This window comes from Amblyomma mixtum, chromosome 7, assembly GCF_055824585.1.
Source record: "Amblyomma mixtum isolate Tamu chromosome 7, ASM5582458v1, whole genome shotgun sequence".
NCBI lineage: Eukaryota > Metazoa > Arthropoda > Arachnida > Ixodida > Ixodidae > Amblyomma > Amblyomma mixtum.
Window position 1 is genome coordinate 100413229 of NC_143018.1, and position 141418 is coordinate 100554646.

The following is a 141418-nucleotide window of genomic DNA, read 5'->3' on the forward strand; positions in this document are numbered from 1 at the left end:
CGCCGGCACTTACAACGGCCATTCCCCGCATTTAGCCGTTGTGTGCTTGTCTGTTTCTCTGTCAGTTTTTCGGTTTGTCTGAAACCAGTTTTGAGGCAGGTTGGAGACGCACAACCTGCCCACTATATCAGGCGGCAGCTCATTTAAACGCGAGAGGCTGCTCGGGAAGAGAACCCCGGACCGCAACCCAACCCAACCAACCGAAGTCTCACCGACAGCAGCACCTGCCATGGCAGTGGCGCGTCGCTCGACCGCTGCACAATTGCTTCAGGAATGGTAGGAAGACTTCCAGGGATCTATGAATGTAGAGAATGAACAAGTCCTCATATAAGGACACTAACCTGTTGTCGCTATCCGAATAACTTCCGTCCGTAAACATTGGATCTAAACACCGGAACCAAAGTGAAAACCGAACAGGTAGCGCACCTAATTCACGTCTGGCCTAACTGCGCAAATCGGCCATCATTTATTCTTTCAATACCTGACCATGGTAATCAGATATGAAAGCGACTTTTGTGAAAGAGCTGTAAACGTTTATTCAGTAGGGATAAATTAACATGTTCGCTTCTAAGCGGTATTAGAACCAGTGCCGTTCGAGCTTGTGGTGCTATGACGACGGACAAGATATGTATTTCGAAAAAAAAATCACAGCATGGTTACGAGTGTGTAACACAAATCTTTGAGCGTTGGTTGTGGCGTCACAGCAATCAATTTTTCAGACATGTCCTGTTTTTTTTTTCTCCCAAAACCAGAGAGGCTAATGCGAATCCGCCTTAGAAGCAATGCAAAGGGTGAAAGCAGCTGGTGAGGTTCAGATAACACCAGATTTTTTGGAGGACGCAGGAGAGATTGTGCTATAAAAACTAGCCACCCTGTATACGAAATGCCTTGTCACCTCGAGCGTACCTAGACCTTGGATTATCTTAATTCATAAAAAAGGAGACGTGAAGGGTTTGCAGAATTAGAGACCGATCAGCTTATTATCTGTTGCCTACGAGGTATTTACTTAGGTAATCGCTAAAAGGGTGAGGGCAACTTTAGACTTCAACCAACCAAATGATCAGGCAGGCTTTCGTAAAGGATACTAGGCAAAATACCATACTCACGCTATCGATCAGGTGATATAGAAATGGGCAGAATATAACTAGCGCCTATATTTAGCTTATGGATTACGAGAAAGCATTTGACTCAGTAGAAATCTCAGCAGTCATGCAAGCATTGAGGAATCTGGGTTTAGAAGACTGTTGTGTGAAAATATTGGAAGATATACCATACTTAGCTACCATAGTTAGCTACCATAATTCCCCATAAAGTCAGCAATAAAATTCCAATAAGCAAAGGTGGCAGGCAGGGAGACACGATCTCGCCTATCACCACCTGTTTACAGGAGGTATTCCGTGCCTGAAATGGGAACAGTTGGGGTCGGATCTCCTATTCGCTGATGACATTGCCTCGCTAAGGCACTCAGGACATGAGCTGCAAAGCATGATCAATGAGACAGGCAGAGCAGAACGGTGGGGCTAAAATTTAACATGCAGAAAACCAAAGTGATATTCAACAGTCCAGCAAGAGAACAGTAGTTCGCAGTTGGTGGCGAGGTGCTGGAAGTAGTAGGAGAATATGTTTATTTAGGGCAGGTAATGACAGCTGATGCGGATCATGAGAGCGAAATAACCAGAAGAATAAGAATGAGGTGGAGCGCGTATGGCAGGTTCTCTCAGGTCATAAATGGCAGTTCACCAATATCCCTCAAGAGAAAACTACACAACTGCCGTATCTTACCGGTACTCACCTATGGAGCAGAAACGTGGAGGCTAACATAGAGGGTTCAGCTTAAGTTAACTTGAACCCCAGTGTTAACACGGTGACACGAGTCCACATTGCAAGCTGAGGTGTTCGAAACTGGGTGTGTCCCCGAAAGGGCGCCGTGGGGTCTGCGAAGCCTCTTCCAATCGCACACCCCTAAGAAAGGCGTGCACCGGACCAGGCAACGAACCCTTGTACCCACCCTTGTCCAGCGGTGTTTCGAACCAACCACCTCCGGCAGCAGAGGTGGAAGCCAAAGCTACTAGGCCACGCGTCTACTCCTACCATAGACGAAGGAAAGGAGGAGGAACAAGAGGAAAGGCAGGCGGTTACGTCACATTTTTGGAAGCCGGCCCCCCCATGCGTCCCCCCTAGTTGGCCGCCGTCTCAGCGCGCTTGCGCATGAGCAGCAGACAATGCAGTAGATGACGTCACTGCGCCCAGCGTTACAATTGGTTGCGCCATCGGCTAAGACTCCCAGTAGTCCTTCCGAAAGCGCGTGACTTCCAGCACACTCTCTGGCGTGCAGCTCGGATAGCGAGGACCTTTCCTGAGTTTCCCTTCCTCCCTGCCTCCCACCCTCTCTTCCTCTTCCCGATAACGTTGTCCTTCGCCTTCTTCTCCCCTAAAAGGGCAGGAGGATTTCAGTCTCTCCATTTTGTCACCTGCTAACCGAGGGAAGTGGTGCTGCGGACGGTAACACCGACGACGACGAAGCCGACATCGACGGGGCGAAACTGAGGGACGGACTACCGACAGTTGCATCAATCAGAGGCACGGGTGGCTGCAACTGCCACAGCAGGGCAGCGGCACGACGCTTAACCACTCCACCACTTTGCCAGGAGTGCTATGACGACTCTCAGCGATCTATGAATGTCCTATTTCGCATATATAGGCAGTAAGCACTAAAGCTAGAGCGTCATAACCTACAGACTGAGCGTATACGTGTCCCTTCCAACTCAAGAATGAACACATTCTTTCGCTCGTCAAACTAACTTTAACTACGTTAAACCGTACCACTTTTTCTAACTGATTTTCCTCTTGGCTTATATTATCCAAACTTCAGGCTCAAATTTAATGAAAAAGTAACCGGTAAACTTGCAGCTTTATGTACAAATTTTGTTGCTTGTCTCACTTCTCACGACTGTACATTACCTTTCACCGGAGGCGTTCAGTCCGGAGGTGTTGCATTCAGGGAATATTCCGTCTAGCGACTATTTATCCTGGATTGCTCATCACGGCATGAAAGCCTTTCAACTGTTAATTGTTACTTTTGTCTCAAATATTAAAGGGGAGCTGCTGGAACAGCGAGCATGGCGGCGACTTCGTGGGTCCCCTCGGAGAGCTGCTGGAGCACTTCGAGCAACGGTGCGGCTTCCACCCAACCTGAAGGAAGGCCCGAATATATTGCCATATGCGGGTGCCGCATCCCGTGGTGGCTAACGTCGTGAGGATAAATGACATCCTAGTCTAAAACAAAAGGAAGAAATTGGCTTGGTCAGAGCATGTAATGCGAAAAGAAGATAACCGATGGTCCTTAACGGTAACGGAGTGTATTCCAAGAGAAGGTAAACCTAGCAGGGGGCGGCAGAAAGTGAGGTGGGCGGATGAGATTAAGAAGTTTGCGGGGATACGGTGGTCGCAACTGGCAATGGACAGGGTTGATTGGAAGACATTGGAGAGGCATTTGCCCTGCAGTGGGAGTAGTCAGGCTGGTGATGATGATGGTGATGTTATATATCTCAATCCCCTATAGATCAGTATCTTCAAAAACACAGCTAATTGTGGCTTGTCGAGAGGGCATTGTGAAATCACAGCTTTGGCTTAGTATGATGACGTCGACCTCTTTTGTTCTCAGCCGCCGCGGTGGCTCAGTGGTTATGGCGCTCGGCTGCTTACCCTAAAGACGCGGGTTCGATCCGAGCCGCGGCGCTCGAATTTCGGTGGAGGTGAAATTCTAGGGGCCCGTTAACTGTGCGATGTCAGTGGACGTTAATGAACCACGGGTGGTCGAAAATGCCGGAGCCCTTCACTACAGCGTCCCTCATAGCCGGAGTCGTTTCGGGACGTTAAACCCCCACAAATCTTCTTTTGTTCTCATAAAAAGAGGATAATAAAAAACAGGCTTGGATGGGTTGAGAAGGTTTCTGCTCGTTTCTGCACGGACAGAAATTGGCAACATCTTTGCTGCGATGTTCCGCTGCAACATTCTTGCAGTGCTCATCGTGCGATGAAGAAGGTACGCTTAAAATACATGGAATTTTTGTAACTTTTTCTGGGGTGCTATAAAACGCAGCCTGTGCACCGGCAGAATTTTTTGCGCCCCCTATAGAGTCTGCTGAATCTGTCGTGCACCATTTGTCCACCAACTTTTCTCAGGGCATTTATTTTCAGAACTACAAACAACCCCTTTATAGCAGCTGTGTTTAATAGGCGACTAAGTTCTCGTCTGTCTTTTCTGGACATTGTCTTGAGAGAACTTTGCGCCGACACATTCGGTCCTCTCACTCTTCGCTTTCCCTTAAGATACCGTTCAGACTTCTCCTCAAAGTAGATGGCAAAGGTTGGGATTGGTTGTGATCGGCAAAGGTTGTGATGAAGACGCCCGCTAGCTACTGACATCAATTTTTTTTACAAACAAAACAATACCGGCCCCCTAGCGCAAACCAAACAATTTAGAGAATCGGCATCACGCAATCATTTCATTGCAGTAGCATCCTTCTGGGCGTATTCCCTATTACATGCCAGCGAGCGTATGCATTTCGGCATTGCCCCTTTGTGAAATCGGTATTTAATTTTTCTTGCATCTCCACCGGTGCCAAGAGCAAGCCTTTCCTTGCGTTTTCCCGTCGCGTGCACACAAAAAATTTTCGGATTCTAAAAAAAAGTTGCACCAAATTATCGATCTTTATTTGGTAATAATAGTAGTAATACATAGGGTTTAACGCGTCAAGGAAACACGGGGCTTGTGACGCTGTAGTGGAGGCCTCCAGATTAACGTAGACCAGCTGAGGTTTTTGAGCTCTCCCTCCAAAAGCTTCGCCAAGGTCATCGGGTGTTGCACGTTGACCTTGTGCAGGAGGGGCGCCGGAGGTGTGGATGTGACGCAAGACCACGTGACTCGCCGCAGCTGCAGCCGCCACGCCGCTGCTCCGACCGCTGCACTCACTAACCGGGCACCAGGCGTCCCTTGGGAGGAGCTTAACCCAGATCACAGCCCTCTCCTTTCTTTTAAAGAAATTACTGAGCACTATCGTGCCGAACACCGGCGATACCCAGTTCCTATGAAAGGACTGGGTAAAGCTGGCGAACGAATTCTTCTCAGGCTCTTTACAAACACCCTGCTGTGCCCGGCGGTTCTCAAGCACTTTAATCCTTCTTTTGACGGTCGCTGCTCATTCTGTGGGGAGATGGCCGACACCTTCCACATGGTTTGGGCATGCAGAAAAAATCCTTCTCTCCCCCCAATCACCCCTTCCCCTACCCGAGAGGACTGGGAGGCGGCCCTGCTCAGCTGCCAGGAACTATCGGCCCAACAGGCCCTGGTTCGGCGGACTTGTGTAGCGGTCTCGACCAACGGGATCCCGGAATGAGGGACTCCGCCTAGCATTGTAAGGGGTGAGACCCATTAGGGGCCTCTCCCCGAGCATGTAAATTACTAAATAAATGCTTTTCACCACCACCGACCGCCGACGCGCCACAGCTCAGACCGCGGTGCGCCGACTGCTGCTTCGCCAGATGTGGTCATGTGACTATGCGCTGGACTCGGCGTTCACTTAAAGGTGCACTAAAGAGGATTCTGAGCTCGTCTTTGTACCATGGGAACTCGTCCTACACGCTCCAAGCTTTCTTAGAAACCTCCAGATTATTGTCCTGTGCGGCCGATTTCCTTATTAAGTCGAATTATACGTCCCGGCTCCTGCCTGTATTTTGAACTGACCTCCGAGAGTAGAAGGAGTCAACCAACGCGTGCGCCGCCGCGGTGGCTCAGCGGTTACGGTGCTCGGCTGCTGTCCCGAAAGACGCGGGTTCGATCCCGGCCGCGGCGGCTAGAATTTCTTTGGAGGAGAAATTCTAGAGGCCCGTGTACTGTGCGATGTCAGTGCCCGTTAAAGATCCCCAGGTGGTCCAAATTTCCGGAGCCCTCCACTACGGCGTCTCTCATAGCCTTAGTCGCTTTGGGACGTTAAACCCCAGAAACCTAACCTAACCTAATCAACCAACGCGTGCAGTTCATTTCAGCAATTCGCGTGGCGGCTTTGCTTTCGCTTTTATTTTGTTTTGTTTTTATTTCTGCGAATAAATTGCTTCAGTCGCAGACAACACAGCCGCATATTAGGCCCACGGAAATAAAAAAAAAATTGGCAGACGCTTAAGCTTAGCCTTAAGGAGTGGAAACCGACAGCGGGTTGCAGCGCTGCCAGGGAGTCCACGAAACGCCATCGCCCGTTCACCGCCACGCCTTGCCCGTTGGAAACAGCTTTGAACGCAACGCATTCTTGAGGAGAGGAAATCTCAGTAATTATCTCACATCTCGGCAGACACCCGAACCCCGCCGTAAGGAGGAGGCGATCTCAGCCCAGCTGCTCACCTGTTGTTTGCCGTGTTGAGACGCTGATGCCCGGGCGCCGGCAGCGCCATTTGTCTCGAGCGCCGGGAAGTGGCCAGCGTCCCTGCCGCTGGGCGGTGGCGGTGGGGGCGTAGTCTTGTTCCCGGGTGGTGACTTCACCGAGGATGATTATGATGACGTTTTGTTGTCGATGCCGTCAGCTCCACGCGGCGTTCCGCCACCGGCACCTGAATTGGGATGACTTGCCTGCCGGCCAGGTCGCTGTTTTCCAGGGAGCTCTGGGCGCCTAGTCTTGCGGCCGGGCACCTTGAGCTGCCTGAATTTCCCCGTGCAGTCCCGGGAGTTGGTGGCGTGGGCTTGCCCACAGACTGCACAGGACGGTGTGCACTCATGCGGTGTCTTCACCCCGTCGACGGTCGACACCGCACTGCCACAAAGGCCACACTTTTGATCCGGGCAGGGGCATGTGTCCGCTCGGTGTCCCACGGTGCCGCACCGCACGCAGGCCGGGATCGTTTTCTTATATGTACGCACAAGGGTGACTTCCGAGTTGTAATGAACGTATCGCGGCACCACTTTGCCCACGAAGGTGAGCACCGCGACGTCTGATTTTCCAAGCTTGCGGATATCGGCAAGCTCTCCAGCACGCCACTGGATCTCGTTTTGCAGGGACTCACTGGTCTCGTGCTTGGCCACGGTGATGACGCCGCGGCACACGTCACCAGTGAGCTTCAACTGGCCGTACATAGAGAGCTGGCCTTTCGGTGTTGTTAGTTCGAAGTCCCGCAATAGCTTGTCTGCGACGTGCGGCTCTCGGGTGCCTGCCACGATCAGGTTTTGCTCCCATGTGGGGAGCAGGCTGAGCGATGCTGCGGCCTTGGCGCCCAGGTAGGCCGCGAACGCTGCTCCCAGCTCACCATGTTGAAAGACATCCTTCAGAGCGACGGTCACCCGGGGCTTCAGGATGATAACGATGTCTTCGGGATGAAGCCGCGGCAGCGGCTTTGGTTTCCAAGCAGGTCCCTGGGGCCCACCGTGAAGCGCTGCAGCGCGCGCAGCAGCGTTGTGCCGTGTTGAGCGGCCTGGCGACGTGGCGTCCGCTTTCTTGGAAGCGTTCCGCTTGCGGGAGCGGCGTTCCACTAGCTTGAATAACTTCAAGTTCTCGATGGGCGCAGAGGCCGGGCTATCAGGCGCTGGATTTGCTGGAACCTCGTACCAGGCCATGGCGTCCGGGTCGTAGCCACGTTGCAGGTTTGGCGAAGCCATCTTGCCGCGGGTGGGCGACTCACTCACGGCCGGGCGCCGCCGTAGGCGTTAGGCCTAGCGCCGCCGCCACGATACCTAAGTGAAGATCGGCCCTAAAAGGCCTAAATTTTGCCCCACGTGTGTGCGAGAGGTATGCACAGGTAGCTGACGACTTCGGGAAGCCAGACGCGGCTGTGTTGACGGGGTTGCGGTCGAAGATACGTGGCTCCAGCCGAAACTTGGCGGAGCCGATGCACTGACGTTCTCTCGCTCCGCGCGCTCACAGCGCCCCCTCCTCCCATTCCCCCTCCTCCCCAGTTATCGTCTCCGCACTCGATGCGGAATACAAAAAACAGATCGATGTGCTCCGGGCACAGAATGAGCTTTTGCTCAAAAAAATTCAAAATTTAGAATCAAAATTGGCGTCCGCCGCTCCGAGCCCGCAGAACTCGGACGCAATGGAGAGCGACGCGGAGATCTCGCCTGCCCTCGTGACAGCCATCTCCGCGATGGAGGAGCGCTTAACCTCTAAATTACGATCTATGATCGAGACCGCCATGGACCAAATCTTGACCAAGGTCAAATCTGCCATCCCCGCGGTAGTATCAAAACACATATTGGACAACCCCCGCCTCCTCCGTCGGACGGGGCCCATTAGGGACGTATCCCGTCCTTCAAAATTCAACCGTCTGATTATTGATTCGGACAATGAGGACAGCTGCCCCGCTCCTTCCGTCATCACCCCCTTGATGGCGCAAGTAGCTGGCTCTGAGGCAGCCAATCCCTCCTCCTCCCCCCCCAAGAATTTTAAATCATGGCGAGACACCTTAATCAAAGGAGTTCCGCCATATCCAATTCGGCCGTGTCAACTTCAATAACACAGTGGAACTGTAGAGGCTTTAAGGACCGCACTAAGCGGGCCAATTTCCGCCTCTACCTTGAAACTTTCGAGTCCTTACCAGCCGTGGTTGCCCTCCAAGAGCCAGGCCTGGGCGCCACAATTTCAAATTACACGACGTTCCAACAGGACCCCGCGTCTTGTCTTCTCGTTCACAAAGACTACACAGCCAACCTAGTGGATCTCGACCTCCAACTAGAGTACTCTTATGTAATGGTGACCCTCCTACCAGTCCGCCGCAGGGACCCACCGTTGCATATACTCAACGTGTACTGCTCTCCCAAACTAAAGCGAGTGACTTTTGCGGACCTCTTTAGCCGCGCGCTAAGAGTAGCGGGCCGCGATCCCCTGCTGATTGTGGGCGACTTTAACGCTCCCAGTCAGCAGTGGGGGTATCGCAAGGAGGAGTCGCGCGGGCGTAAGCTGGCGGAGCTTGCGTCCACGTTGGGCCTCACCCTCCACACGGACCCTGTCCACCCAACCCGGCTAGGAAATTCCGTGACACGGGATACGTGTCCGGACTTAACCTTCACTCGCAACATACGACACGCAGACTGGCTCAACACCGAGGAGACCCTCGGTAGCGACCACTGCATCATTAACACTACACTACGCACACGCCCCCTCAAGCGTCCAAGAACACAAGCCCATATCCCAGATTGGACGAAATTCAGGCAAAATTTTAACTCACTTGATAATACACCCATTTCCGCGCAAGGCTACACAGCATGGTCCCAACAGCTGCTGGCACACCTTTCCTCGCATGAAACACACATCCAGCTCTCAGAGGCGGTCACGGACGTGGATAACCACCTTCTACACCTCTGGGAAGCCCGTCGCAGCCTCGTCCGCCGTTGGCGACGGCAGAAACACAATAGAAAGCTTAAAGCTCGAATTGCCGAGCTTACCCAGAAAGCGGCAGAGTACGCGGCCCAACTCGCCGACTCCAACTGGGTAGATAGATGCAACACGGCCGCGCGACAAATGTCCAGCCGAAACACGTGGCGTCTCTTTCGAGCCCTAATCGACCCAACCCAAACACGATCCGAAACACAAAAACATTTGCAGCGAGCACTGCACGCTTTTCCTGGCAACACGACTCAACTGGCACAGAAACTTCGGGACCAGTATCTGTGTACAGCCCAAGACCCCCGTGGATCTGCGTACTCTTATGCAGGCAGAGAGAACACGGAGCTGGATCAACCTTTCCAGCTCCATGATCTGCGGGCGGCTCTCGCCAAAATGAAACGGGGCACTGCGCCAGGACGGGATAAGGTCACCGTCAAGCTTTTGACGAACCTGCCCGACTTGGCATACCAGTCCCTCCTGGAATACGTAAATGCGATTTGGCGCGGGGACACCCCCCTGCCAATCGAATGGAAAACGGCTTTGGTCACATTTATTCCTAAAGCTGGCAAACCAATTGACACAGATAACCTCCGCCCCATCTCTCTCACCTCATGCGTGGGCAAACTAATGGAGACGATGGTGCGGGATCGGTTATCTACATATCTTGAACACAAACAAGTCTTTGCGAGCACCATGTTCGGATTCCGCCCACACAGATCCGCACAGGATGTCCTCCTGCAACTCAATCGGGAAGTCCTTGACCCCCTCGAATGCCCCCATAATGACCGGGTAGTACTCGCCTTGGATCTTAAAGGGGCATTTGACAATGTAACACATGAGATCATACTCACTAACCTAAGTCACACCGACTGTGGCCTCAACACATTCCAATACATAAGCCAATTTTTAATGGATCGTCAATCCTACATTCGAATTCAAGATAGAGATCATGGTCCTTACCTACTCGGCACGCGGGGAACCCCTCAAGGCGCGGTACTTTCCCCGCTGCTCTTCAATCTGGCCATGATGCACCTGCCGGCCCAGCTGAGTGGTGTCGCCGGCGTGCAGCACGCCCTGTACGCCGATGACATCACTCTGTGTGCCACGCAGGGCAGCACAGGAGACATTGAAACCAGCCTGCAAACAGCGGCGACGATAGTAGACCGCTACGCCCGCCGCTGCGGTCTTCAATGTTCCCCTCAAAAATCGGAATTTGTGCACCTCCGCCCCTCACAGAAGTGCACAACTAAAATATCTCTCTCTCTTGAGAGTGGTCCCATACGCGAAAGTGATGAGATACGGGTACTCGGACTCTACATCCACAAACACAGGCGGCCAGACACTACATTGGCCAAACTCCGTAAGGTGGGGGACCAGGTGGGCCGCATGGTCCGCCGGGTTTCCAACAAACGCGGAGGGTTACGAAGTAAGGATGCCTTGCGGCTGGCAAACGCCTTCGTAACTAGTCGAATTCTCTATTCGACTCCTTATCTCCACCTACGGAAACAAGAGGAGGACGCCCTTGAGGTCATCCTTCGCAAAATTGTTAAACGTGCCCTTGACCTCCCTATCACTACTTCAAACAGCCGGCTTATGGCTCTTGGGGTGGTGAATACTTTCCGGGAGCTCCGGGAGGCGCACCTTACAAACCAGTACACGCGCTTGTCGCTAACGGAGTCGGGTCGCCGCCTTCTTGCTCGACTCCATATCCAACACACCCCTCCAATGGAAGACAGGTTTCGCATTCCCGAACTGTGGAGACGTGCCCTCCACGTGCGGCCTCTTCCAGCAAACATGTCACATGAAGACCATAATGGTCGGCGCCTGGCACGAGCGGAAGCGCTAGCCCGATATTATGGCAACAAAACAGGTGTATACTACGTGGACGCTTCCGGCCCTCACCACGGGGGATGGTACACGGCCGCGGTAGTTCACAACAGCAACACAGTTAACGGCCTAACTTTTAGAGCTCGCAGTGCAACACAAGCAGAAGAGGTCGCGATTGCTCTCGCGGCCTCACATTCCAATTCAAAATACATAATCACCGACTCGCGAGGGGCCTGTCGGAACGTCGAACAAGGCTGCACTCCCTTCCTAGCCTATCGAATATATCAAAATTGCATACGGGATACGGACCCCGCACACCGTTACCTCATATGGGCCCCTGCTCATCAGGGGTTGGCAGGAAACGAGGCAGCAGACGCAGCCGCCCGCGCGCTCTCTCACCGGGCTGTTTTCTCCTCCCCATCCGATCAGGAACCCGATTTTAATCCGGTCTATACATTCAAAGATATTACAACATATTATCAAAATTGTCATCGCCTTTACCATAGCCCATGTAAAGGCCTGAAGAAGGCGGATGAGCGGCTCCTTCTCCGCCTTCTCACCAATACTTTGCTGTGCCCGGCAGCGCTAAAACATTTTGACCCCTCCTTTAGCGGCAGCTGCCCACACTGTAGTGCAGTGTCTTCTGACACTTATCACATGGTGTGGGCCTGCCCCTCCAACCCCGCTATTCCCCCCATCCCCAACCCGACCCGGGAGGACTGGGAGGCGACCCTGCTCGGCTGCCACGACTTACAGGCCCAACAAGCCTTAGTCGGGCGCGCCCGGGCGGCGGCAACCGCCACTGGGGTCCCATACTAGGGACCTCCACCTAGTGTTTGTAAGGATCGGTCCCTTACGGGCTGATCCAAACATACCTCCAGTTCATTCGAAATAAATGTTTTCACCACCACCACCGCCGTAAGGAAAGGGAAATAGGCGGGAGTGAAAAAAGAGAGAGGGAGGTGCCGTAATGAAGCAAACGAAAATTGGATTAGAGGAAAGGAAGTTGCAGTAACTGCCTCACACAGCTCGGTGGACACCCGCAGTTTTGATTATAGCTCCCCGGTTCGAATTCCTGTCGCAAGCTAACTTAACTAGTAAGTTTATGCGGCTCGAAACTCCGAATGGTATTAGACCATCTTGAACAATCTGTAGCAAACGGTTGGCATCACACGATTTTTTTCCGACGGGCGGAACTACACTACGACGGCTTTTCGACCGAACGAGCTGTATCCACTGGTGCGTATGTGTTGTTGTTGTTGTCACTGAGAGAAGGATGAAAAGGAAATTGCACGGGCCTGCCAACTGGCTCCAGCCGAGCCACCACCGCTGCCACGCGGAGATAGAGGAGAGTTAAAAGATCAGAAGAGGAAAAAGGAAAGAAAAGACGCGCGTCGCAGCAACAACTGCGTCCGCCAGAGCGGACGCTGCTGAAAAAAAATTCGCTGTGGCTTAGCCCGGTAATTGCGAAAGCAATATCCGTACCTACGCCATGGTACAGCTGGTAGTGTAGCTGGTGGTGGTGCTTATGGCTAGACTTGTGGTGATGCATTGGTTATACAATCCAATCCATTCCAATCCAATCCAATCCACTCCACTCCAATGCAATCCAATCGAATGCAGTCCAATCCAATCTAATCCAATCCAATCAAATCCAGTCCAGCCCAGTCCAGTCCTGTCCAATCCAATCTAATGTAATCCAATGTAATCCAACTAATGCAATCAAGGTCAAATGAAGGTCAATGGTGGTCACCGCCGCGGCACGATGGTCGTCACCCTGGAAAGTGCAAGTAGTATTGCTTTCGCAATAAAACAGATACGCGGCCGAAGCCGCGCGCGCCGAAGCGAGGACAGTTCTTGTTGTTGTGACTGAGAGAAGAATCAAAAGGAAATTGCGCGGGGCTGCCTACTGGCTCGAGCCAAGCCACCACGGCTGCCACGTGCAGATAGAGGAGAGTTAAAAGATCAGAGGAAAGAGAAAAAGGAAAGAAAAGACGCGCGTCGCAGCAACAACTGCGTCCGCCGGAGCGGACGCTGCTGAATAAAACCGATAAGCGGCCGAAGCCGCGCTCGCCGAAGCGAGTACAGATACGGTCACCGGCGGCTATAAGAACAGATCCGCAATGTTGTTGTATCTTGGACACAAACGAGTGTGTGTGGTATACTGAAAAGAGCGCCGTAGAACTATACAGATAGGTCGCGCTCATATACTCAACCACAAAATATCGCATTAACAGCTGGCGCTGAATATCGCGTTGACACGTGGAGACCGTCATGTCATTCGTTGTTTTTTTAACCTCAACCCCAGGGTCAGAGATATGCGGGTTGTGAAGCATCACACGTGACCGTGGAGTGCTATCCTTCGGTCTCAAGGACGCAGATGAGCAGTGGAAGTAGAAAATAAAACATTGCCGGGGCACTCACGCGTGTTATACATCTTGGCGCAGGGGCGCGAGAGTGTGAAAGTAACTGGTTGAAGCAGCAGTGAGTCATCCCACCCTATTATGCTTACCAATTTGCAGAGACGCCCGGCGAAAAGTCAATACCCTAGATAAGTTATAACCTTTTAGACTAATCCAAGCTACGACGCGAAATAATTTTATTTATTAATTATTTTTAGCTCACGGCCAACGCCCCCGACGAGAGAGAGAGAAAAACTTTATTGTAACAGGAATTCGGGCCACGCCCCAGGGTCTCCGCAAGACCCCACTGCACTCAAGTGTTTATGTTCCTGAGGTCCATAACACTGGCAGCACGGCTGGTGGCGATGGTCTGCACGGCCGGGTCCTCCGAGCGCAGCAGGGGCTCCCAGTCCTCCCAGGTCTTGAGGTTCTCTAGGTCCCGCGGGGGAGGGTCCGCCAGGCAGAGGGAAAGCATGTGGAGGGAAGAGGCGAATGGTTCTAGGCATAGGGCGCATGCCGGAGTGGGGAAGAAGGGATGGTAGTGGGCTAGGGTAAGGGGCCAGGGGAGAGTGTGCATCTGTAGTCTGCGCAAGAGTGTTGCTTCTTATCTAGGGAGGAGTGGGGCGGCGGGTAGAGCTGGCGTGAGGCTCGCTAGGACTGCGTCAGCTCGCTGAATGAGTGCCTGCGCTCCTTCGTGAATACCCGATCCGAGGCCACCTGAGCCCGGTTTAAAGAACCTCGGGCTAAAAGGTTGGCGGCCTCCTTTCCGGGATTCCCGGAGTGCTCAGGCACCCTATAAGCTCCACTTAGCGCGGTGGGGGTCATCGGGCGAGTCCAGTATGCCAAAAGCAGGGACATGGACTCGGCCTCGTTCAAAATTTAAAATCGCAGTTTTAGAGTCACTTAAAATGTACCGGACTTCCGTGAGGGTGATAGCAAGTGCAATAGCAGCTTCCTCTGCAGCCTCTGGGGAGGTGTCTGGAGGGAGAGGTACTGTGAGGAGGGTGGATAAAGAGGAGTCCACCACAGCTGCTGTCGCTTCATCACCCGTGCAGGCAGCGTCCACCCATACGGCGTCCGGCTCGGGGCCGTACGCTCGATGCAGCGCCTTCGCACGGGCTCTGCGGCGCTGCTCATGGTGAGACGGGTGAATATTCCTCGGGAGCGGCCTGATGAGGAGCTCCCGGTGGAGGGGTCGTGGGATGGCGAGGAGGGTTGGGTCGTTGGCCGGTATTCTGATTCCGAGGGAGTCCAGGATAATTCGACCCGTGGAGGTTTGTGTGAACCTGATGTATTGGGGTCTGTCTGTAGGCCTCCACCAGTTCCCCGATCGTGTTGTGGAGGCCCAGGCCTAGTAATCTGTCTGTGGGTGTGTTGAGGGGAAGATGAAGTGCTACCTTAAATGCCTTGCGAATCAATGCATCCAAAGCGTTTATGTCATGTTTGGATAGTTGTAAGTATGGGGTAGTGTGCAGCACAAGACTGAGGACAAAGGCATGAATGAGGCGACATAGGTCGCGCTCCTTCATGCCTCTATGACGTCCCGAAACCCTGCGGATGAGGTGCGATATCGCGCCTACAACCTGCTTGAGTTTCTTGAGGGTGGTGGTGTTTTTGCCATCGTTCTGGATGTGCAGGCCCAACACACGGAGGGTGCCAACCTCAGGTAACGGGTCACCATTCAGTTCAATGGCAATGGGAGAGCATGGGGAGCGGTGGTTCTTAGGCCGGATGAGGAAGAGTTCGGACTTCTCTGGGGAGCAAGGTAGTCCAATGGTCCATGCGTAATTTTCTGTAAGTGTGGCTGCTTCCTATAAGGTGTTCTCTAAGCCGCCGTCACTGCCGTGGGTGGTTCACAGGGTGATATCGTCGGCATAAAGAGTGTGCTTTAGGTGGGGAATAGTTGACAATTTTCGGGCGAGGGTGATGAGGGTAATGTTACACAAAAAGCGGGAGAGGACGGACCCTTGAGGCGTGCCGATGCTTTGGATCGTGTAGGAGGGGGAAGACAGAAGGCCGAAGTGTATCTCAGCCGTGCGGTCAGTGAGGAATGCTTGAATGTAGGCATACGTGCGTACACCCACATTCAATGGGGATAGAGCAGTCATGATCGCCTGATGTTCAATGCGATCAAAAGCTTTGGAGGGATCCAAAGCTAAGACTGCATTGGTGTGACCTGGAAGAAGCGGGTCGAAAATGTCGTGAGTGAGTTGCAGCATGGCGTCCTGTGTCGATAGATGGGGGCGAAATCCCAGCATGCTATCCGGGTAAAGATTGTTGTCCGCCATGTGACTTGTGATTCTCGCTAACACAACATGCTCGAGGAGCTTCCCGAGGCATGAGATTAGCGAAATCGGGTGAAAGTTGTGTAGTGTAAGTGGTTTGTTTGGTTTAGGTATGAATATTACCTTCGCCTGGCGCCAGGACTGCGGAAGGGTACCATCCCTCCAGCACTGGTTGAAGTATTTCGTAACGTTGATGATCGATTGGTTATCCAGATTACGGAACATGGAGTTTGTGATTTGGTCTGCACCAGGTGCGGAGTTTGCGCGGAGAATCAGGAGGACCGCTCTGACTTCCGTATCCGTGATGTCGGTGTCGAGTGTGGGATTTGCTTGTCCTGTGTAGTGGGGCAGTGGTGTGGGGGCACCTGGAGAAGTGTACATGGTTTGAAGTGTGTCTAGGAGGGTGTCGTGGTCGTCAATGTGTTCGTGTGTGAGGCGTGTCACGTGGTGCTGTGTTGCTGATTTGGTGCATGCGGGGTCAATGAGGTGTCGGAGGAGTTGCCATGCGCGTTTCCTGGACAGGTTTCCGGCGATACCGTTACATATCTGGCCCCAGTTAGACCGGCAGAGCTCCTCAGAGTGCTGTTGGATTTGTGTCTGCAGCGCTGCCAGCCGCTTTCCAAGCGTTCTGTTGAGTTTGTGGCCCTTCCAGCGTTCCAGTAGGCTTTGATAAGCCTCCCAGAGGTGGGCTAGGCGTGTGTCGAGGGTAGGGGGTTTCGACTGTAGTTTTAATGTGTCGGGTGTTGTGGTGAACATCATGCTTGAGTGACTGCACCCATGCGTCGATGTCTGCGATGGGTGTGTCTGGGAGGTCGGTGCGTGCAGCGCGAAAGGCATCCCAGTTAATGAGTTTGTCTGTTGTATTTGCGTGACAGGGTGGTTTGTACGGGACAGTGATTTGTATAATGTAGTGATCACTGCCCAGTGTATATTCTGTTTTGTTCCAGGTAACGCCGCGGATGCAGCGGCTCAGCGGCAGGTCCGGACTGGTGTCCATGCTGACACTGTTGCCGATCCGCGTAGGTGTCTGAAACGTGTTGTGCACAGTGAGTTGGAGGTTCTGCAGGAGCAGCCAGAGCCTGCGACCTCGATGTGTTGTGGTTGTGTATCCCCAGTCAGTATGCTGACTGTTCAAGTCCCCACCGATGAGTAGGGGATGTTTCCCTGCTAGATGGTGTAGCTTTCGCAGAAGTGATTCTAGCGGAGACATCGGTAGGGACGGGGGGTGGTATATGCTTTCTATAAATATAGAAGGAAGTGAATGTGTGTGATGTATAAGTTCTGTAATCACACAGGGCGTCTCAGACGTGATAGGATGAGTTTTGTAGGTGAGGCTGCGGTGGATGAGTGTGGACGCCCTGGGTGTGTTAGTGGTGCCTGAGTGTGTAGATGTGTAGCTGGGGAGGGTTGCCCGGTGTGCAGTCTCCTGGAGAAGAAGTATGTGCGGCGTGGGTGTGATGGCGGGAAGGAGAAGTTGCAGAGGTGCGCGCTTGGCCCGGAAGCCGCGGCAGTTCCAAGTTAAAATGGGGAGATAATTAGTGCTCCCCTCTGCCATATTGGATAGTGGGGGATTGAGGAGGGTAAGAAGACGGGCGTCAATTGGTATGTGTTGCTCAGGAAAGGTGGTTTGTGCTTGCGGAGGTAGAATGGAGGGAGTGGAGGGGGTTTGAAGTTGGGCGAAGCGATGGGTAAGGCTATGTTCCAAGAGCCCCATCATCTTGGTAAGCATAGCGTCCATGCGCTGCTCAAGTTTTTCGGTGAGGGTGGCGGCAAGATGATTGAATCTGGCCTCGAGGCGGGCGTCTAGCTCTTTTAGTTTTTGGTCAAATTTGGCTTCGAGTGCTGGTAATTTAGCGTCTGTTTCTGAGGACACGGGAGGGGGTGTGGCGTCTGAGGTGCGCTGCTTCTTTGCAGGAGGGGTGCTCGAAGTGTCTGGGGGTGATGAGGTCGGATTAATGACAGGGAGTGCGGGTTGAGGGGGCATGGACGGGGCGGGGGTGCTTAGGAGGGAGGAAAGGCGGCTTACCTCCTCACGCAAGGCCTTGAGTTCCTGGTCTCTGGGATCTGCCCGGGAGGACTGGGGTGGTGGTTGATTACGGGTGGTGTTGCCGGAAACGGGGACTGCCCAGGTGAGACGCGAGGCGTTCTTGCTGTCATTATGCCGGGTTGTGGAAGGAGACCGGGAAGCCGTCGAGCTGCGTCCGTTGGCTGTGCTGGGTTGATCGCAGCACTACTCACTCTGGTGGCTCAGTGTACTCGGTGTACCCGGGTTTGAACATGGCGGCGTTTCGATGGAGGCGAAACGCTGAAGGCACCGGTGTGCTGTGCGATGTCAGTGCACGTTAAAGATCATCTCTAGTTCGTATAAACTCTTCCGGACACCTCCACTATTGCCAATGCACTGAATGGTGACCCAGTACCTGAGGTTGGCACCCTCCGTGTATTGGGCCTGCACATCCAGAACGATGGCAAAAACACCACCACCCTAAAGGAACTCAGGCAGGTTGTAGGTGCTATACTGCACATCACCCGCAGGGTTTCGGGACACCACAGAGGCATGAAGGAGCGCGACCTATGTCGCCTCATTCAGGCCTTTGTCCTTAGCCATGTGCCGTACACTACCCCATACCTTCAACTATCCAAACATGACATAAACGGTTTGGATGCCTTGATTCGCAAGGCATTCCAGGTAGCCCTTCATCTTCCCCTTAACACACGCACAGACAGATTACTAGGCATGGGCCTCCACAACACGATCGGGGAATTGGTGGAGGCCCACCGACAGGCCCAATACATCAGGTTCACACAAACCTCCGCAGGTCGAATTAACCTGGACTCCCTCGGAATCAGAATACCGGCCAACGACCCAACCCTCCTCGCCATCTCATGACCCCTTCACCGGGAGCTCTTCATCAGGCCGCTCCCGAGGAATATGCACCCGTCCCACCATGAGCAGCGCCGCAGAGCCCGTGCGAAGGCACTCCATCGAGCGTACGGCTCCGAGTCGGACGCCGTATGGGTGGACGCTGCCTGCACAGATGATGCAGCGACAGCACCTGTGGTGGACTCCTCTTTATCCGCCCTTCTCACACTACCTCTCCCTCCAGACACCTCCCCAGAGGCTGCAGAGGAAGCCGCCATTGCACTTGCTATCGCCCGCACGGAAGACCGGTACATTTTAAGTGACTCTAATACTGCGATTTTAAATTTTGCAAGAGGCGGAGTCCATGTCCCTGCTTTTGGCATACTGGACTCGCCCGATGCACCCCCACCCCGCCAAGTGGAGCTGATATGGGTGCCTGCGCACTCCGGGAATCCCGGAAAGGAGGCCGCCAACCATTTAGCCCGAGGTTCTTTAAATCGGGCTCAGGTGGCCTCGGATCGGGGATTCACGAAGGAGCGCATGCACTCATTCAGCGAGCTGACGTAGTCCTACCGAGCCTCACGCCAGCTCTACCCCCCGCCCCACTCCTCCCTAAATAACAAGCAACACTCATGCGCAGACTACAGACACACTCTCTCCCCTCACCCCTTACCCTAGCCCACTATCATCCCTCCTTCCCCACTCCGGTATGCACCCTATGCCCTATGCCTCTTCCCTCCACATACTTTCCCTCTGCCCGGCGGACCCTCCCCCGCGGGACCTAGAGAACCTCAAGACCGGGGAGGACTGGGAGACCCTGCCGCGCTCGGAGAACCCGGCCGTGCAGACCATCGCCGCCGGCCGTGCTGCCAGTGTTATGGACCTTCGGAACATAAACACTTGAGTGCAGTGGGGTCGTGCGGAGACCCTGGGGCATGCCCCGAATTCCTGTTACAATAAAGTTTTTTTCCTCTCTCTGTTCACTATTGTACCAGTTTCTCTCTTTCTTCTTACACTCCCACCTTCCCCAGTTCCCTACCAGTGCGGTTTAAGTGTCTATCGAAAAGTGAGACTTACTCTGCCTATCCTTTCCTCAAAAGCCACCACCGTAACATTGTCGGGTTATTGTACTAATGTTTCATACCTTGCGGTAAATGACGCAAACAAAGGGAAGGTATTCACAATCGGTGCTTAAAGGACTGTACACAATTAATTTTATTGCGGGTTTTCTTCTTTCAAATGATGCCCTAGATATTAGAACACCTGGATCACCGTGTGGCATTCGCCGAAGGCCGCTAAATAATGACAAAAGAATGTATTCTCCCATGCTGTTTCAGTTTCATGAACCGAGCGATGGCTGTGACGTGTAGTTGAACTTTAGGTCACATGAGGCGCAGAAAAACAGTGATATGAACGCTGGTACGTTGTTTTGACTCGCTAAAGCACGTAAACCAGCCTGCTTCAAGAGCTAGAATTTCATCAAACGACGTATTAGCAGCTATATTGCCGTTTGTTTTGTGTCTTCCGTAACCTATATTCAACTACACGTCACAGCCATCGATATGTTCAGGACAGCGAAACAGCGTCAAGAAGAAATTCAGATGAAAATTATTCATTGGTCGTAGGCGACTACCACGTGGGGCTCCAACTACACCAATGTCGAAGGCATCGTTTCAAAGAAGAAAACACGCAAGCATGCAGTTAGATCAGTGCGAACCGTTTAATTAAAACCATACGCAAACATGTAAAAGGGGAGAATTAAAAATTAAAGAACACTGCGGCGACCCGCATTGGGAGAATGCGAAAGCATAGACGCCTCCTCGGCACTCGTCGCCTTTCTTTATCATTTTCTTTTTGTTTGTTAATTAATTACCTACTTAGTCAGCGTAATTATCTTATGCTTTAATTAAAAATCAATTTAGTTATTCTGATTATACCATCTTTTATTTCAATCAACCATTTTGACTTATCAAATTGCCAGTGGTTGCTTTCCCGTTCACTTACTACATCCCCGCCCAGCCAATTCAACCGTCAAATGGTTTTTGCTGACAGTTTTGGCAATTATTCTATATCAATGAAACTGTTTGTTCCATTAACTTTCGGTCATCAAATACATTGCAATTCATTTTCAAACTTTATTTCCACTCCTTTGCCTATTTTTCTACTAATTTGCCGTCCACAGCTGTATTCCCTTCAATTCACTATATCGACGTCCGTGCTATTTCAATGCTTTTTCGACATTTTTGGCTCTAATTGATTAACTAATCATTATATCGACATAATTTTTTGCGCGGCATTCTCGCATCATCCTCTTTAGATCACAACCGCTCGTTTGAGGCTACCTCTTCGGAGAACGTCACAACTACTGCGGACACGTTGTGCGGACACAACCCCGCCGACATAGCCTAGAACTGCTTACGCATTAAAACTCAAGATTTCACATAAGCCTTACCTGCACTGCTTTAGAATTGGTGTTAGTACATTACAGAAGCGTCAATTAAGTTTCTTCGCACACACCGGACTTCATTCAGTTTTCTTGCCGCATAAACTGGCTGCCATTTTTTCACTTTCCAGTACAGACAGCTTCGACGGGTAAATCCACGCGCTAGACCATTTCGTTTTGTCTGAAAAAAAAAAAAACAGTATGCCGGGTTGCAAAAAAGTGGTGCTGGCCCGAGCCCCGAACCGGTTCGGAACGGTTCCTTTGAATTCTTCCGGTTCGGGTTCAGTTTCGAGATGGCGAAAAAAATATGGGTTCGGTTCGGTTCCGGTTCCGGGTGACAATTTGGGTTCGGTTCCGGTTTCGAGTTCAGGTTCGACATCCTGCATCTGAGGACACCAGGTTGCTATATGTACTGGTCTCTAGCTGTCGCCAGACGACGGTCTCGTCTCCCGTGAGCCTTTCGTAGGTTGGTGGATGCCTATGGGTGCACAAGCATTGATGCTAGACTAGGCTTGCGTACTGGTTCGGCACCGGCTCCAGAGAGAGATAGCGGTCGATGACGGTCCCTAGTGCCGGGGTGGCGCTTGCACAGGCTACACTGCGTGCACGCCGGTTACCAGGAAGGGCCCCGCGGCCAAGACTCCATACTAGTACGACCTTAGAGGAGGCGGTGGCGTAGGATCTCAGCAAACTCCTCATAGGGTGGCGCGTAGAATGGAGCACGCTAGATATCTCTTGATCGCGCGGAATCGTCGCTCCTCTTGGCGCAAAGCCTCCCCGCGCAATCAGTCTCTTCGAGTCGCCATTCGACAGTCTGTTACTCTCGTTTGTCGTTAACTTTCGTTGCTCGCGCCGGCGGCTCTGTCTCTGCGACGATATTACAGCTGGCCGGCCTGCATTCAAAACATGCACATAGCTCATATAAAGAAAAGGCACATGAAATGACAAAAAAAAAACCGGCGCTCGCTGCGTCGTGGAGGCTTCTAACAATGCAACGATCGACGTTAGCAATCTGTGTCTTTTCCGCGGCTTTTTCGCTTGGCCGTTTTCTGCTGCTGGGAGAGAGAGTGAGGGAATGCTGGGGTGCAGTTTCTCATACACTGACGTCACAGCCATGGCTGTGAACATGTTCGTCTGATTAAATAGAAACAGTGTCAGAAAACAAATTCAATTATAAATTACTTAGCAATCGCAGGCGAATATTACGTGATGATTCATGTATTTGAATGTCGCTTGCATTAGTACAAAGAAAGCATGAGCTAAAATTAGGTTCCTATACTCCTTCAAATGGGCAGCTACGGCTGGGATCAAATGTGATGGTATCCATCCGGATGTCGATGCAGGCACAGTCGCTCTTTCTGAGGCCCTAGGACTTAAAGATAACAATGGTCATGTAAATAAATCTGCAGTGGAAGTCAGCAAAAAGCGATTGGAGGATTGGTGGCTGAAAAGCAGAGATGTGCCATAAGGTTAGAATAGTAGGAAACCGTAGGCAAAGGTGATGGAGAATCTTAATGAGAATTGCCAACACAGTAAAAAAAATAATAATAAATAAAGAAAAGCTGAGCATGGTGGCAATTGCCACCACCCCGTTTCAAAGGGGGCGCTCCTATCCATCCATCCATCCATCCAAACAGAGCCATCTCTATCCGGAGCGCCCGTCTCCTGTACTCGCGCCATTTAGTGTGTTCGCCGTCGTTAGAAGCGCGCGCGTTTCTTTCAAGGACCACAGCAAAAGAAAAGGAACGTCGTGGTGCTGTGCGGCACTTCACCATTCGTTTTCATTCCACATCTCTGCGTTTGTTGCCGCTGTCTTCAATCTGAGGTATGGATGTTCGGGCCAAATACTTTTTCAGTGTTTGACAACGCAGGTATCAATCATTCTGCTGCATGTTCGCGCCACTATAGCTAGCTTTTTTGCATGATGGGCGCAGCTATTCATAATTATCTATTCGTTCAAGTTTGCTCGACTAACATTTAGAGCTGGTGCTGCACTCAGGGGGGGCATGCAGTCAGCGGCAACGATATTTCACCCGAGAACCGAATGCGTTCCCTTAGGGTTAACGGAACACGCCGAACCGGGAACGCATTGCAGCAGTGATCAACGCTTTGGCACTGAGCGCTGTTTACTCTAAAAGGCACACTATAATTGGAACTTTACCCTCGCGGCGTAAATATTGTCGGCTGCGTTAGGTGAAAGAAATCAGAAAACGGTTCATTCGACCTCACGTGTTGTGCTGAGCATGCGATCATATTATGACGTTTGATTGCAAATTTTTACTTCCACTGCATATGATGCTTAGAGGGATCGTTTTGTAAGCAACACATTATTTGTGCGCCCATTCAATTTACATATCAATGATTGGCATCGCAAACCCCCTTAACTAGTACCGGCATGGGGTTAGGCTTGCCGAACGGGCAGCCACGTTGTGCTGGACACGGACCAGGCACGCACTGTAGTATAATGGCGTCATAGCTAAACAGACGCTTCGCCATCGCCTCGGCGCATTTTGCCGCTTCTTATTATGCCGCCCCCACCTTATTATGCCGTCGTTGCCATCGGTGGGAGATCCGCGGGGAAACCGCCTCCCCTGACGTGGAGAAGCCTCCTGCCTACCGACTGAGTGGCCTGTGGGCACTTTTTTAACGATGGCAGGGAAGCTTTCACTGCCGCTGCCTGAAGCGTGGGTAGCCCTACCGGTGGCTTGTAAACCTGGCCAGGGTTAATTTTCTGCCACCCCTGTTACACTTGCGCACTGTTGTAATCCAGTCCGTTACCCTCAAGGTCCGTTACCTTGCCTTCGCATTGCATGCTCTGCTGAAGCCTATTTTATCCTCTTGATTTCGGCTTGAATATCATTGATCCCCGTTTTTTCCCTGAAGCAGTCTTTCCTATTCCTGTCTCTTTTACCGTTACACCTATCCTTTTCCTTGCTATGGCTCGGTGGTTTGTTCTTAAATTGAACCGTTTTCGTTTGCCTCCCTGTCACTGCCTAAGTGAGTACAGCTGTTACTTAAGTCAATATACAGCTGTTATATACCACTCGCTTGCGGGATACTGCAAACTGTCATTCATAATTAGAAATAACTTGCCAAATTCGCTTCACCCTATTCTTATTCTTCTAGTTATTTCACTATCGTGATCCGGATCTGCGGTCACTACCTGCCCTAAGTAGACGTATTTTCTTACCATTTTCCCACCCTCGCTACCAATTGTAAATGGCAGTTCCACTGGTAGACATTGAGCTTTAATTTGGTTTTCTGCGTATTATCTTTAGACCCACCATTCTGCTCTGCCCGTCTAACACACTGAACATACTTTGCAATTCATTTGCAGAGTGGCTTAGCAAGACATTGTCATCAGAGAATCGCATATTAGTAAGATGTTCTCCTTTAACTATTATCCACAGCTGTTTCGAAGCTGCGCCTCTGAATACGTCCTTGTGTCGATTGTGTCTCCTTGCTTGACACCCTTGCGTGATTGTGTATTCCTGCTTGACACCCTTCATTATTCGAATTTTATTGCCGATTTTGTGGAGGACAATGGTAGCTGTGCAGCCGTTATAGATACCATCCGTCATATCAGGCAGATTTAACCATAGAGTTCGAAGAGAAAAATAATTTATGGATTATGAATAACCTCTTCCACAAACCAAAAACCTGGAAGTTGATCTGGAATTGCCCCAATGGTCTCACTCGGAATGAAATAGACTTCGTACTCCGAAGCAGTGTGCTTGAAATTTGCGCTTGGAATCAGGGAGATTTAGTTAGTCATTGAGATATGTCTTCCAACCTTCTTAAATAATATTTTTTTATTTTAACTCAATCCCGGTACTTTATTTTCATCTCCTGTCTTCTAAGAGGGGCATGGCCCCTATTGCGGGGTGCTCCGCGCCAGAGTTCGTACAGTGTGACTACGCAGCATTGCACTCGTCAGAAAGATGGTCGTTTGAGGAGAATTTAACACACGTTTGGTGGCCGCGGCAACTCCACGAGTCATAGCAAAATCTCTCGTATCTGATGTACAGACTAGGGTTCAGTATGTATTGATGTCTTTTGTCCCTCAGATTGACTTACCCAGTGTGCAGGGTGTCAAGACGAGAACCAGGTGCTGCATAGGTATCTCTTTTCATCGTTGCAGATTTGAATTCTGGTAGGTGATTCCCAGTGCGACTTCTTCTCATACACATAGAAAGTCATTTTCAGAAGGGAACGTGCTGTGGGGCGACTTGGTTCGACATGAGTGTAGCGACTTGCGCCGAGACAGGGAAGAAAAAAATTTGGCGTCTTACGGGTGTCGTCCGAAATTTTTTCGCCCCTGTTTCGGCACCGGTTGCTAAACTCCTTTTCAGAGCTACCATGCACCCTATTCAGGAATATGTCCGGTGTCACGGTGACTAGATTTTCCTGAGACTAAGTGCTTGGGGGTTTAGACTGCTGTGATTTCTCACCAAGCAAAAGGTCACGACTGGCCAGTTCATCACCTTGTAGCCAGACCGAAGGCATGAGACACTTTGACATTAAAAGTGGAGACATTCTTCTTCTTCTTCTTCTCCTCAGTAAACAATGCACGTACCCGCGCGGGGGGATTAGCCAAGGTACGGTGGTGAATGCCAAGGAAGTATATGTGCGTGAAAAAACAACTAAGTAGAATAGTAGAACAACGAAGCTTTCACTACCCTGCGCCATCTTTTGACTTCGCCGCCAATACTCCGAAACTATGACCCCACAGCACCTACCGAGGTCCATACGGATGCGAGTGGCGTTGGCCTCGGAGCTGTCTTGGCCCAGCGAAAAGATGGTTTTGAAGAATACGTAGTTGCGCATGCGAGTCGCGTGCTTACCAAAGCTGAATCCAACTATTCCGTTACTGAGAACGATTGTTTAGGTATTGTATGGGCGCTAGCGAAATTCCGGCCCTATCTATACGGTCGCCGGTTTCGCGTCGTCATGGACCACCATGCGTTCTGCTGGTTACCGTCTCTTAAAGATCCATCCGGTCGCCTCGCTCGGTGGGCTCTTCGCCTTCAAGAGTTTGGCATCCGCGCCATCTACCGTTCCGGCCGTAAGCACATGGACGCCGATGCTTTGTCTCGGTCTCCCCTTCCCAGCGACGCTGCCTGCTTCTCGGCGACCGATCCCGTACTTTCGTCTCTTACCACAGCTGATATGCTTGCGGAGCAGCAGAAAGACCCGTGGCTTGCGTCCCTCATATACACAATGTCTTCATCGCAAAACGGCTGTAACTAGAAAAATATATTCTTCAGGTTGCTTTCTTTTACTTCACAGTGGACAAGCAGCGTGGTGTTCTCAATATTCGGGGCACGGGGATGTCTTCTTTTGGAAAAACAGTGATTACTTCGACGCGACCTACGTTGGAGGTGTGATTATTCAAAAGCAAGCAGGCAGCCACAAAACGTTACAAGAATCATGTTTATTGACAAAAGCCGGGAAAACAAGCACCGGTCAAAGCAGTCCGAGGTCAGCCATGTCCAGCACACTCATGCGCAGCTATAGCAACGCCTCTGAAGCGAATGTTCCTCTTCGTCATTGCAATAGCCCCCGGAAAAAAGACTCCATCCTGGCGACTTACGGGGACAAGATAGAAGAGTTGTAGTATGTTTTGAGGCGCTGCACGTGAAGAGACTAGTGTCGTAGGCAGAGTAGATCAGGATATAGTGTGAGTGGTTCGACACTGTCATCATCATCAGCACCAGTTCACTGCGGGACAAGGGGGCCTCCTAAATTCTTTGAATTAACTCTGTCCTCTGCCAGCTGCGGCCATGTTATCCCCGCAAACTTCCTATTCTTATCGACCCACTTGACTTTCTGCCGCCTCCTGCCGTGCTTGCCGTCTTTTGGAATCTATTTAGTTTTCCTTAATGACTATCTGTTATTCTCCCGTCGTATACATGCGGCATCCATGCCCATCCTGTCTTCTTGATTTCGACTGGATGTCCATGACTCGCGCTTGTTCCCTGCACCTATCTGCTTCCTTCCTGTCTCCTAGAGTTACTTATCATGTTACTTCTCATAGCTCGCTGGGCTGTCCTCATTTTATGTTCAACCATTATCGTCAGCCTCCACGTTTCTTCCCCGCAGTTGAGTACCTGTAATAAACAGCTCTTGCATATTTACGCATGCGTACACAAGTTGTATACAAGTGGCATCTTCCATTTTCTCCCTTCCAGTGGAACAATGAACACCGTTCTATTTTCTTACCCGTATTGTTGGAAGCATAATGTAAAATAGCTAACGCAAAATATTGGCAGATACTAACACACAGCTCACGCGCCATGTGCGTTTCCCTGCGCCCTGCCAGATTCGCACATGCCCTATAGCATTATTTTGTTGCACATGCATTGAGTTATCCTGTGAGTTTAACTGTATTTCAGTTTTATTACTACGTGGGCGCGGTCCGGCTCGATGTCCGGGTCCGGATGGAAAATGCGCTGTTTCGCCGCGTCTGGGCCTGGCCAGGCTTGAAGGTGCGGATCCGGGCCGAGCACGGGCCTGTACAAAGAGAAGATGTGTCCGACTTTTGATTTATTACTGCAGCTGTAAGCTGAGAAAAAAAGATTAAGCAACGTTTATTCACATATTTTTGGTGTCTGTTATGACATTGTTCCCACCAAAGGAAAGTTAAACGCACTGCCTTTTTTTTTCGGCCCACTGCCGGGAACGTCACGGAAATGAAATAACCCGCCAATATCTTTAAGAGAGTTGACGCGGAACGTGAGTTAACTGCGCCATTTATGGGCCGAATAAGAGGGGGTGAGTTGAGTTGGTTGATGCTACAGGTGGAATTAGCCTTGCTTATTCTGCCGGCAATTGCTCCACCGTAGCGACACTTATATGTTAATAATGTCTTAAAACCGGTCACATCTGCCCCGCTATACCCACCGACACTTATAATAGAACATAGGCCACCCCCGCAGTCACCATCTATGCACACATGCACTCACAGCACAACAGTATCCACTCCAGAAGTCACCATCTATACACACAATCAGTCACAGTAAAGCATAGTCCATTGCAGAGTCACCATCTATACACATATTCAGACACAGTAGAACATAGTCCATTGCAGAGTCACCATCCATGCACACATTCACTCACATAATAACATAGACCACCCCAGAAGGCACCATCTATGCGCACATTAAATCACAGAAGACCATAGACCGTCCCTGCTGTCATCATTTGGAGACAAGATCAGTGTCCTGCAGGAATGTTAAAAGAAGGCGTGAAGCCTCTCTTCTACATGTCTGGTTTCCACTCGGGTAGAGAATGTCCTGAACTACACTGTGAAGGACTCCTGTACTCTTGAAGGAAGCCAACATTACATCCCTTTCTGCGCTGTACTCTGGGCAGAACATAATATAATGTTCTATATCCCTGCACACACCACATATAGAACATAGCGGAGACGATGCCATGCCCGTCTTATGCATCCAGTCAGGAGTACGAACACAGCCGTTCGAATTCGATGTAGTAGAGTGGCCTGGGATCTTCTCAGACCCTTGGTCACACATGGCTTGTGGGGCGCACTCCAGAGGGTACTGAAATAATCGAGCACCTTTTTTCGGAAGAAAGATTTTGCATCTGGAGGGACTTTTTTTTATGAATTTCTTGACCGAGCTTTATGGGCGAGACTATCTGCCACCTCATTGTCTCTGACTCCTATGTGACAGGGCACCCATTGGAAATTTAGAGTAAAGCCTCTGTTGTGTAGATTCTGTACCAAGCGTAGAGAGCTTATAGACAAGGTGTCAGTAGGGAACCCGCGCTCTAACCTCTGAAGGCCAGATTTTGAATCAATGAGGATGACAACATGTTGAGCCGGACAAAATCCTAGCTTCCGTAAAGCCGCCTCAATAGCAACAGTTTCGGCCGTTGTGGAGGATACGACACCAGAAATGTGTACAGACCACTTACAGGCCAAAGAAGGTATGTAAAATGCCGCTGCACTAGCTTGATTGACCTTTTCCACAGAACCCTCCCTGAAAATTTGAAGATGGCAGACATACTCTTTGTCCAAATGTACAAGTACGAGCGAACGTGTTGCTGCCAAAGGAGAGCTGCGCTTTGCGCTCAAATGGGGAATTGTGACCTTACAGTCGAGGGTTAGAAAAGAACACGGCGGTTTCAACTGTTTCCTTTGCCTTGGAACATTGAGGCCTAAAGAACTAAGAGTATTAAGCGCCAAGTAGGCCTTCGACATATATTTCTTGCAGAGCCGCTGGAAAAGGGATTGCCCAGATACCGTCTCTCCTAGGTGGCCAAGATGCAGTAGTAGTCTCTGTGAAGCGACAAGGTTAAGTGGTTTCGATAGTGACTCATGAAGGACTGCCTAGCTCGAAGCCGCCTGAGGAACACCAATGGCTCTTCTAAGGCCCTTTCTATGGAAAACTTCGAGACATTCAAACTGTGAGTCCGAGGGGGAAATTGAAGTTAACTGACACATTATGCGACTGACCACCAGCGCTTCATGAAGTTTGACCATTGAAGAAGGATGGTTTCCCCATTGCTCACTAGCAATTCTACGGAGCACATTGAGACGCGAAGATAGAGGTGAGACAACCACATCGACAGCTTTTCGCCACTGTAGACGGGAGTCAATAATTACGCCCAGAAAACGCGTGTGATTTAATTGACTGATGCAAGAGGGACCAAGGTCTATCCGCAACCGCGCTTGACGTCTTCCTATGCCTGTAGACAGAATAAAGAAGGATTTTTCCACTGAAAGAGACGCTCCCACACCTTGAAGGTAAGCTTGCACCGAAAGTGGAGCTTGTAGAGCTATCAACGCTAATCGTTTGTGTTGGTAGCCAGTAATCCAAATACAAATGTCGTCAACATATATTGACATACACACTTGCCTGCAATTTTTTTCAACGAATCGGGAAGGCCAACCATTACGACGTTAAAGAGCGTGGGTATAGAACACTTCCTTGAGGCACACCTCATGATAGATCCCCTTCGGTGCTTATGGTACTTCCTAACTGATAAACGATCGCTGATAAACGAGTAAATGAATCTTAACGTATGGCCCTGTATGCCCATGCCTTGAAAATTGTTCAGAATTGAGCTCTGAAGCACGCTGTCATGAGCTTTTGCAACGTCAAGAAATATGCCTAAGGTGGAAAGGTCGAAAGCTCTCTGGTGTTCAATGTGACTCACGAAGTTTAGGACGCTATCTTGGGCACTAAGACCTCGGCGGAATCCTGTCATACATGATGGCAGTGCTTTGCTCTGCTCAAGTCACCACAGTAAGCGTTCATTTGCCACCTTCTCCGTCAACTTATCTACACAGGAGGTCAATGACACGGGGCGATACGAGGCAAGTTCCGTCATGTCTTTGCCAGGCTTCAGAACTGGAACTACATATGACACCTTCCATGAGGGAGGAACATCGCCAGTCTCCCAAACTCGATTGATTAAGTTTAGGAGCTCCTTCCTGAGGTCCAGGGGTAGATTATGTAGCATTTGGTTGGTGATACCGTCGGGACCTGGTGCACACCGGCGCCGCAGGCCACTAAGCGCAGTCTCAAGCTCCCTAAGCGTGAAAGGGACGACCATGGTAGACCTGGAAGAAGCAAGTGATGTATATATATATCCATTTCAGAATTTCCACGTACAAGTGCGTCTGCAAATTCCTCTGCTAAGCACGCAATAGATTTTTCCTTGCGCATTGCAAGAGCTGCAAAAGGCTCCCAAGGGCGAGATTCTCCAACAAGGCTGCCAATAACTCGCCATATTCTCGTCATCGGTGAGAACACAGTCAAACTAGCGCAGAATGAGGCCCATTGCGACCTGTGTAGCTTGTTCGTGTGCCGTCGAATGGTAGAATTCAGCATGTTGAAGGTCGTCCTCAAGTCCCTGTCGTCTTTCTTCCGCAAAAGTTGTCGTCTGCCCTTCTCGCTGCGCAAAGGTTCCTGAGTTTTAAATCCGGGGCCGGAAAATGATCAGATAACTTGACCGCCATAGTTGCTGTCATCTTACTCGAAACCATTGTGTCAATAACATCTCTAGAAACAAGTTCGAGGTGCTCTCTGTACTTGTGGCAGTTGACCACATGGCTGATTTTAGAACTATATAGGCATACGAAAGTCGGCAGCAAACACAAAAATCAGATAATGATCCCTTCCCGTGCGGTCAGGCGCTGTTGAACACCTCACGCGGACGTCAGGTGAATGCAAAGTCAGGTCTATGGCTGTCGCTGAGGTTGGAGGCCAGAAAAAAGTGGGGCTTCCGTCATTGGCAACACACAGGTCCAAACTGTCAATGACGTCTACGAGTGTGCGTCCGCGGGAATCTGTGTTCCTGTCACCCCAGATGATGTGATGGCTGTTGAAATCACCGCAGATGATCCGAGGAGCTGGGCAGCGGTCGCAGAGCTGCTGTAGAAACAAATCCAATGCAACCTTCTTCCGTGGGGACGAGTACACGGATGCAATAGACAGGGTTCAAAAGCCTAGCTGTATTCTCACAGCCGCTACCTTGATGTCAGCCGTGCAAAGATCAGCAACGTTTAAAGAAACATGTGGGATTTCCCTTCTAATGTAAAGCGCAGCACTTCCTGCGGGGAAAGACTTTGTGCTGCAGTTTTTATGGGCGACATATCCAGTCAAACACCTCCCGCTTGGCAGGCCAGCTTCCGACAGGGCCAAACTGGAACACAAGTCTCTTTCAAGAATAGTTTCAGTTCAACTAACCGACTTAAAATCCCAGCGCAGATCCATTGCAATATGAACGGCACTTTTCGGTGGATATCAGATCCATGAGGTTGAACACAATCCATATTAGTTCGAAAGGTAGTTCACTACAAAGGTATTAATAATGGACTGAAAAAAAGCACCAGCTGTAGGAAGCTCTTCAGGTTACCAGACGGCATCGCTGGAACATGTGAACGCAGGGGCTCAAACAAAACATGAAGAAGGTCCGACAAAACTTCATTTTTGAGCTCCATATTTTGCGCAACGCACTCCCTTACCACTTCGAGAAAAGATGCCGACGAGGACACACTCTTGGTCGCAGTAGCGGGTTTGCTTGTAACTTGAGCATACGAGAGACCCCCTTGCCGTCGAGTCTGGCTGTGATCTGGTCGCTCAAGAACATGGACACTTTTTGCTGGAGGACGAACAACCGACTCGCACGCAATGAACGTTGGCGTCTTGCTGGACTGTGGTCTCCTAGGGACATTGTTAGGTGATGCAACAACTTCAGACTCCAACACTGGGAACTCGTGAAGTCCTGGCACAGACTTCTCAGTTGGTTGGGGTTTAGGACCAGCGAGAAAGAATTTACGACGGTGCAGAGCGCTCACACGGATGGGGCAGCTTCCGAAACTGGCTGGATGATCACCACCGCAATTGGCACAAGCAAAATCGGCCTTGCAGGCTTTAAAGTCGTGGTCGCCACCGCACCGCTTACAGCGTTGATCCTTTGTGGAAACTTTGGCCACATGCCTAAACCGTCGGCATCTAAAACACCGTGGAGGGGCTGCAGTGAAATCGGCAACTGCGTGTTTTGTGAATCCCGGATCAATTTTTTCAGGGCGCTCTGAGTTGGGAGCGAATGTCAGCACGATATAGTTGGTAGGTTTCACAGCCCATTCCTTTTCTTGAGACTCCACACGGCGCACGAGTCGTTTCACGTGCAGAACACCTTGTGGTTTCAAGTAATCAAGTAGGGCACTCTTTGAATACCACTTTGGTACACCCTTAGTAACACAGGTGTTCTGCATATAGGAATGGGGCAACCGCACTTTAACCTTGATTTCACCAATCTGAGAGCACTGCAGGAGCTTGTCAACCTGCTCTTCCATTGAAACATCCAACTGAAGAGCCCCTTGCATAGTGAACCGACTACGAATGGGAGCTGAACCCAGCAGTGATTGAATGGCCACAAAAAGCAAGATTCAAATTCAAATTCAAATTTTATTTGCCACCATGGTACAGATGATGGCGGGGACCCGTAGTAAAAGCTGCCGTTTGACAGCTTGACAAGGCCACGGGCCCCCACTTTGACAGCAATGCTGTGGTTTTTTTTTTCACACACACACACACACACACACACACACACACACACACACACACACACACACACACACACACACACACACACACACACACACACACACACACACACACACACACACACACACAAAGAAAATACAGGAAATACAGATAACAAAAGAAAAAAATACATATAGTAGAGCTGTTATCAGGTTACAGTAGTCAGCATAAAATCAACAGCATTGTCCTGGCTGGAAAGAAAACTTACAATGATGGTGAAAGAAAGAATTAGGTAAACAAATCACAGAAAAAAAAAAGGTTAGGTGTAGTGTAAAAAATATTCGAACAGTTTGTGGCGTGTTGTGTTTTGGAGATCAATATCGTTTTGTGCGAGTTTGTTAAGAAGTCGTGGTAGTTTATTTTCTAATGTTTGATTACCATAGAAAGTTCTGTATGTTTTTACGTTCCATTGTGCTATATTTCTTGTGTTGTACATTGCATCTCGTTTTTCTAAACCAGCTAATTTGGATAGAAAAGATATATTCTTCAACACCTCGTTTTTCACACACTTGCTCAGACGATAGTCATAAAGCTTAGTAATTGGAAGTAAGTTATACTTTAAGAAAAGTGCGGCCGTATGGTAGGTATGCGGAACATTTTCAACAATTCTTAGAAATTTTTTCTGTAACAAGTGTAGTTTCTGAAGATTGCCTGCTGTTGTTGCACCCCAGGTTAAATGGCAATAGCTGAAATGAGATTGTATCAATGAATTATATAGCATTAGCATTACATTTCGCGGCAGTATCTCACGGTTCTTGTAAAGAAGACCAATAATACGTGAACATTTATTTATTACAAAGCTAACATGATCATCCCATGACATTCTTTCATTAAATATTATACCTAATGTTTTAAATGAAGGCACAACTTCTAAGGGTACAGACTGAAGGAATATATTCTCAGTGAGACAGACCTTCTTGTTTGGGATGGGATGGGATTCCTCTGGGATTCCTCTGGGATTCCTCTCTCTTAAATCGACCCCTTTCTTCGTGGTCTCCACCACTACCGTGATCCCGACCGTTCGGTGCTTGCGGTGACTCACCAACTTGAAGCCCTCGTCGTCCACGTCATCCATATCGGCCACGGACTCGTCACCGTCCATGATCGTTGATTCATCCCCCCCGAGCGAAGAGGTCTCGCTGGACGGGTGGTCGTCTCCATGTTCTGGTCGCTCCACGGCCTGAGAAGCCATGGCCGCCTCTTCCGAGCCAGCCTCCTTTGATTGTCATGGTCCCTTTAGCGCCGGCGCCGGCGCAGCCGTACCCTTCCCGTAGGGACAGTACCGCCTTGCCGATGCAGCCGTCCTCGAATATTCAAAAAATTGGCAGAGGCTTAGCTTGGTTAAGCCCGGAAGGTTGCGAAAGCAAATTACGAGCAGCTTTAGCGACTAAAGTAGTGAAAGGCGAAAGCCTGAGTGCTGCACGGAACGCCGTAATTAGCTTGAAGTGCTATTGAGGTGTCCACTAAATCACAGAGTTGGTAAGGCGCCTTTTCTTTCCTCCAAATCAACGCAGTCTACAACGCTGTCTATGTCAGAGGGCATCAATGAACGCCGGAATAAGCTTAAAGTGTTATTGAGGTGCCCACTAAAACCACAGAGTTGGTAAGATGCCTTTCCTTTCCTCGAAATGAACGCAGTCCCCTCTCTTACTGCCTGGGATCTGCGGTGATCCGTGGCTACCGCTGGGACCGCGCCGACGAACCGACTTGGTAGCTCAGATTTCACCTTGGTATGACGTCCCAGACGCATGACTACCGCCGGGACCACCGCCGTGACCACGCTGAAGGCTCAAAACCTAGCGTAGTATTACTTTCGCAATAATAAATCTAGGTAAAATAGGCAAAATTAGGTAAATGACTAGAGCTGAGGCCACAGTAGGTCGAGCAACGTCTTCGTCTCTCTATAGGCCGAGTTTAGTCACATTCACTGGCAGTAAAATGTCAAGTAACTTGGAACGAGCACGCCTAGCCTCGTTGAGTGATACTAGAGAAGACTTAAAATGCCCTTTTCAGTGGCTGAAGATCTGCAACAATGAACTGCTTCCGAAAATTCTAAGCTACAAAATATAGCAGTGGACGAAACTACTGTGGCGTTCTTAGTGTAGCGTTGTAACCCCTGACGTGCGGCACATTTTCATGGATGCGTCCGCCTACTAAAATGCAGGGCACCACTGATTGGGCTCTCTCAGTTATGAATGATCGCAGGTCGTCGCTTTTACAAAAATGTGCCCGAGATCTGCACGTTTATCTGTTACCGCATGCGAATGGATATTTGAAGGCCCATTAGAAACTGCTAGAGCGGAACCTTCACTCTACTACTCGACGGGCAGCCATTTGTTCCGAGATCGTCTTCAGTTGTTTCTTCGCCTCTCAAAAACACCTCTGCACAATTTTATCAACACCACTGGGGAAGAGCATGTTGGTTTAGGCCAATTCAAACCTTTCAAGACGTATTACGCAATAAACAGGCGCTTTGGCGTGTCTTCTTCATTGCAATGCGCCCATTGTGCGGTGACGAATGCTGCGCGCGAAATAGTGTTTATTACATTCAAACGAATGGTCATTGCAACGGCAGCGACGCCGTTCTAATATTTAGACACCGCATACAGTAAAAAATGACTGATGAAACATCTATAGGTAAGCCAAAAAACACTACTGCGTGTCCATGCGATGCTTTTCGTTTGGCTTTCGGTGCAATCTAATTTCTCAAGTGCTACTGCGGTTTGAGCGTCTTAGCCGACAGGATCTTTACTTTCGCAGCAGAGGTCTAGTTGCTCAAAGCAATTCACCTTTTGTGCGCCTGCAGGAACGGGACCAGGCCGGTCCTGACTCGGACCTTAGCGGGCCGGGCTCGAGCTCGGGATCAGTAGAGTGGTAATTTCACGGGCCCGGGCCGGGCCCGGGCTTGAAGCTTCGGTCCTCGGGCAGGCTCAGGCTTTGAAGCATGGGCCGGACTCTGGTCTCGGAATGAGGCCCGTGCAGTTCTGTAATTGGAATGCGTGCGTCCGCGAATAGTGTTAACGCCTAAGCCTTGCCCGAGTAAGCGAAAAACCGTTTAAGCGAAATTGGAACCTTTAAGACCCCTCGGTGGAGGCAGCGCACTACTTTGGCTCCGCTTCCCGTGAATAGCACCTAGCGCGACCCGACCGGCGGAAATCGGCAGCTTGACTTTTCGTATCCTCCGTTCCATTTTTCCCTTTCCCATACTCCTTTTCATAACTTGTTAGCCTTGTTCTTTCTCAGTTTTTCCTTTTTCACGAGCGGCTAGAGGTAATCTCGCGTGCAGTCACTACCCGGAGTTGCCCCGTATTTTGTCATAGCCGGGCAGTAGAGTTGGAGAGAGCAGAGGTTCCATCTAAACTCCTGTCCCCTCCCTCCGTTGATCTTCATGGTCGGCAGCTGGCACCATGTCCGAAAACATACTTATTTTTGTCAATTGAGAACAGACCTCAAAGGCACCAGGTAATGGGTGTTGCATGACGGATAGCGGTAGTCCCTCAAAGGAATATATCACTCTTAAAATGTCGCGGATCGGAGTGGCGCATGGCATCAGCGAGAACACCACTCCAGCGTTCTGCTGTCCCGATGAAAATGAGAAACGATGCGGAATAGGCGGGCCCTGGGCAACGACATACACTGAGGAGAAACTGAAGTTAGCTTGTATCGATACAATACCAGCTCTTAACCACGCCTCATGGATTCAAAAGACGAATCCCACACAAAAGTAGCGAAAACCCTGTGAAAACGCTGGATAGAAAGTCTTGCGCCATGAATAATTTGCAGTAGATAATATATTTTAGTGGCGAGAAACAGATTACAGGCGGTCGCCCTGCCAAAAATTGAGAGGCCATGGGGGACAAACGTTTGAGCATAGCGCTGAAGAGTTGACACGCGGTCTTTCCAGTAATGTGCGCTATGCTTATAGGCACTCAAAGGGACGCCAAGGTACTTTGGTGGCTTGCATGTCCATGTTATACCAGCATATTCAGCAGGTGTCGAACCCCAGCTACCAAACCAAAGACCGCAACTCTTAGAGCGATTAATCCGACTTCCTGACACCGAGCCAAAGTCCTCCGTTAAACGAATAACCTCATCGATGCTTGGCTTACCAGTACAAAAAAAACGCAAGGTCATCTGCATAAGCCAATACCTTCAGTTCGTGGCCCATTATTCGGAAACCACTGACATCTCTACTGATTATAACACTTATGCAAAGTGGCTCCAAGTATAATGCGAACAGGAGCGGAGACAGTGGGCACCCTTGTTTCACCGAAGACTGAATTGGGACTGGTTGCGAGAGACAGCCATTAACAATCAAGCGCGTGGTACAGGATTTGTAACAAAGGCGTATGCCAGTAGAAAGTATTGAACCGAGATTGACGTGATTTAAAAGTGCAAAAAGAAATGAATGGCACACTCGATCAAATGCCTTTGCCAGGTCAATTTGCAGCATTGCTAATTGTTCTTGAGCGTCACTGCAATACTGCAACACCGTACGTGCTACATGTAGGTTAGATTGTATTGATCGTCCCCGCAAGCCACATGTTTGATGAGGCCCAATCAAAGAAGACATTGCAAGCTGCAGCCGATTTGACATTACTTTAGCAAAAATCTTATAATCTACATTAGAAAGCGTGATTGGTCTGTAGCCATCTACAAATCGAAGTTTTTCCTTATCCTCGGTCTTTGGTATAAAGACAATATGACTTTTCGTAAATGACTGAGGCAGAAATTCAACATCAATACTTGTCTCAAAAATTTTGAGCAGGACCGGGGCTAGAACGAATTTAAATGCCTTGTAAAATTCTCCTGAGAGACCGTCAGGCCCCGGGGTTTTCGAAAGCGGCAATTGATCAATTGCATCTTGCAATTCACCCAAGCTTAAAAAGCCACTTAATGCCTTGCACTCATCCTCATTGAGTGGGTTAGTCATTGACACCAATCGCGCTATATGATCATCATCAGCAGTGCTAGACGTGGCAGCAAACAGAGAGCTATAGTGGTTTTCAAACTCGGTCACTATGACATCTGTACTTGTGACCAGGGCAGCACCACAGTAGAGCTCAGAAATTCGCTTGACAGCCACATGACGACGCTCATCTAGCAAGGCCTGTCTAGTAGGCTCCTCAGAGTGCAGAGCACGGTTGCTGCGGGATCGCACACGGGCCGCACGATAGCGTTCTGCATCAACCTTCTGAAGGTTGCACTTAACAGCACCAATTTCCTCTGTGTACAAGCCAGGAGCCTCACATTCAAGCGCATGCAGATTATAAAGACTCTGAAGTAACCGTTTCTCCTCACCATGCTTAAGATAAGACTTCACGGAGCCGATCTCAATAGCTATGCTACGAACTTCTAGCTTAAACATCTCCCAAGCTGCAAACAATGGGACATCCATGACCAAGCAAGATTACAAAGCTGTCATCACTCGCTGCTGAAAATGCTCCTCTTTTAGAAGCTCGGAATTAAGCTTCCACAGTTCCCACTGAGGCTGAAATTTGGGACGGGCGCATTCTCCAATCCGCGTAATAACCATAGCATGATCTGAGAAAGAAACAGGCTTGACATCACATGAAATGTGCCGTTTAAGGAGATCTGCGGAAATGTAAATGCGATCAAGGCGTGAATGTGAGGCTCCTCTGATGTATGTGAAGGCGGATGACAATCCGGCATCAATTAAACCTGCGTTTTCGGTAATAGACAATAATATACCAGAGCTCTTATCGGCGTTTTGGTTAGCACCTGTGCGATCGCGTGGACCGCACACACAGTTGAAGTCACCCATGAAAACGACATAACGATCACATCCTAGGAGAGTTGCAATTGCATGAAAAAAACTCCTCGTTGCACCGGATTATTTGAAGCATACACATTGATAACCCTCCACGACTCGCCATGCAGTCGAAAGTCACAACATATCATACGCCCGTCTATGTCAACCTGGTACTTACAGTCAGAAATAGGTGGACTCTTCTTTAAGAAAAGAAAGCAACCTGCCGAAAGACCCACTGGGTGCGACACACAGACGTTGTAATCTGTTAGGAAAGGTCGCAGGGCTATCTCTGTATCCATTTCACTTTCTATCTTAGTTTCTTGCATAGCGACAATGTCTAGCCGATTGCCCCAAAGCAATCGGCGTAACTGTACCTTTTTCTGCCTTGAACGGAGTCCACATATGTTGAGTGTTGCGACAGTCAACTGCTGGTTAGACGCCATGGTGGCTAACTTGAGCTTCAATCAGGCATCCACGATGTCTGGGGGCATCACTCCGGAAGGTGAGACCTCCCTAGAGTTGACGCCCTTTCTCCTTGAGCTGGAGCGCCGAGGAGGTTTCTTATTCTTTGACTTTCGACGGCGGGACTTGTGCTTGGCGGGGACACTGTCCTCCTCAGAGGAGGCAAAACTCGGAGACACACCGAGCTTGGAGGCCACACTTAAAATTTGCTCATCGGCATCACAGTTGCCGTCGGGGAGTGAAGTGCCAGGTTGGCACTCTGTTACCTGTGTGGCACATCCGGCAGGAGCCTCAGAACATGTAGCAGTGCAGGCACTCGGCGCCGGAGCCACACCGTCGTCCTTGTCTTCCTCTGGCCCACGCACAGCACAGGCACGTGCGCCAAGAGTGCCATCACTGACACTGCATATAGCTGGAGCCTGCTCCGCCAGGCATCGACGCTCATCATCTGCAGACAGCTGCTCCATCTGTGAAGGCTGGGTAGGCTCATGCTGCACAGCAGGAACGGGGCCAGACAGCGGGTCAGTAGTCGCTGAGTCAATGGGCGCAACAGCTGGTGTGCCACCAGCAGCATCCAAAACTTCTGTTGCGTCCATCAAGTGCTCCTGCAATGCGTCATCCATAGCACGGGTGCCAACGCGTAGCTTATTACCATACGACACTACGCACTCCTCTGTAGTATGGCCGAAACGCCGGCAATCATCACACCGAGGAGTGCGGCAATGACGGCGTATATGGCCAACCTTGTGGCAACGGAGACACAGTGGTGGGCTTCCTGGCACTAAAACCAGACATTGTACACCGCAAATTGTCAAAATGTGAGGCACGTCGTTGACAGTGACGCCATCAGCAAGAGTCAAGGCAACGTCACGATTCAAGGTGCGCATGCCCTCCATTTCTGGAACCCTCCAGTGCTCCACTGTGATGGACGTAATCGTTCCGCAAGCGCAAAGGGCGTCCCGAATGTAAAAATCTTCAAGATGTTCTGGGAGCCAAAGTATCTTGAGCTTTACTGTCTTGAGTTCCGGGTCAATCACTAGACAACGGCGGTTTTTCACTTGTAACTCCTGAGTGCTCACGAGCTTAGCTTTCGCTAACGCTGTCTTGCATGTTATCATCCATACGTGAGTCATCTGAAACTGTCCGATAGAGCTGATGTCACAGACGTCAATGACACCCCGTAAGGCATCTCTAAAGTCCTGGGCACGATAGGGACCGCCAGCAAGGTCCGTATGCAGAAATACGGAGTTAAAAACCAGCTTACCAGCAGGCAGACGGGGAAGAACAGTACGGTAAGTATTACTGGCAGCAGAAGCCGCAACAGTACCTCGGCCTAGGGCCGATTTATCCATTTCTGCGGAGAGCATCAAAAACGCGATGATGATGATGATGATGTCCTCGGGCTGAATGGCACATACCCACGGCGGGGGATTGGCCAGGGTGTATAGCGGATACAAACGCACTCATGTACAGGAAATGGAGTATATTTAAATCAAAAATTTTGGGACGCAGAGCTAGAATTTGTACAAAACAAAAAATACGGAGAAAGAAAAGTTGTGAATTCATATTCTAGCAGAGGGATCTACCAGATGAAATTATATAATCGTGAATAGAATCGAACACTGGTGTCAGGGCATATCCCTTGGCGCTGGCCCCGAAGGATAAGAGAATCGGAATAGATAGAGGAAGCCCAAGCCGAGCGAGGGGGATCTCGAAGTAAATTCTACGGAGAGCAGCGAGCCGCCGGCAGGGGAGGAAAAAATGTTCTATAGACTAAATTTCGCCACAAGACTCGCAAAGGTTGGATATCGAAAGCCCCGATCGGCATAAATAAAGATTTAGCCGCGGTATACTGCAGCGCAAAGGGCCATGGACACCTCACATTGCCTCGAACTGCACATCCGCACACTCCAAAAAAATGCCAGGTGTTGAAAATCCGCTGCAGCGAGGAGAGGCTCATGGCTCAAGGTGTGGAAACGTTGGAATCGCTGAAAGCGTGCTAGAGTCAAGTGAACAGTACCGTTCGGAACGCCCTCTTCGTCTTTCTCCAACTGAGCTATTTCGGCACGGGAGTGTACGCGGTGGCTGCTGCGTGCGCACCGTGCCATAGTGCGAAGGAAAAGACAAAAAGAGGTGCTGCCGAAACCCGGGATCGAACCAGGGACCTTTAGATCTTCAGTCTAACGCTCTCCCAACTGAGCTATTCCGGCTTTTTTTTTCTTTATTGCCTGACTTCGGCAAGAACCACAGTACACAAATACACTTACAGAGCACAATGAGCAATAATTAACAACACTATCCGCCTGGGGGTGCGTGGCTTCGTCACGTTAAAACTCCTTAAGCGTCACCAAAGGCTCGACTCTTTCGAGCCACTCGGGAGCTTCAGGAGCAAGTTTCTGAACTTCAATATACTTATGCATGCACTCCCGAAAATAGATCCGTGCTGGCCGTGCATCAGGATCGCGATGATATCCTGCCATTCTGGAGCGCCAAATACAATGGAGGCCCATTAGCATAATGAGGTCGAATGGTGTCCCATCCTCACTCTCTACAGGCAAGTACCGAATACCATGAGCGTCGAGCGGAAATTCCTTTTTTAAAGTCCGTTGTAAGATGTCCCAAAAGTATACCCCCTCCCAACAGTGCACAAAAACGTGGTCTATTGTTTCTGGTTGTTTACAAATTAAACAGTGTGATCCCCAAGGTAGAAATAACTGCTTCCTTTCCAAGAATTCCTTTACTGGTAGTGTTCCGGTATGTAATTTAAAGAAAAAAGTTTTTGCACTTGGCGGCACCTGCATCGCCTTCACACGCTTAAGTACGTCGCGTCCCAGGCTTCCATTGTATAAGGCCCTGTACATAGGTTGTGGAAGAACTACATCGCACAAATCTTTATACAACTTCTTCCTGCTAACAGAAGATAAATATTCATACGAAAATCGAAGAGGCAGGAATCGAACACTCGCGACAACCTCTCTAAAGTAACCAAAAATACGTCCCGAGAAACTTTCGGTTGTGACAACAAAGTCCGGCAGTGCATTTCCGAGCCTTAATTGGCACACAGTGCGCAAAAACGGATCGCTTACATCGCGCACAAAACAAAATCTGCTTACAATCTGCCGCAGAAATAAGTGTCCCAGACTCAGGCCGCCATCCTTCACCCGCCTAAACAAATTGGTCCGGCTGCAGCGTTCCCAGTCCGCAGCCCACACATCCAGCCGTTCATCCTTGCACAATGCAACACTTGCATCACGTACCACAGCCTAGACATAAAAAACAGATTGCACACTGTGGCCCTTGCGAAAATTGAAAGGTGTCGCCCTTTCCAACTTTCCGCCTTTTCACGCGTGGCTTGCGTCTGTGCTTTCCAGTACGAATCGCTATCGCGATAACCGTCCAGTGGGACGCCTAAGTACTTTACTGGGGTCGTCACCTAGGGCACGTTTGCAAAATTGCCGGGCTTCGTTGGCCATTCTCCGTGCCAAAGCCCCAGGGACTTTGACCAATTCACTTTACTACCGGTGATCTTGGTGAATTCTTTTACGCATGCCACGGCCTCGGTTATACCTTCCCGGTTCACTGTGAACACCGCGACATCATCCGCATAAGCCAGCAGCTTAACGTCTGCCGTCTGTAGCTGGAAGCCTAGAATTTTATCACTTTCCATGATATCCAAACACAACGCTTCAATGTAAATGCAGAATAGAAGAGGGCTGAGGGGACAACCCTGGCGCACCGAACGCTGCAGGCTAATGGGGGCCCCCAAACTCTTATTTACAATTAATCTTGTCGTGCAGCTCCGGTACGCCAAGGCCACTCCCTCGCAAACAATGGACCCTACATTCACATGGTCGAGTCTGCAGAACAGGATATCGTGCGAAACACAATCGAATGCCTTCTCAAGATCTAGCTGAAGGATGGCTACACAGCTATTTGTGTTATCACAACATTCCAGCACACACCTCGCTCTATGAATATTGGAAACAATAGAGCGTCCCTTGATCCCACACGTCTGGTGGGGACCGACTATATCCTGAATTACTGACTGTAGTCTACGGGCTAAAATCTTCATGAAAACTTTATAATCTACGTTTGTGAGGGCGATAGGACGATATGATGTGACCTGCTTTAACTTTTCTGCGTCATCGGATTTAGGGATTAGCACTGTATGGGATTTACCATAAGACTGGGGCAATTCATTTTCTTTGTAGGCTTCGTTAAAAACTGCTGTCAGTACTGGCACTATTTCGTGTTTATATGCTTTGTAAAAAGCGGCGCTTAACCCATCAGGTCCAGGAAATTTTCCCAGGTTCAAATTCTCTATCGCTTGCTCGACCTCCGACGCAGTTATCGACAGCTCCAGCCTTTCTTTCTGTTCGTCATCTAATCGCGGCAAAGCGCCAAGAAACTTTTCCTTGAATGCGCTCACATCCACTTCTTGCTTTGCAAACAGCGCCTGATAATATTCAAGAAATGCCTGCTGGATATGCCCGCTTTCTCCAGATAACGCCCCGCCCCATTCAATCTGTTCAATGTGGTTTCGTTGAGCATGCGTTTTTTCCATTCCTAGCGCTCGTTTTGAAGGTGTCTCCCCATCAGCTATATCTTGCGCCCTAGCCCGCACCAGTGCGCCACGATAGCGTTCTTCTTCAAAGAGTTCAATCTTATTTTTTATTTTCCTAATGTCATCCATCCATTTGCCAGGCTCTTCGCTTTCTCTTTCGAGAAGTCTAGCTAGTAAAGATCTTAAATTGTCCTCCTCACGCTTCTCCTCTTGTCGTATGCAGCTTGACCTTTCGATTGCTGCTATTTTTATTTGTTGTTTGAAAAGTTCCCACTGCTGCCATACTTTCAGTTCCCCGCTCGGCTTTAATTTACTGATTTCTTCGTTTACTTTCCTGCTAAAGATGTCTGTAATGAGCTTGTTATTTAATTTCCACATCTCCCAAGAAAACTGATTTCCTCGTTTCTTTGTCCCTATCCCACACTGCACTAAACAATGATCCGAAAATGATACCGGTACTACATTGTAGCTACTGCATTTTGAAATAACGTTCGGTGACACATAAATGCGATCTAGCCGTGCATGGCTTGACCGTTGAAAATGTGTGAGTCTCACACAACGCTCGCCTTCTAAACATTCGGCCACATCATCGAGGTTGCACGTGTCTATAATTTCTGAGAGTACTTCAGTGCTTCTGTCCCTAAATGCCCTTGCACTGGTTTTGTCACAGCCTCTCAGGACGCAATTGAAGTCACCCATGACGATCAGCCATTTCTCACAACTGAAGTGCTTTTGTACGCGTTGAAAAAACGCTGTCCTCTCATCCACCGCATTTGGGGCGTACACACAAATGATGCGCCAATATGTTTTGTCGTACAGGAGGTCAACCTAAACAAATCGACCCGAAGGACACGCCGTATATGCCTGAACCTCAAGTCCCGGTACATTCTTTACAAAGATGACACAACCCGCAGACGTTCCTACAGCGTGGGCGACAACTGCAAAAAACCTAGACGTGAAACGTCGCACCATGCTCCCGGTCTCCTCTTCCCCGTCAATTTTCGTTTCCTGCACTGCCAGGACGTCAATGTCGTGCTCAGTTAAAAGGCGGTACACCTGGCTCTGCTTCTTCTTACTTGCCAGTCCCCTGACATTAAGTGTACCGACTTTCATGGGGAACGCATGAGCCATTTTCATGCAGAAGAAAGAGGCCGGGAACATGGTGCTTACCCTTCACGTCTAGCGCTTGGCTAGACGACATCATTGACACCGGAGCCATCCGGTGCTGGTGCCAGGCCTGGCTGCGGGGGCGGCTTGTCGAGGGCTCTCCTCTCCGTCGACACATTTGGTCATGGCCGGATGGACGACCGCCGTCCTTGGGTCGTTTTTGCCGGCGGCTCCTCGACGCTGGGGGCTTCCGCCTTGTCGTCTTCGGTTCCGGTTTGGGCGTGCGGCCGCTTCGCTGGGGCAGGGACGCCGGTCGTGCGGGCGCCGCTCTGGTCAAGGTTCTCCTCGGTCAGAGTCGCTGGCTCGGTTTCTTGGAGCGCTGGCACGCTTACTTCACCGCTCGACGCCTCCGTCTCCTTTCTAGAAGGTTCTCCCCCTTCAGGTTTGCGTCCGGCATCGCTGCTGGAGGGTCCCGAAGAGCCCGTCGATCCTGCTTGCTTTTCGAGTTCCTCTATGCCTTTCGCAGATTCTTCGGCCTCGACTACATCCATCAGAAGTTCCGCAGAGTCGTCTTTCGACGCCCCGCCCGTAGCCACCGCGTAAGTGCGGACACACTCATTATCCGCGTGGCCGTACCGCCGGCATTTCGTACAGCGGGGAACCTTGCATTCACGCCGCACGTGGCCTGTGTACCATGGCAGCGCAAGCACTGCATTGGACGCCCAGGCGCCACGACAAGAGCCAACTCTCCGGCGACACGTACCTGGTGTGGCAGGTCATCCACTTTCAAGCCGGGCTTCAACTTCAATAGGACCGTTCTTGTCGTTGAGCTCTTGTCATTGACGCCTTGTATCCGCCACCGCTCACGCGTAACGTCGGTCACATTGCCAAACGCCACGAATGCCGTCCGGATGTCGTCGTCGGCCACACCGTGAAGCATCCAGTGTAGCCGCAGCTTTACCTGCTGGTCTTCCGGGTCGATAATGAGGCAGCGGCGTTTCTTAACTTGCAGCTCGTTGAAGGCGAGCAACTTCTTTGCTGCCTCCGTGTTCCGCAGGGTAACCGCCCACACGTGGTTGATTTGGTACGCCCCCCAACGCGACCACGTCGGGGAGCGTACCGGTCTCGGCCAGGGCGTCACGGAAGTCCTCGACCCGGAACGGCCTCGCTCGCACGTGGCCGTGAAGAAAAACGGTGTTGAAAACAACACGTCCTGTTGGCAGTGTCGCCAAAATAATCTGGTAATCCTTATCACCGCAGTCATCGATCCTGTTTCCGCGGCCGTCAAAGGCCGCTATCGCCGCTCCGCTGGAGCCCATGACCCTGAGATCCGTTCAGCTCGGCTGCCGGAAGCAGAATACCAGAGCTATTTCGGCACGGGAGCGGACGCGGTGGCTGCAGCGTGCGCACCGTGCAGTGCGAAGGGAGAGAAAAAAAAGAGGTGCTGCCGAAACCCGGGATCGAACCAGGGACCTTTAGATCTTCAGTCTAACGCTCTCCCAACTGAGCTATTTCGGCACGGGAATGGACGCGGTGGCTGCAGCGTGCGCACCGTGCAGTGCGAAGGGAAAGAAAAAAAAGAGGTGCTGCCGAAACCCGGGATCGAACCAGGGACCTTTAGATCTTCAGTCTAACGCTCTCCCAACTGAGCTATTTCGGCTTTTTTTTTCATGGTATTTATTTACATGGTTTTGTATACAAAGCATATATATACATATGTGTGTGTGCATATACACACACAAAAACAACTATTTACAGAGCACCTAGGTAGGCGCTAGGTGGCAGAAACATAATAGTAACATATGAGCTATTTCGGCACGGGAATGGACGTGGTGGCTGCAGCGTGCGCACCGTGCAGTGCGAAGGGAGAGAAAAAAAAGAGGTGCTGCCGAAACCCTGGATCGAACCAGGGACCTTTAGATCTTCAGTCTAACGCTCTCCCAACTGAGCTATTTCGGCACGGGAGCGGACGCGGTGGCTGCAGCGTGCAGCGCGAAGGGAAAGAGGTGCTGCCGAAACCCGGGATCGAACCAGGGACCTTTAGATCTTCAGTCTAACGCTCTCCCAACTGAGCTATTTCGGCACGGGAGCGGACGCGGTGGCTGCAGCGTGCGCACCGTGCAGTGCGAAGGGAAAGAAAAAAAGAGGTGCTGCCGAAACCTGAGATCGAACCAGGGACCCTTTTGATCTTCAGTCTAACGCTCTCCTTTTTTTTATTGCCAGGATTACAGTCAAAATGACAGGGTACAAGGCGTAAAAAATATCAGCCACACTTGGGCTAACATGACACTAAAATTTTTTTCAGAGACACCAATGCATCCAGACAAGCAATCCATTCTGGTGGATCACGGAGCGCTCAATAAACTTCTCTGAGACATACGATACTTTCGATAAAGTGGTCTCTGACAGAACGCACGGCAGGTTCGGCATGTTCAAACTGCATTCTTGTTTTCCACAGCGCGTGGAGGCCCAGGACCATGATAAGCTCGTACGGTATATCGTCCGAAGCGTCTACCGGCAGGAATCGTATTCCATATGAGTCAAGTGGCAACTGTTTCTTTAATGTGCGCTGGAGTACGTCCCAGTGGAAACATCGGGTCTCAGCAGTCTGGGAATACCTGCTCTATGGTTTCGGGCTTTTTGCATAAAAAGCAGTTAGTTGACCACGGTATGAAGATGCCCCTTTCCTGAAGCCAGGTCTTAACTGGAAGTGTGTTGGTATGTAGCTTAAAGAAAAAGGTTCTAACTGAAGGTAGCATTGGCATTTTCTTTACTCTTTTGAGTACGTTTTGTCCAGGGCGTCCACGGTGTGGTAAACGGTAGAACGGTACTGTAACGAGTTGGTGGACCGAGCAATGCCGAGAGGCGGACCGGTTCGGCGGTCGCCGTCAACGGCTAGGCTCGAAGGAGCGGACGATGATGCACGCGCTCCACTGCGCAACGAACAACTGCCCCTAGAGCTGTGTTCTTTTTATTGCCTTGCTCCTCGCAAGTTCTATCCCGTCGGCACTGGGTGGCGCCACAAAACAAAACATGAAACCGAAACTGTAACAGTCCTCCCCCATTAGTTTGTTCAAGAAGAGTACTACGGAGAGTAGCGCTGCACTGGCTTGCGGCTTCTCATGCTTCTTCGCAACTGAGGCGTGCTGCACGCTGACTTGGGAGAGTTCATAGCAGTCTCTTCTGTACCACCAGTCACGTTCACAGTTGTCTCTTCTGTGCCACTAGTAGCACTCACGGTGAGGTCAGAGTCCACAAAAACAGCCAAGCTGGTGTCACACTCAGTTGATGGGTGGCTGGAAACGCCCTGTGCTCCAGTAGGTCCAGGCCTCCATAGTCCAGTGGTTGGCTCAACGATTTCTTCGACTTGAGGACGTAGGTGGTCGCCGTGCCTATGCCAGAGAGTACCGTCACTGAGACATACTGTAGCTGCTGACTGACCTGTGATGCTCGTGACACGTGCGGGTACCCACGGTGGCCCTTCGACGAAAGTTCTTTGCGAGTATGTTGTCTCCCACATTCGGCAATGTAGAAGAACGACACCCTTTATCTGCCTGTAGTTTCTGCTTCAACTGTCTCAGCAGCACTGAAGTGTGTAGATTTGGGCGAAGAACATCCAAAGGTGTCTTGAACATACTTCCCATGAGCATTTCACGCGGTGCTCTGCCTGTGACTTCATGTGGCGTGGTTCTGTAGTGAAATAAGAACCGCGAAATCTGGGTTTGAAAAGATCCAGATCCACACTTCTTGATCTTGTTCTTGACAGTCTGTACGACGCGCTCTGCCGCACCATTCGAAGCTGGATGGTAGGGAGGCACAAGCATGCGACGTATTCCATTACGTGCCAAGAATTCCAAGTACTGTTCACTTGCAAAGGCAGGCCCATTGTCGGAAACTATGAGAACCGGCAGTCCATGCTGCGCAAATGTTGTTCGCAAAGCATTGATAACAGCATCCGCTGATGTTGACGCTACTGGAAAAACTTCGACCCACTTTGAATAGGCGTCAAAAATGACCAGGAATGTATGACCCATGAATGGGCCCCCAAAGTCAACGTGAAGCCTTGACCAGGGCCTCTGTGGAAACGGCCATGGCGTGTGCTGAATGCGTTGCGGTGCACGCAGGTAAGCTTGGCAGGTTTCACAGCTCTTTACACTCTTAGTGATGTCTCCATCAATTCCCGGCCACCAGATGTGGCTTCTGGCAATTGTCTTGCTTTTCTCAATGCAAGGATGCCCTGCATGAAGTATCATTAGGATTTTGGCTTGCAAAGATTTTGGGATAACAACTCGGGAACCCCACAGCAAGCAACCTTCGTGGAGGCTGAGTTCGCTGCTCCTTGCTGTGAATGGATTTCCTTCTGGTCCTGCTGGAAGTTTTTCCCCTCGGAGGACAGCAAGAGCTACATGGCTCAGGAATGGATCCTTTTTTGTAGCTTGTACCACAATGGCAGGTGATAACAGTCCTGGGTATGCTTGTTCAAGCATGAACATTTCAGCAGGTGCAGGTAGATCCACGTTGTTTGCAGGCAACGGCAACCTACGGAGAGCATCCGCATGACCTAAGTCCAGACCAGGCTTGTACACAAGCTCGTACTTGTATGCAGAAAGTTTCAATGCCCACCTGACCAGTCGTGGTGATGCTTGCACTGGAATGGGTTTGTCATCATTCAGTAATCCTAGTAGAGGCTTGTGATCCGTATAAGCAGTGAAAGGATTGCCCCACAAGTACTGGTGGAACTTTTCAACACCAAATGCAAAGCCTAATGCCTCTTTGTCGAGTTGGCTGTAGTTTTGCTCTGCACGAGACAAACATCTGGAGGCAAAAGCAATGGGCAGTTCTCGACCATCAGATTCTCGGTGTGCCAAAACTGCGCCGATCACATACGGTGAGGCATCGCAGCTGAGACACAGTGGCTTCCCTGGGTCGAAATGTACTAGGACTGGAGCGGATGTTATTAACTGCTTCACTGCATTGAATGCATTTTCTTGCTCTTTTCCCCACACCCATTTCTTCTCGTTCATGAGAAGTAAATGCAAAGAGCGGAGGCGTCCGGAAAGGTTTGGTAGAAAACGCCTGTAGAAATTCACAAGTCCCAAAAAACTCTGAAGCTCCTTGACGCCCTGGGGTGCAGGTGCATGAAGGATGGCAGATACCTTGCTCAAACTTGGAGACAGGCCTTGTTTGCTTATGATGTGCCCGAGGTATTCAACTTGTCGGAGGAAAAAATGACACTTGTCGAACTTCAACTTAAGTCCAACATCACGAAGTCTAGATAGGACAGCACTGAGGTTGCGAAGATGCTCCGAGTCATTCGAGCCAGTGACAAGGATGTCATCGAAATATACTGCAACATGCGGCAGCCCTCGGAAAAGGTTCTCCATCTCCCTTTGGAACAAGGCTGGTGCCGATGACACGCCAAAAGGAAGACGTGTATACTGGAGTAATCCCATGTGTGTGGAGATTGTGACATACTTTCTAGATTCTTTGTCAAGAACTTTTTGCTGGTAGGCGTCCCTCAAATCCAGCTTCATGAACTTCTCACCTCCTGACAGCATGGCCCACAGATCCTCAATTCTTGGAATTGGATACTTTTCCATCACAGCCACTGGATTAACGGTAATCTTGAAATCTCCGCAAATCCTGACGCGTCCATCCTTCTTGGCCACTGGAACAATTGGTGCAGCCCAAGCTGAAGAAGTGACTGGCTCCAGGATGCCTTCCCTCTGTAGGCGCTGAAGCTCTTATGACACCCCATCCTTCAGGGCAAAGGGCAGTGGCCGTGGCTTCAAAAACTTTGGTACAGCATCTTGTGGAACATGGATTGTCGCTTCTGGACCCTTGAAAGTTCCCAGGCTCTGTTCAAACACCTCAGGAAACGCTTGAAGAAGGTCCTCAACATCAGAAACAGCATGAACGTCTGCTTCGACGCGAGCAATCTCAATGCCCAGTTCTCGAATCCAGTTCCGGCCCAGAAGTGTAGGTGAACGCTCCCCAGTCAGGAATAAAGGTAGCACTGCTTTTCTGTCACGAAACTGCACTGTGACATCCGCTCTACCTTGAACTTGTGTGAGCTCACCCGAGTAGCTTCGCAGGAGTACATCAGACGCTATGACAGGTACTGACGGTAGCAGCTCCTGAAGACGATTTTTTTTTCCATGACAGAAACGCTCGCACCGGTGTCCAGCTCCATACAGAGCGGCTTACCGCAAACGCTGACTGTTACGGTGAAGGGTGGTGACGGCGCGACGGTGTCGACTGGTCACATGTCAAACACGTCGGCAGAAACGTCGTTGTCAACAGTGTTGACTGGATGAGTTCCACACGAAGTTTTGCGAGCCGGAGGCGCGGACGCTTGTGGCTTTGTGAATTTTCCCTTCCGTGATGAAGCGTGCTTTTTCTTCGAGTTGCACACTCGATCAATGTGTCCCTGCTTCCTGCAGTAATTGCACGAACTACTAATTTGCTTGCACACGGACGTGAGGTGTTCGTCCCCACAGCGGTAGCATGTGACACGCCCCTTTGATGCCGCGACTTGATAAGTGGGAAGCGCGCTTCGGCTTGAGCTCGCTATCTCGCCGGCATCTTTCTCCGCAGCTTCCATGGCAAGTGCAGTTTGTACAGCGTCTTCATACGTAAGGTCTGCTTTCTCGAGCAGCCTCGTCTGCACGGCTGTGTCGTTGATGCCGCACACGATGCGGTCCCTCAACATGTTGCTAAGCTCAGTTCCGAAGTTGCAATGTTCAGAGAGGCTTTTGAGCGACGCCACAAAGTTACTGACTGACTCGCCCTCCGCGCGAACACGCGTGTTGAACCTAAAACGCTGCGCGACAGCAGATGGCTTGGGGCAGTAATGGTCACCAAGAACAGAAAGAATTTCTTGCAAGGTTTTGTCTTGCGGTTGGGCTGGCTTCACGAGATCCCGCAAGAGAGCATACGTTTTCTGTCCACAACAACTAAAGAAGACTGACTTTCTTTTGCTTCTGCGATGTCATTCGCGATGAAAAAAGCTTTAAGGCGATCAACGTAGCAAGGCCACGCATCTCCTCTTCCTCCGTCGAACGCTTCGAGGTTGCCGAACGTTGCCATGACGGAATTCTTGCGCGTTGAACTCGTCAGAAACACGAAGAACTCACGTGCGCAGAAGGGGCGGAGGAAAGACGAACTTGAACTTGAATTTTTCTCCTCGTCGCCACTTGTAACGAGATGGTGGACCAAGCAATGCCGAGAGGCGGACCGGCTCGGCGGTCGCCGTCAACGGCTAGGCTCGAAGGAACGGACGATGATGCACGCGCTCCACTGCGCAACGAACAACTGCCCCTAGAGCTGTGTCCTTTTTATTGCCTTGCTCCTCGCAAGTTCTATCCCGTCGGCACCGGGTGGCGCCACAAAACAAAACATGAAACTGAAACTGTAACAGGTACAGGTAGCATGGTGTGAACAAGGTCCTTATACCGTTTCTTCCTACTAACACTGCACAAGTAATCTTGTGAAAACCGCACGTTTAACAACCTGAACGCGAGCACTACTTCGCGCAGATAACCAGTCACAGCGCCACATGTGTTCTCACATGACGTCACAATGAATCCTGGGAGAAATCTACGTAGCCTCACCTGCATCACGGTGCGGAGAAAGGGGTCATTTTGATCCCTTAAGAAAAGAAATCGTGACATGACTTGCTGCAAAAACAAGTGAACCAGACCTAGCCCACCCCATTTGACTGAGATAAACAAATTAGTTCGGCTAGATCTCTCCCAGGTCGAGGACCAAATGAAAAAAGCGAGGACACGATGAATTTTTTGTATGCTCGTTCGCGATGCACACAACACGTTCATCAGATACCATATTTTTGAAATTAGGAAGACATTGGATGACAGTCGCACGGGAAAACATTGACAGCTGTCTTCCCTGCCATGCATCAGCCTTTTCTTTTGCCTTCGTTGTTTGATCGGTCCAGTATTGTTCAGGATCACTATAACACTCGAGGGGCACACCGAGGTATGGTTTAGGAACTGTTGACCAATGAAGGCGACAAAATTGCTCCGGTGTGGCGTCCCAGTCTCCATGCCAAAATCCATAACTTTTGTCCCAATTTATCTGGGCCCCGGTGTATTCGCACAATTGTTCAACAACAGCTGTGGCTTCTTTAATGCTTTCTTTGTTTGCGCATAATACGGCGATATAATCCGCGTAGGCCAAGATTTTTATTTCTGCCTCACGTACTCTATATCCTGTTATGCGTTCATTGTTTGCAATTGCCAAACATAGCGGCTCTAGGTAAGCCGCGAACAGCAAGGGCGAAAAAGGGCATCCCCGCCTCACCGACGAGCGAGCGCTCAGGCTGTCTGTCAGTTCCCCGTTTACGATGATTCGCGTTGAGCAGTCAGTGTACGCCATTCTGACGCCTTCATTGATAACGCAGCCTACGTTAGAATGCTCTAAAATGCAGAGCAGAGCCTCGCCCGAGACACGGTCGAAGGCTTTGGCCAGATCAAGCTGCATCATCGCAACGCGCTCGCCAAAAGCGTCACAACACTCGAGGACCGTTCGCGCGACATGCACGTTTGTTGCAATGCTTCGGCCTTTGATGCCGCAAGTCTGATGCGGCCCTACCAACTTTGTTATAACGCGCTGAAGTCGTGTCGCTAAAACCTTCATAAATATTTTGTAGTCCACATTGACAAGGGTTATCGGGCGATAAGACCCTGGCAAGAGACGTTTTGCTTCATCGTCACTCTTTGGTATCAGCACGACGTGTGACGTTGTGAATGATAAAGGAACTCGCTTTTTGTCGTATGCCTCAGTGATGACATTATGCAAAATCTGAGCAACGGAACAGTTGAAAGCTTTATAAAAGGCAGCTCCTAGGCCGTCAGGCCCGGGTGCTTTACCAAGGGACAGGTCATCTATTGCGCGTTCAATTTCATTGACGGTTATCGGTTCTTCCAGTTGCGTCTGTACTTCTTCGTCCAGCTGTGGCATAAAGGAAAGAAATTCTTTCTGGAAGCTAGCTGTCTTTCGTATCACGTGGGTGACCTATCAAGTTCCGAAAATGCTCGGCCATCACTGTCTTGATAACCTTTTGGTCAGTCGTGATCTCGTTTCCGTTGGCAAGCTGCCGGATTTCTTTCCGACATGCGTATCTTTTTTCGTCGGATAGTGCGCGCTTTGTTGGCGTTTCTCCCGCCCACATCTTCTCGGATCTTGCTCGTACAATTGCCGCTTTGTATCTTTCTGTGTCTATAGTTTCGAGCTGTGTTTTCATCCGCCTTATTTCTTCAGTACATTTACCGGGCTGAATGTTTTCCATGCTTATCAAGAATTCTAGTTCCTGGCGAAGTTTTGTTTCGTTTTGTTTCTGGTTGAACTTAATAATGCTGCTTCTTTCTATGGCTATTATTTTAACTCTGTTTAAACTCTTCCCATTCAACTCCGAACTGGTTTGGCTAGAGTGTGAGCAACTTCTCTAATTCTTCCGTTACTGCGCTAACAAATGCATCATCTTCCAAAAGCTTCACGTTAAACTTCCAGAGGTTCCAGTTGAAGCGACTTTTGTTTTGCCTTCTTCCAAACGTTGCAGTTACCAAGCAGTGGTCACTGAACTGGACTGCCTGCACTTCATATGCTGCACATGAAGAAACCAGTTCGGACGATGCGTATAATCTGTCTAATCTCGCGTGGCTGTCACGCTGAAAATGGGTGTACTGAGGACGTGTACCATTCGTCAATACGCTACCAATGTCTTCTAAATCATAATCATGCACCAGGGCACTTAATACTTCTGCGCTCTTGTCCCGCACTCGTGTGCGTTTAGCGCGATCATCCATTGCACATACGCAATTAAAGTCGCCCAACAATATCAACACTTTGTGACAGTTAAGGTAGGCTTCAACACGTTCAAAGAAAGATCGACGCTCGGTCTCAACGTTGGGTGCATAGACACAAATGACACGGAAAGATAAATCATAAACAGCAAAATCAACAACTAAAAGGCGACCACTTTGGCATGACAACACTGACTGTACACAGATCCCCAAGTTATTGCGGATGAAAAGGGCGCAGCCACCTGATCCACCATTCGCATGACAAACGCATACATCGAAATGCGTACGGAAATTGGACACCATTCGGTCGGTCAGTTCTTGGCTTTCGATTTTCGTCTGTTGTACGGCAACTAAGTGTAATTCTTTATCAAGAAGAAGGCGGCTTAGCTGACACTGTCGCCTTCTTGCACCTAGCCCTCGGACATTTAACGTTGCTACGCGTAGCATTTCCCCGAGATTAACAGCCATGGTAACACAATGGAATGGTGCCCATCCCCGGAAACAATTCTCGCTCTCCAGGTCTGTGTGCCCGTATACACACCGCAAGTCTGCCAACAAAATATACACTGGGGCCTGCAGGAAGAACCTTGGTGCTAACAGCACCTTGCATCGACACGAAAAGCAAACGGCACATCGACAGAGCCATGGGGCTTAGAAATGCCCCCGTTCCCATTATGACGAAGGCAACACAAAGCTACGGAGGCGGATTACCCGCCTGCCGAAAGTCGACCGGAATGTTCGGTCGCGGCTTGAACGACGTCCGCCTACCTGGCGTTTTCTGCGGCGGCTCGTCCCCGCCGCTTTCGTCCCGCTGCTGCAGCATGCTGGTGGTGTCTTCATGCGTCCACTTCCCGGCTGCAGGACTCGCTGATTCACGGGACGTGTCCATGTTCTCTGCCGCGGTGTGGTCGTCGCTCACGTGCGGTTCAGGCTGCTTTTTTTCCACGCCTTTCGGCGTGGCCACGACGTCCTGGGCTGGCGGTTGTTGCTGTTCCGCGGCGCTTGCCACAACGACAGGTTTCTGCGTAGTTTGCAGTTGAGGCTGAGTTGCCGTTGGCAAATGCGCTGCTTGTCTGCCTCCCGCCGACGATAACTCCTCGACGTCCGCCTCATCCATTAGCAAGTCGGACGTATCCTCCTTGCTCCCCAGTCCGGTGACGCTCGCATATGTCCGCTCGCACTGGCTGTCTTTGTGTCCGAAGCGCCGGCAGGCACCACACCGTGGGATGCGGCACTCGCGGCGAATATGACCTGTGCTCCGACAGCGAAGGCAGAGCGGAGCCATGCCCGGCAAAACTACGAGGGCCAGCTCGCCTGCAACACTTAGCTGATGGGGCACATCGTCGATTTGCACTCCAGCATTCAACTTCAGTGTCACGAGCCTGGTGGTAGAGCCCTTGTCGGTCACTCCTTGGACCCGTCAACGCTCGCGGGCGACATCAGTGACTTTTCCGAACGGGGAGAAGGCGAGGCGTACGTCCTCATCCGGTACACTGTGGAGAAGCCAGTGCACCTTCATGCGGACGTCCCTCTTGGCCGGGTCAATGACGAGGCAGCGCAGCTTCTTCACTTGCAATTCACCAATGCTGGCTAGCTTCTTCGCCGTTTCAGCGTCCTTGAACGTGACAGCCCAAACATGGCTCATGCGGTACGCCCCCAAGGCGATAACCTCGCTGAGCACCGACTGTTGAGCGAGGGCGTCGCGGAAATCTTCTACCCGGTACGGGCGAGCACTTATGTCAGCGTGCAAACAAACTGTATATACAACGAACGGACCTGTAGGCAAACTGGGCAGAACAACCTGGTACTCACTATCAGTTGACATAAACCTATTTCCGCGGCCAGACATGGCCGCTGTAGCCGCTCTAACGGAGCCCGTCATCACACGTCCGTTCGCTTCGGCGCCCGGAAGTGGAATCCAACTGAGCTATTTCGGCACGGCAGTGGACGCGGTGGCTCCTTCGTGCGCACCGTACGCATAGTGCGAAGGGAAAGACAAAAAGAGGTGCTGCCGAAACCCGGGATCGAACCAGGGACCTTTAGATCTTCAGTCTAACGCTCTCCCAACTGAGCCATTTCGGCACGGGAGTGGACGCAGTGGCTCCTTCGTGCGCACCGTACGCATAGTGCGAAGAGAAAGACAAAAAGAGGTGCTCCCGAAACCCGGGATCGAACCAGGGACCTTTAGATCTTCAGTCTAACGCTCTCTCAACTGAGCTATTTCTTTTTTTTTTTCTTTATTGCCGACTTCGACGTTCACAACAATATACAATTGATAAAACGTGTCAACCAGGCTTTGGCTGACACGGCGTGTTAAAATTTTTTCAGTTGCGTCAAAACGCCAAGCACATCAACCGATTCTGGCGGTTCAGGTAGTCCTCGATACACTTCTCTGAAACGTACAACACTTTGAATGAAGTGTTCTCGTACAGAACGAACTTCTACATCAGCATGGTTAAACTGCATTCTTGTTTTCCACAAGCTGTGCAGGCCCAGGAGCATAATCGCATCCAATGGAATGCCATCTGCGTCGTGGAACGGTAAAAATCTTATGCCATAGGAATCTAAGGGTAAGTCTTTCTTTTAAGTCCTTTGAAGAACATCCCAGAAGAAGATGGGGTCCCAACAGTCCAAAAAAACGTGTTCTATGGTTTCAGCTCTTTTGCATAGAAAACAGTTAGTTGACCAGGGAATGAGGATGCCTTTATCTTGCATCCATGTTTTGACTGATAATGTGTTAGTGTGAAGTTTAAAGAAAAAGGATTTGACTGATGGCGATACTGGCATCTTCTTTACTCTCTTAAGAACATCTGCTCCTGGGCCTCCACGATGTGGGAAACGGTACATCGGTACAGGTAGCATTATGTCCACTAAATCCTTATACAATTTTTTTCTCCCTACGCCACACAAATATTCCTTAGAAAATCGCACATGCAACATCCTATACGCGAGTACGACCTCTCGCAGATACACTCGCACGGCCCCACCCATGCTTTGGCACGAACACACAAGAAACTCTGGAAGAAATCGACCTAGCCGAGTTTGCACTACGGTGCGTATGAACATATCGTTTTGATTTCGGAGGTACATAAAACGCGAGACCACTTGTCTCAAAAATAAATGTGCAAGTCCAAGCCCACCTTTCTTCACGGACAAAAACAAATTTGTTCGACTGGTCCTCTCCCAAGTCGAAGACCAAATAAAAGCGGCAAAAACACGATGGATTTTTTGAATATTGACCCGCGCTACGCTCAGCACACTCATCACATACCATATCTTTGCGGCAAGGAAAATATTACAAACAGTGGCACGTGAGAACATGGACAATTGTCGTCCTTGCCAAGCATCGGTTTTTTCCTTGACTTTCGCTGCTTGCTCATTCCAGTACCGATCAGGCTCTCGGTAACAATCAAGTGGTACTCCTAGATATACTGTCGGAATGGTGGACCAGCGCATTCGAGAATAGTAGTCGGGCGTGACTTCCCAACTGCCATGCCAGTACCCGTAGCTTTTTTCCCAGTTGATCTGAGCCCCAGTGGATCTACAGAATTTGTGTACTACATCTGTGGCTTCACAAACACTCTCTATTTGAACAGAAAACTGCAATGTCATCGGCATATGCCAAGATTTTCACTTGCGCTGACTGCAGCCTGAAGCCCATTATGCGGTCGTTATTCTGAATAGCCAGGCAAAGTGGCTCAAGGTAGGCCGCAAATAGCAAGGGTGACAAAGGACAACCCTGCCTCACAGAAGACCGCACTTGCAGGCTCTCTGTGAGGTCTCCGTTGCCAACAATTCGAGTTGTACAATTTGCGTAGGCCATTTTCACGCCCTCTGTTATTATCTCGCCCACATTCGAGTAATCTAATATGGCCAAGAGTACTTCATGGGAAACACGATCAAAGGCTTTTGCCAGACCCAGCTGCATCATCGCCACTTGGTCGTCAAAAGAGTCGCAGCATTCTAGCCCGGATCGCGCTACGTGTATGTTAGTGGCGATGCTTCGCCCCTTTATGCCACATGTCTGATGTTCCCCTGCCAGCATGGTTATGACTCCCTGCAATCTTTTGGCGAGCACCTTCATGAATATTTTGTAGTCAACGTTGGTGAGGCTTATCGGACGATAAGAGCTCACCAACAGGCGTTTTTCCGGGTCATCAGTTTTTGGTATGAGCACAATGTGTGAAGTTGTGAAGGGCATGGGAACACGTTTTGCTTCGTAACACTCGGCAAATACTTTCAGCAGGACAGGAGCTATCATAGCTCTAAATTTTTTGTAGAAAGCAGCCCCCAGGCCGTCTGGACCAGGAGCTTTACCAACCGGTAATGTGTCTATCGCGTGCTCTATTTCGTTCACGGAAATCGGTTGCTCAAGACGCCTTTTCACTTCTTCGTTAGGTTTCGGCATGAACGGTAGAAATTCACTGTAAAACTTTTCTTCAGCTTTTCGCGAATGACCCAATACGTCTTTCAAGTGGTCACAGATTACGCGCTTGATAACACTGCTGTCTGCCGAAATATCTGCACCGGTACTTATTTGTCGTATTTCCTTCCGACATGCGTATCGTTTCTCATCAGACATAGCACGCTTTGTTGGCGTTTCCGCTGCCCACAGCTTCTCGGACCGTGCAAGAATAACTGCAGCTCTATACTTATCAGCGTCTATTCTTCCAAGCTGTATTTTTACATCCCTTATTTCATTAAAACATGTTCCTGGTTCAGCGCTTTCTATACTGGTCAGGAATTCAAGCTGATCGCGAAGCTGTGTTTCGGTTTGTTTCTCTGCGTACCTCAAGGTGCTAGATTTTTCAATCGCTCTTATTTGGACAAGCTGCTTAAACTCTTCCCATTCGGTAGCGTAGTTTATCCGTTGCGCTACAAGTAGCTTCTTTAGCTCTTGCGTTACTCCATTATGAAATCCCTCGTCTTCCAATAATTTAGAATTAAATTTCCACAAGTGGCAGTTGAAACGAGTTTTCTTTTGTTTATTTCTAAAAGTCGCTATTACTAGAGAATGGTCACTAAAGGGCACAGGTTTTACTTCATACATGGTACATAGCGGTACCAGCTCTGCTGACACATACAGTCTGTCTAGCCGTGCATGGCTATTTCCTTGAAAATGAGTATACTGCGGACGGGTACCATATAAGAATACATTCACAATATCCTCTAAATAGTGGTCGTAGACCACTTCTTTCAAGACGTCCACGCTTTTGTCTCGCACCCAAGCACCATTTGCACGATCTGAGGCATGACAAACACAATTGAAATCGCCCGCTAATACCAGCACCCTGTCACAGTTTAAATATGTCTGGAAGCGCTCAAAAAACATTTTCCGGTCGGTCTCTACATTCGGCGCATACGCACAAATAACCCTGAAATTCTGGCCACAATGCACAAAAACAACGACAAGAAGTCGGCCGCTTTCACAGGAGAGCAAAGACTGCACAGTGATACCAATGTTGTTCCGAATGAAGAGAACACAGCCACATGAGGCGCCAACGGAGTGACACACAACTGAGCTATTTCGGCACGGGAGTGGACGCGGTGGCTCCTTCGTGCGCACCGTACGCATAGTGCGAAGGAAAAGACAAAAAGAGGTGCTGCCGAAACCCGGGATCGAACCAGGGACCTTTAGATCTTCAGTCTAACGCTCTCCCAACTGAGCTATTTCGGCTTTTGTTTTTCTTTATTGCCGGGCTTCCACATTACAAAACAGAAAATAATAACATGTACATACAGTATACACAGTTAGTCAGGATCCCAAAGAGTGGGCCTGACTTAGGTTAAAATTCTCTTAAAGTTACGAGGGGTTCCAGCCTTGGTAACCACTCAGGAACCTCCACTATTAGCTTTTGTTCTTCCAGAAACTTGTGCATACTTTCTCTAAAATACATACGGGCTGGCCGTGCGTCAGGGTCACAATGATACCCTGCCATGCGGGAGCGCCATATACTGTGGAGGCCCACCAGCATGACTAAGTCTAACGGTATCCCATCCTCGTTCTTGGTTGGCAAAAACCTTATTCCGTATGAGTGGATTGGAAGCTGTTTCTTTAAAGTCCTCTGCAGTACGTCCCAGAAATAGACCCCTTCCCAACAGTGCAAAAAGACGTGATCAATTGTCTCCGGCTGTTTGCATGAGACAGTGCGACCCCCAAGGAAGGAATATCTGTTTTGCCTCAAGAAAAGTTTTCACAGGTAAAGTTCCAAAGTGCAACTTAAAGAAGAAACTCTTGGCTCCCGGTGGTACCTTCATTTTCTTCAAAACGTTGTAGCCCGGCCCTCCACAGTACATGGCCCTGTACAAGGGCACCGGAAAGAGGATGTCACACAAATCCTTGTACAAATCTTTCCGGCTCACATCACTCAAATATTGTTTTGAAAATCTAGCATTCAAAAATCGGACGCTGGCGACTATCTCCTTGAAAAAACCAAACATGCGATGTCAGTGCACGTTAAAGATCCCCAGGTGGTCGAAATTATTCCGGAGACCTCCACTACGGCACCTCTTTCTCTCTTTCTTCTTTCACTCCCACCTTCCTCCCTTCCCTTACGGCGCGGTTCAGGTGTCCGCCGAGATTTGTGAGACAGTTACTGCGCCATTTCCTTTCCTCAAAAACCAATTTACCAATTTATTTAATTTACCACCCGTCATACACTCAGTTGAAATCACAAAGTCTGGCAAAGCCCTACCGAGCCTTACTTGGCACACTGTGCGCAGAAAAGGATCATTAACATCGCGCAAAAACAAGAATCTATTGACCAATTGCTTCGCAAATAAATGTCCAAGCCCGAGTCCTCCATCCCTCACTCTTCTGAACAAATTGGTTCGCGTACACCTCTCCGATTTCGAGGCGCACACAAAAACAGCAAAAATACGATGAAACTTTTGTACATTAATTCGCGAACAATGCATCACTTGCATCACATACCACAGTTTGCTGATGAAAAACAGATTGCACACTGTGGCTCTCGCAAATATAGATAAATAGAACGGTTTCCACTTTTCAGCCTTATCGCGTGTTTCTTGCACCTGCCGTGTCCAATACGGTTCGCTGTCGCGGTAATTTTCCAGCGGGACACCCAAGTATTTCACAGGGGTCGTGTGCCAGGTCACGTTAGCGAAATTCTTTGGGGTCACTGGCCACTGTCCATGCCAGAACCCCACACACTTCCCCCAGTTAACCCTGCTCCCCGTCACAGTGCTGAAACGCTTGACCCCGTCGACCGCGTTACAACTGAGCTATTTCGGCACCGGAGTGGACGCGGTGGCTCCTTCGTGCGCACCGTACGCATAGTGCGAAGGAAAAGACAAAAAGAGGTGCTGCCGAAACCCGGGATCGAACCAGGGACCTTTAGATCTTCAGTCTAACGCTCTCCCAACTGAGCTATTTCGGCACGGGAGTGGACGCGGTGGCTCCTTCGTGCGCACCGTACGCATAGTGCGAAGGAAAAGACAAAAAGAGGTGCTGCCGAAACCCGGGATCGAACCAGGGACCTTTAGATCTTCAGTCTAACGCTCTCCCAACTGAGCTATTTCGGCTTTTTTTTTTCCCCGGGATTTTTTTTCTTTATTACCGACTTGGCCGGGCAAACAAAACAAAAATACAATGACATGACAATAAAAGCACAGGTCAGTTTCTACCTAGTGCACGATGATAAAATGGGTTAAATGATTTTAGTTGGTCGAGGACAGGCAGCCACTCAGGCTGAGGAGCTTGCTGTCCGAAAACTTCCTGAGTATACATGATGCCCTCAATGAAATACTGATGAGCCGGATTCACAACAACATGTTCATGCCTGACATCCATTCGCGTACGCCATAGGCTGTGCATGCAGAGCAACATTAGCAGGTCGCAAGGCACTTCACCTGGCTCTGCACATGGTAGGAAGCGTATTCCAAAAGGAGTCAGGGGGAAATCTTTTTTCAGTGTGCGCTTCAACACATCCCAAAGAAAAACAGCGTCATGACAGACGAGAAAGATATGTTCTATAGTTTCCACTTTCTTGCAAATAAGACACTCTACTGACCAAGGTACAAAAAGGCCTTTGCTTTGCAACCATGGCTTCATTGGGAGGGTTCCAGTATGCAATTGAAAAAAGAAAGAACGCACTGAAGGCTTCACCGGCATTCTTTTGACTCTTTTTAGCACATCCCTTTCGGGACCCAGAAGATAAGCACTGCGATAAACAGGCACTGGCAGAAACACATCAAGCAGGTCTTTGTACATCTTTTTCCTTGTTACAATGGCTAGATACTCATCGGAAAATTTTGACCGAAGAATACGGACTGCTGCAACAACTTCTTGCAAAAAAGCACTTAACCCACTCCGCCCTGCAGACATAGATGACACAACATAATCAGGCAGTGATTCTGACAATCGCACTTGTATAACAGTTCGCAGAAAATCATTATATTGACGCAAGAAAAAGAATCTAGTGACTATCTGTCTCAGAAATAAATCTGACAACCCTAGCCCCCCGTTCCGTACCTTGTGGAACAGATTGCATCGGCTGGTACGTTCCCATGTTGACGCCCAAATAAATGTTGCAAACACTCTGTGCAACCTTTGCACTGAAGTCCTTGGCAAAGTTAACGCTTGCAGAACGTAAAAAATCCTCGCTACTAAAAACATGTTACACACCGTAGCTCTTGCGAACATGGAAAAGTTGTGACCGCCCCATTTGCTTGTCTGAGCTTTGACTCGTTCGGTTTCATGGGCCCAATATTCTTTGCTTTCTCTGTAGTTGGTTAGCGGCACGCCGAGGTACTTTCCTGGCGTGTCTACCCACTTCATTCGACAGAATACTTCTGGCGTGGCCTGCCACTTTCCATGCCAAAAACCAAAACATTTCTGCCAGCTTATCGCGCAGCCACTTGCATCACAAAAATTTACGGCTTCTCTCACCACTTCTTGCACGCTTTCCTGGTCTCTGCAGAACACTGCTATATCATCTGCATATGCCAATACCTTCACTTCATTATGACAAAAGGCGTAACCTCGAATGTTTTGCGTAGTTAACAGCTTCAAACAAAAGGGCTCCAGGTAAAGTGCAAAAAGCAGTGGAGAAAGAGGGCAACCCTGCCTCACTGACGACAAGACAGGAATACTATTACTCAGGCGGTTATTAATTATGAACCTTGATGTACAGCCATCATAAACCATTTTCACGCCATCAGTGATGATACATCCTACATTCACATGTTCCAAAAGCACGAACAAAATTTCATGCACAACTTTATCAAACGCCTTATGCAGGTCCAGTTGCATCATGGCGACACGACCCTCCGTTGCATCACAGCATTCAAGGACACTTCTAGCTACGTGTATGTTAGTAAAAATGGATCTGTCTTTTATGCCGCAGGTCTGGTGTGGGCCAACAAGGGTTTTAATTACTGTTTGGAGTCGTCAGGCTAGCACTTTCATATAAATTTTGTAGTCTACGTTAGTTAAGCTTATTGGGCGGTAACACTCAACTGACTGCAACCTACTCGGGTCGTCCGATTTTGGGATCAACACCACGTGGGAAGTTCGAAAAGACGGCGGAGTTAACTTTCTTTCGTAACACTCGCTTATTACGCGCTGTAATGCTATTGCCATTTCTGTTTTCAAAGCCTTGTAAAGTGCGGCACCGAGGCCGTCCGGCCCAGGCGACTTGTTCAAGCTCAGCTGCTGTATTGTAGCTTCGATTTCTGCTGCCGTTATGGGCTCCTCAAGTACCTGCGCCAGGTCCTCCTCGACTCTTGGCATTAGCGACAGGAATGCAGTTTTGTAATGTTCAACATCAGGCGTTTTAAGGCTGAACAAGTTTTGGTAATATTCCAGAAACGCCCTTTCAATCACCTCAGATTCGGAAGTTACGTCATTGCGATAACAAATTTCCTTTATCTCTTTCGAAACTGCATACTGTTTTTCGTCGCTGAGCGCCCTTTTTGTGGGCGTCTCCCCAAGCCAAAATCTTTCGCTGCGTGCCCTTATCACAGCACCTCGATATTTCGTTTCATCTATTAGTTCAAGCTTAGTTTTGGTCTCTTTTATTTCTTGTCTGTACAACCCCGGCTTGACGCCTTCCATGCTGAGCATGAAATCAAGCTCGGTACGAAGTTCCTTTTTTTGCTGTTTTTCTTTCCGCTTTAAAACACATGCTCTTTCTATAGCGGCCACTTTCACGTCGCATTTAAATTGTTCCCATGTTTGTATAAAGTCTCTCTCTTTTTCTAACAAGCTTTTGACTGAGTCTTTTAGTTTCTTGCTAAACTCGTCATCCTCCAGCAATGAGTCATTAAATTTCCATAATTCCCAACTAAACTTCACAGTCCTTTTCCTCTCCCCAAGTGTGATCACGACTAAAGAATGATCACTGAAGCTGACGTGCACAGTCTGGTACTGGGAACACAAGGGCACAACTTCAGAAGGAACATAAATTCTGTCCAGCCTTGCGTGACTAACGCCTTGGAAATGCGTGTTCTGTGCTTGTTCTGAACCTTGCATTATAATGCCAATATCTTCCAATTCTGCTTCATTAATCATCTCAGACAGTAGCTCGGCACTCGTGTCCTGCAGGGTTTTGTTGCTTGTTCTATCTTCAGGTCTACACACGCAGTTGAAATCTCCAAGCAATAGTACACGCTTTTCTGTCAGCAGGAAAGGTTGAACACGGCGAAAAAAGGCATCTCGTTCGGGAATTCTATTAGGTGCATATACGCACACAGCTCTCCACTCTACACCAGAAAAGTAAAGATCGCATGCTACAATCCGGCCACTTTCACAGGAAAATACAGTTTCCACAGCGACTTTGCAGTTTCGAGTTAAAATCAGACACCCTCCCGACTTTCCTTTTGCATGGCACACGCAAACACTGAACTGTGCACGGTAAATTTCTGCCATCGCATCTGTCAACTCTTCGCTTTCAATTTTTGTCTCTTGAACAGCCAACAGATCGATTTCGTTTTCGAACAAGAGACGTTTAAGCTGATTTTGCCTTCTTCGAGCAGAAAGACCTCTCACGTTTAGTGTGGCAATACGCAAGCTAGATGTTAGTTGAGGCGCCATCTAAATGGTTGGGATTCGCCGCTCTCAAAGTGACATCGGTTTGCAGCTCACCTCATCAAAAATCCTTCCAGCTTGCAAAGTACGGCGGTGTCAGCACTGAACCCGATCGAAGAGCGGGTTACCAACACGAAGACCCTGCAAGGCACCTCCGCTAAGGCGGAGGGACACCCGACGAAGTCCTACGATCAGGAGGGATGTTCGGCTTGGGCTTGTAGGCCTCACGTCGAACAGGAGGCGCTTTGGGAAGAGGTTCCTCATGGTCCGTCCCGTCGTAGCTCGTCGCCTTGTCATCAGCTTCGTCGTGCGTCCTCTTCGCTGGCAAAGTTGACGCCGCGGGCATCTCCGTGTCAACGTCCTTCTCGTCGGTCGATTCCAAAACCGTCTCAGCTGCACCTACCGCAGCATCATCTGCTTTTCCCGCGTCCGCCTCAGTTCTCGTGTCTGGCACAGGTGGTTCTTCTGAGTTGGCAGCCTCATGTTCCGTGGGAAGCGTTGCATTTTCTGAGGCTATGCTTTTCGGTACTGCGTCTTCCCGACTCTCACGGGTCGCCTCTACTGCGTCGACTTCGTCCATAATATGCTCCTCAGTAGTATCTCTACGACCAGGACCAGCTACGGTAGCATATGTTCGCACGCACTGGGCGTCGTCGTGGCCGAAGCGACGACAGAGCCCGCAACGTGGCACACGGCACTCCCGACGTATGTGTCCGATGCCGCGGCACCGGAGGCAGAGCGGAGCTCTGCCAGGAACGTGGACGAGTGCGACGTTCTCTCCAACACGCAGCTGGTGCGGTAAGTCCTCGATGGTAACGCCCACCTTCAGCTTCAATGTCACTGAGCGCGTAGTAGACGACTTGTCGACGCAGCCTTTGACTCTCCACTTGTCCCGAGTTATGTCGGTCACTTTTCCAAAAGCCGCCAGAGCTGCCTTCACGTCGTCATCTTTCACGCCGTGTAGCAGCCAGAACAGCTTCAGCCTGACGCCCTGGTTGCATGGGTCAATGACCACACAGCGATGGTCCTTGACGTTGAACGCCTCCGCCTGTAGCATTTTGTTTTTTCCTTCTTCATTGCAGAATGTCACGGCCCAAACATGATTCATCTGATATGCCCCGAGGGCAACCACTTCCGGCAGCAATGACAGACGCTCAAGAGCGTCACGAAAGTTTTCAACACGGTATGGCCTGGCTTGGACGTCGCCATGCAAAAAAACAGTATGCAAAACGCTCGAACCTGTTGGCAAATGCGGCAAAATCAGCTGGTAGTCCTCGTTCGGTTTGATCGTACTCCTGATACCGCGGCCCGGCTGGGCCGCTAAATCCGCTCCTTGGGAGCCCATGATACACACGTCCGTCACGCTCGGTGGCCGGAAGTCGAATCCCCTGAGCTATTTCGGCTTTTTTTTTTCTTTATTGCCGATTTTGACACAGAACCAAAATTACAAAAAATTGTAAAACACCTCAGCCCAATGCGGCTGATACAAGGGTGATTAAAATCTTTTCAATACAGCCAAGTCATCTAGTACAGAGAGCCAGTCAGGCTGTTCAGCTCGTGCCCGGTATACTTCTCTCAGGCACACGACACTTGCAATGAAGTTTTCTCGCACAGACCGCACGTTTACATCTGCATGCCACACCTGCATTCTGGTTTTCCACAAGCTGTGGAGGCTGACCAGCATCAGTAAGTCATAGGGCACTCCTGTTTCATTTTGGATGGGCAAAAATCTAATACCGTAGGGGTCCAGGGGTAGATATTTCTTTATAGTTCTTTGGAGGACGTCCCAGTGAAAGATGGGATCCCAACAACCCAGGAATACGTGTTCTATTGTCTCGGGTTTCTTGCATAGGATACAGTTAGTTGTCCAGGGGACGAAAATCCCCTTTTCGTTCAGCCATGTTTTAACAGGGAGCGTATTTGAATGTAACTGGTAGAAAAACGTTTTCATAGATGGGTTAACTGGCATGCTTTTAACTCTTTTTAAAACATCCTGCCCTGGACTCCCACGGTGCAGGCTTCGGTAAAGAGTAATTGGCATCATTACATCCACTAATTCCTTACACAGCTTTTTCTTTGAAACTTTACTCAAGTAGTCAAGAGAAAACCGCACTTGGAGAAGCTTGAACGAGAGTACAACCTCTCTCATGTACCCCACGACGGAACCACGCATATTCTCACTCGAAGACACCACAATTTCAGGAAGCAGCCTTTGCAATCGCAGCTGAATAACAGTCCGCAAAAAACTGTCCGACTGGTCACGGAGGAACATAAATCGTTATACAACCTGGCGTAAAAACAAATGAACAAGACCAAGGCCACCACCTTTGACAGGAATAAACAAATTGGTGCGACTGGTTCGCTCCCATGTCGACGCCCAGACAAAAACAGCAAAGACACGGTGAATCCTTTGAATATTGGCTCGGGATGCACTCAATACATTCATTAGGTACCATATCTTTGACACAAGGAAAATGTTACAGACAGAGACGCACGAAAACATTGATAGGTGCATCCCTTGCCACGAGTCGGCCTTCTCCTTCGCCCTTGACGCTTCATCGTTCCAGCAGTCATTGGGATCCCGATAACATTCGAGAGGCACGCCAAGATACCGCGTTGGCAGTTTTGACCACTGCAACCGACAGAAGTGTTCCGGTGCATCATCACAGTTACCGTGCCAAAACCCACAGCTCTTGTCCCAGTTTATCAGGCAGCCAGTTTGTTGACAGTACTTTTCGACTAGGCTGGTAACTTCAGTAACACTGTCCTTGTTTGAGCAGAAAATGGCAACATCATCTGCATAGGCGAGGACTTTCATATGGGATGACTGCAGTTGGAAGCCGGAAATACGGTTACTGTTAATTATGGCCACGCAGAGTGGCTCTATGTAAGTCGCGAACAGTAGGGGCGAAAGAGGGCATCCCTGCCTCACTGAAGAATTAACTTCTATTCGGTCGGTCAACTCCCTATTTACGATTACTCGCGTGCTGCAGTTCGCATAAGCCATTCTCACGCCTTCCGCTACAACGCGCCCTACGTTCAAATGGTCAAGAATGCAAAAAAGAACGTCATGTGAAACCCGATCGAAGGCCTTCGCAAGATCCAACTGAATCATTGCAATGCGCACCCCAAGGGCGTCACAGCATTCCAGTATGCTACGTGCAACGTGTATGTTTGTCGCGATGCTCCGTCCTTTGATGCCACAAGTCTGGTGTGGTCCAACCAATGTTTTCATTTCGCCCTGTAATCTCTTTGCTAGAACTTTCATATATATCTTGTAATCTACGTTGGTGAGGCTTATTGGCCGATAAGAGCCCACCAACAAGCGCTTCTCCGGGTCATCTGTTTTGGGAATCAGGACAATGTGTGATGTAGTAAAAGATAATGGAACTTTTTTGCGCTCGTACGCCTCAGAGAGCACATTGAGCAGAAACGGAGCTATCATGCATTTGAATTCTTTGTAGAAACTGGCGCTTAGTCCATCTGGGCCAGGTGCTTTTCCGTTTTGCAATTCATCTGTCGCGGATTCAATTTCTCCGACACTAATTGGCATCTCAAGGCGCACCTTCACTTCATCCTCAAGCCTTGGCAATAGGGGCAAAAAATGAACCAGAAATGCTTCATCCATCTCCCGCTTATTTCCGAGAAGGCCGTTAAAGTGGTCCATTATAACCTTCTGGATAACTTTCGTGTCGCTAGAAACTTCAGCCCCGTGTCTTATCTGCGCGATTTCTTTCTGGCGAATGTAACGCTTTTCGTCAGACAAAGCCCGTTTGGTGGGCGTTTCACCAGTCCAAAATTTCTCAGACCTAGAGCGAATGACGGCTGCTTTGTACCTGTCTGTGTCTATTTGTTCAAGCTGGCTTTTTACTTCTCTCAATTCTTTCAAAAAAAGGCCGGGCTCAGAACTTTCCATGTAGGTCAGGAATTTTAACTGCTCATTCAATTCAGTTTCTTTTTCTTTCTCTTTATGCTTATTAAGACAACTCTTTTCTATTGCTTTACGTTTCACCCATTCTTTGAAATCTTCCCACTGAACAGCCAAGCTGTCAGTCTGCGTCTCTAGTAAGCTGTGCAGTTCATTTGTAGTTTCATTTATGAAATCTTCGTCTTCCAACAGCTTAGCATTAAATTTCCACAAGTGCCAGGTAAAGGACGTATGTTTCTTTTTTTCACCAAAGGTTGCGATTACGAGGCAGTGGTCGCTGAATGCGACAGGCTGAACATCATAGTCCATGCAGAGATGCACGAGTTCCGCAGACACATACAGACTATCCAACCTAGCATGGCTGTCACGCTGGAAATGTGTATATTGAGGGCTATTACCGTAAGTAAACATTTCGCCGATGTCTTCTAAACAATGGTCACGTACAATACTATTCAATAATTGAGCACTTTTTTCGCGCACCGGCAGGTGCTTCATGCGGTCCGCCGCTACACAAACACAGTTGAAATCACCCAACACCAGCAGGGTTCTGTCACAAAGAAAATAATATTCAAGGCGACTGGAAAACTCTTGGCGTTCGACTTCAACGTTTGGTGCATACACACAGATAACTCGCCAACACACATTAGACAAAGACTCTACAATAATGCCTAGATTGTTGCGCATAAAAATAACGCACCCGCCCGAGGTGCCAACAGAATGACAAACACAAACATTGAAGGCTGGACGAAAGTGCGACACCATACGATCAGTAGCTTCCTCACTTTCTATTTTCGTCTCCTGTACAGCTACTATATCAAGCGCGTTGTCAGCAAGTAGACGATTCAGCTGACATTGGCGCCTCCTTGCACAAAGACCTCTGACGTTAAAAGTTGCTACGCGCAGAGCTGTATCTATTTTCATCGCCATGCACTTGGAATAGAATGCCATTGAGGTACAGCGCCCACTCTACAAAATTGTGCAACATTTTCTAACTCAGTGTGCAGTGTACATGGTCGTTGATCCAGGAATCCGAGTGCTGACGTCGGGAAACCACACGAATGTCCCTCGCCAGACTTTCCGGACCAAGGCACACTGTCTGCTGGGTACTTCCCACCACAACAAAGGAAAAAACAAAACACGAAACCTCATTGAGCAGCTACGGAGGCGGTTTCCCCGCCTGCCGGCGTTCGGCCGAGATGTTCGGCGGGGGCTTCAACGTGGAGCGTCGAATCCCCGATGTTTTAGGCGGCGGCTCATCACCACCCACACAAGGCTGCGGCTTCTCTCCGACGCTCTCATCATGGGAGCGTTTCCCGGCTGGAAGACCGGCAGCTTCCTGGCTGAAGTCCATGGCATCGGTACTGATAGCCTCCACATTCTCCGGAGATTCGGCCGCGGCTTTCGTCACGTCTTCCGCCTTGTCAACACTTCCTTGCTTCGGTTCAAGGCCCACATCTCCACTAGGCTTTACAGCACTGCTCGTCGTCGAACTCCTTTTCGATAGAGGCGTCAGCGAAAGTGCCTTTTGAGCTAAAACTTGGCCAGTTGCCCTGGCTGCCTCCTCTGCATCCGCCTCGTCCATCAGCAACTCAGATGAGTCTTCACTGTTCCCGGGACCGGCAATGCTCGCGTAACTGCGAGCACACTGGCCGTCTTCATGCCCGAACCGTCGGCAGGCACCGCATCGAGGGACCCGACACTCTTTGCGGATATGGCCTGTACCTCGACAGCGGAGGCACAACGCAGGCCTGCCCGGGACGGCAACCAGCGCTAGCTCCCCGCCGACGTTGAGCTGATGCGGCAAGTCGTCAAGCTTCACGCCAGCTTTTAACTTCAGTGTGATGAGTCTGGTGGTTGAACCCTTCTCCGACACGCCTTGTACTCGCCAGCGCTCTCGGGCCACTTCAGAGACTTTTCCGTACGGCGCGAAGGCGACACGCACGTCCTCGTCAGGCACGTTGTAGAGCAGCCAGTGCAGCTTCAAACGCACGTCCTGGTTCGCAGGGTCAATCACCAGGCAGCGCCGTTCTTTCACACGAAGTTCACCGATGCTGGCAATCTTCTTCACTGTTTCGGCTCCTTTGAATGTGACGGCCCAGACATGGCTCATGCGATACGCCCCCAGGGCGATAACGTCCGGGAGCAAAGAATGCTGAGCCAACGCGTCCCGGAAATCTTCCACCCGAAACGGGCGGGCCGAGATATCCGCGTGCAAAAAAAACTGTATTCAAAACGTAACGCCCTGTAGGCAGCCCTGGTAAAACAACCTGCTACATACTTTCTTGTTCAGCAGACCTGTTACCGCGGCCAGACACGGCCGCTGAAGCCGCTCCAACGGAGCCCTGCATCCTGCGTCCGTCCACTGGCGTGGCCGGAAGCAGAATCCACTGAGCTATTTCGGCACGGGAGTGGGCGCGGTGGCTGCTGCATGCGCACCTTGCGCATAGTACGAAGGAAAAGACAAAAAGAGCTGCTGCCGAAACCCGGGATCGAACCAGGGACCTTTAGATCTTCAGTCTAACGCTCTCCCAACTGAGCTATTTCGGCACTTTTTTTTTCTTTATTGCATGAATGAATACATCAATAAAATATCGTAGTTGTCGTGCCCCTTGGCAGACAACCGTGTCTAATGGACTTTCATTAACACAAGTTGGTCCATCAGACTCAATACATCATCCGCGCAATCTTGTTGCTTCAAGACTTCTCTTAACTTATACACATGTTCCACAAAATAACCACATACCGATCGTGCATCCAAGTCACAATGTCTTACAGCCATTCTACTCCTCCAAATGCTGTGAAGGCCCAATAACATAATCTGGTCATACTGTGCAACATCACTTTCAGTGGTCAAGTACCGAATTCCGCGCGGTGTCAATGGCAAGTCCTTTTTTAGGGTTCTTTGCAAAACATCCCAGTAGAACACCGCATCCCAACAATCGAGGAACACGTGTTCTACCGTCTCCGGTTTTCTACACAGGAGACAGTTCGAGCCCCAAGGAACAAAAAGGCCCTTTTCCTCTAGCCATGTTTTTACTGGTAGCGTTCCTGTGTGTAATTTAAAAAAGAATGTTTTGACGCCTGGTGCAACAGTCATCTTTTTAACTCGCCTGAGAACGTCTTTCCCAGGGCCTTCACAGTATAAGGTTCTGTACAATGGCGCTGGAAACAACTGTTCAATAAGATCCTTGTATAAGCGCTTCGGCGTTACATTCGTTAAATACTCTAGCGAGAACCGCACTTGCAAAAACCTGAACGACCAGACAACCTCTCGCAGGAAGCGAGACACTGTGTACCGCCGAGCATTGCACGAAGAGACAATGAATTCTGGAAGTGCACTGGATAACATGGTTTGTATGAATGTTCGCAGGAAGGGGTCATTTTGGTCACGCAGGAAACAAAACCTTAAAACAACCTGCCGTACATAGAGATGCATTAGAGACAGTCCCCCGACCTTTACTCTCCGGAAGAGATTATCTCTGCGAATTCGTTCCCAATTGGACGCCCAAATGAAGACCGCAAAAACCCGATGAAACCTTTGGATATTGGTTCGTGCACCATATAATACTTGAAGTAAATACGTGATCCTTGCCACAAGAAAGGTGTTACATACAGTTGCGCGCGCGAAAATGGAAAGATTGCGGCCCATCCATCCCTTGGTCCGGTCCCGCATTTCTTCCGCTTTTTCATTCCAGTAATTGGTATTTTCCCCATATCTGTCCAGCGGGACTCCCAAATAAACTCCGGGAGTTGTAGCCCATCGGACCCCGCAGAACAATTCTGGTTCCAAGTCCCATTGCCCATGCCAGACTCCGAGACATTTATCGAGATTAACAGCGCTACCAGTTTGCCTGCAAAACCTTTCGGTTACTTGTAACGCTTCTACAATACTTTTGCGATCTTCACAAAAGAGGGCAACATCATCTGCATATGCCAGTATTCGCACCTCACACGCTCCCAACCTAAAACCTCGGATGTGCTCGCTCGCAGTTATCATCCTACAAAAAGGCTCCAAATAAATTGCAAAAAGTAGAGGGGACAGTGGACATCCTTGTCGAACAGAAGCTCTCACATCAATTCTTTCAGATAATATTTTGTTTACCATAAGTCGTGTCGAGCAACATGCATAAGCCATTTTTACCCCATTGAGAACAACCGAACCAATACCAATATGTTCCAACAAACCATAGAGTATTTCATGAGACACCCGATCAAATGCTTTTTCAAAGTCAATTTGAACCATAGCCACTTTCTTATTTAAAGCATCGCAGCACTCGAGCACGCTGCGTGCTACATGAATATTTTTAAATATGCTTCTTGTTTTTATGCCACACGTTTGGTGAGGCCCTACAATATCCTTTATGACGTATTGCAATCGCTTAGCTAACACTTTCATCAGGATTTTATAATCAACGTTTGTTAACGTGATCGGTCTATAGCTTGTTACTTTTACCAGCTTGGCAGGGTCATCTGTCTTAGGAATTAAGACCGTATGAGCATTGCTAAACGAAGGTGGCAGCCTACCAACCTCAAAACACTCTTTGAAAAGCTTATGTAGCATAGCAGCAATGTCATATTTAAAGCTCTTATAAAAGGCAGCAGTCAAACCGTCAGGTCCCGGCGACTTTCCGGCATTCAATTCCTCAATTGCTGTCTCTATTTCCTTAATACTTATTTCGCTCTCTAGTTCTTCAGTTATCTCATTTCCTAATATTGGCATAAGTGGCAAAAAGTTTTCCCGAAACCCTTCTTCACTTGGTGCTTTGCATGAAAACAGCTCACGGTACTGTTCCACGAATGCACTCGAAATTTCACTTTGTTCACTGAGGATTCGTACTTTGTATTCGATAACTGATATCTCGTTTGACCGCGCGTATCGCTTTTCATCTGTGAGCGCGCGTTTTGTAGGCATTTCACCAGTAAGCCATTTTTCCGTGCGTGCTCTTATCGCTGCTCCTCTGTACTTCTGAGCATCTAAAGCTTCTAGCCTAACTTTGACGCCTTTTATATCATGCATGAACATGCCCGGCGTTTTTTCCTCTTCGTGCCCTAAATTCGCCAAAAGCTCACGCAAATGCTTTTCTTCTTTTTTTTCCTCATATTTTCTTATGGTTGAACGCTGAATGGCTTGCATTTTCAACTCCTGCTTAAAGCATTCCCAAGATTCAATACGTCCTCTTTTACTATTATTAAACATATCCATGCTTTCCTTAACTTTTCTTAAAAATATGTCGTCTTCTATAAGCCTTGAGTTTAGTTTCCACATATCCCAGTTCATTTTTGCTCTACGCTGCTTCCTTCCTCCCAAAGTTACCGTAACTAGGCAGTGGTCACTAAATGACACTTGCTTCACTTCATACTGCTCACAGGAAGGTGAAAACTCCGGCGACACATATATTCTGTCCAGTCGTGCGTGACTACTACCTTGAAAATGCGTAAAATGCACGTGATTCTGACTCTTCGCCAGACCTATTACATCCTCCAAGCTGCACTCGTTGAGGACACTCTTCAAGAAATCAACACTCGGGTCTTTTACATCCTTTACATTTGAACGATCTTTAGGGTCCAAAACGCAATTGAAGTCTCCCAATAGTATGAGCACTCGACTGCAATCAAGGAACGAGGCTAACTGTTCAAAAAAACCGCGCCGTTCCTTTTGTATCGTGGGAGCATACAGGACAACAACCCTCACCGCGAATGTTTCATATGTGAAGTCACACACGATAAACCGCCCCCTTGCACAAGTTATTATTTCTTCCTCTACTATGTCTATGTTTTTCCTCAGGAAAAGACAGCATCCCGCCGACAAACCAGCCGCATGGCTTGCACAAACATTGAAATGCGAACGAAAACCAAGCACCATGTTATCTGTTTGCTGTTCATCCTCAACTTTTGTTTCTTGCATAGCCGCGATATCTAGATCTAACTCCCCGAACAGTCGGTTCAACTGCACTTGTTTACGCTTCGAGGCAAGCCCTCGTATGTTCAGAGTGCCAACTTTTAGCGGTTTCTTCAAATAAGCCATAGTGTGCACACAGCAAACAAACAACAGTGACTAAAGCTCACTGCTTCGGCCTCTCGTCGCGAGTTAGCGACGAGGACCGCGACAAGGTTAACTTGCCTTTCTTGGCTCCCTCCCCTCTCCAATGCCTTTCTAGCCGACGTAGTTCTCGTTCCGAAGCCGGTGCCTTTTCGTAGTCACGAGGTCGCTTAATGGAAGCGACTGTCGCATCCATCGGCGCGTCGGAGTCGTGGTCGCCTGAAGTGCTCTCCCTCGTTGGCTTTTCTGGCGGCGCAGCAGCATCCGCCTTCTTGCCAGTCGTTTCTGCAGCGGGGTCACCTTGTGACTTCTCGTCGCCAGCGGGCAGCTCCAGCTGCTGGGAAGCACGGCCGTCGCCGAGTCCTGAAGGGGGCGGTGCTCCGGCGTTCTCCAGTTCCTCCTGGTCCATGAGCAGCTCGCTGCCGTCGTCTTGCGGCGGAGCAGTACCCGTGGCCACACGCGCATACGTGCGAACGCATCCTTCCCGTTCGTGTCCGAAGGCGTGACACAAACTGCATCTTGGCGTGCGGCAGTCGCGTCGAATATGTCACGTCCTTTTGCACCGTAGGCATATTGGTGGACGGCCAGGCACCACCGCTAACACTTGTCCTCCGTAGAACTTGAGCATGTGGGGCAAATCATCGCTAGAGAGCCCCTCCTTCAGAACCATGCGCACCAGACGGGTTGTCGATTCAACGTCTTCGAACCCGGGACTGTTCCACTGCTCGCGGTTGACGCCTGTCACCTCTCCAAATTCTTCAAAAGCCTTCTGCACAGAATCATTCGACACGTAGAAGGGCACCCAGTGCACCCTGAAGGCCAACTCACGTTTGTTGGGGTCTATGACCGCACAATAGCGTTTTTTCACTTCAAGTGCTCCTTCTGTCAGCAGTCGTTCCTTCGCTTCCGCAGTTTTCAGCTTCAACATCCACACATGCGACATTTGAAAGGCCCCAATGCCAGCCACGAAAGGTAGAACACCGGCAGTTTCCAAAGGCTCACGAAAATCCTGTATGCGATAAGGCCGCCCGGCAATATCGCAGTGAAGGAAAACCGCTGTCTTCATTGCGTCTCCCGAAGGCAGCGTAGGCAAAACTAAGCGATAGCCCACTGGTGGGCGTCGCTCACCGAAACCTCGGCCAGACATGACCGATAACGAAGCGCGCTCAGAGCTTCCCATCACACGACCGTCTCCCACGGAAGCCGGAAGTGGAATCACCCTGAGCTATTTCGGCACGGGAGTGGGCGCGGTGGCTGCTGCATGCGCACCTTGCGCATAGTACGAAGGAAAAGACAAAAAGAGCTGCTGCCGAAACCCGGGATCGAACCAGGGACCTTTAGATCTTCAGTCTAACGCTCTCCCAACTGAGCTATTTCGGCACGGGAGTGGGCGCGGTGGCTGCTGCATGCGCACCTTGCGCATAGTACGAAGGAAAAGACAAAAAGAGCTGCTGCCGAAACCCGGGATCGAACCAGGGACCTTTAGATCTTCAGTCTAACGCTCTCCCAACTGAGCTATTTCGGCACGGGAGTGGGCGCGGTGGCTGCTGCATGCGCACCTTGCGCATAGTACGAAGGAAAAGACAAAAAGAGCTGCTGCCGAAACCCGGGATCGAACCAGGGACCTTTAGATCTTCAGTCTAACGCTCTCCCAACTGAGCTATTTCGGCACGGGAGTGGGCGCGGTGGCTGCTGCATGCGCACCTTGCGCATAGTACGAAGGAAAAGACAAAAAGAGCTGCTGCCGAAACCCGGGATCGAACCAGGGACCTTTAGATCTTCAGTCTAACGCTCTCCCAACTGAGCTATTTCGGCACGGGAGTGGGCGCGGTGGCTGCTGCATGCGCACCTTGCGCATAGTACGAAGGAAAAGACAAAAAGAGCTGCTGCCGAAACCCGGGATCGAACCAGGGACCTTTAGATCTTCAGTCTAACGCTCTCCCAACTGAGCTATTTCGGCACGGGAGTGGGCGCGGTGGCTGCTGCATGCGCACCTTGCGCATAGTACGAAGGAAAAGACAAAAAGAGCTGCTGCCGAAACCCGGGATCGAACCAGGGACCTTTAGATCTTCAGTCTAACGCTCTCCCAACTGAGCTATTTCGGCACGGGAGTGGGCGCGGTGGCTGCTGCATGCGCACCTTGCGCATAGTACGAAGGAAAAGACAAAAAGAGCTGCTGCCGAAACCCGGGATCGAACCAGGGACCTTTAGATCTTCAGTCTAACGCTCTCCCAACTGAGCTATTTCGGCACGGGAGTGGGCGCGGTGGCTGCTGCATGCGCACCTTGCGCATGGTACGAAGGAAAAGACAAAAAGAGTTGCTGCCGAAACCCGGGATCGAACCAGGGACCTTTAGATCTTCAGTCTAACGCTCTCCCAACTGAGCTATTTCGCCTTTTTTTTTTCTTTCATGGTATTTATTAACATGGTTTTGTATACAAAGCATATATATACATATGTGTGTGTGTATATACACACACAAAAACAACTATTTACAGAGCACCTAGGTAGGCGCTACGTGGCAGAAACATAATAGTAACATATTATAACTAAAAGGCCGGTAAAGATATACAGCGCATCAGGAGAGGAAACCAGTCCGGTACAAAGTCCGATTTTTTGTAAATGTCCGTTACCTGCAGCAACATTCGGCTAAAGTGAATTCTGGGCGAAACAACAGGTTCAACGTTGCGATCTTGCATGCGCGTTTTCCAAAGACTATGAAGGCCAATCAGAAGAATCATATCATAAGGATTCGAGTCAGGTTGGGAAACAACAAGGTAGCGCACACTGTAGGAATTTAGGAGGAAATCTTTCTGTAGCGTCCTTTGCAACACATCCCAAAACAAAATCGCGTCTTTGCAGTCTATAAAACAATGTTCAATTGTTTCAGGCACATTGCACAACCGACAGTTTACAGAAGACACAAAAATGTTTTTCCTATCTAGCCACGTCTTGACAGGTAGAGTTTCAGTGTGTAATTTATAGAAAAATGTTTTGGTGCAAGGAGAAATTGGCATTTTACGCACTCGCTTTAAAACATCATGACCCATGAGCCCAACGTAGACGGAACGATACAGTGGGGGCGGGAAGAGCATGGATATCAAATCCCTGTACAGATTTTTGCGCGAAACAGAATATAAGTACTCGTTTGAAAACCGAACTGTCAAAAAACGCACGGAGGCATAAACTTCCTGCATAAAGCCTAGTAAACGGGGTCGTTCAGTAAAATTGGAAGAAACTACTAAGTTCGGAAGTAGAGTCATGAAGTTAACCTGCAAGAATGCTCTAATAATCGGAAGGGAACAAGCACGAAAAAAGAAGAAACGGGCAACCAACTGTCTCACATACAGGTGCTCTAGGCCCAGGCCTCCTGCACAAACAGGCCTGAAAAGGTTATCACGCCGCATGGGCTCAAATTTGGAGGACCAAATAAACGTCGCAAATATACGATGGAAACGCTGTATGTAATGTCTGGCGCAGTGAAGGACCTGGAGTACGTAATAAATTCTTGTTGCCAGAAAGGTGTTGCAAGCCTGGGCTCGACCAAAAATTGAGAGGCGATGCGGTACAAACGTCTGAGCATAACGCTCAACAGCCGGAACTCGCTCTCTCCAGTAATGGGCACTGGATTTGTAGGCATGAAGTGGAACGCCAAGATATTTAGGAGGCACACAAGACCATTCTATGCCAGCGTACAGAGGTGGAGTTGTGCCCCATGAACCAAACCATAGGCCAGAACTTTTGGAGCGATTCATTTGAGCACCAGAAACGATGCCGAATTGATCTATTGTGGACAACACATTATCAATGCTGGGCTTGTCAATGCAGAAAAATGCAAGGTCGTCAGCATATGCCAGCAATTTGACTTCATTACCCAAAATAGGGAACCCATAGATATTACTGTTACGCAAAACACTCAAACAAAGCGGTTCCAGGTAAAGAGCAAAAAGCAGAGGAGACATCGGACAGCCTTGCTTCACAGAAGAGCGGATTGGCACAGGGTTCGAGAGCTGGCCATTAATGATCAATCGTGTTGAACAGTTGCTGTAGCAAAGTTGCACCCCTTTACGTACAGTAGAACCCACGTTTGCTCGCTCTAGAAGTGAAAACAGAAATGAATGGCGTACGCGGTCAAATGCTTTCGCAAGGTCAATCTGAAGGAGGGCAAGCTGCTCATGACAGCTGGAGGAATATTCAAGTATTGTCCGCGCAATGTGCACATTACTTTGAATGGAGCGGCCTCTCAAACCGCAAGTCTGGTGAGATCCAATGAGTACCGACATTGCAAATTGCAGGCGATTTGACAAGACTTTAGCAAAAATTTTGTAATCCACATTTGCCAATGTAATGGGCCGATAACCTTCTACGGAGCGCAGTTTTCCTTCATCAGTAGTTTTCGGAATTAGGACTGTGTGGCTTTTTGTAAAAGACTGAGGAAGGGCTCCTATATCCAGCCCCACTGTGAAGACCCGCAGCAGGACAGGAGTGAGAATAGATTTAAAAGCCTTGTAAAATTCGCTTGAAATGCCGTCAGGACCAGGCGTTTTTGAGACAGGTAACTGATCAATTGCATGTTCCACCTCTTCCTGCGTGAAAGAGCCGCTAATAACAGAACAATCGTCTTCTGATAAAGGGCTCACTAAGGGGCTGAAATACGCCAAAATTTCCGAATTATGCACATCAGGTGAAGCACTAAACAAGTCTGTGTAATAATGGAGCAGATGAGAACAGAGCATGGACATGTCTCTTGCTGATGGAGTCGGGGTTAGTGATGTTCCGCATCAGCTGACTGTGTGCGGCGTTCAGAGCCTTGTTCTAATTCCGGGCAGACCACCTCTGTGTTTACGTTGCAATCGTGTTGGCCACATTCGTCGGCACTGTCGTACGCCGCGGTGTGACGACTGCCGGCGTTTCGGCCACACAGCGGAGGAGTGCGTCGTGACGTATGCTGACAAGCTGCGGCATCGTGTGCGGCCCCCTGACGACGCTCTACAGGAGCACATCATGGACGCTACAGAAGTACTTGACGCGACTGGGGACTTGCCAGCCGCCGTTGTAGCTGAGCCTTCGAGTGTCAGTGCACCGGTTGTTCCCCAAAGTGCTGCCGCGGAGTGTAAAGAGCCGGCGGATGACCATGCAGCGCCGCCTCGGTGTGCGGCGCCGGATTCTGCTGCTGGTGGAGAACCAGTGGCCGTCCTTGCGGCCACTACGGATACCACAGCGGACACTTCGCTTCCTCCTGTCAATGCTGGCCAGCAGCTTCCGGATCAGGGCCTTCTTCCAGCGGACGCTGAACCTGGTTCCGCAGACGAGCCGCTTCAGAAGCGCCGTGCGTCTTGCGCTTCCGAAACGAGTGGCGATGAGGACCCGGTGCGCAGCACTCATCGCCGTCGGCGTCGCACGTCGAGGCACAAGGAGCAGTGCCGACGTTCGCGGTCCAGGAGGCCTGGCGGTGGTTCTCAGGCGGCATCGCCGTCTACCGACAAGAACAGGGATCTGTAGGCATAATTAGTTACAGTCATCATGGCTGATTCCGCAGAGTTAGTATTCGCAACACTGAATGTACGTGGCCTTAGGTCTCGCCAGAGGCAGGTGCAACTCCGCCGACTTTTCTGCAGCAGGCACCTTGATGTTATCGCCGTCCAGGAGACGAAAATTGAAAGTGAGGAGGATACTGAGGTGGCCCTGCAGCCCTTTTTAACTGAGCTATTTCGGCACGGGAGTGGACGCGGTGGCTCCTTCGTGCGCACCGTACCATAGTGCGAAGGAAAAGACAAAAAGAGGTGCTGCCGAAACCCGGGATCGAACCAGGGACCTTTAGATCTTCAGTCTAACGCTCTCCCAACTGAGCTATTTCGGCACGGGGGTAGACGCGGTGGCTCCTTCGTGCGCACCGTACGCATAGTGCGAAGGAAAAAAGAAAAAGAGGTGCTGCCGAAATCGGGATCGACTTGTGTGCGTGTATAAGCTCCAAGAAGCTGACAGTTATTCCCATCTGGTTCGCAGCAATGCAACACTTCATGTGCTGAATTAGTTAAAGGTGGATGATGGGCTAAAAGGTGAAAATTTGAGCTATTTGTAGAATTTGAATCGAATTTTCGGGGATTTATATTTGTGTAGTATGCATACTACGAACTATTGTTTTTCTTGGATACTTTCGAGGGAAGTGATAAATGCAAGAAATGAAGAACGAGTGCCGTTCACACAGAAAAGCATAATTTATTTGTTTATTTCAGTATGTACAAACCTTTCAATTGGGCATTAGTGTACAGCGGAAAAACCAAGAGTTGCAAAAGCACCGTGAACAAACGTAAACGCCGACAGACCCAGTAGCAATGCAGCTGCAAACACTTTCGAACCGCGGTGAGTTTCGAACACTTCGGGGACTATGCAATGTTAACTATGCAAAACTGTAAAAGTGCATAAGAAAGGTAAGGGAAAGATAAAGTAAGGGGTATAAAATTACATGGGATTTCCTGTGGAAAATGTAGAAAGATTGTGAAAATGTAGAAATATTATGCTAATTTATGGTAATTAAATATAGATCTTGTCCTTTTGAAATGCCAACTTAGGTTTTGTTGCGCGATGAGATATTGAAAATTTTATTTCGTTGCAGAAGGAGAAGAATGAACTTTATGGTTGCTCTGAAAAAGCTTCTCGTTGAAAGCACTGTGGGTGGCTTCGGACTTCCTTCTTCTAGCTAGTCTAGGATCCCCACAGAGTGGGGACCCCCCGTGGTGTGGTACACTGTAGCCCAGTCCATGTAATCTGGACGTCTATCCTCATACACGGTGGTATGCTAAGTAGGCAGAAGCACGGAAAGGTACCTGTCTGAAGCTGGCGTTAGCATGTCGCCTTGAGCTTAGGGCTGGGCGGAGGGCATCGTCTCTTACTCCCCCTTACGTGCTACAGTATTACGCTGAATGCTGAAACACATGTTAACAGATAAATTGCTAGGTCAATCTGCATATGCCCGTATCAGAGTCTGAGTTGTCTTAGACGTGCAGTTCAGTGCAAGAACGTGTACGGAGGAAAACTGGCTAAAAGTTTCAGGAGGCTGCAATTTCCCTTAGTCGCTGGTATTAAGGTGAAAGCCTTCAATGCCTCATCGTTGTCGACAGAAGGCTGTCAGCAGAAGCCTGTCAGCAGAGGTGTCACGCTTTTGACGGGTGTCCACCGAGATATGTGAGGCAGTTGCTGCTTAATTTCCTTTCCTCAAATACAATTTTTAGTTTCTTCATTAGGGCCTCTCTTTCTTCTTTCACTTCCTCCCTTCCCGTACGGGGCGGTTCAGGTGCCCACCGAGATGACAGAGAATTACTGCGCCATTTCCTTTCCTCAAGAAGCGTTGCGTTCAAACGGCAAGGCATCGCGCCGAACGGGTGGCGGCGTTCCGTGGACTTCCTGGCAGCGCTACAACACGCTGTCGCGTTCTACTCCTAAAGGCGAAGCTTAAGTGTCATTAATTAGCAATTAATTATTATGTAGTTATTAATCACTAATTAGTCATTAATTATGTGTGACGTCATCCAGCGGTGACGTCACCAGTGCCACAGAGGCAGTCAAAGTGGTACGGAAAGCGCTTTCGCCTCTGCGCACTTTAGACAAAGTGCCCCCTGAATTTTGCTTGCTTGGCGGTCTGCTAGGTTTTTTGAACGACACTGCGCAGTTTGCTTCACGATTTTTTTTTTCCAAAAGCTTTGAAATCTTTCAGTATTTCGTTTGGATATGCTTCATTACACTGGATTTTCATATTATGCTGTACAGGATTTTCGTAAATAGGCTGTAGCAGGTACAAAGTACAGCTGCTGATTTTAGGTTATTTGGCATGGAAAACGGATTTTTTGGGCACTTTCGTGAATAATTATTGGTAAAGTATTAGCATCTGGTTAGTATGAAGCCTTTTCAGTGTCATTGACTTTATAATATGTTTTCGCTTATCCCGCTAGCCCCTGTGTTCAAAATGAGCGCCAGAACGCAAAGCTTGCATGTTCGAGGCGGTGCCGTCATCTGTATTTTTCTAGAAGTTTATATTATTATCTCGATATGGGTATCTCTAGGTTTGCCACACGGTGCAAAAATTAATCATGGAGGAAGGAAAACTGAGAGGGTGGAATTAATAAATTTACGTGTTGACACTGACCGCCCGCCACGGCAGAGAATTGGTAAAGTATTAGAATCTGGCAAGGGCGTCCGCAGAATTTTTTGCAGGGGGGGGCCCCATTGGTTGTTGGCGCCGGAGGGGGGGGGGGGGGGGGGGGGGCATGTTCGTAGCAAAAAGGCACTATTTGCGGTATGAATTTATTTATTTATATATAAATAAAAAATAAGTGAAATACACACATGAAATAAAAATTACAAACAGCAAATTAAAGTGTGGCTAGGAGAGATACATTGCAGTTTATCAACGAAGAAACAATTAAAATTAATAAAAAATCCAAAAATATACTGTCACTTCGTGGAGAAGAGTGCTCAGTATTGCTGCATACGGGTTCTCGACTCACCCGGATTGATGACCAGCACACAGCACAATATGGTCACAAACACGCAACTACAGTCACTCAGTCAGTCTTCCTTGAACAGCAACTGTAGACTCCACGGATTTTTCTGGGCGAATTGCGTGATTACACGGGTGATAAATTCATTTCTGTGCTTCATTACACGCTCTCGGTGCACACTTGTCACACACATTGATTGGAAAAACGGTTGAACGCGCACGTTGAAAACAAAAGATGTCTATACATACAACGAAAACTTATTTACAAGATAAATGCACGCTCGCAGCTTCATACACCTCGCTCCATCTTGCTCGCGCATCCGCACAGTCGAGCAACCGCACGCACACTGCTCGCCGCTCGTAGTTTTCTCGTCCACTGTCTTGGTTATTCTCAGCTTCGTTGACAAACGGCCACTAAAAACACCGAAGCACAAATACAGAGGCGCGCACACGTGCAAGGGCTTACTTCCGTGCGACTTCCAAGGGGAAGGGACACTCGCCACTCTGGTAGGAAAATTTGTTTTGTGTGTTTTTATGGGGTTCAGAGCCCCAAAACGACTCAGGTTATGAGGAACGGAGTAGTACAGAGCTCCGGATAATGTCGACCACCTGGGTCTCTTTACCGGGCACTGACCTCGCACAGTACACGGGCGCTGTTGTCATTTGAGGCCCAGCCAGAGGTGACAGGCGAGCCAGGCAGGCGCCATCGGGCTGCGTTGACCAAAGGCGCTGGTTTTCGGAGAAGACGCAAGGGACGCTGGTGTGGGGGCGCCTCTGGAGACTGCGTCGCCGTGAACAAAAGATGCTAATCTCCTTTGCCGAAGATTCTGATAGCGGCGTTTCTACCGCACTGCGCTCTCCCGTGGATCGGAGGCACAGCGAGCGGCGGCGGCACCAACTGATCGCCCGCTTGCCCATGAGCAGCCCGACAAAGCGGGGGTGGACACGGCTGATTTGTCTTTCCCTCCTGAAGAATTCATCGGTGGCCGGCATAACGAAGGCGAAAACAAGATGCACTGTGCACTGTCTGCCTCCGTGTCGCTCATGGGCGTCCGGAGGGGGGGGCAAGGGGGGGCGGCTGCACCCCCCTGGAAAATCACTCACTCGAACCGTGAGTGATGGCCGCACGCCAGGGGCGGTGGTGCGCTCAGCCAAAAGGGTGAAAGCAGCCCCGCTTCCACGCTTTGGGTCACATCTGCGAAATGCCGCATCCGGGCACGCGTCTTTACGCCGTTTTCAAACCACACCATCGTTAGCTCTGTTGAAGGGTGACCTGTTGCAGACATACAGCGGCACCGGCGAGCATGTGTTTCGAGCCTCCTTGAGATGGGTGTCTGTTTCTTTGATCTCTAGACAGATAGCGACACGGAGGCAGACAGTGCACAGGGCATCTTGTTTTCGCCTTCGTTACGCCGGCCACCGATGAATTCTTCAGGAGGGAAGGACAAATCAGCCGTGTCCACCCCGCTTTGTCGGGCTGCTCAGGGGCAAGCGGGCGATGAGTGGGCGCCGCCGCTCGCTGTCTCCTCCGATCCACGGGAGAGCGCAGTTCGGTAGAAGCGCCGCTTTCAGAATCTTCGGCAAAGGGGATTAGCTGCTTTTGTTCACGGCGACGCAGTCTCTAGAGGCGCCCCCACACCAGCGTTCCTTGCGTCTTCTCCGAAAACCAGCGCCTTTGGTCAACGCAGCCCGATGGCGCCTGCCTGGCTCGCCTGTCACCTCTGGCTGGGTCTCAAATCACAACAGCGCTCATGTACTGTGCGATGTCAGTGCATGGGAAAGAGACCCAGATGGTCGACATTATACGAAACTCTGTACAACTCCGTCCCTCATAGCCTGAGTCGTTTTGGGGCTCTGAACACCATAAGAACACACAAAACAAATTTTCCAACCGGAGTGGCGAGTATCCCTTCCCCTCGGAAGTCGCGCGGAAGTAAGCCCTTGCACGTGTGCGCGCCGCTGTGTTTGTGCTTCGGTGTTTTTAGTGGCCGGTTGTCAACGAAGCTGAAAACAACCAAGACAGCGGACGAGAAAACGACGAGCGGCGAGCAGTGTGTGTGCGGTTGCTCGACTGTGCGGATGCGCGAGCAAGATGGAGCGAGGTGTATGAAGCTGTGAGCGTGCATTTATCTTGTAAATAAGTTTTCGTTGTATATATAGTCATCTTTTGTTTTCAACGTACGCGTTCAACCGTTTTTCCAATCAATGTGTATGATGAGTGCGCACCGAGAGCGTGTAATGAAGCACAGAAATGAATTTATCACCCGCGTAATCACGCAATTCGCCCAGAAAAATCCGAGGCGCCTAGAGTTGCTGTTCAAGGAAGACTGACTGAGTGACTGTAGTTGCGTGTTTGTGACCATATTGTGCTGTGTGCTGGTCATCAATCCGGGTGAGTCTTGAACCCGTATGCAGCAAGACTGAGCACTCTTCTCCACGAAGTGGCAGTATCTTTTTGCATTTTTATTAATTTTGATTGTTTCTTCGTTGATAAACTCCAATGTATCTCTCCTAGCCACGCTTTAATTTGCTGTTTGTAATTTTTCTTTCATGTGTGTATTTAACTTATTTTTTATTTATATATAAATAAATAAATATAGTCCGCAAATAGTGCCTTTCTGCTACGAACATACCCCCCCCTCCCCCCCCTCCGGCGCCAAAAACCAATGGGGCCCCCCCCCTGCAAAAAATTCTGCGGACGCCCTTGGTGTCGCTATCTGTCTAGAGATCAAAGAAACAGGCACCCATTTCAAGACGGCTTGAAACACATGCTCGCCGGTGCCGCTGTATGTCTGCAACAGGTCGGCCTTCAACAGAGCTAACGATGGCGTGGTTTGAAAACGGCATAAAGACGCGTGCCCGGACGCGGCATTTCGCAGATGTGACCCAAAGCGTGGAAGCGGGGCTGCTTTTACCCTTTTGGCTGAGCCCACCACGGCCCCTGGCGTGCGGCCATCACTCACGGTTCGAGGGAGTGATTTTCCAGGGGGGTGCAGCCGCCCCCCCTTGCCCCCCCCCCCCCCCCCCCCCCCTCCGGACGCCCATGTGATTTAGTATGAAGCCCTTTCAGTGTCATTGACGTGCAAGTACGTTTTCCCGTATCCCGACAGTTCCTATGTTCAAAATGCGCGCCGAAACGGAAAGCTTGTGTGTTTGAGGTGGTGGCGCTATCTATCGTATTTTTTTAGAAGTTTATAATTTTATTTCGCTCTAGTTATTTCTGGGTTTCCCGCACTGTGTAGATTAATCATGAAAGAAGGAAATTTTAGAGGCTTGAATTAATAAATTTACGTGTTGACACTGACTGCCTGTCACGGCGGAGAGCGGAGCGCGCTCTCTAGTACATGCGCCGACCGCAGCTATGCAGAGGCGGTGCGGGGCGTGGGCTAACTTGTTGCGGAGTTGCGGAGCTACAAGCGGAGCTGTGTTGCTGTGTTGTGCTGTCAGCGTGAGTCTCAAGGTTTGAATGTTAGGTTCGCTGCTGCTGCGCTGTGGCGGACACATTTCACGAGCAAGGTTTGATAGAACTAGCCTTTTGTGTCGCGGTTTGCTGCCAGTCGCGGTGCACAAGCTTACGTGGTAGCGTGGTGTTGACGGTCGTCGGTGCCTATTTGCGTGGTGGCTGTGATGTGTTGTTGGTGCGGCACACCTGAAACTGCAGAGGCGGGTTCAGAAGCCGACTCGGCGTGGTTATGGGTAGGAAGTGCTTCGTGCCCTACTGCAAATCGGGCTATTCGACTTGCCCGGATCGAGTGCCACTTTTCAAAGCTCCGTCGGAGCCTGAGCGCCTAGAACTTTGGCGGCGCGCCATCTCCAGAGCAGACAGAATATTGCAACCGCGCGACAGTGTCTGCGCGAAGCACTTTCCCGAGCATGTGATATCCAAAAAGTACTACTCCGAGTTCAATGGCAAGGTCCTTTTGAATGCGCCCAAGAAACCGGTGCTATCGCCGAACGCTGTGCCCAGCATTTTCCCCGAATATCCGAAATATCTTAATAAACAGACAAGTTCGAGAAAGCCTCCCAGAAGAGGACAGTCTGCGGCCACGCGTGACAAGCGGCCAGGCAAACGGCGTGCAATCGCCGACGTCGCACTGCCTACGGGGACGGCCTGTAAGAAACAAAAAGTCCCCGGTAGCCATCGCAAGAAACTGCGCACAGGTGACTTCGATACATCGTGCGTGTCAGCTGAGCAGGGAACATGTCATCCTCCGACCGTGATGCTTGGAGGTGCCTCCTCAACTGCCAGCTCCGTTTTCCTCGGTATTCATGACGTCAAGGTTTGTCCTTTCTGCACTGGTTCAGATATATATCATTTTAGTTGCTTAGTGTATCCTGTACACACATTTCTGTGAGACTCCTAGATCCCATGGAAGTTGCATTCGCTGCACCGTTTGGTGCCACAACACACGGTGGTATGAGATAGAATTAATATTATAACATTATATAATTATAACAAATCTACAGCTGCGTAATACATACTTTGTACGACTTTCAAATGCTCGGAAAATTTCGTAAGACATTGTTGAGGGAAAAACAGTCACTTTAGCGGGCCAACTGCAATTCTCAACTGACATCCGCCAAGACCAGCTTACCGCTACATATCTTTTAAGGCGTAGCGCTTCTAGCCTCAGCCCCGCCGCGGTGGCTCAGTGGTTATGGCGCTCGGCTGCTGACCCGAAAGACGCGCGCGTGCGATTGCGGCCGCGGCGGCCGAATTTCGATGAAGGCGAAATTCTAGAGGTCTGTGTATTTTGCGATGTCAGTGCACATTAAAGAACCCCAGGTGGTATAGCAGGGGTAAGCAGGATAAAACTTAAAAAAAAAAAACAGCAGTTTCTAACACTGGGCCGCGGTCCGCGGCGTCCTGTATTACTGTGCTCACTACTCGCAACAGTAAACGAAGTCAGCTTTTTAAATGTTTAATTATATCAAACAAACCCTGCATCAAAATTCTATAGCTCATAATTTTTTTTCTTGTGATAAGCTTCTTGTTTAGGTCACAAATGTTTAAGCACTGGACTACTTTTTCATCGTGGAGGAATTCTGTGCGCAGAGGCTGAATGTGGGTGGAGCTTCACTGCAGACTTAAGATGTGTCCGACCATAGTGCACCTACTTCGCATTTGATTAACTGCGCAAATCGGCTGTAATTTTTTCCCGGTCATTGAAAGTGTTACCAACTTGGACGCGATGCCCGTGTTACATATAGGCCGTGTTTGAAAAAGATTTGTGCCTGAATCCATGCCCCAAACACTGTCTGGAGGTACTGAAAACAGTTATCTTTTTGCGGTGCTCCTCGTTTAATTAACATTTTTATTAGCAACCCCTGGCGGACATTACAGGGTCCGTTTCCTGTTATCTGTGTTGTCTTCTGAGATTTATATAACCGAAGATAAACCATGCTGCTGGTTCCAGCTGATATTTGAGAGAAAAAAGAAAAGTCGACCCTGGGGCTGCATCACTCCTGAAAAACCCAATACTGAAACAGCTAGTTAGCATGTCCTGATCAGTATGGCTTGCTCATTGGCATCCTAAAGTGTAAAAAGGAATGCACCCAACATGCGTATTTGCTTGCCACTCAGTTTGTGTCGAACGCCATAAGTGCTCATAAAAAGTGCTCACAGGCAGTTTTTCAAGATGCGTGCCACCAGGTATTCAGTGACCTTGAATTTCTCACTTACTGCTCCGGAGACCGGAATGAAGCAATTTGCAAGCCGGTTTTTGGATGGCTAGGGAATCTTTTCGGAAGGAATTTTTCGGTCTAAAGTTGCAATTTTTTCCTGCACCTAGAAGTTCTGGAAATCGTTGGTTTAATAACCTAATTTGCTGAAGCTTGCACACAGTTACTAATGCGAAACTATTAGAAGGCCATGTTGACGCCGGAAGTGTCCGCAAAATGTGTCACCGGAAGTTGGTCCTCTGTGATGTCGGGTATGTGATGCCAGCAGCCATATGACGTCATGAGACATGCAAGACAACAGGATGACCGAAATTTAGACAGTGGTGACTTCACACCCGATCTGAGTCATAATCGCTGCCATAAGCGCACAGGATACGGACGAAAGATGGAAAGACACGTGGCACGGCATCCGTCCAAGCATGGCGCGGCAGGTTGGAGGAACAGATATCCCAGCAATGTCATCACTGGTTAACCTCAATGTGGTGGCAGTATTCCCAAATACATTCACCAAAATTTTAAGCAACAATTGTGCAGCATTTCTGGTGGTGTCATAGCCACCGCGGTGGCTCAGTGGTTATGGCGCTCGGCTGCTGACCCGAAAGACGCTGGTGCGATCCCGGCCGCGGCGGTTGAATTTCTTTGGAGGAGATATTCTGGAGGCCCGTGTACTGTGCGATGTCAGTGCACGTTAAATAACCCCAGGTGGTCGAAATTTCTGGAGCCCTCCACTACGGCGTCTCTCATAGCCTGAGTCGCTTTGGGACGTTAAACCCCACAAACCAACCAACCATCTGGTGATGTCATAGCATTTCTTTTTGTATATGGCTTACATTTTCTAGTCAGGTTGGAGACTAGCTTGCAACAGGGGTTCGGACTAATGACATATGCACTTTCAGTTGCATGCTTTAAAGCACAGTCGAGCACTGAAATGTCGAGATCTGCCTTTCGTTTCCTCACATAAGCTTTCGCATTCCTGCACCTAAGCAGACTTAAGTGCCCTCAGAATTTTTTCACTTATAACTTTACACCAAGCATACCAAGCATGGAACCTAACCCTAGCCGGCAGCCTTTGTCATCCCTTTTTAAAGTTCATTGTTTAGCTACACATATTCAGCTTAAGAAGAAAAATAAAAAAATCACCCTTCACTGTGTAACTGATTGAACCTTTCACCACATTATATGTTTTACTGTGTAGGTCACCACCATAAATTCGTAATTTAGCCATGCCACCAGTAGTCTATTTTTTTTTTTTGCCGCACTCATCTGATATGAAACCACCTTCTCTGTAGATGATATAACTAGTAATCATCATTTGTTGCTTCTTAAAACTTTAGCTTTTATTGCGTAGTGAGATAACAAACTTTTGCAGTACTCAGATTTTGCTGTGTGCTGCTTTGTATATAGTCCTTGTAACAACTCCAGTTTCTAATCGCTCGATCACAACGAGCGATGAAGCAAAAATTTCTAAGGTGACCTCAAACAGGTAAACCAAGTCAGCAGGTAGAAGTAAAAGCAAATAACGTGAGTATATGTATAAACCAGCTTCTGAATTGTGGTTTTTATGCTTCCTAGTGCAATGTTTCTACTCCAGTAGTCTTAACATCATAAGTACCTTTTTTTATTTATACTTTTCTGCTCAGGGGGTCAGGACTTTTTCCAGGAGCTCTCGCAGCTCTGTGCATCACTCACCAGGTCCACTAGGTTTGCATACAGGTCAGTACTTTGTGCGTCCATTATTGATATCTGCGTACATTATGTTTTCTGTTATTCTTACTATGTTTGATAACCAGTGCGTGGATGTAAGAATGAAGCTAAACATGCCATGAATCTTTCCCTCAATTTAATCTTTTCAAAAAAAAAATGAGCAGGTCTTATGATGTTGGGAATGCGTTCATCCTGATGATATTTTTTTGTTGTTAGAAATACATTGATGTGATGTGGCATCTGGAAAGAACTAATAATGGGTTATTCTGGTTGATCTGAAGTGCTTAGTTGTATCCCTGAGAAGATCTTTGACTTACTGATGTTTGATTTGATTTGATATGTTGGGGTTTAACATCCCAAAGCGACTGAGGCTAGGAGGGATGCCGTAGTGGAGGGCTCCGGAAATTTCGACCACCTGGGGTTCTTTAACGGGCACTGACATCGCACAGCACACGGGTCCCTAGAATTTCGCCTCCATCGAAACTCGACCGCCGCGGCCGGGATCGAACCCGCGTCTTTTGGGTCAGCAGCCGAGCACCGTAACCACTGAGCCACCGCGGCGGGGCTTACTGACGCTTGTACCCCACCTTCTAAGAGTGAAGCACATTTCTCTCTGCTTTATTATAGGGGAAGTCTCTGGGCATGCTTGGTTTAATGTAAGCCCTGCATAAAAACAAGCTAACTTTCTGCAGAACACTTCCGGTTTCTCACCGCTCTAAAGCGCATATTTAGACCCACATTTGGAGCATGGCATCCTCAGCTCCAGATGTGCCGCAGCACCTCAGCGCAAATTGTCCCCAGGTTACCTGTTCCTGTGCATGGCTTAGCAGCATCCTTGCAATGTGGAGAATTTAATGTATAGCAGACACAAGCATGAAATGTTGATAACAAGTGTCACTCGGGAGATGAACTGCAAACCTTGATCAATGAGTTAGACAGGCAGAGCAGGTGTGAGGTTAAGATAGGTGTAATGTTAAGAGACGGGAAGAGGGCAGAGTAGGTGAGGGAACAAATGTGGGTTAATGACATCCTAGTTGAAACCAAGAGGAAGAAATGGGCTTGGGCAGGGCATGTAATGCAAAGGCAAGATAACTGGTGGTCCTTAAGGTGGCTCAGTAGTACGGCGCTCAGCTGGTGGCCCGAAAGACGCGGGTTCGATCCCGGCCGTGGCGGCTGAATTTCGATGGAGGCGAAATTCTAGAGGCCCATGTATTGTGCGATGTCAGTGCACGTTAAGGAACCCCAGGTGGTCGAAATTTCCGGAGCCCTTCACTACGGCGTCCCTTAGAGCCTGAGTTGCTTTGGGAGATTAAACCCCAATAAATCAAATCACATCTTTAAGGGTAACAGAGTGGATTCCAGGAAAAGGCAAGCGTAGCAGGGGGCGGCAGAAAGTTAGGTGGACGGATGAGATAAGAAGTTTGCAGGGATACGGTGGCGGCAACAGGCGAAGGACAGGGTTAATTGGAAAGACATGAGAGAGGCCTTTGCCCTGCAGTGGGTATAGTCAAACTGGTGATGAAAGCCCAGGCGAGCTTGGATGACAAGATGGAAAAGTTACTGGTGACTACTATCGAGGTGCATTGAAATGAAGTGATAAAATGGCTTCAACCCTAATTGCCCTAATTGCTTTTCAAACGCCTCCAGGCTGGACAGGAAGGAAATGAAACGCATGACATGCACATGTATGCTCCTCTTGGTGACCTTCAAGTGCTTCACACGGCTTCAACTTGACGACATAGTTGACGCGGCATCTTTTCAGATCAGAACCCTACCAACTTCACACGTGATGGCGGCACTCACTGTGAACACATCATGCTATGAAACACAAATTTATAGCCGAAGCCATCACGCTATGTGCAAAACAACATGATACGGTGGCTTCGACTACAAATATGTGCTTTCCTGAAAGATTAAGATCAGTTGGTAACCTGTGCTCCCTGTCTCATCTTCTTCATCCCACGCCTTTCCATGCTGGTCTAAAAAAGTATAGTACTAGCATGAACCAGCATGCACAAACCAGGCTTTTGACTGGTCCTGCTCTTGTCCTGTTGCGGATATCTTGCACACCCGAAATGTATGTGTCATGGAGCACTTGAAGACTCTGTGTGACTTGTTTTTTTTTTTCTTTTTCTGGCCCTGGTGCTTGTTCTCGCAAATATTTTGTCAACTGAACGTTTTGCTTCCATAAGGACTTCATGCTTGAACATTGTGCAGTTCATTGGTGAACGAACATTTGCTCGGTGCCCACACTAAGTGCCAACATTAAAATGCTGATATAGGTTTGCTGGTGCATGACCGAAGGAGCGAAACAGCGTGGAGGCAGGATCACAGGAATAATTGATACACACAGGCACTGTATGACACACATAGCACATGTGCGTCAGTTCTTCTAGTCGTCCTTTCTTCGGAGGGTGGACGGGCGCCACTTGACAAAGCACTTCTGGTGTCGAAGCCGGTGCAGTGGGCCCGTCTCAACACCAGAAGTGCTTTGTCGGGTGGCGCCCCCACGCAGAGTGGCGGGGATCAGAACTGAGACAGGAAGGTCCCTTAGATTTGCCCACAATGGTACATGTGTAATGCACATTGTGTTTCGCTCCCTGTCCGGCTACCTCTACAAGGTGGCACTTGGGTACCAGTCAGTCACAGTTTATGTACAGTGTTCACTTTTGTGCGCAATTGTTAAAGTACGTGCTGCAGAAGGCAGATGTGGAGCTCAGGTGCTGTGTGATACACCCTATGTATTGGACCAAGTGGGGTAATGCAATCAACAAGAGCCGCCGCGGTGGCTCAGTGGTTATGGTGCTCAGCTGCTGGCCCGAAAGACTCGGGTTCAATCCCGGCCGTGGCAGTTGAATTTCTTTGGAGGAGAAATTCTAGAGGCCCATGTACTGTGCAATGTCAGTGCACGTTAAAGAACCCCAGGTGGTCGAAATTTCCGGAGCCCTCCACTACGGCGTCTCTCATAGCCTTAGTCGCTTTGGGACGTTAAACCTCATAAACCAACCAAACCAACCAAGCAATCAACAAGAAACTGTACATGGTAAAGCCAATCTTGTGCTAATTTGAGATTAAAGCCAATCCTGTGCTAATTTTAAATTGATATAGACACCATTTCATTAAGTTATGTTAGCTCAGTGCTAGGTGCGAGTGGATGTCAAGTCTGCTCAGTGCGACTTGGACACTGAACGGTCTGTGTACGTGTGGACTTCAGCATTGCATTGCACACACACACTTTGCGGTCAACTTTGAACTAGCGAAGCAGCACAAACATACTTGTAAAGCATCCAGGCGCATGGTCATGGTAAACCACACTTTATCTGCATGCTTAAAGCTCGAGAAACCAGGGAAGAAGCATTTTACTGTACTTAACTACCACATTCGGTCGTCTCAGCTTTCTTTCTGAACGAACTGCAGCTGTGGATTGTTCATGCCTCTGGGTTCCCAAAGCAAGGGACTGTTTTATACAAGCTAAAACTTCGGAAGCTTTTTGTTTCTTTTGGTGCGCGACAGCCTCAGCCACTGTTGCACCATGAAACTTAACACATTTGCTTGAGAGGTGGATGCTTCAGTTATGCCTGGCCTGGTTTCCAGGTGTGGTCTTGTGCATTTGCCTCTCTTGTCTCTTCAGGCGAGGAAGATAGCAAGGAGGCAGCCTACAGGTGCAAGAATTGCATGAGTGCAGCATCGGTGCATCGTGCAGACGCTCAGTGCCACGTGGGAGTGCTACCCACGGTGTTCAGCAGGTCAACACAGTTCTACGCACGAGTGGACGTCAAGTCTGTGCAGTGCGATTTGGGTGCCAACCGGTCTGTGCACATACAAACTTCAGCAGGGACACTGAGGAAGAGAAAAGGTGCTTAACAACTCCCCATATTTTTTTTTTTTACTTCTTATTGTGATTCACTTGAATAGGTGCAAAAGTAAGGCCAGTGGCAGTGCAGAGGTGGTATGGTACAGGTGACTGTCATGGGAAAGTTGTGCTTTCAAAGTCTGCTTCTGAAGATGCAACTTTTTTTTCACACTTAACACTGATACCTTTACTGTGCCATCTTCACTTTTGCCAGCGTGATCACTTATTCTGCTGGACGGTGGCTTCTCCCATATTGTTCTAATCAATCCTGTCCTTTGCCAGCTGCAGCCTCCCTGTAGTGACAAATTTCCTGATTTTTTTCTCAGCACATGACTGCCTGCCATCTCCGCTACTTTCGCCTTGCCTTGGAATCCACTCCTTTCCCCTCAGCCACCATTGGTTCTCTGCTCTCCGCACTATGTGCCTTTCCCATGGCCCCTTCCTCTTCTTGAGCTCAGCTAGCTAGGGTATCATTAACTAGTGTTCGTGTCTCAATCCGCTCTCCTCTCTTCCCATCTCTTAATGTAAACCCCATCCTTTTTCTCTCCGTAAATCACTGTCCAACCCTCAATCTACTCTCAAGCCTGTGCTGTGCATGGAACCCTAGTTTGCCACATGCCTTGCATTCCTGCTAACTTTCACCTGATGGAAAAACTGTGTTGTTTCTAGGGATTTAAAAAGCTCCAGGTTTTCAAGAAAGTCTCAGGACTGTAAATTGTGTGCACTCGTGTGTTTGCTGCAGTGTCTTGCTATGCCAACTGAGCTGCGTACTGACTGTACTCCGTTCCATAACATGCAGCACTACCAAAGGCGTAGACCTCCTTAGCCAGTCAGGAGAGCACATTAAATGTGTTCCTCCGCACCTAGCCGTCTGCGTGTCGTCTGCTCATGGCTTGCACAGATATGGTTGAGTATAAATCGACCCTGTCTACGTACCATAAGAGTATGCACGCTTACCTATGCTAAACGCAAGCATTTCGCGGGACGTTACACCATTTGTCACATCCGCACTTCTAGTTGAGTGTGTGCAAACGGAGATGCTACAATAAGTAGTGTAGTGGCGCCATCTGGTTGTGAAAATGGGAAGCATTTTTGTCAACAAACCAACACTTCTCTTGAGGACTGAAAGCGGCAGGATCGTCGCTCTAAATGAAAAATGAAGCTAATTTATCGCTCATACGTTTTGTTATAGACAAGATGAGGTGGAGCAAAAGCTTGGTCCCCCATTTGTGGCCAGTGAGCTCACTGAAAACAGCAGTAACGACAACAGATTTAGTCCAAGGTGAAGGGTCCTGCATCGAAGTGCACCACCATTTTGGAAACAATGTTTTAGAGCATGCAAGAGTCGCGCACGCTAAGCTCAGGAAATAGTGTGTGTAATGCGTGCTTGTGTTAAGGGTCAATATGAAATAGTGTTAGGCACATTCACACTTTAAAGAATGTTATCCCATATGCACGTATGCTTATTTTATACTGGCAATACATTCCACAGTGTCTGAGCATTGCCTGTGCACTCATCACAGCTTTGGTAGTGCTACGAGGAACTACTGGGATGGAGTATAATGCATGAGATCTTTATCACAGCAAGCATGGCCAGGCATTGACTGCCTGATGTGATATTGTGATACTGATGTGAGACTGCCTGTCTCTTCCTGCCTGATGTGATATTGTGATACTGATGTGAGACTGCCTGTCTCTTCCTGCCTGATGTGATATTGTGATACTAATGTGAGACTGCCTGTCTCTTCCTGCCTGGTGTAATATTGTGATACTGATGTGAGATTGCCTGTCTCCTCCTGCCTGATGTGATACAAAAAGTGCATGTAGACAAACCGAAATTTATTAATGGCCGCCTCTATACTGCAACAGTGTGCCCTAAGCAATTTCAGGGTGGTCAGTCTGAAAATTAAGTGGGTAAAGGATGGTTGGGGGGTGGAAGGATGCATGGATTTAGGTACTTGGGGAACCTAAAAGGCACTCGAGGGAACCCGCGTTTCTTGTGGAGCTAAATTAGAGAACCACTGCTCGAAATCAGGCCAGTGGCTTCCAACTAGTTGAGCTTCCAGCATTTAGAAAAGAACCAGCAGTGACTGTGATGGCGGACAGTGCATAGTGCGATGGGGATGCAAGACATTCTGTTTGGTGCTGTCATGAAATGGCCAGTGATGAGGAGGAGTAGGTTATATAGAAGGGAAAGGCACTGCAGCTTAGTGATTGGACACTTCGACCACGCTATGAGCAAGGAAATGAAGGAGGTGAAAGAAGGAAGTGTCCATGAAATGGATGGGTAACCAGCATGTACACTCGTTTGTTACTCCTGTTCTAGAGAAATGTTCTAGGCTAAAAGAAAATAAGTGAAGGTCCCTTCGAAATTGTTGTAGTGCTTTTGTACTGGTTGAATATAGCTTTGAGATACAGGAAACTGAGAACACTTACTGCATAGACGTGTTCAGGCCATACTGATTACCCAGTTTTGTGAAATTGAACCACAGTAGCAGCAGAATGACTCTGGCGGTAGGCACGTATTTTGTGCCTAACGATGCCTGGTGAATGATTGTTTGAAACAAGTTAGTTCTAGCTGCCTTGCTGTTCTACGGTGATAGCTGTCAATGTTGCTTCCTTCTACATGTGGACCCAGCTTTCAGCAGTGGTGAGAGGTACGAAGCTGCCTGCATGGGTCGGAGATCCATACCACAAAGCATGCACTGATGACACGACACTTAACGAGCTGCGCCGGCCAGTCAGGTTGCCCATCGAAGGGAACACAGTCGGCACACATGCGGCATCACTCACCCAAGGTTATTGGCAGTTTGCCACATGGTTCGAACAAGGGGACAGAGAGAGGCCCGGCTCTCTGCTATGTATTGACTAGGCGGGCAGATGGACTGCAACAAAGCATACGTGGTTGGATTATCTCAAGTGGGGGGTCGCCACGAAGCCCCGGCAGGTATGGACGGTGCAGGCGGCATCTGCTTTGATGCTTTCATCAGGCAGGAGGGCAATTAAAGTGATGAGCATTTGACAATGGTTCAGCTTACGGCTGTCCTCGATGGTATAAGTGCGAGGTGACTAGGGGATGCATAGGCATGCTGGCATGGTGGAGATGTAGACAGCGACATGTCGCTGTACTTAACTGGCCGTGCCTCTCACCACCTGCTACTTATTCACAATGTCCTTATGGTTTTAGGCAAGCGAATGACAGACTACTCATGACTGACATTACTGGGGGCCGCGTGCCGCTTGGCAAGGTTCACGCTGAGAGACCGATGGCTGTCATTGACATGAGGCATAGGAAGGGGATATTTAAAGGTGCAAGTCACTGCCTCACTTTTGAGGACTTTTTTATGGCAAGAACATTTGCATAATGCACGCATGGCCACTTTCAAAATAGTTTCATAAGCCCTTTAACTGTGCATACAGCTGGCTGGAAAGTACAAATTAAGGTTCTCAAACTGGTTGCCTTGGATTGATTTTTGGATTCTCCGACGACCTAAACCCATTAATGCCTAGAGGCCCACTTTTACTTTACCCACTCTTATCATGGCACTAATCATGTTGTAGTTGCTTATAGCAACTACACTCACTGCACAGCTAGTGAGTGTGTGTCGACAGGGCCTGCCTATCTGCGTGCTCTTTTTTACATTCCATATTAGGCAAGAAGAGATGAAAACCAAGACAGACCTCTGCACATTTAGACCGCCACATTGTATTTCCTGAGGCTGAAACCCCTGGAGTAGATTGACAGCTTCTGCTTGGGTCTAGTGTGACAACTGAGCGATAGCGTTTGGAGTGGGCTGCCACAGTTTCTCTGCTTGCAGGCTCTGTGTCTTGCGTGGTGCGGGAGCCGGAAGGAGAGCGGCGCGAGCACTTGCCAGTGCCTCCACTGGGCCTGCGCTGCATCGTGTGTGGCCTGGAGCGGTCTCACAACACTGTGCTGCATCCTCTACCCGAGAGTGAGCCCTATCGCCACAAGTGGATTGACTTTGTACGACAGTGTCCTGGCCGTGGTGACTCGCCCGACTGGATGCCGTCGGAGCATGAGCAGAGTTTCGTGTGCTCCCTGCACTTTGCATCAGGCTCCTTCTTACGCCTCTTTCCGGAGAAGCGCCTCAGGCCCGGCGCCGTTCCTACCTTGTACCCAAAGGCTGCTCTCGTCACCACTGTGGGAGTGGTGACTGGCCCGGAAGACTGTGTGGGAACGAGTCTTTCTGATGTGCAAGTGAGGTCTGGGTTTTCTGTTTCGGTTGGGTGTCAGACTGGGGCAGTGAGTGCCAATCATTTGGAGGGCAGGGGTCACGTCACTCCTTACAGGCGGAAGATGGAGCGCCGTTTGAAGATGGCAGTGCCTCACAGCTGATAGTGACTCGAAAGTTACCATGCAGTGGTGCTGTCAGTAGCTGTTAGTGTTGCAGCCTTCCTCAGTGAGTGCCATTTCGGGGCAGTGTTGCCATCGCATAGCTCACCTCTGAAGAACGGGAACCTTGCAGTGCATCTCCAAAGCTGTGCCAAACTCATCAGTGTGGTATGTGGGGGTTAATGTCCCAAAGTGACCCATAGGCTGTGAAGGACGCTACAGTAGGAGTGTGAAAATTTTGTCCATATGCCATACCTGCTAAGAAATTTCACACATCACTAGAAAGTGCATTCTGTTTCTAAGTTTTCCTATGCCTTTGCAGCTTCTGTTGTGACATCTAAAGAAATGGACATTCTTTATCACAGCCTCTGTGGTGACACAAATTGCTTCCCTTGTCAACTTCAGCCAGGCATATTCTGTTCTTTCATGTACTTGGCAGGCATGAGACTGGTTCCTCATTATTTTAGGCTAAATTTTTCATTGCAGCCTGACTGTCATGTTAGAACAGGCATACATTTTCTACATTTCAGCACCTATCACCACAGGTGCACTTTAGGAGTGAAACTTATTATCTCAGAAGTGGTGAATGCATGGTTGGTCAGAGCAGGCTGGTATGGCCGCTCATGTTGCTTGTCTGTGATGCTCATTTTCATTTGACTATGCTGTTTCATTTCTCAATAAATGTGAAGTTGAAATCATGCCGTAAATTTGACTATGCTGTTTCATTTCTCAATAAATGTGAAGTTGAAATCATGCCGTAAATAAAGTTGCAGATGCATGTATCTTATTTACGCGACTGTAAGTAGACTCGAATGTGAGTCAACCCACCCTCATATCGCGTGTCAGGAAAAAAAAAAAAAAAAGGGCATGCCCGTGAGCACGTGCCAAAATGCAAAAGTATTAGTCACTGGACTACTCATCCACACTTGCGCCATCGTCCTCACTGGAGCTGCCATCATCATTGCTGCTGCGGTCCTGCAGCGCGTTGTTCTAATGTCGTCGTCCAGCGAAATCCCGCACTTCACCATCACACCACGACACCATGTGGAACAGCTGAAAATCTAGCCTCGCTGCTGCAGCCACACCTGTGTCACCCGTTTTTAAACGTCGTACTTGTGGCCTGGCATGCAGTTCGTTTCTACGGGTAAGAAATGACAGCCATCTTGAATTTAGGTGTGAACTCCTCTCTGGCCTTTCTTTCTCCTCTATGTGCGCTAACATTCGTAGTTTTTTTTCTAAGCTTGAACTTTTTTCTCATCCTATTTCTGCATGCAGCAGCAACCTAATGATGTTGATCGAATTTTGGCTGAACAGTGACGTCGCAGATAATGAAATACTGGCTGCCTTGCCCCACTTCCTGTCTTTCTTGCAATAGCGCACAAGGAGGTTGTGTACTTCTTGCAGTCAGCCAGGATTTACTGTGTTCCCTAGTTAACAACTGATCTTATTTCAAAATGTTATGGCTTGATATTCGTGCTGTGCTGCACGAGATTTTACTCATTGTTTGTTCAGTCCACTACTTAACCCTTAATCTGCCACTCCCGAGATAACTCGGGCTACCACATATGCACACCCCCTGCCTATCCCGAGTTAACTCGTTTTGGCTTTTTAACTCACCCCCTGCCGCTCCCGATAATACTCGTGTAAAAAACTATGCAAACATGTAGCGCCATCTATGGAGAGACTCGAAAAATTCATAGATCTTGTAGGGTAAATTTTAAACAACAGATGGCGCGCATGTTTCCACATGCGAGTGACTTCGTTTTGGTCTACGCACAGCAGCCATGAGGCTCTGTGCCCCACTTGTCCGCGCTTTGACGGACGAAGAAATTCAAAATTGCTTGTGAATTCGGAGTTCAATGATAATGAGAACGAGGAAGGCGCCCACCTAAATGCCTTGTCGAGTGATGACAGCGATGAAGTCCCCCTGCCACCGAAAAATCCGCGTAAGAGGAGGAAATCCGACAGGCCAGATTGGTGCTGGAAGATTTGGTTCATTACAACTAATATCTATAAGATTATCCTGAATAAACATGTCTACATGTCCTGCAGAGCATTTTAGTGCGTTACTAGCAAAAAATTTCCAGGAAACTAACATGCAAAAAAACCCGGCAGGGTGTGTGCAGATGTGAGTAAAAAAACCTGGCAGTGAAAGGGTTAAAGAAGTATAGACACCTAACTTTTGGCTGCATGTTTTGTTCTTTGTAATGATGCATAAGGCATTGTTATACATGGACTACCACACAGTATTCTCTTACGACCACTGAAGGATTTATAATCAAATTTCTTTCTCATGCTGTTTCGGCTTCGGTTTCGGCCTATGACTGTGACATCAAAATGGTTATGGGTCACATGAGGCACGAAAAAGCTGCTACATTCATTGTCATTCCAACTCTTGAAGAAGAACAGAATAGGCTTGGGCAGGTTGGTAATTCATTGCAACAGCGTAATCATAGCGTGGGAAACAACACAGGTCTCCTCTTTGTCCTGTGTTGTTTCCCGCGCTATGATTATGCTCTTGAGGAATGCTGGCTTCAGCACTGTAGTGCATTAAAACGGTGAAGCAGCGATTATAGTGATGTTTTTCTATGCAGGCACTTACTTTGTCTAAATGTCTAGCCAAGTGATGCGCTCTGCGATAGCCATCACAGCAGGGAAGAAATCCACCCTACTGAAGTAAAGGGAAAAAGAGAACAAACTGAAGCTGGCCTACACCAATAGACTGCTGCACTCTTATGACAAAGACACTACTTTCACTGGAAACTGAGCTGCTATAAGAAAAGGCCAAGAAATGAGGTACAGGTGTTGCCACGACAAGGAAATTTTGCAAGTAAACTACGGTGCGCCGGCACAGCTTTTTTGGGGGCGGATCCCACAGGCTAGGCTACACTCCTAGCCAAACAAAAACAATGAAATCCAATTGGAAATTTTCAGTTCGAGCCAACTGGACTTGCCAGTTGTGCTTTTAGCCCTCCACCAATTGCAGCCAATAGGTGAGGCCCATTGCACACAATGGGTCCAGTGGAACATACTAATTTTGATTAAATGGTTTGGTTTAGTTTATGGGGTTTAACGTCCCAAAGCGACTAAGGCTATGAGAGACGCCGTAGTGGAGGGCTCCGGGAATTTCGACCACCTGGGGTTCTTTAACGTGCACTGACATCGCACAGTACACGGGCCTCTAGAATTTCTCCTCCAAAGAAATTCAACCGCCGCGGCTTGATTAAATGGGATTAAATGGGTCTGACTGACTGCACACAATATGGGTCCAGTGGGGCACACCAATTGGATTCCCCGCCACGGTGGCTCAGTGGTTACGGCGCTCGGCTGCTGGCCCCAAGGCCGGTTCACATGCAAGCGACTGAGCGATTGAGCGGCGCGTCGCAGCGAAAATTTCCAACTTGTTGAAACCTCGCCGCTCGTCGCAGCGACGGCTCAAAACAGGTTTTTCCGCCGCGGCGACCGAATTCGCTAACATTTTCGCTTGCATGTGAAACAGGCTTAGACGCAAGTTCGATCCCGGCCGCGGCAGCCGAATTTCAATGGAGGCGAAATTCTAGAGGCCCGTGTGCTGTGCGATGTCAGTGCAGGTTAAAGAACCCCAGGTGGTGGAAATTTCCGGAGCCCTTCAGTACGGCGTCCCTCATAGCCTGAGAGGTGACATAAGGTTAGAAGTGTAGGAAACAGTAGTGAAATAAGATGGCGAATCTTAATGAGAATTAACAAAACAGTTGAACAAAAATAAAGAAAAAAAAGCTGAGCATTGTGGCAATTGCCACCACCCCGTTTCAAAGGGGGCGCTACTATCCATCCATCCATCGTGCGGCAGCGCGCATGCGATACGCGCTTGCCTTGGCGTGAATGCTTTGCCATGCAGTCCTCTATGGAGAAGTGGCAGCGACAGGAAGAAGCGAGAAAGCGACAGCGTGCACAAGAGACGCCAGAGCAGCGTGAAGAACGTCTTGCAAAGCGTCGTGCTAAGGATGCAGCTCGGCGACAACGTTCTACCTCGCAGAGTGGTCCCATGTCATCGGTCACCGATGAATCTCAACAGCTGACAGCTCAGGAACGCCGCAATGCTACCAGGCGAAGGCAACGCGCCGAAGAATCGCCAGAAGAACGCGCGCGAAGACTCGAAAAACAGCGGATTGCCGATGTTGCCAATAATCAACGGAAGAACGAATTACGGAAGAGTCAACGTGCATGTGAAACAGCGGAAGAACGAGAGGCACGCCTGGAGAAAAGGCGGAAAGCACGGACCGTACTACTCGCTGCCGTCGAACCGGGCACTACCGGCGTGCAAAGACGTTCCGAAAGTGCTCGGAGAATGGAGGGATATGTGTCGGCGACACGCGAGTTCCAGCCACGGTTCGGAAGTGTGTGCTCTGTGTCTAAGCGGTTATGGCATAAAAATGACTTGACACCGGTAAGCAAACTCATGCATTCAACTCTCCGTTTAGCTTTCCCACAAATACATCCAAACCTCATTAGTAGGATTGGATGTATTCTAGCGATACGAGGCTTTGTGAGCAAAATAATCGCGCAATCCCATTTGTTTCCTTCTGAACTTTTGAGAAATATTTTGTTTTAATAATTTACATTCGATCTGCCAATTTAGCCGCTACTTTTTGTGCTTAATTTGGCAAAATTTGTTTTTTTTTTCGAAACTGCTGATGTAAAATTTCGCTAAATTTAGCAATTTTTTTTGTCGCCCAAGCTTTGTTGTTTTTCAAGATGGCTGCGCCCATGGGTCGCTGAAGTTGTTGGGCACCTATCACAGCGGATGCTTCGATCCTGCTCAAAAATCTCGATGCAGATCGAGTTCTTTCTTTCTTTCTGAAGAATGAGCGATGCAACCGGTGGAAATGCGTCTTTAGCTGCTGCTAAACGAGCTGCCCGAGCAGAGGCTCAGCGCCGCCGACGCCAGAATCCTGAGGTACGCGCCGCCGAAGCAGCAGCTAAGCGCCGCCGTCGTGAGGACCCTGCAGTTCGCGCCGCTGAAGCAGAAGATCATCGCCGCCGACGAGAGGACCGAAGAGTTCGCGTTGCTGAAGCACAAGCTAGACGCCGTCACCGAGCGGACCCTGCCGTACGCGCCACCGAAGCCGAACATCATCGCCGCCGCCGCCGAGATGACCCACGGGTTCGCGGTGCTGAAGCACGAGCTAGGCGCCGCCGCCGAGAGGACCCTGCCGTTCGCGCCGCCGAAGCAGAGGATCATCGCCGCCGCCGAAAGGATCGACGAGTTAGTGACACTGAAGCACAGGCTAGTCGCTGCCTCCGAGAGGGCCATGTCGTTCGCGCCGCTCTAACGCGAAAACGAAACACCTACCACGGTCTAAGAATGTATTTAGGTGCTGACACTGCGCCCGGCGGCGCTACCAGATCTTGTTCGCTGCTCCTTGCGCTTCTCTCGAACGTGGACAGATGGCGCCGTACGATGGGGGCTTTTCTAGTCGCCGAGCTGTGGCGGCTGTAATGCAGGTGTTCCGCGATCGTTCGGTGCCGTGGCGTGTACGTGCGTTTTTCTAAATGCGGCAAGGCACACAAGTATTGAAACTGTATAGACACCGAATAATTTTGGCCAACTTCGTGTTTTTTTTGCTGGGGCTGCATGAATGGGTTGAACAGCAGTGAGAACGCTGCCCTGCGATCCTTCTGAGCTCGTTATCAAAATGCGCTCACTGCAAGGATTTTCATTCATCCGCACGGATGCTGAGAGGATAGTCAACTATGCCGACCCTTAAATATAAAAGGTCGGCCGTAACACGCGTGCTCCCACATTTAGGCCAAAGTGCCTACGTGTACACGGTCGTCCACTTCTAGTTTGAACACGGCTCCGGGCGGCCGGCGCTCCGCGCAGCGCCTCTCTCGGTCGCCTGAGTAACTAGCGCGCAGGCGAAGTGGAATCCATAGGCGTGGCTTTCGCCGCGTCGTCTGCTACAGCGCGCCTGCGTCGCCGGGTTAACCTCGGCTTGCGGTGAAGAGCACTGAGCGCGCAAAGCGCCCGGATGATTTCTGTTTCTGACGCAGCAGATTAGAAGCACAGTACCTGCGCGTGGTCGAGAGCTGCATCAGCGGTGGCTAATGCTTTTCCTTATCGTTCCTTCTTGTAATGAACACGTAACAATAAGCTGATACGGAGAAAGACATCGTCCAAGTGGGAGTTCAAGCGGTTTCCTCTGAGGCCACCACCATAACATAGCTGCAATATTTTACCATTTGAAGCTATTCGTGCCCAACAGCCAGAATAAGCCGGCGGCTCACGGGTGCTTCCATCCGCTTAAATTGCCATTCTGCATTGTCAGTACTAAATGTATGGCGCGCTACCCTGGAGGGAGATTAGCACAAAACCAGTACAAAAACCTGCACTGCACGGTAAGAATCGTGAAATAGAATGAACGAACGGAAAACATGGTCATGTTTTGCTCATATGCCCTGAAGAGGGGTTGCATAAGAGCAGCAACCAAGGCCTGCGTAGCGATCATTGAAAATCATTTTCAGACGAGTTCATCGGTGAGCGAAATGTTCAGCGGTTATTTTAACAAATTCAGGAAACTCCCCAGCAACTTAGCCCCTTCTGTGTTAAGCTAAAGAACCAAATAAGAAAATTTCGCCTAACCTGCACCTGTATTGCCAGTAAACATAATTAAGCACTGGCATTTTATTGCGGTGCGGCACATCAGCGGATTAAAGCACCCGTGAGCCGCCGGCTTGTTCTGGCTGCTGGGCGCGAATAGCTTCAAATGGTAAAATATTGCAGCTAAGTAATGGTGGTGGCCTCAGAGGAAACCGCTTGAACTCCCACATGGACGATGTCTTTCTCCGTATCAGCTTATTGTTACGTGTTGATTGCAAGGAACGATAAGGAAAAGCCTTAGCCACCGCTGATGCAGCTCTCGACGACGCGCAGGTGCTTTGCTTCCAAGCTGCTGCGTCGGAAACAGTAATCATATGGGAGCTTTGCGTGCTCAGTGGGAATGCGCTCTTCACCGCAAGCCGAGGTTAACCCGGCGACGCTGGCATGCTGTAGCAGACGACGCGGCGAAAGCCACGCCTATGGATTGCACTACGCCTGCGCGCTAGTTACCCAGGCGACCGAGAGAGGCGCTGCGCGGAGCGCCAGCCGCCCGGAGCCGTGTTCAAACTAGAAGTGGATGACCGTGTACATTCAGACATTGCTTGAGCAGTGTAATGTGCCAACTCTGTGAGAGAGTGCCCACGATATAGAGAACATGGTTAACTTCGGCCAGCTGGGGTTCTTTAATGTGCAGAGAAACCTCAAGCCAGGAATAGAACCCGCGCTCTTGTGCTGCGTTGTGGAATGCCTCCACCACTATATGAATGAGCTCAGGGACCGAAAGGAAACCAAGTGTGCATTTGCGACATTCTAAAGGCTAGTGCAATGCACTTTTAGCTACGCGACGCGAAAATGGTTAGTGGAGATTCCTCTGTCATTCCTCCTGCCAAGCTCATCTTTTACGCTGACACCGACGATGCTGAGCTATTGTCTTCCTCAAGGAAAGACTGGCGTGGATGCATAGAGGTAAAATACTTGCGCTACTCTAAACTGAGATTGGTGGATGTCAGTTGAGATTAATTGCAGTTTGCACGGTAAAGCGACTTGTTGACCCCAATAATGTTGGGCCATGAAATCCTCCATCGAGCGTTCTAGGGTCCGGCAAATTACACAGCTCCATATTTGTTATGTTGCCGGCATGCCTTGCCATATTTTGCGGCACCAAAATGTACAGCGGGTAGGAAGTGGTCACGAGATCGCCGACCGAAATTAATTGCTCCGCTGTCATGGCATGTGCAGAGAACCACCTAGAACGTTAAGTACCCGGACCATTGCCCAAGAGAACAAATCTTAGCACCATGAATGCTGATGAAGACAAAGCTTGAACTTAGATAAGGAGGTGTTTCCAAGTTTCATGGCGGAAGAACAGCATTGCATCTTCCTTAATCAACTGACATGCATCATGTACTCCAGCCACCTATTCGCAGTTTCTTTTAAGGGCTTCATGATGGATCAGTGCCTTTTTATTTTTCACTGGCCATACCTGAGGACAGTGCGGCAGGTGCGGACCGCTTGCTTGCCTACTTGGCGCACATGACTGCAGACTATCGTTTTCTAGGAGGCTTTCTTGAACTTGCCTGTTTGGTCAAACATTTGGGACATCCCTGAAAGATGCTGGGCGTAGCATTCGCCAAAGCCACCGGTTTCATGGGTGCATTTAAAAGTGCCTTTCCATTGAACTCGACGTAGTATGATTTTATATCGTATGCTCGGGAAAAGTGCTTCGCACAGACGTAGTCGCTCGGTTGCAATATCCTCTCTGCTCTGGGGATTGGCTGGCGTCAAAGTTCTAGGCGAGCAGGCTCGGACGCAGCTCTAAAAGGTCACACTTAGTCAAAACAACTCTGGTAGCCCGATCTGCAGTTGGATACAAAGCATAATCACCTTTAGTCTGCTATTGGACCGGGCTGGACCCCTCAGGTGTGCCACAGCAACAACCAACGCATCGCAGCCACGATGTACATAGGCTGCGACGACCGTCCACGGTGTCGGCCTGCACCTGCGTTTGCACAATGATTACTGCGGCTGGGTCAAAACCGCGACACAAAAAGCTAATTCTAGCAAACTTTGTTCGTGCACAGTGCCTGCCACGATGTGGAAGCCGAGAACTAACTTCCACACATTGTGATGCACTCTGGTAGCGCAAAACGCCGACAGATACCGCCTAATACAGCACCGATAGCTGTGCAAACTGCTCAACCGCATCCGCTGCTCCGCAAGCGAATGGCCACTACTCTGCAGCGCCCCCGCGGCACTGCGGTCGGCGCATGTACTAGAGGGCGAACACGATCTGTGCGTGCTTTCCGCCGTAGCGGGGGGTCAGTGTCAACACCTAAAATATTCTTAGACAGTGACACCTACAGAGCTACGATCAAATTTCGCATTAGGAAGTATTGCAGTCATCCTTAGAAGTTTTGCCTCACACATCTTTGAAATGAAACCGTTTTGTAAATGAGGTAACTATTAATCGTCATTTGTTGCTTCCCAAAATTTTAATGAGATTGTAACATACTTTTGCAAGGTTCAGATTTTGCTGTGTAGTGCTGTGTAGGCCTTGTAACCACTCCCGTTTCTAATCCCTCGAGCACAACAAATCGGTGATGAAGTGAAAGTTACCAGAGTAAACTTCTTAAACATGTAAACTAAGTAAGTAAAACTAGGCAATGTTTCTACTGCAGTAGTCTTGACGTCATAGTTACTTACTTTTCATACTTTCCTGCTCAGGTGGCCGGGACTCTTACCAGGAGCTCTGGCAGCTCTGTGCGTCACTCCTCTGGTCCACTAGGTTTGAATGCAGGTCAGTACTTTCAGCGTCCCTTATTGGTATCCTTGTACATAATGTTCTCTGTCATTCTTACTCAGCATAATTGAACCCGCCGCGGTGGCTCAGTGGTTACGGCGCTCGGCTGCTGACCCGAAAGGCGCGGGTTCGATCCCGGCCGCAGCGGCTGAATTTCGATGAAGGCGAAATTCTAGAGGCCCGTGTGCTGTGCAATGTCAGTGCACGTTAAAGAACCCCAGATGGTCGAAATTTCCGGAGCCCTTCACTACGGCGTCTCTCATTAGCTTGAGTCGCTTTGGGACGTTAAACCCTGTAAACCAAACCAAACCTAAACCAATCAGCACGGTTGATAAGCAGTGTGCAGCTGTCTAAACATGCCACGAATCCTTATCCCCATTTTTATCCATTAGAAAAAAATGGGCAGGTTTTATGATGCTGGGATTGCTTTCATCCTGGTGATTTTTTTGTTGTTATAAACACACTTATGTGATGTGGCATCTGGAAAAGAACTAATAATGGGTCATACAGATTGATCTGAAGTGCTTAGTTGTATCCCTGAGAAGCTCTTCGACTTACTGAAGTTCGGACCTCTCCCTTCAAAGAGTGAAGCACATTCTCTCTGCTTTATTAGAGTGGAACTGTCTGAGCATGCTTGATTTCATGCAAGCCCTGCATAAACACGAGCTAACTTTGGGCAGACCACTTCCAGTTTATCACTGCTGCAAAAGCACGTATTTAATCCTATGTTTATGTGCACGGTATCCTCAGCTGCTGATGTGCCACAGCACCTCAGCGCAAGTTCTTCCCATGTTACCTGTTCTTGTGCATGCCTTAGCAACATTCTTGCAATGTGAAGCCTTTAAGCTAAGGCAGGCACAAGCGTGAAATGTTGATTTCATATATGTGCATTCTGAAAGCACAGGCAAACTTGGATTACAAGATAGGAAAAGTACAGGTGACTACAATCAGTGTGCATTGAAACAAAGTGACAACACGTCCCCATCCAGGGAGCTCTGGTCTAACTGCTTTGCAGCGCTGCTGAGCTGCGCTTTAAAGGGCCACTGAGGAGAAATTGATGTTGGCTTGTATCAACAGAATACCAGCTCCTGATTACAAAAACGCCACTCATACTGACAACAAAGCTCTTGTAACGTAGAAAAGAGCAAGAACCAAAATACAGGTATCGCCACCACAGGCTAAACTCGCAAGTACAAGCGTGATGACGTCATAGGACAAAACAGTGTTGCTAGAACCAATGGTTCTTAGCAGCCAATGGTCGCCTGCAGCATCGGGACCAATCAGTGCCTGCTCACCGGCGGTAGGCGGGCTCCCGGTATTCAGCTAACGGTAACAAGGTACACGGTATGCTAAAGGTTTCTGTTTGCGAGAACTTTGTTGACAACTTCGAGAACGGGATCCATCGTAATGCTGGCAAAACGCCAGAGCAAATGTAAACAAAGCGACGGTGCAAACGTAAGCAAAGCGATGGTAGCGACGGCCGCAATAGCCGATAGATGCCTTCAACGTGCGGTCGGCGGTAGCTTTCTTTTCGGCTGCTACTAGGCCGCACTGCTGGCCGCCAGAAATCACGCAGTCTGCGTTACGTCATGTGCACGTCATGTTTCACGTCACTTAGTCCTGTGTCGTCATAAGAGAGTCCCAAGTTTGAATCAGAGCGGCGGGAAAAACTTTTTCAACTTCGAATCCAAATTTCTTAGAAATAAATGCATCTTTCGCTGCCGGCCAAGTGGCACCAAAGCCATGAAATGCCGAACTGTCAGATTTTGCTTTAAAAAAATATTAATATAGCTCTCCTCACTATCCTTTTAAGGACATGAACCACAATACGTGCACATGTGTGCCTCTTTTGGTGACCCTCTAAATGCTTCACATGCCCTCCTTTTGACAATGTAGTTCGCCGGCGTCTTTTTCAAATGGAAAACCTGCCAACGCCACATGAGTTGCCGGCGTCCACAGTGATCACTTCATGCTATGAAGCACATATCTATAGCTGAAGCCATCACTCTGTGCAAACAATATCAGCATGGTGTTGACATACACGGGTGGCTTTGGCTATAAATTTGTGATTTCCTCAAAGACTAAGATCAATTGGTAGTCAGTGTTCCCTTTTCCACCTTATGTACTCCTTATTCCTTCAATCTTTTTCCATACTGGTCTAAAAAATATAGCTTGAGCCAGCTTGTACAAACCAGGATTCTTATTGATCCTGCTGTTGTCCTGTCGTTGCAAAAACACATTGAAAATGCACGTGTTGTGATGAACTTCAGAGCTTGTGAGTCTTTATTTTTTTTTTTTTAGTCCCGGTGCTTGTTCTAGCAAAGATTGCATCAGATGAATTTTCTACTTCCATAAGGGCTTCATTCTTGGACAGTGTCTGCATCTTCGGTAAATGAACACTTTCACTCTTGCCAACAAAGTGTGCTAGCATTAAAAGAGTATAGACGCCTGATTTTTGTGGCACATTTTCTTCTACACAATGATGCGGAAGATGCTACTATGCATGAATCACCACGTGGTATTCGCCTACAACCGCTGAATAATTTATAATCAAATTTTCCTTTCATGCTGTTTCGGTTTCAGTTTCAACAGCCATACGATGGCTCTGACGTCAAAAAGTGGTTATGTGTTACGTAAGGCATGAAAAAACTGTGACATCGCTGCTTCATCGTTTTAATGCACTACAATGCTAAAGCCAGGTTTCCTCATGAGCCGGAATGACGATGAATACAGAAGCAGCAATTATGTTGCAGTTTTTTCATGCATACATGACCTATAACTACACTTTGACGTCACAGTCATCGTTCAGCTGTTGAAACCGAAATAGCATGAGAAAGCAATTCGATTATAAATTATTTAACAGTCATAGGAGAATACTGCGTGGTAATCCATGTATAATAATGCCTTACGCCTCATTACAAAAAGGAATACGCGAACCGAAAAGTTAGGTGTCTATACTCCTTTAAAATGCTGACTTGTTTGTTGGTGCATGACTGACGAGGCGAAACAGCGTTGGAGACAGCATGAAATTAAAAATTGATACACACAGGCGTTGCATGACATTCACAGGACATGTGCATCACTTTTTCCAGTCATCCTGTCTCCAAGCTGTTTCGCTCTTTCTTGTAGTGCTAGCATCCCGAGGTGTCAACATGTGAACAGCTGGCTCACACAGTATGGCATTGAACACTGCAGCAAACACTGCCAGTGTCTACATGGACTCAGTGGTAGTGCTATCTCGAAATGTGCCGCATCATCCCCGTCAGCAAAATCAAGGCAGGTGCGGTGTTCAGAAGGCCACCCAGTTGGAAATGCGTATTGTTGGGAACAAAAGTAAGAAACCCCACACCCACACACTTTAAGTTCCGATTCCTGCCACACTGTGAGAGGGGGGCACCACTTAACAAAGCACTTCTGGGGTCAAGACGGGCCCACTGCTCCTGTCTCGACACCAGAACTGTTGTGTCATGTAGCGCCCCCACGCAGAGTGGCATGGATGGGAACTTGGATGGGGGAATTTCTTACTGTTGCCAACAATAGTATCTGTGTAATGCATATTGTGTTTCCCTCCCTGTCCGGCTACCTCTACAGTGTGGCACTTGGGTGCCGGTCAACCACAGTTCGCAAGCTGTGTTCACTTCTGTGCACGACTGTAAAAGTACCTGCTGCAGAAGGCAGGTGTGCAGCTCAGATGTTGTGTGGTGTCCCATGTAAACAAAATCTCGTTGTATCTGACACCACAGCAGCATGGTCAAGAACGTGAACTGCCTTACAAAGATTGCATGAAGCTAGTGGAGCATAAACTAAGAAGCAAATGGCAGACCAAGTGGTGTGGCGAAGTCAACAAGAAACCGTTCATGGTAAAGCCAATCCTGGGCGACTTGGAAATTAATGTTGACAGCAAAAACATTATATTAAGTTACGTCAGCTTAATGCTATGTGCACATGGATGTCAAGTCTGCAATACGACTTGGACACCAAGAGGTCTGCGTACATGCGGACTTCAGCATTGCATTGCACACACACACTTTGTGCATATCAGACAATCAAGACAAACCTACATGTGACGCATGCAGACACATGTTCGCAGTGGAGCACATTTCATCTGCAACTTGGGAAATCAAGAAAGAAGCATTTTACTGCACTTAGTAGCGAACATGTTTTGTTATCCCAGCTTGCTCTCGGGGGGAAAATGCCATTTTGGACTTTTTATGAGCCTTCGGGTTCCTAAAGGAAGGGCAAGTTTTAAACAAGCTGCAACTTTGAAAGCTTTTTATTCCTTTAATGCAATAAATGGCCACCTTCAACCCCTTGAATGGTGCACGATATCCTCAGCCACTGTTGCACCATGAAACTCAACACATTTGTATGACAGGTCAATGCTTTAGTTGTGCATGGCCTGGTTTCCAGATGTGGCCTTGTGCATTTGCCTCTCTTGTCTCTTCAGGCGAGGGAGGTGGCAAGGAGGCAGCCTACAGTTGCACAAAGTGCACGAGTGCAGCAGCGGTGCATCGTGCAGACGCTCAGTGCCAAGTGGGACTGCTACCCATGGTGTTCAGCAGGTCGACTCAGGGCTGCGCACGGCTGGACGTCAAGTCTGTGCAGTGTGACTTCATTGCTGACTGTCTTGTGCGCATAAGAACTTCAGCCATGACACAGACGGAGAGAGAAGGTGCTCGGGTGTCTCTCTCTCTCTCATTATTTTCTTATTGTGATTCACCTGAATAGGTGAAAAATTAAGGCCAGTGCAGTGCAAAAGTGGTATGGTACAGGTGATCATCATGGGTAACGTTAGCTGATTTTTTTTTGTTTTTTAAATCTGCTTCTGAAGATGCAACTTTTGTTTCACACTTCAGTGGGGAAAACAGTGGCACTTGTACTGTGCCATCTTCACTGTTGCCAGACTGCTTACTCTACTGTAGGCCTATGGCTTCCCCCGTATCCCATCCATGAATCAGTCCTGTCCTTTGCCAGCTGCAGTTGCCCTGAAGACGCAAATTTCCCCATTTCTTCTCATCATGTCACTGCCTGCCATCTCCGTTACTCTCTCCTTGCCTTGGAATCCACTCCGTTCCCCTCAGCCACCATTGCTTATCCGCTCTCCGCACTATGTGCCTTGCCCTTGGCCCCTTCCTCTTCTTGAGCTCAGCTAGCTAGGGTATCATTAACTGGTGTTCGTATCTCAAACCACTCTCCTCTCCTCCCGTCCCCTAATGTAAAGCCCATCCTTTTTCTCTCTGTAAATCACTGTGTGTAACCCTCAACCTGATCTCAAGTCTGTGCTGTGCATGGGATCCCAGTTTGTCACATGCCTTGCATTCCTGCTCACCTTCACCTGATGGAAAAACCGTGTTGTTTCTAGGATTTTAAAAAGCTCCAGGTTTTCAACGAAGTCCCAGAACCATAGATTGAGCGCACTCTATGCTTGCAGCAGTGTCTTGCTAAGCCAGCTGAGCTGTATGCTGATTAACGCCGAAGATCTCCAGCATACCAACCATGGTCAGGTATTGAGTCTGTCTAAACCAGAGGAACCCCAGTGGCTTTCGGAACGTGTTGAGGCGCCCCAAGCGTCTTGGCTGTTGTTCCTTCCTACCTGTTATGATGCAAAAAGAGCAGGCAAAGAGCCCCTCAGAAAATGCCAAGATTCAATTACTGACTGCTTGTATAGTGCAGCAATGTGCTATAAGCAATTGCAGTGTAGTCGTTCTCAAGATAAGTGAGTAAAGGAAGGATGGGAGTGGAGGGACGCATGAGGGAACCCGTGATTCTCATGGAGCCAAACTACAGAACCACTGGCCAAAATCAGCTGAGTAGCTTCCAGCTAGTTGAGCTCCGTCCCTGCTGTAGCACGCAAGGCGTCCAGCATTTAGAAAAGAACCAGCAGTGACTGTGGATGGAGGACAGTGCATAGTGTGAGGGGGATGCAAGACACCTCTGTTTGGTGCTGCCATGAAATGGCCGGTCACTTAGAGCTTGTGAGGAACGGAACAGCATTGCAGCTTCCTTGTAGTCATTGGGCACTTCATCCTCATCATGAGCACGCTAATGAAGAAGGTGAAGGAAGGGAGACGAAGAAGGAGGCATCCCTGAAATGGATTGGCAGGCAACATGTACTCTCGTTTGTTACTCTTCAGTGCTTTGATCAGGCAGGTTGGCAGTTAAAGTAGAGCTTTTGGCAGTGGTTAGGCTGACTGCTCTCCTCGATGACACAAGCGCGAGGAATGCTAAGGTAGGAGACTAGGAGATGCGCAGACCTGGTGGAATTGTGGAGACGAAGCGATGCTCCGCCATCTTCAACCAGACTTGCCTCTCACCACGTTCGTCTACACATGTCCCTTGAGTTTTGGCGAGCCTGTGACAGACCCCTCATGACTGGCGTCTCGTGGGCCACATGCTGAATGGCAGGATTCGTGCTGAGAGAACCACATTGGATATCGCAGAAAGCTGTGGGAATGGGGATATGTAAAGACTTAATTTATCGGCTCACTTTTGAGGACTTGTGTGCAGCATCAATGCTCATCGACGCTCAGTGGCATTTACATAGTGCATGCATAGTCACTTTCAAAACGGTTTCATGGGCTCTTTAACTGTGCATACAGAGGGCTAGAAAGGAGATATCACGGGGTTCTCAAACCGGGCTTCTTTGGTTGATATTTAGGTTCCCCGAGGAGATAAAGCCACGCAGGCCTAGATCACCACTTTTACTTTACTCACTCTTATTATGGCACTAATCATGTTGTAATTGCTTATAGAAGACTGTTCCACTTCACAGGCGGCGTTTCCTTTAGGGCCTGCCCATCTTCATGCTCTTTCTAACGTTCTATGTTAGGCAATAAGGGATGGAAGCCAAGACAGACCTTTTCACATTTGCAAAGCCACATTGGATATCCCGAGGCTAGAACCCCTGGAGTAGATTGACAGCTTCTGCTTGGGTTTAATGTGGCAGCTGAGTGATGGCGTTTGGAATGGCAACACTGCCCCGCTGCCGCTGTTTCATTGGCTCACTCTGGCCACAGGCATGGTGCGGGAGCTGGAAGGAGAGCGGCGCGAGCACCTGCCACTGGATCTACGCTGCATCGTGTGTGGCCTGCAGCGGTCCCACAACACTGTGCTGCATCCTCTACCCGAGCGTGAGCCCGATCGCCACAAGTGGATTGACTTTGTGCAACGGTGTCCTGGTCGCGGTCACTTGCTCGGCTGGACGCCGTCGGAGAATGAGCAGAGTTTCGTGTGCTCCCTGCACTTTGCGTCCGGCTCCTTCACACGCCTCTTTCCAGAGAAGCGCCTTAGGCCTGGCGCCATTCCCACCTTGTACCCAAAGGCTGCTCTCGTTCCCACTCTGGGACCGGTGACATCCTGGGAAGATTGTGCAGGAACGTGTGTTTTGTGATGTGCGGGTGAAGTGTGAATTTTCTGTTTGGGCACGGTGTGAGACAGTCACAGTAAATGTGTGATGCAGTGGTCGCATCACACCTTACTCGCGGTTTGAAGTTGGCGGTGCCTCTCAGCTGACTGTGACTCAAGAGTTACCGTGCAGTGCTGCCGTCAGTACCTGCCGGTGTTGCAGCCTTCCTCAGTGAGTGCCACGATGGTGCAGTGGTGCCATGGCGCAGCTCACCTCTGAAGAAGTGGAACTTTGCGTCACATCTCTAAAGCTATGCCAAGTTGATCGGTATGGTATATGGGGCTTAATGTCCCAAAGTGACCCATACGCTGTGAAGGACGCTGCAGTAGGAGTGTGAAAATTTCGTCCATATGCCATACCTATCAAGAAATGTCACACGTCACTAGAAAGTGCATTGTTTTTAAGTTTTCCCTACGGCTTTGCAGCTTCTGTTGTGACGTCTAAAGAAATGCACATTCTTTATCACAACCTGTGTGGTGACACAACTTGCTTCCCTTGTCAACTTCAGCCAGACATATCCCATCTCCAGACATATCCAGACATATCATTTGACCATCATGAGACTTTTTCCTCATCACTTTGGGTTAAATTTTCCATTGCAGCCTGAGTGCCATGTTAGAAAATGTGTACATTTGCTATACTTCAGCACTTATCACCAGTAGGTGCACCTTCTACTGTGCAGTCTGTCTCAGAAGAAGAGCAGGTTGGTGTGGCCACTCGCGTTGCTTGTCTGTGATGCTCATTTCCATTTGACTATGCCGGTGCATTTGCATATAAATGTGAAGTTAAACTCATGCCCTAAATAGCATTGCAGGTGTATGTACTGCATGTGCAGCTAACAGACCTGGGCTTCATCATCACCTCATGAGGGAGGATTATCGCCCCAAAATTTGTGAGAGTGAGGGTGGGCAGAGGTGACGAGGTAAGGGTGCCACAAAATTCGGCGCATTATTGAAACACAGAAACAAAAACAGCACTGCGTGGATGCATCTCGCCTGCGTGGGTCGTAAAACGGGGGAAAAGGAAACCCCCGGAGAGCTACTAGCCCTGTGTGTGTGTGTCTGCCCCCTCCACTACTGCTCGCCGGAGGGAATGAGTCAGCCATGACGTCGATTTTTCTAGAATGTCGGAGATGCTTCTACTCCTAACTGGCGGAGAGGCTGTAGCCTTGCGTGCCGTAAGACATGTCCCCCTCCTCTTCACTCGCACGTCGGCGGCAGTGCCACGCCAGAAATTGCGAGATGCTCCTCCAAGCGACTTCTGGCTTTTGACCAATGAGGATGTGCAGCCGGCTTGAGAAGTAAAAGGAGACTGCACGGCCAATACTGTGTGTATTTGCGCGCCTACTTTGGTGCGTAGAACAAACAGACACGGACCAAGCCTATATAAGAAGGGCATTGACCGCTGTCAGTTTAGCCTGAGCCGCCGTTTAAGCTTCATCGAAGCGCGCCTGCTCAACTCCCGGGGCAACACCACTCGCCCCAGCCATCGACCAACGAGGCAGCCCGCGCCAGCATGCGGGACGGCATCGTCGTGGACCTCTGGTCGTTGGACTGTCGCAGTGCCGGCGAACAAATCGTTTGTTTGTTTGTTTGCCTCTGTCTTGTGTTAGTGCACTTTAGGTGCACTGTACTGTAGTACTGTACTGTACTGTACTGTAGTCACCCTCGATTTTAACTTTGCACGAGTTGCAATGTTTTGTTAATCACTTTGTATGTGTTTGTACTAGTGATTGTGTAATCCTCTGTATCGTCTCATCGCTGTATAAACTTTGTTTTGTTTTGTAAACCTTTGGCTCCAACCCATTCTCTGGCTTGCGACCAGCGAAAGCTGGGCACCAAACGACCAGAAACCTCTTGTCACTTGGTAGCTGGTCTCCGCTGAGCTTGCCACGCTGAGTCGAGGGCATCTCCTTTGAGTCTGAGACCGCTACCCCCACATGCTCTAGGGGTGTCTGGGAACGCCATGCACAAGTGCGTGAAGTTGGGTGACAGGGGGTGAGGGAGGAAAAGATGCATGGGTTGAGGGGGAGGATGTGTTGCAAAGCTTGTGCATATGATTGCCGAACAAGCATAGATGCAGGGACAACAACTAAATTAGAAATTATGGAGGGCACTTAAGACTACTTATGCGCTTTGATTACAAAGGCATGCATTTATTTTTATTTACTTTTTTTCTTTCTGCATTTGTAATCACACACCTACTTTGTCCTTTGTCGCCCTACCTGTTTCGCCCCTGGTTCTGCAAAATAAATGCAAAGTTGAAAGTCAACGCCCGTCTGTCACTCTCACTATGTCCTGTCTCTACCATGCTGTATCTTTTCACTCCGCAGATGTGTCGCCACTTCACCTCGCTCTCTCGAACTTGTTTTTTGTCCGTGTAGTTAGATCTCTTGTATATAGTGCTGTACTTTTGTACATACTGCTTCGTTCAGTCTGTAACATTGTGTACTTTATACATCTTTTTTGATCATTATGCCAGTATTATCCATGTCTTAACTCCACCCTATCCCTCCTTTTGTCTTATCTATGCAACTTTGTAATAATAAAGCAGCAAGTTGGGCCAGTTGGCGATGCCTCGTAATAGAAAGAACTTTCCTGTGCTGAAAACACAAAGGCAGCCACGTAAAAGGCACAACATGCACAGACTTTAGGCTGATTTTAATGGGACATATATGAGGAGTATATGTGGAAAGGCCAAAGGAAACCGCATGAAAACATAGCAGCTACGCAAACAGCAATCAAAGTAGTGACGTTGCCATAACAATTCACATGTTGTCCAGGTAGAAAAATTCAGTATGCAAATGAAACAGAAGGCTAGCAGATGCACGTATTGGCTCTTTTCTTGATGAAATAGTAAGCCGCCTTGATCTCTCTTGTTCGGCGAACCTCGTGGCGGAAAAGTATGTCACTGCGTGAAGACAACGGATGGCACTTTTTTTTTTGTCTTTCTTTTGTGCGTAGCATATTGCAATCACTCAGTTCAGCCCTTGGACGCGGCCGGGCAGCCACCAAACCACGGGACATGACGTCACGTGGTTTGGTGATGTCACGTCACGTGGTTTGGTGACGTCACCACGTCACCAAACCACGTGAAAAAAAAAGAAAACAGGAAAAAAAATAAACAATAATACATAATAAAGAAAGGACGGCTGAGCATGGTGGCGGTTGCCACCGCCCCGTTTCAAAGGGGGCGCTCCTATCCATCCATCCATCCATCCAAACGTCACAGAGGAAAAGCTGCTGAGAAAATCGAGTGCCGCCAAGCAATGCCTCGCGGAAAAAAGACCGCGCAATATGCAACGCATTCTTGGCTTAACCAAGCTAAGCCTGGGCATCTTTTTTTCTTCTTTGCGCGCCCTGCAATGTGCCGCTGCGTGCAAATATGGGTCGGAAGATTAGGCCCCTAGGGGGTCATGTGGTTGTCTTTCGCCTCTCTGTATACCACATTCCTCGTGTGTAATCACCATTGCCTGACTACACCTAAAGCAAAGGTGATCTTGGGACTTCAACTACTACACCCACAGCATCACAAAGGCCTCTCCCACGTCTCTCCAATTAACCCTGTCCTTTGCCAGTTGCGGCCACCCTATCCCCGCAAACTTCTTAATCTCATCCGCCCACCTGACTTTCTGCCGCCCCCTGCTACGCTTGCCTTCTCTTGGAATCCACTCCATTACCCTTAAGGACCAGCAGTTATCTTGCCTTCGCATTACATGCCCTGCCCAAGCCCATTTCTTCCTCTTGATTTGTACTAAGATGTCATTAACACGTTTGTTCTCTCCCCCCTTCCTGTCTCTTAACGTTACACCTATCATTTTTCTTTCCATAGCTCGCTGCATTGTCCTTAACTTAATCTGAACCCTCTTTGTTAGCCTCCACGTTTCTGCCCCATAGGTGAGTACCAGTAAGACACAGCTGTTGTATACTTTTCTCTTGAGGAATACTGGTAAACTGCTATTCATGATCTGAGAGAACCTGGCATATCCGCTCAACCCCATTCATATTCTTCTAGTTATTTCCCTCTCGTGATGCGGATCAGCGGTCAAAACCAGCCCTAAGTAGACATATTCTCTTACTGCTTCCAGCACCGCACCACCAATTGCAAACTGCTGCTCTCATGCTAGACTCTCTTGTTGAATATTACTTTGGTTTTCTGCATGTTAGTATTTTAGCCCCACCGTTCTACTCTGCCTGCCTAATTCATTGATCATGTTTTGCAGTTCATCCCCTGAGCAACTTTGCAAAGGCAATGTCATCGGCAAATCTGCGATTTGCCGATGACATTAATGGAGAATGGAGAATGACATTAATGACATTCTCCATTAATGGAGAATGGAGAATGACATTAATGGAGAATGCCTAAGTCATCAATGTCATTGGCAAATCACAGATTTGCCGATGACATTGATGACTTAGGCATTCTCCATTAATTCTTATCCCCAACTATCCCCAATCCAAGCCTCTGTTATACCTCCTGTGAACAGGCAGTGAATAGCATTGGCGAGATCGTGTCCCATTGCTCGACACCCTTCTTTATTTGGAATTTTATTGCTGACTTTGTGGAAGACTATGGTGGCTGTGCAGCCATTATAGATATCTTTCATATTTTTGCACAATGCTCTTCTACACCCTGGTTCCATAATGACTGCTGAGGTTTAGACTGAGCCAAACGCTTTCTCGTAATCTATGAAGGCTATAGAGTATAGGGGTTGTTTATACTGTGCGCATGTTTCCATCACCTTAGTGATAGTGTGAATATTGTATATTGTCAAGTAGCCTTTACAAAAGCCTGCCTGATCATTTGGTTGATTCAAGTCTAAGGTTGTTCTGAAACTAATAGCGGTTACCCTAGTAAATAGGCAACAGACAGTAAGCTGATTGGTGTGTAACTTGATGCATGCATGCATGCCCCGATAAAATAAGTTGAGAGTCTGCACACATCTTTTTTTTTATGTGCTTGTCTGTCTTTCTCGCTCAGTAGTGGTCTTTCCGTCGTGTACCTTTGTTATTCGTCATTCATGTACGCTTCAATCCCTTGTCTTTTGGTAACCGCTTTGTTAATATTAATCTCTGGCATAGGAGTGTTTTGTTGCAACTTGATTTAGAGTAAAGTGTTTTGTTGTCCGGTGTGCTGTTTGAGCTCTGTGCCTTCGCTCAGCAACTGATCAGGTGTGATCGCTATCACCGGTCAACGGTTCAAATCTCCCTCTTGTGCTTGAGCTGTGTAGTAACCTTTCACTCCGCCCCCTCCAAAATTATGAACCGCACTTCAGTGGGCTGGTTGGCTCGATTAATAATGGCAGTGTCTCTTCTTCTGTCATCTGGGAGAATTTTGCGATTGGAATGGTCCTGGTACGCACCTCTGATTGGCTACTTAGGGCGTCATGAAAAGTTTTCTGCTCTTTTCGCGGCCCCCGATTTTCCCTGCGCAGTTCATTTTAGCCACTGCCAGGGGAAGTACCAGACTTACCTGGCTGTTACCAGTAATTGGCTACAGCATGTCATTTCTTGTTATTTTCTGTTATTTCTTGGAACCATTGTCAGTTACTTGGAACCATTTCGTGGAACAGTTTCTTGGAACCATTATCGGTTTTGCATGTTATTCTCTGTTGTTTCTTGGAACCATTGTCGGTTACTGAGAACTCCCAAGTGCTAAAACCTTAAAGGCCTACTTGACCGAACTTTTGCAAACCGTAAAAAGATTGCTTTTTCATTCTACACCCCCATATTATGCTACCCACAAAACATTACGTTCCAGTTTCAAGCAGTTAAGGTGCCAATGGCATGCAAAAAATCTGAGTTTTCAATACCGAAAGTGGAAAAACAGGCGCAATTGCCGCCCGCCGGAAGTGACGCATGTTTGAGACAGGAATCTGGACAGGTTCAGAGCGTCTGCTCATTGCGGCTCGTGCAAAGCGCTGGCACTGATAATGCGTGCAGCACTTTGCTCAATCAATACTGGTTATATATGAAAAAACACACATTTTAAATCGGATGAAATGCCCCAGAAAATGAAATGGCACAGAAAAGCCCAACCCACAAAAGGGGATATCGCGAGGCAGAAGGGTCAGTCACCCACCATTATCTTTTTTGAAGAAGTGAGGGGAATTCACGTTAAAACCTGATCTCAGACAGTTGACACCAGCTTTCGAGATCGGGTGTGAAGGCAGTGGCTGAGATGTATACATGGTGCTTTCCATATTCCTCGTATTCCTTTCTGCCTCCACGTACTTTGTCGACATGATGCCAGCAGTTAATTTTTCTCGGAGACCATCGAGCTTTGCGGTGAAAAGAGCCAGAATAACGGCATATAAGGGGCACTCACTCACTTCAGAACGCCGGAAACTGGTGAGCCGGCGATGCCGGTGTCTCAGTGGTGCGTCATTTCTGGTTAGGTTTGGGAGTTGTACAACGCACCGCTAGGGGACTGCGTTGTCTGCTACAGAGGTTTTTGAATGCTTCTAACTAAAATACTACATGCTTCACAGCCCTAATATTGAAAATAAATATTGTTCATAACATGCACACTATACCGAGTGCAAAATTAGTCCACGTAAACTTTCGGTGAAGTAGGCCTTCAAAGGATCCACGTGGCTGGACACAGCCGAAAGCGCATGCAGTGAACAACTGTTCGCACCTTGCGCGACTCAGTAGACACCTTTAGCATACCGTTACCGTTACCGAAGTACCAAGAGCCCGCCTACCGCCGGTGAGCACACGCTGATTGGTCCAGATGCTGCAGGAGCGCGTGTATCTGCTGGGTACATGGCGCCATCTGGCGGCGCGTAGGCTCCCGGTACTCCAGTACCGGTAACTTAAAAACGGTACACGGTATGCTAAAGGTGTCTAGTAACATCGGCACATATCAACAGTAAGGAAGGACAAGTTGAATGTTCAAAACTTCTGATTGTGAGGGTTAGAGAGGGCTGATGAAATGAGGATGAGGGGGAGGGTGAGCAAATTCTACGAAAAGGAGGGTGAGGGCGGGCCAAGGATTTATTAAGACAGGGTGAGGGAGGAATGGCAAAAATGAGGGCATTTGCCCACCTCTGCTCTGGAGAACAGAACGGTCATTCAAAGGAGGTGTTTGCACCCCTGTTGTTAGTCTACAGTTCTTGTTCAGTTGTTTTAATGCAAAAACATAGTATGGCTCATCAATGACAAAGCCCGGCATCAGCGTTGACCAGCAGCAATGGTGCCGGAAATCCTGGATGCTGTCACCGTAGTATCAAAGAAAAATAAAACGTGGCAAAAGTGCGAGGAACTGAACCCAAGACTTTCAGTTGCGAGGTGAGTACACAACCCATAGTCCAGAAAGACTCTCCTCTTTATTGGCATTGGCCACAAACCTGCATTGCTTCTTCGCAAACAAAGGTTTGGTTTCGTTTAATGGGGTTTAATGTCCCAAAGCAACTCAGGCTATGAGGGACGCCGTAGTGGAGGGCTCCGGGAATTTCGACCACCTGGGGTTCTTTAGCGTGCACTGACATCGCACAGCACACGGGCCTCTAGAATTTCGTGGCCGGGATCGAACCCGCGTCTTTCGGGTCAGCAGCCGAGCGCTGTAGCCATCGGCCATACCATGCTGAATACGCCAGCAAACAAAGGTGAACCTAGTATATGCGTTGCCTTACAACTGTATGCTTATGAGTAGGTGTGTGGTTAGAAAGAGAAAAAAAATTAAATAAAAGTAAATAAAAATAAAATCAATGCCTTCGCATTCAAAGCACACAAGTACCCCTAAGTGCCCTCCACAATTTCTGATTTAGTCGTCCCTGCATCGACACTTGTTCGGCAATCATACGCACAAGCTTTGTGAAACACCCTCGCCCTTAACCCATGCATCTTCATCTCACCCTCACCACTTCTGCCCTCCCTCCCGCACCCTCGCCTTCGCAAATTATTGGCCGGTAATCCTCCCTCACCCTTGCCGCACCCAGAGAAATCCTCATGAGGTGAGGGTGAGGCCCAGGTCTGCTAGCTGCAGTACATACATCTACAACGTCATTTACAACGCAACGTTAACTTCACATTTATGGAGCAATGCAACGGCATAGTGAGATGGAAATGAGTATCACAAACAAGCATGAACCTGCTCTGAACAACCGTGTACTTACCACTTCTGAGAAGTTTCACTCCGAAGATGCACCTAGTGGTGATAGGTACTGAAATATAGCAAATGTACACCTTGTCTAACATGACGATTGGGCTGCAATGGAAAATTTAACCTAAATTATGAGGAAGAAGTCTCATGCTGGTGAAGTGCAAGCAAGAATGGGATATGCCTAGCTGAAGCTGACAAGGAAAGCAATTTGTGTCACCACAGAGGTTGTACCAAAGAATATTCCTTTATTTACATGTCACTGCAAAGGCATAGGAAAACTTAGTGAGGTGTGACAATCTGTTAGTAGGTATGGTATACGGAAGGAATTTTCGGACACCTACCGTATTTACTCGTATAATCGGCACACTCGCATAACAGGCGCATCTCCAGTTTGGTCGCGAAAAATCGGATTTCTTTGTTTCCGCGCATAATAGGCGCACCCTGAATTTGACACTGTGATCTTTACTTGCACACAAGCCGACACCTACCCGCTACCCCATTTCAGGTGAAAAAACAAAACAAAAAAAGAGCACGCACTTTCACAATCCAAGCTTATTTTACTTTAACAAAGTCTTCACCGAACTGATTACTAGTCCTCACTGCTGCAGACCCATAGCAGGTACAATGACATCGCATGGAACAGCCGCACACAGTTTTCAGGGACGCTCACATTACACATCTGTTCGGAAAGCTTCATCTTCAGCCGGAAACCTTCCCAGCTTCGGCCCGCAAAAACCTCGGCGCTTGGAGTCACGTACGAAAATTTACGCACGCCGCAGTCGCAACTGCCTCACGAAACGTTGAGAGGCAAACAGCTGAGCGTCTTGGCCCTCGTCATGGAGAATAGCAGCCCTCTTTAACCCCGCCAACCCCGCTGCGAGTGAACGACGAAAGTTTGGCCCGGAACACTCTTGACGATGAACCAACTACAAAACAACAACACGCGGCCGTCGAAAAAAAAAAAGCATTAACGGGCGAACAGCTCTTCCGTCAACTACCGATACCCCCTGAACCGCCGCATGGAGAATGCACGCTTCTCGCTACCTTTGGCAGCTCGGAAAGCAGCGGGACTCTCGGAGGCCACGTATAGGTACAAAGTCGGAGGCAACTCGACACAAGCAGCAGCTGTGATATAAATCTTTTAGCTAGGTGCTGTGAACTGACAGTCTGTTTTTGTTTATCTCGTTTTGTTTTTTTCGTTTTCTTTTTGTTTTTGCTTAGCTGCTCAGTAAGCCCCGCGGCCTACGCGTTATCACCATCGCCATCAGGAAAACAAGAAATGTCACAGCGCTATCTAGCCACCATAACAGTGCCACCAGCGCCACAGTTCGCCATTTTGCAAGCGGCGTGCGGTTGATGTCGTCGTGTCTTTGACGATGGGGAAGTACACGAGCTACACTGCTGCATTCAAGCTGAAAGCTGTGCAGTATGCACTGAAGCATGGGAATCGCGCTGCAGGCAGACATTTCGGTGTTGGAGAAACCAACATTCGCTACTGCCGAGATCAGCAAGAAAAGCTTCAAGCCACCACCAAGTCACGACGGGCCTTCCGCGGTACCCACAAGTGGAGGAGCAACTCGATCCGCACATACGGGACCTCCGACGTGACCGTTATGCCGCGTCCGTCGACACCGTGCAGACTGAGGCACGCAGAATTGCCCGAGCGCAGGGCATCGAAACGAAGGACTTCAAAGCAAGCTCTGGGTGGACAACGCGCTTCATGCGACGTCACGAACTCTTCCTGAGAAGGCGGACAAATGTTGTGCCAGCGCTTGCCCTCGGCATATGACGACAAGGTAGTGGAGTTTCACCGTTTTGTTATACGGCTCCGGCAGGAAAAGAACTTTATTTTATTGCAGATAGGAAATGCAGACCAGACCCCCCCTCTGCTTCGACATGCCGAGAAACACAACTGTCGAAGAGAAAGCTGCACGAAGTGTGCTTATCAGAACGTCTGGCGCGGAAAGGCTAAGATGCGCTGTGACGTTAGTAGTGACTGCGGATGGGCACAAACTGCCGCCTTACGTTATTTTTAAGTGTACGACGCTTCCAAAGGGAACTTTCCCTCGCGACATCCACGTCAGGGTCCAGGAAAAAGGCTGGATGAATGAGGAATTGATGCTGGACTGGATCAAGGCAGTCTAGGGCCGGCGGCCGGGTGGTCTTTTGTACCCAGCCATGCTCGTTTTGGACAGTTTTCGTGGGCACCTCGTGGAAGGCTGTGCATGGATATTGCATGGATATTGGATATTGCCGTGATTCTGAGCGGCCTTCCGTTGGTACTGTAGCCTTTGGACGTCTCCTTAAATAAGCCTTGTAAGGACAACGTTCGATGGCTGTACACTAACTGGATGGCTGGAGGGCAGCATCAGCTGACTCCAGGTGGCAAAATTAAGAGGCCGTCTGTGGAAATGTTGTGTGGATGGGTCGTCGAAGCCTGGTGAGAGATCTCCGATGAAGCCATCAGGAAAAGCTTTGAGAAGACAGGCATCTCAAACGCACTAGATGCGAGCGAAGATGACGTTATGGAATTCGGACAAAGAAAAAGTCCCCACTCAGCAGTGATGCATCTGTGCTCTCAGACTCCGAATAGGGGAAGGGGAGGGGCAGCATGACATGTCCGTAAATAAAATTTGTGAGTGCAGTCGACGTCTCTCGCCTGTTCAATGAAAGGTAAGTAGGTAGCTTCCAGTTTTACTTTTATGCTGAATTTATTGGCAAATGTGAGGGTAGTCATGTTCTTAACATATGTTCCAATTTTTAAGCGCGGGAATGTGAGTCGAAAATTTTCGGAAATTTTACCCCGCGTAATCGGCGCACCCCAAACTTTGAGCCCGATTTTCTGAAAAAAAAAAGTGCGCCATTATGCGAGTAAATACGGTACTACAGCGTCCCTCATAGCCTATGTCATTTTAGGAGGTTGAACACCATATACCATACCGAACAGTTGCGTACATGCTGCAGCCTTGGAGATGCATCACAAGGTTCCAGTTCTTCAGAGATGCTCTTTCAATGCTCTTTTAACAATTGTTTTGCCTTCTTTACTGTTATATTTCAAATGTTCCTATTGTTTGTGATTTCGTATTTTTGCTCCCCCTTATGTAAGGCCCCACCTAGGGGTCCTTAAGGGAAAATAAATGATGATGATGATGATGATGAGATGAGCTGTGCCATGGCATCACTGCACCAACATGGCACTCACTGAGGAAGGCTGTAGCACAGACAGCTACTGACCGCACCACGGCACGGTAACTCTTGAGTCGCAGTCAGCTGAGAGGCACTGCCATCTTCAAACAACGTGTAAGGCGTGATGTGACCCCTGTCCTCCAAATGAGTGGCCCTCACTGCCCTAGTCTCGCACCTCGCCGAAACAGACAATTCAGACTTCACCCGCACATCACAAAAGATTTGTCCCTGCACAGCCTTCCGGGCCAGTCACCGCCCCCACAGGGGGGACGAGAGCAGCCTTTGGGTACAAGGTGGGAACGGTGCCGTGCCTAAGTTGCTTCTCTGGAAAGAGGCGTCTGAAGGAGCGCGACACAAAGTGCAGGGAGCACACAAAGCTCTGCTCATTCTCCGGCGGCGTCCAGTCGAGCAAGTCACCACGGCCAGGACACCGCCGCACAAAGTCGATCCACTTGTGGCGATAGGGCTCACTCTGGGGTAGAGGATGCAGCACAGTGTTGTGTGACCGCTCCAGGCCACACACGATGCAGCGTAGACCCAGTGGCAGGTGCTCGCGCCGCTCTCCTTCCTGTTCCCGCACCACGCCTGCGGCCAGAGTGAGCCAATGAAACAGTGGCGGCGGGGCAGTGTTGCCATTCTAAACTCCATCACTCAGCTGCGACATTAGACCCAAGCGGAAACTGTCAATCTATTCCAGGGGTTCTACCCCCGGGAAATCCAACGTGGCTTTGCAAATGTGAAAAGGGCCGTCTTGGCTTCCATCCCTTCTTGGCTAACATAGAACGTTAGAAAGAGCATGCAGAAGGGCAGGCCCTAAAAAAAAATGCCCAAACTCAATGCATACTGACTGACTCTGCACTGAAACAGTCCGCTATAAGCAATTACAACATGACTAGTACCATAAGAGTGGGTAAAGTAAAAGTGGGGATCTAGGCGTGCATGGCTTTATGTCCTCAGGGAACCTAAATATCAATCAAGGGCCGCCGCGGTGGCTCAGTGGTTATGGTGCTCAGCTGCTGACCCGAAAGACGCGGGTTCGATCCCGGCCGCGGCGGTTGAATTTCTTTGGAGGAGAAATTCTAGAGGTCCGTGTACTGTGCGATGTCAGTGCATGTTAAAGAACCCCAGGTGGTCGAAATTTCCGGAGCCCTTCACTACGGCGTCCCTCATAGCCTGAGTTGCTTTGGGACGTTAAACCCCATAAACCAAACCAAACCTAAATATCAATCAAAGAAGCCCGGTTTGAGAACCTTGTGATATGTCCTTTCTAGCCATCTGTATGCACAGTTAAAGAGCCCATGAAACTGTTTTCTATGCATGCACTGTGTGAATGCCACTGAGCAGTGATGAGCATTGATGCTGCACACAAGACCTCAAAAGTGAGCCGGTAAATTACATCTTTAAATAATTCCCATTTCCACAGCTTGCTGTGATACCCAATGTCATTCCGTCGGCACGAATCCTGCCATTCAGCATGTGGCCCACGAGACGTCAGACGTGAGCGGTCTGTCATTGGCTCGTCTAAACTCAAGCGACATCTGTAGACAAATGTGGCGAGAGGCAAGTCTGGTTGAAAATGGCGACGCATCACTTCGTCTCCACATTTAAAACAGGTTTGCGCATTCCCTAGTCTCCTAGCTTAGCATTCCTCATGCTTGTGTCATTGAGGAGAGCAGTCAGCCGAACATTGTCAAAAGCCCTTTACTTTAATTGCCAACTTGCCAGATCAAAGCACTGAAGAGTAACAAATGGATGGGCTTTACATTACTGACACCGCTACCATTACTGACCATTGCTGACCATTACTACCGCTACCATTACTGACAACCAACGCTTCAAAACAGCATTAGAAAACTTTGTATAAGTAGGAGCATCATCTTTTTTTTTTTTTTAATTCTATATTCTTGTTGTTTTTTGTACGAGCGTTTTGTTTGTTTGTTTTTCACTGTATTGCTGCGCTGTATTTTGTGTATTATATACTATTAACCAGCACACCAAGAACCCAACAGCTAAGAATGTATAACTAGGAGCAATCATTTTTGTATTACTAATTAGTTTGCTGCACTGTACATTTTTTTTTCTGAAATTTTTGTAACCACTCCCCTCTATAATGCCTCTGGCCCTGAGGGTACACGAAATAAATAAATAAATAAAATGAGAGTACATGTTGCCTGCCAATCCACTTCACGGATGCCTCCTTCTTTGTCTCCCTTCCTTCACCTTCTTCATTTGTGTGCTCACGGTGAGGATGAAGTGCCAAATGACTACAAGGAAGCTGCAATGCCATTCCGTACCTCACAAGCTCCACGTGACCGGCCATTTCACGGTAGCACCAATCAGAGATGTCTTGCATCCAACTCACACTATGCACTGTCCACCATCCACAGTCACTGCTGGTTCTTTTCTGAACGCTGGATGCCTTGCGTGCTACAGCAGGGACGGAGCTCAACTAGCTGGAAGCTACTCGGCTGATTTCGGCCAGTGGTTCTCCAGTTTGGCTCCATAAAAATCATGGGTTCCCTCATGCGTCCCTCCACTCGCATCCTTCCTTTACCCACTTATCTTGGGACTGACTACACTGCAATTGCTTATAGCACATTGCTGCACTATACAAGCAGTCATTAATTGAATCTTGGCATTTTCTTAAGGACTCTTTGCCTGCTCTTTTTGTATCATAACAGGTAGGAAGGGACAACAGCCAAGACGCTTGGGGTGCCTCAACACGTTCCGAAAGCCGCTGGGGTTCCTCTGGTTTAGAGAGAGTCAATACCTGACCATGGTTGGTACGTTAGAGATCTTAGGCGTTAATCAGCATCCAGCTCAGTAGGCTTAGCAAAACCCTGCTGCAAGCACAGAGTGCACACAATCTACAGTTCTGGGACTTTCTTGAAAACCTGGAGCTTTTTAAAACCCTAGAAACAACACAGTTTTTCCATCAGGTGATGGTGAGCAGGAATGCAAGGCGTGTGGCAAACTGGGATCCCATGCATAGAACAGGCTTGAGATTAGACTGAGGGTTGCACTGTGATTTACGGAGAGAAAAAGGATGGGGTTTAGATTAAGGAACGGGAGGAGAGGATAGTGGATTGAGATACGAACACCAGTTAATGATACCCTAGCTAGCTGAGATCAAGAAGAGGAAGTGGCCATGGGAAAGGCACATAGTGCGAAGAGCGGATAACCAATGGTGGCTGAGGGGAACGGAGTGGATTCCGAGGCAAGGAGAGAGTAGCAGAGATGGCAGGCAGTTACATGATGAGAAGAAATGGGGAAATTTGCGTCCACAGGGGAACTACAGCTGGCACAGGACAGGATTGATTCATGGATGGGATACGGGAGAAGCCACAGTCGTACAGTACAGTAAGCAGTCTGGCAACAGTGAAGATGGCATAGTACAAGTGCCACTGTTTTCCCCATTAAAGTGTGAAACAAAAGTTGCATCTTCACAAGCCGACTTCAAAAAAAAAACACAGCGAACATTCCCCATGATGATCACCTGTACCACTTTTTCACTGCACTGACTTCCAATTTTGCACCTATTCAATAGAATCCCAATAAGAAAAAAGAGAGAGAGGGAGAGACAGGCGGGCACCTTTTCTCTTCTTCTGTGTCCCTGCTGAAGATGTTATGTCCAGGAGCCAGTTGGCATCCAAGTCGCACTGCACAGACTTGACGTCCAGTCGTGCGCAGCACTGAGTAGACCTGCTGAACAGCATGGGTAGCTCTCCCACTTGGCACTCAGCGTCTGCATGATGCACCGTGCTGGCTGCCTCCTCGCCATCTTCATCGCCTGAAGGGATAAGGGAGGCAAATGCACAAGCCCACATCTGGTCCCGAACTTGAATACACATGCGCTGTTTGGGACCCCTATCAAAGCAACCTTTCTAACTTGCTAGAAGCAACACAAAACCGCGCAGCAAGATTCATCCACTCTGCTTACTCCTGTCATGTGTGTCACTGAACTAAAACGCAATGCTCATCTTACAAACTTAGCAGACCGCTGTACTATCGCAAGACTATGCCTTTCTCATAAGTTTTACTATCATTCCATGATCGAGTCCATTATCAGCCCTGCCCAAAGTATCTCCAGCTGCACGAACCACCACAAGGACATTTACCCTCCCCCTGCCCAGACATGTGCTCATCTGTCCACTGACATGTGCTCATGATCAGTCATTTTTTTGTCCGCACTGCAAAGGACTGGAATGACTTGCCCAACGCCGTCATACTTCATTCCCACCCATCATCATTCAGATCATCCATCGAATCAACTATGTGTCTGGAACTCCACTCGCTCGTTTAATACCCCTTTAATGGGGTTTAAGATGGCCATTTTTTGCATCAAAGGAGTGAAAAGCTTTCAAAGTTGCAGCTTGTTTAAAACTTGCCCTTTGTATAAGAACCCAAAGATGCATGAAAAATCAATAACTGCATTTTCTCCCAAGGGCAAGCTGGGATAATGAAAAGTGTTCGTTGTTAAGTACAGTGAAATGCTTCTTGATTTCTCAAGTTGCCGATAATATGTGCATTACCATCACCACGTGTCCTCATGATTCATAAGTAAATTTGTCTTGCTTCTCTATTTAAGACGCGCAGAAAGTGAGTGTGTGAGTGTATGTGCATGTACTCGGACCTCTCAGTGTCCAAGTCGCATTAGACTCGACATCCACGTGCACACAGCATTGAGCTCACATAACTTAACAAAATGTTTTTGGTGTGTACTGATTCGCCCAGGATTGGCTTTAGCATGAGCGGTTTCTTGTTGACTCCATCGCACCACTTGATCTGCCATTTTCTCCTTAGCTTACGCTCCACTAGCTTCATGCAATCTTTGTAAGGCAGTTCACGTTCTTGACCATGCTGCTGTGGTGTCAGACACAATGTGATTTTTTTTTTTACACGGGACACCACACATCTTAGGCGTACATCTGCCTTCTACAGCATGTCCTTTTAAAGCTGTGAACAAAAGTGAACACAGCTCGTAAACTGTGGTTGACCGGCACCCAAGTGCCACACTATGGAGGTAGCCGGACAGGGAGGGAAACGCAACACGCATTACACAGATACCCTTGTAGGCAACAGTAAGAAATTCCCCTGTCCAAGTTCCCACCCGTGCCACTCTGCGTGGGGGCGCCACATGACACAACAGTTCTGGTGTCGAGACTGGAGCAGTGGGCCCATCTAGACACCAGACGTGCTCTGTCAGGTGGCGCCCCCTCCAGCCGTGGCAGGAATCGGAACTTAAAGTGTGGGAGGTGGGGTTTCTTACTTTTGTTCTCAACAATACGCAATTCCAACTGGGTGGCCTTCTGAACACTGCACCTGCCTTGATTTTGCTGACGGGGATGATGCGGCACATTTCGAGATAGCACTACCACTGAGTCCATGTAGACACTGGCGGTGTTTGCTGCAGTGTTCACTGCATTTCTGTGCGAGTCAGCTGTTCGCATGTCGACACCTCGGGATGCTAGCTAGCACTACGAGAAAGAGCGAAACAGTTTGGCGACAGGATGACCGGAAAAAAGTGATGTACATGTCCTGTGAATATCATGCAGTTCCTGTGTGTATCAATTCTTTCTGTCATCCTGTCTCCATGCTGTTTCGCATCTTCAGTCATGCTACAACAAGCCCGAGTCAGCATTTTAACGTCAGGACTCTTTGTGCGCACAGAAGTGTTCATTCACCGAAGATGCGCACACAGTCCAAGTATGAAGCCCTTATGGAAATTGAAATTGATGTGACACAATCTTTGCAAGAACAAGCGCCAAAGCCAAAAAAAAAAAAAACAAGAAACAGGAGTCTCACGCAGTCATAAGTGTGCCATAATGCATGCATTTTCGGTGTCTAAGTATTTGCAACGACAGGACAACAGGAAGAACAACTAAAATCCTGGTTTGTACAAGCTGGTTCATATGCTCCTATATTTTTTAGTCTAGTAGCATGGAAAGGGATGGGAGGAAGTACGGCGGAAACAGGGGCACTAACTACCAGTTGATCTTAATCTTTGAGGAAAGCACAAATTTATAGCCGAAGCTGTTGCACCGTGCACAAAGTTGACAACATGTTGGTGTTGGCGTCAGCTATAAATTTGTGCTTTATAAGATGAAGCAATCACTGTGAGTGCCGCCATCGCGTGTGATGCACGCAGTGTTTCCATTTGAAACCCTGCCAGCATTTTGCAGTGACTGCAATGCAATGCAAAACACAGTGCAGCGATTGAGAGAGTTCATGTGCTCTCCTCCAAAGGTGTTTCGGAGCCCTTTCAAAGCGCAGCTCAGCAGTGCTGAAAAGCAGCTAGGCAGAGCTCCCTAGTTTGGGGTGTGTTGCCACTTTTTTTCAGTGCCCACTGATTGTAGTCACCTGTACTTTTCCCATCTTGTAATCCAAGTTTGCTCGTGCTTTCAGAATTCACATGTATGTGACCAACATTTCATGCTTCTGCCTGCCTTAGCTTAAATGCTCCACATTGTAGGAATGTGGACCAAACATGAGCGAAGTGTCCTGCACAAAGCTTGTTATTACATTCCGTTTACATGAAATGAAGCATGCCAAGAGACTTCCACTCTAATAATGCAGACACAATGTGCTTCACTCTGAGAAGGGATTTTTTCAGGGATTCAGCTAAGCACCTTAGACCAACCAGTATAACCCAATATTAGTCCTTTTCCACACCCCACATCAACATCGGCATATTTCTATAAACAAAAAACAATCTTCAGCACGAAAGCTCGTCATAAGACCTGAGGGAAGAATTCCTGGCACGTTTAGCTTCATTTTTATATCCGCACACTGCTTATCAAACATACTTAGTAAGAGAACCGCGTACACAGACACCAATTAGGGATGCACAAATTACTGACCTGCATTCATACCCATTGGTCCTGAGGAGTGGTGCACAGAGCTGCCAGAGCTCCTGGTAGGAGTCCCGGCCACCTGAGCAGAAAAGTATAAAAAAAAAGGTAACTATGATGTAAAAACTACTATAGTAGAAACACCGCACTAGGAAGCATAAAAACAATTCAGTAACTGCTTTATATTTTGACTTATTTGCTTGCTTAGTTACTTTTACTTGCTTTCTTAATTTACTTGTTTGCGCGTACTTCAGTAAACTACACTCCATCACTCACTTGTTGTACTCGAGGGATTGAAACGGGACTGGTTACAAGGCTCATGCAGCACTACACAGCAAAATCCGAATATTGCAAAAGTTTATCTCACTATGCATTATAAGCTAAAGTTTTGTGAAAAAATGATCATTAATAGTTACCTCACCTACAGAAAAGGCATTTTCATTTGATAGATGTGTGTGGCGAAAAAAATTGGCAGAGGCTTAGCTTGGTTAGGCCTGGTAAGTAGCGAAAGCAATAGCCCTGGCTGCGCCTGGTTTGGCTGGTGGTGGGTCTTGGTGGTGCTCTTAGTAAAGCTTATGTTTATCAAAGTTTTGCCCATTTGTTTTACATGGCATTATCATTATGCTATACAATTGATTCACAGCTGCTTCAACATTTCATCTGTGTTTACAGGTACATTGACAATTGGCCCTTTGATGCCATATTGACCATTTTTGCAATTCCTAAGTCTGCGGATCTGCACAAACGGTATGCGCGGAGACAGTAGCCGCTCTGCCAATGGGTTCAAACGAGGCAGCCCATCTGGCATGGGGAAATATTTGTAGCCATTAGACACACTGTACAGTGGAATCTTTTCTTCTCTAAGACTGGCTTTACACGTGTTACACACAACTGCACTTGCTAAGGTCTGTTCATCCCATTCCGGATACGCCTTTCTCAAAGTAGGGAACATGAGTTCGCTTACCGAAGTAAGTCGGTCCTTATGCCACAATCGTTCACACACAGAACGCACACTTTTGAACGGATTGTTCGTGAAACGTCTGTGAAATTCACGTGTTGCCGGCTCAAACTCGTTGACTCTTCTCAAATGTTCTTCACGCCGCAGAAGCTCAATGTCCCCCTCCGGCTGTGTCAGGCCAGCTTTGGTGAGAGATTTCTCCCGTCTTTTCTTCAAACGCTCTGCTTTCTGTTCAGGTGCTTCTTCTGCATGGCGCTTTCTCCTCGACTCGTTATGCTTTGCTTTCCTAGCAGCGTCTCGCACTCTTTCCCTGGCAAGGCGTTCCTCTCTCTGTTCGACCGTTTCTTCAGCGCGGCGCTTTCTCCTGGTCACATTGTATCGTTCTAAGCAGTTCATCGAGAGTATCAAAACGGAGTCTTCAGCATTGAGAGAATCCATCAAAGTTGTTGCCGGACTCATAGATGCTCCCGAGTCTTGAGATGTTGACCGCATTCGTCTGGCTGCATCGTATGCACGTCGTTTAGCTAAACGTTCTTCCCGTTCTGCATCCGTCTCTTGAGCACGTCGTTGTTTCCTAGCTGCGGCAAATCGTTGCAGCTTTGCCTTGTACGTGTCGGTCGACATGGCCTGGTCGAAACACAAATGCAGTACGTGCTCTTCCCTTAAAGCACAAGAGACAGAGAGCACGAGAGAAGCGGCGTGGATCCGCTGGGACGACTGTGACAAGCCGAGCTGAGGTCCCAGTTTTCTCTTCGTCTGGCGCAACGTCATCACAGCGAGCGCCTCCTCGCGGCAGCGGCGCGCAGCTGCTGCGCGGCGCGGATTCGCTGGGACAGCTGGGGACAGCAGCGACGAGCTGAGTTGGGCCCAAGTTTTTTCTCCGTCTGGCGTCACGTCACAACAGAGGTCAAGCTAAAGGCCAAACGTGGATCCGCCGGGACGACGCTGAAGGCTCAAAACCTAGCGCAGTATTGCTCTCGCAATAAAATAAGGATGTTTACGATGCTCCCTAACGCGAAATTTGAGCGCAAGTCTGTAGGTGTTCTGATTTCGAGGTAAAGAAGTGGAGAGATGCGCGCATGTATGCACTACGTACAGTTACAAAGCAGTCTTTAATTCGCGAGAATTACCTTGCGTTTGGCTCGGGCCTCGGCCTCGCGAACGGCAGGGTCTTCTCGGCGGCGACGATGATCTGCGGCTTCGGCGGCGCGAACGGCCGGGTCCTCTCGGCGGCGGCGCCTAGCTTGTGCTTCGGCACCGCGAACTCGTGGGTCTTCTCGGCGACGGCGATGAACTTCGGCTTCGGCGGCCCGAACGACCGGGTCCTCTCGTCGGCGGCGACGGGCTTGTGCTTCGACGGCGCGAACGGCAGAGTCGTCTAGGCGGCGGCGCCGCTTAGCTGCCGCTTCAGCGGCGCGCACCTCCGGATCCTGGCGTCGACGGCGCTGAGCCTCTGCTCGGGCAGCTCGTTTGGCAGCAGCGATAGAGGACGGGTTCCCACAGGCTGCGTCGCTGATTCTCATGGAGGAATTCTTTTCAAAGCTCTCCTTCACCCATGTTCAGGAAGGACTGGCTGAGATTCCGAAAGAGCTCCGATTCCTTGGAGGAAAGACAGTACCCAAGCAGCAACTCCGGCTGAACTCCGGCATCAAAGTGGATTCGGCTGGCTTTGGATTTCTCTTTGTGTCGAGAGGTCTTTACAAAGACAAAAAGAATCTCCGTAAGTGTCTTAGCCTATTTTGTAGGAGGCCCTATACTCTTTGTAGTCTTCATAGAAATTTCTCAACGCAACTACGTCAGTCGATGCTTGCTTGTTTTCATTGCACCAAACATAGATTGCCGTTGGGGGCATCGAGAAAGGAGCCAGAAGTTGAGCTTAAAGTAGCCAAAAGTAGCCATAACATTCAATCTTAGCGCCAAATTTGTAGTCAAAGAGAAGTCATATGATAATGACTGTTATCAAAGAACAATAACTTTTATCACTTTAAATCGACTCAAGGACCAAAATAAAAACCCCAAAATTTTAGCCGTTTTTCTTGGTCTTCGAGGCACAAGTGCATTGCAAATAGATGAATTATTAAGTGCTCAGTGCGGGTAGACAGGGCTATCTTGCGGGAGTAATTTTGTCACGTTCAAGCCAACATCCCAGTAGGACATTGAAGCTGTTTTAGCCTTAAAGCCGTAGATGGGACTTGATTCATGTAATCACAGTTAGGAAGTCTGGCTTCATTTTGTTGCGCAACTTCTCTTTTTGTTTACCAAGTTAACACAGGAAAACTCGCGCTCAGCATCAGAGTTGCAAACTGAAAGCGAGAAAATTGTGCGCCTTATTGTGCTAGGTTTGGACAAAGACATTCGCTGCAAGTGTCTTTGTACGATCCGGCCACTCTGTGCCATAATTTCAGACGTGATGTACGATCAAGTTCACGGTTATTGTTTGCAGTTGCCGCATTTCTGACTCCAGCTCGGTGGAGGAACATCTAAAAAAATGCAGTGGCAGCTTCAGTATGTCTTTACGACTCTTCGCGCTTTCTTTGTCATCAGGACTGATGGCATGCAGCCTCCGAAGTGCAAGGCATTTGGAAGCTGCTGCAGGAGTTGTATCGCCATTTGCCTCAGGAACTGGAAGCAGCGCTCTATCATGCCTCCTTGGCCTACCCTGCGTTTCATACATAGCAGATAATGCTGCCAAAGCTAGCGCGCCTGTTCGCGCAGGCTAAGTGCGCGCGCAAAAAGTAGTTCGCCAAATCTTAAGGGCTGTGACTGGAACCTCCTGGACTTCATTTACCTCTTGGCACACTTTCGTCCTGCGACTCGTCGAGATTTTGAGAAGCAAAAAGCATAGAGTTTCTTACTATTACCTAGAGGGAAAGCTGGCGGCGCTGCACTTCAGCCGCCATGGACGCCCAAAGCATCATGGGGCGGTGAGCTACTTGTTGCGGAACAGTTGTATTTTTTTGGGAACACGGAGTGGCTTTACTGAGATGTTTCATTCCGAAAACGCTGTTTGTGTGTGCGCAGACGACTTTCGCGCGAGCGCAGTGTGCAAAAGCCATAGTAGTGAAAGCTCGACGACACACGACGCCAATAAAAGGTTTTACTCTTCCGAAATGCCATTAAAAAACCTCTTAAAGTATCTAAACAACAACATTTTTTTTTGAAAACATATTTACTTTTAAAAGTGCGCCTGTTAGCTACGAAATATTAGTTTTTTTAGTGTTCATCACTTGGCCAATAGGAAAGCTAGTCATCTCTTATTTTAGGCAAACTTTGCACTCAAATACTTTTCTGCTCGTTTGTTGCAATCATTAGACAAGATATTGAATGTTAGGACGTTTGTAGTTATCAAACAGCTTAATTTTTCTATTATTTTTTGGCCAAAAGTTGCCGTTCCGCAACAGGTAGCTCACCGCCCCATGATGCTTTGAGCGCCCATGGTGGCTGAGGTGGTCACGTGGGGTCTCCATGCAAACTCCCATAGACGGCTTGCCAGCTTTCCCTCTAGGTAATAGTAAGAAACTCTATGGCAAAAAGTACACGCGGCGGTATGATACGCGGTTGGTAGGGCGAATCGCTCCTACTCAATCCGCGCCCAAAAAGTAGTTCACACTCCATGAAAATTATGGCCAGAGAGCCCGAACACTGAGCACCTGACAGCCTCGACCGTGATTTTCAATGCTACCACATCGTTTTAAGCCGCTCCTGATTTTCGTCGAAACAATGACCGGAATTTCGAGCAGAACGAATGATACGTGGCGGAGTAATATGGTTTCCAGGACGCACTATTCGGCAACCTCCGCAGCGTTGCCTATGTATGAAACGGAGTACAGTGAGATCTTTTCTCTAGAAATGTCACCTTCTTACATGTGCTATCATGTGCGCCGCGCGCACATGTAAGCTGCCTACCTACCCTAACCGTGCGTACCGGCTGTGCCAGCGAGGATGCTGCAAATTAAAAAAATAATGGCTATTAAATGCGCTAAAATAAAAGTTCAAAGTAGCCAGAAAGTAGCCAGGGAGCCAACCTGAAATTTTCATTGATTTTCATTGCCAGAAAGAGTTGAAAAGTAGCCGATTTGGCGCAAAATAGCCACCAACGGCAGCTCTGAGCATCTGTCCATCATCAGTACCTCCACTAGGGTGTCTACCTCCACCTCCTTGTCCCTTGTCCTCATCCGCCGCATGGATGGATAGGTGGATGGAAGATAGGTGCGCCCCTTTGAAACAGGGTGGTGGCAATTGCCACCGTGCTCGGATTTTTTCCCTTTATTTTTGTTTATCCGTGGCCGCCGCAATCTGCTCCAGCAAAAGCGCACTTCGATCGCGGAGGCCACGGTTTGACTGGGCTGCAAATTGTCATTAAAGTTCACCATTTTCTCCCACTACGGTTTCCTACACTTCTAACCTTATGTCACCTATCTGCTTTTCAGCCACCAATCTTCCAATCGCTTTCGGCTAAGTTCAGCCGCAGATTTATTTACATGACAATTGTTATCTCTAAACACTACGGTCTCAGGAAGAGGGACTGTGTATGCATCGACATCCGGATGGATACCATCACATTTCAGTACGAGGGTTTCAATTGTTTCTACCTATCTACCACACACATCACATGTGTCATCACCATCGTTACTTTTTTTTTTTTTTGTAGCTGCGCATTCTAAGACACCCTGACCTAGCTTCAAAGAGTAGGGCACTGCCTCTTGAGTTATCATAGAGCAATTCCTTCCTGATCTGCCTTTTCCAGTATCGATATAGTTCTACACTATGTTTCTTTTCCATTGAATTAATCCAATTTTTAACTTCCGCGTTTTTAACTCGTCGTTTAATGCTCTTTTTTCTCCGTCCTCGCGTCCGGCATACTTACTGGTTAGTTTCCTAGTTCCTTTCCGCCACTGTGAGTAACCGCTCTATTTAAATACCTTAGCTGCCCACCTGTTATCGTCCAATTTCCTCAGGCGTTTTTCGTATAGTATTTTACTCTGAGCTTCCCGTGCTTCGAACGATGCTCAGCCCATATCCCCTTGTACTGCCTCGTTTGTGGCTTTGCCGTAGGCACCTAGTGCTAATCTTCCAACAGCTCTCTGATTTACTTCTAATCTCGACTGGACTTCTGCCCGCAAGCACAGAACCGCATTCCTGAAACCCAGACAACACCAAACGTCCTGAGGACGTCCTCAAATGGTTAAAACGTCCTCATCCCGAACAGGACATTCTGAGTACTTTTTGAGTGCATCACGGCAAAATGTCCTCATGAGGATGTCCTCAGTTTGTGCTTCGTGGAACCACTCAAGGACGAAAATTTCTCAAATGTCCCACAAACGTCCTATCTCAGGACAATATTCTGGCATTGAACTGAGATGAAACCAGCTTTATCTCTCGCACTTGGCTTTCATTTCCTAAAAACTTCAGGTTTATTAAAAGAT

The 141418-nt window shown here is 48.9% G+C and overlaps 3 protein-coding genes, 1 long non-coding RNA gene, 19 other non-coding genes and 1 pseudogene across 27 annotated transcripts; 2 read left to right on the top strand and 22 right to left on the bottom strand.

Moving 5' to 3' along the window:
• Positions 1-22843: 22843 nt before the first annotated feature.
• LOC149336984 (uncharacterized) lies at positions 22844-100813 on the top strand. Of its 4 annotated transcripts, none has more exons than XM_089553227.1 (5): positions 22844-23013; positions 88518-88793; positions 91836-91908; positions 95531-95755; positions 99556-100813. In XM_089553227.1, the coding sequence occupies exons 2-5, from the start codon at positions 88734-88736 to the stop codon at positions 100107-100109; spliced, it is 912 nt and encodes a 303-aa protein (XP_089409353.1). In that variant the 5' UTR covers positions 22844-23013; positions 88518-88733; the 3' UTR covers positions 100110-100813. The 4 variants fall into 4 exon arrangements, with proteins under 4 accessions (XP_089409353.1, XP_089409354.1, XP_089409351.1 ...); XM_089553228.1 differs by having other exon boundaries at positions 88675-88793; XM_089553225.1 differs by lacking the exon at positions 22844-23013 and having other exon boundaries at positions 87554-88793.
• On the bottom strand, positions 27564-36303 carry LOC149336985 (uncharacterized). Its single transcript, XR_016284351.1, has 3 exons — positions 36058-36303; positions 34311-34572; positions 27564-27701 (listed from the first exon to the last, which is right to left on the bottom strand). It is a non-coding gene; the product is annotated as an uncharacterized LOC149336985 (long non-coding RNA).
• TRNAF-GAA (transfer RNA phenylalanine (anticodon GAA)) lies at positions 41641-41713 on the bottom strand. Its single transcript has one exon. It is a non-coding gene; the product is annotated as a tRNA-Phe (tRNA).
• Positions 46620-46692, bottom strand: TRNAF-GAA (transfer RNA phenylalanine (anticodon GAA)). Its single transcript has one exon. It is a non-coding gene; the product is annotated as a tRNA-Phe (tRNA).
• TRNAF-GAA (transfer RNA phenylalanine (anticodon GAA)) lies at positions 46762-46834 on the bottom strand. Its single transcript has one exon. It is a non-coding gene; the product is annotated as a tRNA-Phe (tRNA).
• Positions 47061-47133, bottom strand: TRNAF-GAA (transfer RNA phenylalanine (anticodon GAA)). Its single transcript has one exon. It is a non-coding gene; the product is annotated as a tRNA-Phe (tRNA).
• TRNAF-GAA (transfer RNA phenylalanine (anticodon GAA)) lies at positions 47185-47257 on the bottom strand. Its single transcript has one exon. It is a non-coding gene; the product is annotated as a tRNA-Phe (tRNA).
• TRNAF-GAA (transfer RNA phenylalanine (anticodon GAA)) lies at positions 57008-57080 on the bottom strand. Its single transcript has one exon. It is a non-coding gene; the product is annotated as a tRNA-Phe (tRNA).
• On the bottom strand, positions 60603-60675 carry TRNAF-GAA (transfer RNA phenylalanine (anticodon GAA)). Its single transcript has one exon. It is a non-coding gene; the product is annotated as a tRNA-Phe (tRNA).
• TRNAF-GAA (transfer RNA phenylalanine (anticodon GAA)) lies at positions 62326-62398 on the bottom strand. Its single transcript has one exon. It is a non-coding gene; the product is annotated as a tRNA-Phe (tRNA).
• TRNAF-GAA (transfer RNA phenylalanine (anticodon GAA)) lies at positions 62471-62543 on the bottom strand. Its single transcript has one exon. It is a non-coding gene; the product is annotated as a tRNA-Phe (tRNA).
• On the bottom strand, positions 71133-72324 carry LOC149336995 (uncharacterized; annotated as a pseudogene).
• Positions 72451-72523, bottom strand: TRNAF-GAA (transfer RNA phenylalanine (anticodon GAA)). Its single transcript has one exon. It is a non-coding gene; the product is annotated as a tRNA-Phe (tRNA).
• On the bottom strand, positions 77324-77396 carry TRNAF-GAA (transfer RNA phenylalanine (anticodon GAA)). Its single transcript has one exon. It is a non-coding gene; the product is annotated as a tRNA-Phe (tRNA).
• On the bottom strand, positions 77469-77541 carry TRNAF-GAA (transfer RNA phenylalanine (anticodon GAA)). Its single transcript has one exon. It is a non-coding gene; the product is annotated as a tRNA-Phe (tRNA).
• On the bottom strand, positions 77614-77686 carry TRNAF-GAA (transfer RNA phenylalanine (anticodon GAA)). Its single transcript has one exon. It is a non-coding gene; the product is annotated as a tRNA-Phe (tRNA).
• On the bottom strand, positions 77759-77831 carry TRNAF-GAA (transfer RNA phenylalanine (anticodon GAA)). Its single transcript has one exon. It is a non-coding gene; the product is annotated as a tRNA-Phe (tRNA).
• On the bottom strand, positions 77904-77976 carry TRNAF-GAA (transfer RNA phenylalanine (anticodon GAA)). Its single transcript has one exon. It is a non-coding gene; the product is annotated as a tRNA-Phe (tRNA).
• Positions 78049-78121, bottom strand: TRNAF-GAA (transfer RNA phenylalanine (anticodon GAA)). Its single transcript has one exon. It is a non-coding gene; the product is annotated as a tRNA-Phe (tRNA).
• TRNAF-GAA (transfer RNA phenylalanine (anticodon GAA)) lies at positions 78194-78266 on the bottom strand. The gene has a single exon. It is a non-coding gene; the product is annotated as a tRNA-Phe (tRNA).
• Positions 78339-78411, bottom strand: TRNAF-GAA (transfer RNA phenylalanine (anticodon GAA)). The gene has a single exon. It is a non-coding gene; the product is annotated as a tRNA-Phe (tRNA).
• Positions 81804-81876, bottom strand: TRNAF-GAA (transfer RNA phenylalanine (anticodon GAA)). The gene has a single exon. It is a non-coding gene; the product is annotated as a tRNA-Phe (tRNA).
• A 4015-nt stretch (positions 100814-104828) lies between the features above and the next one.
• LOC149337006 (uncharacterized) lies at positions 104829-119886 on the top strand. Its single transcript, XM_089553229.1, has 4 exons — positions 104829-105351; positions 109411-109483; positions 113934-114158; positions 116503-119886. Exons 1-4 carry the CDS (start codon positions 104950-104952, stop codon positions 116874-116876), a joined length of 1074 nt encoding a protein of 357 aa, XP_089409355.1. The 5' UTR covers positions 104829-104949; the 3' UTR covers positions 116877-119886.
• A 5336-nt stretch (positions 119887-125222) lies between these two features.
• Positions 125223-137641, bottom strand: LOC149337007 (uncharacterized). Of its 2 annotated transcripts, none has more exons than XM_089553231.1 (4): positions 137123-137641; positions 135044-135116; positions 131776-131973; positions 125223-128768 (listed from the first exon to the last, which is right to left on the bottom strand). In XM_089553231.1, exons 1-4 carry the CDS (start codon positions 137513-137515, stop codon positions 128395-128397), a joined length of 1038 nt encoding a protein of 345 aa, XP_089409357.1. In that variant the 5' UTR covers positions 137516-137641; the 3' UTR covers positions 125223-128394. The 2 variants fall into 2 exon arrangements, with proteins under 2 accessions (XP_089409357.1, XP_089409356.1); XM_089553230.1 differs by having other exon boundaries at positions 135999-137253.
• Positions 137642-141418: the final 3777 nt, after the last annotated feature.

What these genes read in the sequence shown, in the direction of transcription:
- LOC149336984 (XM_089553225.1), top strand. Translation starts at nt 88,206, where the DNA reads ATGGGTAGGAAGTGCTTCGTGCCCTACTGCAAATCGGGCTATTCGACT. An exon ending in TCGGTATTCATGACGTCAAG is followed by an intron (nt 88,794 to 91,835) that starts GTTTGTCCTTTC and finishes TTTTCTGCTCAG; the next exon opens with GGGGTCAGGACTTTTTCCAG. An exon ending in TCCACTAGGTTTGCATACAG is followed by an intron (nt 91,909 to 95,530) that starts GTCAGTACTTTG and finishes TTGTCTCTTCAG; the next exon opens with GCGAGGAAGATAGCAAGGAG.
- LOC149337006 (XM_089553229.1), top strand. Translation starts at nt 104,950, where the DNA reads ATGAGCGATGCAACCGGTGGAAATGCGTCTTTAGCTGCTGCTAAACGA. An exon ending in GCCGCCGAAAGGATCGACGA is followed by an intron (nt 105,352 to 109,410) that starts GTTAGTGACACT and finishes TTTCCTGCTCAG; the next exon opens with GTGGCCGGGACTCTTACCAG. An exon ending in TCCACTAGGTTTGAATGCAG is followed by an intron (nt 109,484 to 113,933) that starts GTCAGTACTTTC and finishes TTGTCTCTTCAG; the next exon opens with GCGAGGGAGGTGGCAAGGAG.
- LOC149337007 (XM_089553230.1), bottom strand. Translation starts at nt 136,763, where the DNA reads ATGACGTTGCGCCAGACGAAGAGAAAACTGGGACCTCAGCTCGGCTTG. An exon ending in ATAAGGACCGACTTACTTCG is followed by an intron (nt 135,117 to 135,998) that starts GTAAGCGAACTC and finishes TTTTCTGCTCAG; the next exon opens with GTGGCCGGGACTCCTACCAG. An exon ending in ACCAATGGGTATGAATGCAG is followed by an intron (nt 131,974 to 135,043) that starts GTCAGTAATTTG and finishes TTATCCCTTCAG; the next exon opens with GCGATGAAGATGGCGAGGAG.